General features: G+C 55.5%; 5 protein-coding genes across 6 annotated transcripts in view; 4 read left to right on the top strand and 1 right to left on the bottom strand.

The window, feature by feature from the left end:
- The window catches only part of LOC311201943 (nuclear receptor ROR-beta-like), a 12153-nt gene extending 2328 nt beyond the window's left edge, over positions 1-9825 (bottom strand). The window contains exons 1-6 of the mRNA XM_084276435.1: positions 9703-9825; positions 2331-2416; positions 2094-2235; positions 1329-1742; positions 848-969; positions 404-536 (exon numbers count right to left, since the gene is read on the bottom strand). Of these exons, the coding sequence (XP_084132561.1) occupies positions 404-536; positions 848-969; positions 1329-1742; positions 2094-2235; positions 2331-2416; positions 9703-9709 (904 nt within the window). The 5' untranslated portion in view covers positions 9710-9825. The remainder of the gene's footprint in view (positions 1-403; positions 537-847; positions 970-1328; positions 1743-2093; positions 2236-2330; positions 2417-9702) is intronic.
- Positions 9826-25974: 16149 nt separating this feature from the next.
- On the top strand, positions 25975-36113 carry LOC311201863 (AN1-type zinc finger protein 5-like). The gene is made up of 7 exons (XM_084276334.1): positions 25975-26088; positions 26613-26916; positions 28025-28198; positions 29433-29526; positions 33147-33265; positions 34877-34987; positions 35305-36113. The coding sequence occupies exons 3-7, from the start codon at positions 28048-28050 to the stop codon at positions 35451-35453; spliced, it is 624 nt and encodes a 207-aa protein (XP_084132460.1). The 5' UTR covers positions 25975-26088; positions 26613-26916; positions 28025-28047; the 3' UTR covers positions 35454-36113.
- A 2713-nt stretch (positions 36114-38826) lies between these two features.
- Positions 38827-45800, top strand: ABHD17A (abhydrolase domain containing 17A, depalmitoylase). The gene is made up of 5 exons (XM_084276235.1): positions 38827-38872; positions 40416-40941; positions 42836-43030; positions 43694-43873; positions 44836-45800. The coding sequence occupies exons 2-5, from the start codon at positions 40613-40615 to the stop codon at positions 45059-45061; spliced, it is 930 nt and encodes a 309-aa protein (XP_084132361.1). The 5' UTR covers positions 38827-38872; positions 40416-40612; the 3' UTR covers positions 45062-45800.
- A 7264-nt stretch (positions 45801-53064) lies between these two features.
- Positions 53065-100584, top strand: REXO1 (RNA exonuclease 1 homolog; the record flags this gene model as incomplete). Of its 2 annotated transcripts, XM_084276183.1 has the most annotated exons (16): positions 53065-53251; positions 69390-71167; positions 77168-77269; positions 80182-80383; positions 81096-81259; positions 82806-82943; positions 84437-84560; positions 85659-85772; positions 86884-87021; positions 89875-89988; positions 90632-90705; positions 94552-94662; positions 95564-95679; positions 95845-95983; positions 98150-98270; positions 98938-100584. In XM_084276183.1, the coding sequence occupies exons 1-16, from the start codon at positions 53080-53082 to the stop codon at positions 99024-99026; spliced, it is 3696 nt and encodes a 1231-aa protein (XP_084132309.1). In that variant the 5' UTR covers positions 53065-53079. The 2 variants fall into 2 exon arrangements, with proteins under 2 accessions (XP_084132309.1, XP_084132308.1); XM_084276182.1 differs by lacking the exon at positions 98938-100584 and having other exon boundaries at positions 98150-98362.
- Positions 100585-109164: 8580 nt separating this feature from the next.
- On the top strand, positions 109165-127731 carry ATP8B3 (ATPase phospholipid transporting 8B3; the record flags this gene model as incomplete). The annotated part of the gene is made up of 27 exons (XM_084276140.1): positions 109165-109219; positions 109811-109902; positions 110468-110581; positions 111254-111352; positions 111815-111876; positions 113065-113137; positions 113281-113351; positions 113878-113960; positions 114736-114894; positions 115379-115467; positions 116177-116370; positions 117258-117466; positions 118583-118617; positions 119065-119218; positions 119807-119995; positions 120375-120487; positions 120829-121023; positions 121266-121377; positions 121681-121756; positions 122175-122316; positions 123454-123721; positions 124182-124405; positions 125465-125548; positions 125852-126091; positions 126300-126438; positions 126727-126857; positions 127495-127731. 27 exons carry the CDS (start codon positions 109165-109167, stop codon positions 127729-127731), a joined length of 3639 nt encoding a protein of 1212 aa, XP_084132266.1.
- Positions 127732-137337: the final 9606 nt, after the last annotated feature.

Below are 137337 nucleotides of genomic sequence, written 5' to 3'. Positions count from 1 at the left end.
GGCTCTTCTTCTCTGGGGGTTTGGCCACCCGTTTCCTGGGGAGAACCCCACCGTGCTTGTTTCCATCCCAGTTTCTGACTAAGGTTTGGTTGAGGGTGACCATGGAGGAAAGCCTTTGCCTGGGGCAGGTGCTCCCCACACCCTGGTCCACACCATCGCCTGGAACATGACCTTAAACTCCTTCCAGCCTGGTACCTGCTCCCCAAGAACTCATGTTGAGCCTGGGGCAGGGTGGGGGAGTAAGTGGGGCAGCGAGGGAGGGGAGATCCAGAAAGGAAAGCACTAGTCAAGAGAGAAGATGGGATACACCTTCAGCACCACAACTGCTGCTTGGGAGAGGCACTGGGGACACAAGGGGGGCAGCAGGGATGCGAGGGGGGGTAGCAGGGTCCCCCACTCTTACCGGCTTTCAGGAGGATGATCTGGTCGTTCTGGCAGAGCTCCATGAAGCCATCGATGCGCTTGGCGAACTCCACCACGTACTGGATGGCGTTGGAGATCTGCAGCGCACACTGCTGCCACATGGCCTCACAGCTCTGCCAGCACAGCAGGGACGTCCCTCAGGGCCTGCAGCCACCCCATCCCTCTGGCTCCGCCATCCCCATCCCCTGCTCCAACTGCATGGGGCAGGGAAGGGCCCCAGGTGCCACACCGCCCATGGGAATGTGCCACCCACATCCCCCCAAGCTGGGCTTTTGCAGCTCCCAAAGCACCAGAAAACCCCCCTGCCTTCATCCTCCTCGCCTTCCTCAGCGCAGCACCCGGGGGACAGCTGTGGCCCTTGCCAAGGGCTGCTGTGGCTCTGGGCATGGTGGGGAGCTGGGGTGGCTGTGGCTGTGGCACTCACCTTGCTCTGTAAGGCCCGGACCTCCTCAGGGGAGTAGAGGCTCCATGCCAGGCGCTTGAGCTCCTCTGTCGTGTACTGGCAGGTCTCCAGGTGTGACTTCACCACATTCTGGGCCACCCGGTCTGTGAGGCAAGAGCAATGGGAGGTGAGTCCTGGGGACCACCCACCCCCCAACCTCCCCCCATCCCCATCCCATCCCCTCCCAGCTGTCCTGGGGGTCTGCTGTGGCAGAGGGGCTCACACACAATGTCACAAGGATCTGAGGACAGATGTGTGTCGGGTGCCATCTGAGAAATGCCCTGCACAACCTCAGGTGTGCTGAGCTCCATCAGTCCTCAGCCTGGAGCAGGATCAGGGCTTGGGGCTGGGTTGGACTCTCACTGTGAGCGTGCCCAGCGCTGTGTGGTCACCCAGCTCTGCACCACATCCCATCCCTGGGGCTGCAGGCCCAGCATTGCACTGGGACCACAGCAGCGCTCACCGATCTCAAGCATGGAGATATCAGCAGCCAACTGGCCGCCCTCCAGCGCGCCGTGCGCAAACAGGGCCGGCTCCAGCATCAGCTCATAGATGGACTCCTGTTTGATGAGCGTGGCATCAGCCACATCCAGGCTGGACTGGTCAGGAGAGGGCTGTGCAGAGGCGAGCAGGTCGAGGTTGTAGTAGGTGCTGCTGCCATCGGGAGTGAGGGGGAAGTCGAAGAGGAGCCCGTCCGACAGCGTGGAGATGTCGTCCAGGTCCGAGAGCCCACTGCTGACACTGGTGGTGTAGATGCGGCTCAGGGGCTCGGGCTCATCCTTGGTGCCACCACTCTGCTCCTGGCTCTGCTGGTGCTTCTGCACCTCAGCATAGAGGCTGTCCCGCTGCTTCTTCGACATGCGGCCGAACTTCACCGCTGCCCAGGAAGGAGAGGGTGGACAGGTCAGGGCAGCTTTGCCCCGCACAGCAGCAGCCACAACCACCTGCCTGCACTGGGGAGGGTCCTGGTTCCCAGGGGAGCGCATGGTTTGGGGGTGTATGAGCTCTGAGCGGGGCAGGACCCCATCAGATGCACCCTCCTGTCTCAGACCAACCCTGGGTTAGAACCGATTTCAATTTCCCCCATGGAAAAAGCAAAAGCATTTCTTGCTCCCCAAACCCCTCCTTGTCCTGGGCTGAGCCACTCTGGCAGAGCCACTCTGGCCCCAAAGCCCAGCTCACTCTGAGGAGGATGGGACAGGCTCTGGGGACCCTGGCCACGACTCACCATCGCGGGACATGCCCAGCGCCAGGCATTTCTGCAGGCGGCAGTGCTGGCAGCGGTTGCGGTTGGTGCGGTCGATCAGGCAGTTCCTCTGCCTGGAGCAGGAGTAGCTGGCGTTGTTCTGCTGGCTCCTCCGAAAAAACCCCTGCGTGGGACAGGGAAGTGTTGGGAAGGTGCCAGTGGGATGCCAGTCCCCACAGCCACCCACCCATCTCCCATCCCGGGCATCGCCGGGCTCACCTTGCAGCCTTCGCAGGTGATAACGCCATAGTGGATCCCTGAGGACTTGTCTCCGCAGATCTTGCATGGGATCACTTCGATTTGGGCTGCAGCAGAGGGGAAGAAGGGGGCAAACCATGGCAGTTAGTCCCTCCAAGACAGATGCAGCCCTGCTTGGCAGCTGAGGAAACTGAGGCACAAGATCTGGACCCTGCTGGCAGCTCAGCCCTTCCCACGGACCCCCATGAGGATGCCCGTGCCTCAGAGAGGACCCCTAAACGGTCCCAAAAGTATCCCCATCCCCTCCAGCACCAAGACCCAGGTTGAGAAGCCCATGAGCAAGGAGTACAGCATGTCTGTGTGCCAGCCTGCCCAGGATCCCTTGTTTTGCCGCTGGTATGTGCATTCTGCGGACACACCACAGACAGGGACATGCTCTGCACCAGGACCATCCCTGCCACTGCAGCCACGGATGCTCTCCTGCCGGGGGTCTGGCCCAAAAAACAGAGTCCAGGGGGCCCCAGCCCCCCCTCAGCAGCTCCTTAGAAAGCCCAGGACTGATATAGCCATCGCTGGCTCAAGGCCCCAGCCCTCTTCCCCCCACAAATCCGCTTCCCTCCCTGCTTCTGCTTCGCTGGCACTGAGCTGCTAATAGGCTTCGTCCTCCTCATTTTCCAGCTGCCCCAGATCTGGGCTGGCTCTGCCTGCCCAGCGCACGCTGGAGGGGGGGACATAGGGCACCCCTGGGACTCGTACGTGCCTCCCAGCATCTCTACACCCTCTAATCCCTGCTCAAGCCCCCATGTCCCCCGGCCAGGCTCAGCCTGGCATCGTTCTCAAGGGTGCTCTGCAGCAGCCACTGCGCCAAAATAACCCCCACAGCCAGATTATGGTTATTTCAGATCTGCTGGGCCTGTGCAAATCCCCAGCTCAGGTAATTCCCTTCTGCCTTTCTTCTCCCCTGAGAGCAACTGGTTCTGGGCAAGGGACACATTTTGTGGGTGCAGCCAGCAGGGCCTTGGCCACCTCTGCAGGTACCAGCCCCGGCACCCAGAGAATGGGGCAGGGGTCCCTCACTGCTGTGGGGGAGGCTGGAGCAGTATGAGCCACGGCTGCCATTGGTCCCCCGGGATGCTCTTCGTGTGCCCCCTTGGGGCAGATTTGCTTCCAGCTACACAGGGGAAGGACTTAGCCCAAGTTGGGGTGCATGCGTCAGGAGAGATGCTCCCCTCCATCCATTGACTCTCCACTCAGCTCCCACCACAAGTGCAGCAGGCAATTTTGGGGCTCACCACCCCCTTCCCAGGGCTGCAGAGCTGGGCTTGCCCTAGGACTGTGCCACCATCTCCCTCTAACCCCAGGGGGCACATCCCACCCCTGCCCTCCCTATATATGCCCACACCTCTGCTCTGTCTCTGGCCCTGGGCAGGGCATCCTCCAGTCCCAGCCCCCCAGCCCTGCACTGGCACCACAGCCCTGGAGTCACCCCTTTGGCAGGGGCCAGAGCACCAGCAAGGTGATGTGCCAGCACCCCTCTCTCATCTGTGGGCTCCACCAACCAAAGACACCCCCAATTCCCCATCTCCCACTGCCGCCTTTGCCCGTGCTGACATAGAGGGGTGCGACCCACGAGTCACAGAGCTGCCCACCCTGCCCCCGAATCTTGTCCCTGTTCCCAGGCAGGAACAGGGAGACAGGGGCAGAGGTGGTGGCACCGTGAGGGGCACAGGGAGGCCGTGCCGCCCCCGGCAGGAAGTGGCATGGGTTCGTTATGCAAGGTAATTGCAGCCGCCGGGAGCGCCGGGTGATGCATCGCTGTGGCACCACGCCCTCACGCCCGCAGCCGATACTCCCGGCCCCCCGCAATTACCGGCACCACACGCCTGGCACAACAGCCGGGCCGGGCACAACAGCCCTCACACCTGCCAGCACCCACCGAGCAGAGCCCAAGGGTGCCCCTCTGCTCACCCCAAAAGCCATTCACCAGCTCCTGATGGTGCTGGGGGGCGTGTGGGATGCTGACAGCCAAATCCTGCTCCCACAGCCCCCTGTGAAACCCCCACAGCCCCCCGTGAAATCCCCACAGCCCCCCGTGAAACCCCCACAGCCGGCATGGGCAGACCTAAGGGTACGTGGGGACAGCGCTCTCCTGGCTCCCCTGGAGCTGGTTGTCAACCCCCAGTGCCACAGAGGAGAAGCCCTGACTGCTCACCGTGTGCCTGCAGCCTCTTGGGGCTCTAATTAGCATCCTGCTAATTACACGACTGTGCCCACAGCCGGCACCTGACCTGAGACATTCGCCCCAAATAACTGACGTGGAGATACGGCTGTAACCCCAGCGCGATGGCAATTACAGCCCAGAACAGTGGTTAATTGCTGCTCTGTTTGCAAGCCCTGGCTGAATCACCATGCCGGCTCCCTCAGCATCCCCTCATGCTGTGGCCACATCCCCCCCCCCCACTCCAGGACCACCCCAACAGCCACACGTTCCCCTGGGGCAAACCAAGCAGGGTGGGGAGAGACGGGGGTGCTGGTGGGGTAGCTACAGCAGCACCCCCCATATTCCCCAAATCCCACCACGATCACGGGAAACATTGCAACAGACCCCACACCCCTCAGCAGGGCTCCCCCCATCCTCCCTCTGCTGTGCCTCAGTTTCCACATCGGAGCTCAGGGCTCCTCCTCCTCCCACCACAACCCTGAGAGCAGCAGCCACACCGCACAAAAAGAAAGAGCTTTACTTAGGTGGGAACAAACCCCTGGGGAGGCAGGGGGGGTGCAGTTTGGAGAGGTGACAGGGACACAACAGGCAGTGAAACTCCCCCCAAGGACCAGCAGGGCTGAACTATTGGGGCAGGGGAAAAGAAAAAGGGTTTTAAACCCCCTAATAATAACAACAATCTCCAGCCGGCAATTAAATTGTCCCGGCTGCGGTATTTGCTCTCCTCCCACTGTAAATACTTCTTGCCCAACTCCCGGCCTGCTGCCACCGGCCAGCCCTTATGTAAGCGGCACCGTGGCACCGGCCAGCCACGGGCTCGGCCACGGCAGCAAATTGGCCCCGGCCCGGTGGCTGCACATGGCCCCGCGGCTGGAGCCATCCTGTCCCACTGACACACTTTCTGCCCGTGGCCCCACGCGCTTGTGTAACGCCGCTACTACCGTTAACCCTTCCGGCAGCCACGGCCGCGCCCCGGCGGCCTGCTGCCCCGTCGGGCCTCCTCGGGGCAGTACCTCAGGGCTGCTGCTTGGGGACACACACACTCCCTGCCCCCTGAGTTCTCTCGCCATGGAGAACGTGGCTCCATCCTGTGTGGTCCCCCAGGGCCCAAATCCCCTGCTATCCCCCCAGCTCAAGGGTGTGTCACACACCCCCCCCCCTACCCCCAGCCCAGCACAGGCAGGTGGGTCTGGCAGTGTCAGCAGAGGCAGGGCCACCCTCCCTGGAGCAAGACTCAGCCTTCTTCCCCCTCCCACCACCACATTTCCTCTGCCCCAAGGGGGGTGCATCCCTTTTGCACCCTAAAACAAGGCAGACCCCACAGGGTCCAGCCATGGGGTCTCCACCCTCCCTCTGTAGCATGGGGGGGGAGGGGGGGTCACAGGTGTCCCCATCTTCCTCTTCCTCTCCTCCCATTGCCCAGCTGTATCTTCTCCCTGCTGGGCGGGAATCACCCCAAACCCCTCAGCACTCCACTGAGCCCCAGGACCTGCTGCAATCCTGCTCCTACCAGGGGCTTTTTGGAGCTGCCCACTCCCCATCCAGCTCAGGAGAGCTGGGTGTGCCTGGCCAAGAGGCTGCTGGGGTGGGGAGAGAGCACCAGCAGGTCTCTGCAAAGCCCTCAGTGCAGACCTTCCCCCCACCAGGGTGAGCCCACACATCCTCCAACCCACAGGGCTGGGGTCAGGATGCAGCCACCCCCTTCCTTGGATGAGCCATGGGAGCAAACCCACCCCTGGGACCCAGGGGATTGGGAGGAAAGTCATCCCAGCTCCAAACGTGAGGGTCCCTGCCCCTGTGACCATCCATACCCCAAACCCCCCCCTCTGGCTGCTGGGGTGAGGGCTCTGGCAGCCAGTTTCCCCAGTGCCCTGGCTCATTACCCAGCAAACCCGCTGGGAAAGTAGGTCTGTGCCCCATCCCGCTGCCACAATCGATGCTGCAAGATGGGCACCTCCGGTAATTAGCAGCAGCCCCGCAGCCCCCCCTCACCTCCCCAGCTCGGGCACAGGGATGCTCTGCCACCACCATCCACCCCATCCTCTCCCCTCCAGCTCAGCATCCCCCCAGAGCAGGGGGCTAAGGATGGGTCCAGGCTGCAGCTCTGCTTCCTTTTTCCCTGCTGAAACCTCCAAGCCCAGGACCCAGCGGCATCGCTCCCTCCGGGAGCCGCCACGCTTCCCCACAGCAATTAGGAGCTGCCACTGTATTTTGGGATGGCAGCCACAGGGTGGGTGCCAGAGAAGGGATAAATAAGTAAATAAAAGGAACAATCACCTCTTTACACCTGCTGCTGGTTTTGCTTTTAAACAGCAGTACAGCCCCCTGGGGTCCCCCAGCATCCCAGCTTGTTGGCTGTCACAGCTGACAAATCCCATCCTCTACCTGTGCACCCCATGGGTAACCCCACAGGGGCTGGGGCAGTTTGCAGCACGCAGCCAGCACAGCCCCAGTGTGATGTTCACACCACCAGCTCCCAGTCACAGGGGCACCAGGGCCATGGGGGCAATAAGGAAAATTTAAATTACGCAACCCCGTCCCAGCGCCGGGCGGCGATGCTGGAGGTGGGAACTGGTTTCTCAATTGATTGGCAGAGATTTCCTGGAAACTTCAGGCCAGAATGGGCCTCAGCTGCTCTCCCCCCACCCCCAGGATGACACATGGCTACCTTTGCCCACACCTACACAGCTGGTGGCTTCGCAGCCGCCCCAATCCCCAGCAAAGGGGCTGATTTTTCCCCCATCCCGTGGTGCTGCACATGTCCCCAGCTTGGAAATCCTAAAGAGCAGCAACCATTCACCCAGAGCAGCGCTGGGCAGAAGGGCAAGCAATGCAACTCCCCCAGAGCCACCCAGCTCCTGCTGCTCTGGTTCACCAGCTCCTGTGCCACGCGGCACCAGTCCAAGGCCAGCCCCGCCGGCGCGGGACACAGCCCTTTGCACTTTGGCTGGTGCACCAGGGTGGCAAAGGTGCGGCAGTGGGGAGGGGGACCTGCCATCCGCCTGGGGTGGGGAAAAACTGGGCTGGGGCAGGAGGCCACCCCCGGCCCCGCAGCTAAATCGGGTGGGAATTATCTCCACGGGGCTAAATAAAGGCAGGGAGAGCTGGTGCGCTCGCCACATCCAATAAAGCCGGTGTGATTTAGCCATTAGCAGCCCTTTAAATAGCCGCTGCCGAGTTCAAAGTTAAACGTGACGGGGAGGAGGGACGGGCAGGACTGGCAGGGGACTGGCACGGCTATAGGGTTAACCCCCTGCCACCTGCAGGGACGGGGACCAGCTTTTGCCCATCGCTTCGTTCTCCCCTTCCAGGTGCTGCTGCTCCTGGGGGTTATCAGGGTCAAGGACCCCCAAATCCTAGCTGGATCCCTCAATACCCCACAGCTACCGGTGACCACCTTTCTCCCCCAGCCTTATTTCAGGAGGCAAAGACCACAAACACCCATCTCCATCCCGCAGTACCCAGGTTGGGGTACAGTCGTCGTGCGGCGGGGCGGAACGGGTGCCGGGCATCTTTGCCCTCACCAGTGTGCGCACGCTGCCTAAACGGGCAGGGAAGCTCCTCCTCCGCCCTCTCTGATTTTTCCAATGACAGATCTAGGTCACTAGGACAAGTCGGAAAGGCTGCCGAGCCATCGCACGCTCCTCGCCACGCCGCTTGCAAAACAAGAGAGCAGGAGGGCTGGAAACCCTATAGGATTATACAAGGCAAAGCCTCTCACCCAGCCCCGGCGCAGGGACGGAGCGGAGCGAAGAGCCACAGTGGCCCTTGGGGAACAGGGCAGAGCAGAGGCAGTTTTGAGGGAAGAAAACAGAAATCAACCCGATTTGGCATGGCTTGGGCTTTGACAAGAGATGGGGACCCTGCACTGGGTGGGACTGGGGGGGGAAAACGCCCAATGGGGGAAAATGATGTGATTTGGGGGGAGAGCAACTTAATTAATTAGGGCCAGCACACAGTAGGGGTGGGGGGAAAGGGGGAAGGAAGGAAGGAGAAATATTTTTTTAAAAAGGAAAAGTTTGCCCAGCTGCTAATTAAACTGAGTGCTGGCTGTGCAAGCGCTACGTTAAGAGCCAGGCGGTGTTATTAATTAGGTGGGTGTTAAAGCTTCCCTCTGCACGAATAAAGGTGCAATCCCGGGATGTCACGGGGCAGGAAGGGGACACAGGGGGGCTCACCTTGCCCTCACCCAGTCCCACCGTTACACAAGAGAGCAGCGGCCAGGAGGGAGGAGAACTGATTTGAGGAGCTGGAAGAGGTGCAGGCGGGTAGGGACAGCCAAAAATACACCTGAGCCCTGCACCCAAAAAACACACGCACCCAGAAAGCACACCTCAAGAGGTGCAGGAGCAGGTCCCCATTGGGGAGAAGGGCTCGGGCACAGCAGGCAGCGATGGGAAACTGTTTTCAAGGGGGGTAAAAATCCTACCCCACAACGCCAGGTGCCAGCTGTGTTCCCAGCAGCTCAGTCGGGAACAGGCACTGGGAGAGCTGGGTCCAGCCGCTGCTGCGTCACAGCCATCGGGCCCCAGTGAATTGTCCCACCGGAGCCTTCCTCCCTCCATCCTCCTCCTCCCAACTGCCGCCTTCGCAAAGGGTGGGGGTGTGTGTGTGGGGTCGTGTGTGTGAAAAGTGGGAATCGCCTTTAATAACGGGTAAGACCAGGCAGGTGTTGGCAGGACCCAACACCTCCCCTGGGGAAGGGGCACCCGAAAGTCTGGCTGGTCACTCGCTCGTCCCCGCGGGAGTTTCCCCCCAGCCCCAAACTGCTGCGGGGAGGGGAAAAAGGGGGAAAACCCCCCCTCCCCCCAATAAATCCAGCCCTGGTGGGAGCAACATGTTGAAGAGGAGATTAAGGGGTTTAGTGCGAGGAAAAGCTTAAGAGCGGGTCTAAGCCGGCGCCGGAAAGCGAAGCAAAACAAACAAGAATTTTATTCCCGCGGAAGGGGGGAGCTGGAGACGGACAGACGGACGGACCGACACCGGCGGGGCGGGGCGAGCCCCCCCGCGCCCCGTGGCCGGGCCGATGCCGGGTCCCCCCCGCGTCCCTCCACCGGGTACAACTTTTGCCGCTGTCCGCCCCCCAACCCCCGCGGCCGGGCGATCCCCGCCCCCCCCTCGCCCCGTTCCCCCTCCTCATACCTCCCCCTATTCCCCCCCCCAAGAACTCACCTCGCATCGTGGCCGGGGGCGGTCAGGACCGCGCCGGGGGGCGCATGGGGCGGCGCGGGGGTCCCTGCGGCGGAGCGCGGCGGGGCGGGGAGCGGCAGCACCGGGAAGCACCGGGCGGCACCGGGCGGCTCTGGCACCTGCCCCTCCGCGGCGCCGCTGACCCACTTCTGCCCGAGCATGCGGCCGTTCACATGACGAGCCCGCCCCGCCCCGCCTCCCCAAATCGGTTTCACTTCCAGCCCCACCTCCTGCCTTTCCTCCTCCTCCTCCTCCTCCTCGCCCTCCTCCTCCTCCTCCATCATCATCATCTCCATCCTCACCGCTCCCGCCGGTGCTCGGCGCTGCACATGGGCGCTGGGCTGGGGGTGCCCGGGGGCTGCTCGACCCCCGTGCCGAGGGCTCTTGGCGGCTCTGGCAGCTGGGTGCTCGGCGCTGCACCCCCCGGGTGCTGCCCGCCCATGGGAGGGCCATGCCGGTGCCCGTCCTGTCCCGGCTCGCCCAGGCACGGGGCCGGCTCCGTGTCCCACTGAATCACCGCACCTCCTTGCTTCACCCCATTCCCCGTGGGGCCACGCCGCCGCCCTCCTCCCCCCGCCCCGACAGCGTGCCCCGTTTTGCAGAGGGAGCCTGGCACCCCCTGGCAGGATGGGGGAGGAGGGGCCCTGGGGAAAGGTGCAGACCCCCAGCGATGAGGGGATGGGGGAAGATGGAGACCCCCCCAGCGTGTCCCTATACCCCGGTGCAGGTGACAGTGTGAGGGGATGTCCCGGCTGGCAGATCTGCAGTTTGGGAAGTGCATGGGGGAAACAGCAGGAAGCCTTGGAGGTGGCAGGGAGTCATTTCCACCCCATCCTGGGGCCATATCCTGGGTAACAGGGTGCTGTGGCATTGGTGCAGAGCAGTGCTGCCTTTGGAACCTGCAACGAGACCTCACGGTGCAGCAGCAGACATGTCGGGGTAGGGCAGAGTCCCCAACAACTGGGGTCAGCAGGATAACTCTTACCCCAGGTCACCAGAGTCCCCACAGTGCCACAGCACAGGGGTGGATGCAGTTGGTCCATATCACAGCTGGGCCAGGGCTCAGGGTGCTCAGCAGTGCCCAGGGGTGCCTGTGGATGGTGGCACTGACCTGCTGTGCACTGAGATGGCATCTCCCAGGGACACGAGCATGGAGATGGCATCCGCCACAGGCACGGATGTGGCACCAGGACCATGGGCATGGTCACTACATCAGCCACGGGTGTGAAGGTGGCATCCATCATGGGCAGCAGATGCAGCCCCCACCACTGTCACACACGTGGCATCCCTGCCTCCTCCCCAGACTCTGGGCTCTTCAGGGGGTACCACAGCCCCCAAACCCTTAAATTAAACCACACTGGTATGGCTGAAGAACATGACTTCACCCTGTGTCCATCCATCCCAAAGCCCAGGGCTGAGCCGGGACACAGGGATACCGCCAGGCTGGTGGCAGAGGGTCTTTCCTCACCCTACTCCTGTCACCATCCCCCTGCAGCATCACGAGCGGGTGCTGGTGGGAGACAGACAGCGGGGCTGAGCCGCGGTGGCACTTCGTGTGCTCCCACCCGTGTGCCGAGTTCCTGCCGCGCTCTGCTGCGGCACGGGAGAGGCTGCCGGGAGAGGGGGGGATGCGGGTGGCCAGGTAGGGGCCAGAGGGGTGCAGGGTGGGGGGTGTTGGAGGGGGCTGAGCAGGCCTGCCGTGCTCCACTGCCGCTGTCTGACAGGATTTTGCTGATGGCGATGGGATCGGGTTCGCTACTCTCGGGTTCATCCCTTCCTCCTGCCTTTCCTCCCTCCTCCCTGCCAGGCTCCGCATGGATGGGCAGGCAGACAGGATGCTGGGCGACGTCTTGCCTTGGTCTTCACTGCCTCCGCTTCCAGCGGGGTTTCTTACAGCCACAGCCCCTGCAATCCCACCCCAGCCCCTGCAATCCCACCCCAGCACACGTTTCAGCTCGGGGGCAGCCCCTGTGCCGGCAGCATGCGGGGAGCCAAGCCGCTGCCCGTTCCCTGGAGGTCACAGGCACTGCCTGAAGGAGGTCAGCCTCATTAGCCCCAGATGGGGAAACTGAGACCGAGAGCAACACGGTGACTCTTTGGGCCACGCAGGGTCCGGCCCCAGCAGACCTGCCCCTCCCGAAGGGCAGTCGCCTCTCTGTTGGGACAGTTGTGGCCAAATCCCGCCAGAGCAAGAGAGAAGATACTCCCTGGGCGCTGCGGCGCAACCCAAAAGTATGAGGTTATGTAAGTGGCACCACACCTGCCATGAGCAACGCTGGACCCACGCACCCTCTCCCCGGCACCCTCTCCTTAACCCGTGGTGCACGGCAGCCGACCTCCGCTGCCAACAGGCGTTGGTGCAGCTCAGGGAACCTCCTCAGGGAAAAAGAGGGACTTGAGGGAAGGGGGGGTGTCACCCAAATGGGGACGGCCCATTGCAGGTCTGGGACTCAGAGTGGTTTTGGGGCTGCGGGGATGGATGTGGAGAAGGGGAGTCTGCCTCACCCTGCCAACTCGGCTACATTTAAATTGGGGTCCCAACAAAGCCAGAACTGAGGTGGAGCCAATTCGCTGGGGATGACAGTTGAGCCTCTGGCAAAACATTTGCTCCTGAAAGAGGAGTGGCCTCCCCTCCCCTTGCTCAGGGCTGTTTCGGATGTGGCAGCACTGGAGTTCACCCAAACTCCCCCAAAAAACTGTCTCTCCCTCTACAGGCTGTGGTGCAGAGCTTGGTGCTGCTCCAGCAGCCAGCCAGTGCAGGGATGCTGACCCTGAGACCGGCTGGTGCCGTCCCCAGCGATGGGGAAGCAGCAGGACCAGAGAGGCCAGAGCTGCCAAGAGGTACCTGGGTGCTGCTCAGAGCTGGGAAGCTGCATCTGGCTGGGTGATACCAGGGAGCATATCCAGTGGGGATGGGTCACAGGTGACCACAGCAGCCCTGGGTGTCAGCGGTGTGGGTAGGAGACAGACACTGGGAAGGGACAAGAAGCACTAACCCTGCTGCCCTGCCACGGTCCAACCCTTCTCTTTCCCCTCCTCCCTGGCCCAGCTTCATCCCTGACTCTTTGTGGTCAGCACCAGGACAGACTCTGGGGCACTGCCAGCCTGTGGTCGTGTCGAAGCAGCAACCATTGGCACGGGCTCCACCACTGGGATCAGCCCAACTGGTCCCTGGCTGGCCTGGAGGCGAGCAGGAATTCGGGGTGACACCACCGCGCCTTAATCACTGTTTGCTCTTGCCTGTGCCCCACCCAGGGAGAGGGGAATCCTTCTGCTTGCCTAGGCAGCAGCACCCCATCCTGCACCCACAGCCCTTCTCCTGGCCTTGAGACCCCCACCAGGACTGTGCCAGGCTGCCCTGGGCTTGTGCTCACCCTGGCACGGCTGGCAGGCAGAGCTGGCCCCCATGGTGGCTCTGCCACGGGCTCCCTGCTGTGGGCACTGCCAGGTCACTTTGCACCCGTCCAAAAGGCTGACCTGCCCAGCAGCTCATGGGGTGAACCCGCTGCCAGCATCCCCAAAAGTCCTTGGGTGCTGGCACCGGGATGTGCCCTTTGGCAGCCTCCTGGCCCAGCACCCCGGTTGGGGTCCCATCCCCCAGTGCCAGGCTGGGGGTGGGTGCAGGCAGCAGGGATGGGATGGCTGCAGGGGACCCGTGGGCACTTACAGCCACCAAGTCATAACGTGTGTGTGTCCCCCTCAAGTTGTGGGCTTAATGCCATGGACAACCCACACTTGGGGACAGGCTGCAGTGTCACCTTCCTGCCCCAGCCACTGCAGAAGGGCTCTGGTGGTGTGGGACAAGGGTCCCCCAGTGTGACAAACCCCCAGGGATGTGATGGGCCTTTGCCACCCTCACCAACCCCCGCAGCTGGCTGGGTCTGGCATGGTGCTGGGCACGTGGACCTCCGAAGCGATGTGAGTCACGGCCCCACGGCGCTCGTTATGCAAAGGCTGGCACGGGACATGATGTGGGGCCACGGGGAGGGGCTGTGGGGTGGGACCACAGGCTGGGGCTGTGGCGCAGGGTGGGTGCATGGCTGGGCACACCAGGATGGGTGGTGGGTGCAAGGCAGAGCATGGAGAAAGGGGAAGCTGATACGGTGCGTTCCTGGGTGCCACAGCCTGTCCCTGTGGGATGGGACAGTCCAGGGCCCCAGAGCTTCATGGGGGCCAAGGTGGGGAGCGTGGCTGCGTGTAACTGGAGCCCCCAGGCTGGCCTGACCCACTCACGTAATGCCTGCCCAGTGCTTATGCAATAGCTGCTGCATGTGGCTGTAAGGGACATCCAACGCCGCAGCAATTACCCGGCCCTTAATCAGTGGTGATGCAGGATAACGAGGCTAATTGGAGCCGTGGCTGGCAGAGCTGCCGACAGGCCAGAGAAGGGGCATTCGGCCTCACCCTGCACCCCGAGGGGGGGCCCCAGGCAATTAGTGGCTGCTGAGCTTTCGTTAGGGGCTGGGGCATGGAAGGAGCATGGTGGGACAGATCCTGCTGTGCCCCGGGGCAGCAGCTGTGGGTGCCCGTGGGGTGGGACAGGGCATCTCCTTGCTGCCTGGCTGGACCGTGGCATCCCCATCCTCATCCCCCTCTCCATCCCTGTCTCCATCCCCATCCCCATCCCCATCCCTGCGCAGCCGTGGCGCAGCGATGCTCAAAGTAGGTCAGTGGGCCGAGGCGCTGGGCGATGGCGGGCAGCTGCAGCGTCTGCCCTGGGGGGTTCAGTCTGGGGGAGCTCAGCCTCTGCCCCTGGCTGCCCTCAACCCCTGCTGAGCCCATTCACCCTGCTCCAGGTTCCCCAGTCAAAGGGCAAAGGCAGCATCTCCTGGGGCCCCAGGCTGCAGAGCCCTGGCACACCTCATTGCACAAATGATGCCTGTGTAATAGTGCCTGAAGGAGGGTCCTGCCCACCCCCCCGCTGCTCCCAGGAGGTTCAGCCCAGTGGCATGGGGGTGCAGAGGGGCTCCTTGGGCACCTACCCCCTTCTCCCTCCCCCAAGCACTCACCCCTGGCTCAGGCAGCGCTGCCTCTGCTCAGCACCAGCCTGAGCACCACCCGGCGCTGCCGAATCTCCAGCGTAATAATTAGGAGATAAACAGGAGAGAGGAAAGGGGCAGATTTCATATTCCAGCCTGATCCCCCCAGAGACAGATAAAAGCAGAGTGGTGGGACACGAGGGGGCTTTTTTCCCACTTGTTTCTGCTGAATCAAACATTTTTCCTCCTGCTTAGAAGATCCCCCCCGCCCCAACCATTCCCCTGCTCCTGCCTTAATGAGGTTTTGCTGTAAAAGTCTCTGAGCCTCCACCGTGGCCTTGAGTTAATCTCCAGGCACCTTCAAAGCTGAGTTGTTCCTGCACACACACACACCCCCCAACTCCCCACCCCCATCTTTTTGAACTTCCCAGTCACCAAGTTACCAAATTTCATGTGATGCCACTGAATTTCATGTGGTGAATGAGGGGGACCTGGGATGGATGGGGAGACACAAGGGGGACACAGGGAGGACATGGTCCCCAGGGCTGACACAGGGACATGGGATGGGGACTCCCTTGGGGTGTCCCTCCAGGTGGAAGAGCAGTCTGTCTTTGGGAGGAGTTTCCAAACAGGAAATATTTGGGCATGTGTGAGGATCATTTTGCCCCTAAACTCAAATATTTTGGACATATTGCAAAAAAATAAATAGCCCTTGGCTCAGAGAAGAGGTGCCACCACGGTGTGGGGGCTGGTGGCAGGGCAGCACTTGGGGTTCTGCTGCAGGGACCCCCTGCTTCCTGGGGAAGGGGCTGAGGACCTGCTGCAGCCACGTTTGCAGTCACATTTACAGCCTCACACAGTCCTGACCGGCTCCAGACCCTCAATGACATTGGGACAGCACCTGCAGGGTGGTCCTCAAAGCACCCATCCATCCCTGAGGAGCTTCCAGGCATCCTCACCCTTCCCATCACCTGGGTGGGTGCTCAGCTCTACCCACAGCAGGTCCAAAACCTCCAGGAGGGGAGAGGCAGGAGCCACGAGGAGCCAAATTGCTCAAGTGTGGGGTGCTGCACCCTCCTGCCACCCAGTGCCCCCGCTGCCCACCGCACCCATACCTGGGCGTCCCCCTCCAGAGCTGATCTGGAGGCTTTAGAACAAGTTAATCCCAACAATCCCTTAATTCCAGGGACTGAAATAGGAAAGATCAGTAGGTCAGTGGGAAAAGCTCTTGGCCAAAGTTAACATGTTAATGCGGAGGGAGAGAGAGAGAGAGCAGAGGAGGGGAAAGCACCCAGGGAGCTGCCCTGGCTGCTCCTCGTGACCAGGCTCAGGTCACCCCACCGCACCCCAGGGAGCTGCGGCAGGGATGCCGGCAGTGACAGCCCGGGGAGTCTCAGCAGCTCCCGGTCCCCCTGGGTTTGGGGAGGGGAGGGAGATGTTTTTCCTCTTGCGCTCGAACAACCCAACATCCCCGAGACGATTTCGCTGCGGTTTAAATCCCGGCCCCCAGAGGCGAAAGGTGGCGTATTAGCACTCTGCGCTGCTGAGCGGCTCTAATTAGGGCTTGGCAGGCTCCTGCCTCGGCCCCGTAAGCACCTTTTTGGCTGCTGCTCTGGAAAAAGCTGTGCCGGAGGACTTAGCTTTTAATACAGCCAAAGCCCAGGTGAGCCACCCACCGCTGCCTGCAGCTCCCGCCCAGCACCAAACGCACCAGAGCCAGCCCTGGCTGCGGGTCCCAGTCCCGGCTGTGGGTCCCATCCCTGGTTGAGGCTTTGCCAAGTGGCCTCAGGCAGATCCCAGCCCAATCCTGCAGTGCCCATTGCTGGCGCATCCCACTGAGGACCAGCCTGAGGTCTTTCCCTGCATCCCTGGCCACCTCCCCCCTGGGCTGGGCACTTTTGGGCAATAATATCTCTTTGGGAGCAGTTTCCTTAAATCCATCTCTGTTACCACAAGCAGCTTAGCACCAGAAACTCTCTTCCTCTCTGTTCTTTTAATACGATCCCGGCTTAGCAAAGCCCCAGGCTTAGCCACTGCCCCTGCAGTGCAAGTGAGGAGAGGAGAATGAAATCATATGAAAGCAGAAAACAAAGGGCTCTGCTTGGTTTAAGCGCCTGGAAGGGGGGGGTCAGGGTGGCCCAGCCCTGCCTGCTGGTGTCACCTGTAGAGGGGGATGCTTGGCCGGATGGTACAGGGTGCATCTCCTCCGGGATGCCTTGTTTTTATGGGTCAGTGGGTCAGGGATGCTCTGATGCTTTCAGCCATTGCTCCTGCTGCTGGGGACTGGAGGGAGCCCAGCTCGGAGTCTCACTCACCCTACACATGCCCTGAACACTTTGCTGTGCTTTTTTTGGTGGCAAATGTACCCATTTTCCAGAATTTCCCCATCTTGGGCTCTGCTGGAATAGGCTTTTGGAGAACTCAGAGCCCAGCATCACATCAAGAAATGACCCTTCCCCACCTTTCCTACCCCCACCCACCACCCCAGCAGCCAGGACGCTGTATCCCAGCCGCAGGGCAGCCCCTGCTCCCCACGCCAAGCCGATGGGCTGAGGGTTATTTCCCATCCTCAGGCCCTGGCTGGCCGGGTTGGCTCCCATTGCCGGCACTGCAGCTCACCTTGGACTCCGCTCCCGGCACAGCCCTGGGTTGCTGGGGAGACGGGCTGGTTTATTTACCATCAGGGCTGCGATAAGGAGTGTGAAAGGGGAGGCGAAGCACATGGTGTCCAATGTGCCTGACCCACTTTCCACTGCCCGGGCATCGCTCGCCCTCGGCTATTGGGTTGCAGGGAGCGCAGCCTCCCACTCCGCAGCCTCCGTCCCACCAGGGCTTGGGGTGTCGCTGCTCCTGAACCCTCTTTTTTCTCTGGGCTGGTTGGGAATTAGAGGAGAAGCCACCCTGGGCACGGTGGGTGCATCCCAAACGGATGCCAAAGCGGGAACAAGACGGATCCCCGCGGCAGCCTCCTCAACGCCCCTCGCCAGCCGCGGTGTGTGTGTTGTGTGTGTCCCCCCCCCCCCCCAGCCCCTTGTGCTGTGTGTCCCCCCCCTCCAGCGCTGGCACAGTGGCCCAGATCTGCCATTCCACATGGCTGCCCCGGCTCTCCCCGGGGCTGGGTGCCGGCAGGCAGGGCGCTCGCTCGGCGCCTGGCGCGGCCGCCCGCTAATCCGACATGACTCTTCCATTAGAGACGAGATGCTGGCAAAGAGCTTTTCGGTGTCTCAATTAACTCCTCCTCCCACCCCGCAGCCCCCCAGCCTGCAGCAGCAGCTCTGGCTCTGTCACCCCCACGTGGCCTGGGGGCTGTGGGGTGATGGGGGTTCCCCCTCTTCCCCCAACCTTGTTGTTGCCCCCAGGCTGGTGATGGGCTCCCTGTGGGACATGGGTCTTCCCTTCTGGGTGCATCTCCTGTCCTACTCCTCCTCTGAGAGTGTGGCCTGAGAGCAGGGACCCGGCATCATGGTGCTGGAAGGCTCAGCAGGGCCCCTCCTGGGTGGCAGAAGGAGCCCCAGTCTGGCTGGCCCCAACCCCAGCTGCCTTCCTTATCGATCTCCTCTCCTGCTGTTAATTAGCAGCTCCAATTTAGCCTGATCAGAGCTGCAGCTCCCTGCAAAGGGCCTGTCTCAGTTTTGGCCATCCTCCCCACTGGGTACTGGGGCTGCTGGCGAGTGGGCAGGACCCTGTGGGAGTCTGGGGAGGTGGGGGTGGTTTGGGGCCAGTGTCCTGGCTGGAAGGTGCTCCCTGAGTGGGGGCTGATGGCAAGGGGATGACCCATGGATGGATGCCAGCATGTGCCCCCCCAAGGGCACAAATGACCCAGCCCAGAGGTGTCAGCATCTCACCTCCAGTGTGACACTGTGGGGTGGCCGTGGCAGCAGTTCTGTGGCAGCAGCCAGCTATAGCAGAGGAGGAGCGTGGGGTCAAAACAGGGTCCACTCCCCAAGACCAGCCCTCCCCCAAGGACAGCAGAGCTGTCCCTCCTGTCCCTACGTCCCTGGAGCTGCCCAGGGGAGGTGACAGTGGTCCTTGATCCCTGCTCCAAGGACAGGCCTCAGCATCCTCCCAGAGGGGTGAGGCAAAGCTGATCCTGCCTGTGCTGGCCCCTGGGTGCTGAGTCAGGGGGGCACCCACACCCAGCCTCCTCCTCCTGCCTCTCTGACAGAGGAGCTAATGTGTCCCTTGGCCACCCGCCCCAGCAGCAGGCTCGGGGTGGGGTCTGTCCCTTCCTGGAGGTCAGGATCCCACTGTACACCGTTCTCTTGCTCATGGTGCTGGAGGGTGGCTACAGCTCCCTGCAAAATGCCCGAGGGAACACTCATCTCCAGAGTACACTGGGGAAACTGAGGCACAGAGCGAGGTGGGGACGTGCATGGTGCTGGGCTCTGCACCATCATCTGAGCCACGTGGGTGCTTGAGCATCATCAGACTGCAGTGTCCCTGTCCCAGCCATGGGACCTGGGGCTCTGCTGCCCTCTGAGGGGGCTTCAGAGGCAGCCAGCCCCTCAGCAGCCCCCCAAAGCGACAGGAAAGTGGGCAGGGAGCTGCTGGGGAAGGTGTCTGCCCACACCTGGAGGGGAGGGGGCTGCACTAAAGCTGCATGTGCTGGCCATCACCTCCCCCATCACTGCCACGTCATGTGTCAGCCGCAGGGTCTGGGGCCCTTGTGCCCACCCAGGCTGCCTAAATTCAGACCAGGATCCAGCATAGTACCTGGGGATGTGCCAGTGGAGAGCTGTCCTGGACCCCAGCAGCCATCACCTCCTGTGCCACCACATGTCCCTGGGAGAGGGACTCCCAGAGCTGGGGGAGAGCCCTGCAGTGGCCCTGGAGGACAGGAACAGGGACAGTCGCTGTCCCCATCCCTCACAAAGCCCAGCCCAAACTGCAGGCCACCAGCTTTGGGACCCAGGATGGGGGACATCCACCAAAGGCAGTTTGGGAGGTTGTGCCAGAGACCCCAGCCCCACACCCAGGGTCCCCTGATCCCTGCTGGAGCAGAGATGTGTGCCCAAACCACACACCTGCTCTCCCCACCCCTGGCAGGGGCAGAAACCCCCCCGAATTATTTCTGTGGGACTCTGGGTGCAAACTGGGGTGTCATCACCCTTTTCCCACACCAACAGCTCAGCCCTCACGGTGGGGTGGGGATGCAGCAGCAGAGGAAACCCTTCCTAAAATCCCAGTGTGGAGCCACCCATGAAATATTCAGAGCATTCAGCACGAGTCCTGCTTTGCCCTCCAAAGCACCATGAATACTGCAGGCAGGCATTAAAGATTTACACCTTTGGTGCAGCCCCACGGACACTGTTACTGCAGGAAGCCCCTCTGGCAGGACCCATCACACCTTTGCCAGGCTCCAGCGACCCGTTTCCCTCTGCTTTACCCCCAAAATAGGTTGTGAGGATGGGCTGGGTCCCAAACCACCCCAGGAACAAACCGACTTGGACATGGACTAAAGCTTAAGGAGGGAAGGTTTAGATTAGATATTAGGGGGAAGTTTTTTACAGAGAGAGTGGTGAGGGGCTGGAACAGGCTGCCCAGAGAGGGGGTGGGTGCCCCATCCCTGGGGGTGTTCAAGGCCAGGTTGGATGGGGCCCTGGGCAACCTTGTGTAGCTCCAGGCCTGGAGGTTGGTGTCCCTGCCTGTGGCAGGGGGGTTGGAGCTCTGTGATCCTTGGGGTCCCTTCCAACCCAGACCAGGCTGGGATTCTGTGATTCTATGATTCTATGACTTGAAGCTTGTATCTGTGTCCCCAGGATGGAGCAGTGCAGCTCAAGGCAGAGCTGCAGGAGGGTACAAGGTCCTGCAGGACCAGGGACAAGCAGAGGTTGTGGTAAACCAAAAGCTTGGCAGTTCTTCCCACCAGTGTGGTCCCCATCCCTCACAAAGCCCAGCCCAGGGGGCAAAACTCCAAGCCACCAACTTTGGGATGCAGGGTAGGGAGCATCCACCAAAGGCAGTTTGTGCCAGACACCCCAACCCCACACCCAGGGTCCTCCCCCTGGAGCAGAGATGTGTGTCCAAAGCACACAACCTGCTCTTCCCACCCCAGGCAGGGGCAGAAACACTCCCTCACAGCCCCAAGCAACACCTGCCCCAGGCAGGGGAAGACATTTGCAGATTCCCTAAGCATCTTGGAGGGTTTCATCCTCCATGTCACGAGCTTTCCAGGTCAGTCCCCACCAGAAGAGGCCGTTCCTTTCCTCCTCCGCCCGCTCTCATAACTCTGCTCTTTCCCTGTTTATATAACAGTGACATCTCCTGCGGGGCTGGGGAGAGAATTGGCCGGGGAAGAAATAATGAGGATAATTCAAGTCATTTGGGAAGATGAGGTTTGTGAGGTGCCCAGCGTCTTCCACCTTTTACATGTTGTCTCTAATCATCCGCAATCTCAGATGGCCATTGATGGAGCTTGTTGCTGTGGTGATGGATGAATAGCCCTGGGATTGTACCATACCCCCCAAAAAAAAATAGTGCCGTCCTTCCATCAAAACAACAACAACACCACCAACAAAAATATCATTTTGTTCAGGAAATTAAGCAGTTTGCAACCAAATAGCAGCATCTGAAAGGGCTCCCGTGGCTGCTCTTTCCTCCCAGCTCCTGTGGCCACGTTGGGTTTGTCAGGAACATGCCCAGCGCCCCAGAGAGTCCTTTGTGTGCACCAGACAAGGAGAAGGTGGTAATTGGAAGGGAGTTTCTAACCCACTGAGGCTATTAAAAGGATTTTATGCACACACACACACCCCCCTAACCTTCCCCAGATGTGTGTCATGCAGGCAGGGAGCGCGGGGTGCTGTGGCCAGGGGCTGGCACAGCACTAGGTTAATGTGTTAGCTGAGCAAGGTTGGAGCAGGGCTGTGCCCCAGGTGCTGGGGGAGAGGGAGGTGGAGGGGGCAGGGTCTTGGGGGGCAGGGTCTTGGGGCTCAGGGCATCTTCCTCCCTGGGGAAAGGGGTGATGCTCAGCGGTGAGAGCTGGCACGGGGCTCGCAAACTGCAGGAGCAGGGTGGTCAGTGGGGTGGGGAGGGGAGCACAGGGCTCCTGCCATTGTTGGTCTCCACGGTTTTCTGTTTAAACCCCCTCCCCAGCAATATGCCCTGAGCCCAGACGCTCTCCTTCCTTTCCTGCAGCTCTGGGAGCATCTCCTGGGGCGGCTGCTGGAGATGCTGCTCTCTTGCTGAGCCACTGGGCTCAGGCAGCTCAGCCCTGGGGACAAGGCTGGGCTGGGGGTGACTTGGGGGTCTGCTCAACCAGCGATTGATCCTGGTTGTGGGTTTGTGTCTGTTGGTGGGGGTGACGCTCCAGTGCTGGGCACCCCATGCAAAGCACTCACCACATCTCAAGGCCCTGTGGCATGGGCACTGCCCACGTGTCATCCTGGGCCACAACAACACAGGTTTTGAGCTGAGAGTCTCGTCTCTGCTGGCATCTTCAGCAGTCCCAAACAGGGGTACATCCCCAGCAACGGGATGTACGTCCTGGAATTCAGAGCTGTGTGACCCTGACACCCATCCTGTGAGAGCAGAAGAGCCAAATACCTGTAGGGCAAACACCCAGTGGGCAGCTCAGGAGAGCCCTGGGGGGACCCAGCCCCTGTGTGTTGGGGCAGCGAGGAGGAGGAGGAGGAGGAGGAGGAGAAGGAGGAGGAGGAGGAGGAAGGGAGAAGGAGGGATGGACATATGGAGAGAAAATATTTTACAGAACCCCCTGAGAATGAGAAATGGACCAAGTTCCTGCAGCTCTGGCTCCTGTTTGGGCCAGAGCCCCCAGGCAGCACCTTGCCAGCCATCCCCAGAGCCCTCCCTGCACCCTCCCAGGGCTCAGTGAGAGCCAGATGGAGTCACATCTTGGTAGCACAGAAAACCCAGGCAGCAAAGCAGGGCTGGGGAGATTAACTCCACGGGGAAAACAAGCTCAGCAGCCGCTGCCAAGCCGAAGCCGCCCGGCCGGCCGCGCGTGCGCGTGGGGTGTGTGCGTGGGGTGTGTGTGTGTGTGTGTGTGTGTGATGGGTGTACATGGGGCATGCACGTGCAGGTGTTGCATGTAGATGTGTTCAGCCCAGCTCATGAGCCAGCGCCTGGCCTCGGAGGGGCAGGCAGGGTCTTGGGAATGTGTCCTCATCCTTTAATTGCGCTGCTTTGATAACGGGGATCGTTGGCTGAGAAATCGATACTGCTTTGCTCCCGTTTCCCCCCTCCTGTCTGCCCCAGCCCTCCCCTCCCGCTTTGCTCCCTTGACTGGAGTGACATTTCAATGCTCCATCAGCTGTCGTTAGATAAGCTGGGTGGGGTGTTGCTGGGGAGGGGGCTGATGCAGCGGGGCAGCAGGCAGAGATGGCGACAGCTTCTCTCTCTCTGCTGCTGCAGCAAGGGCAGATACAGAGGATGTTCCAGCAGCATTTGGGTGCTGGGGGCAGTGGCAGTGGTGGGTGACCACAGTGATTCCAGGGACGAAGAGAGAGCGGAGCAGGGGAGGGACAAACACAAGCTGTGTCAGCCAGCAGCCCCCTCGGGCTTTGGCTCTGAAGAACTGTGCTAGAGCATCACAGGGAAAGGGGCATTACCAGCCCTGCTGCTCAGCCTGCCCTGCCCTCCACACCCCACACTGCCCCGTCCCCCTGGCAAGCTGCCCCCCTGCTCCCACTCCCTTGCCCCAGCCACACAAGGAATCTCAGTGCCTGTGAAGTCAGGGAGCCCCCTGGTCTCCTTGTGACCAGCTGCCCCTGTGCCAGGGCTGCTGGGGGCTCTGACCCCCCAAAAAGCCACCTTGACCACCCCCCTGTCCCACTGGGGCTCTGTGAAGCCAAAGGGCCTGGGGAGCAGGAGTGCTGGAGGATGAAGGGAGAGCCCCGGGGGGGCACAGAGACACCCCGGGCTGGTGCTGGTGGCCTCGTGGCCCCTGGTCTGCATTAACCCCTCATTAGCCAAGCGGCCCTTGTTACCCCAGGGAGGGACCCGCTCTGCTCTGCGGGGCTGGCTGGGCCGTGGGGCCGGCAGCGAGAGAGGGGTGCCTGGGAGGGCCAGGGGTGCGGGGCCGGGGGTGTGGGGGGCTGCGGAGGAGGGGGTGCGGAGGGGGGGTGTGTCTGGGGGCTGTGGGGGGACTGTGCGGTGGGGCTGTGCAGAGCAGGGTGTGTGTGTGGGGGGGGGTGCGGGGGGGGTGCAGAGGGGTGTGCGGGGCAGGGGGTACAGGGCCGGGGGTGCGGAGGGGGTGTGTGTCCGGGGGCTGCGGGGGGACTGTGCGGGGCAGGGGGTACAGGGCCGGGGGTGCGATGGGGCTGTGCGGGGCAGGGTGTGTGGAGGGGGGGGGGTGGGGGGTGTGAGGGGCAGGGGGTACAGGGCCGGGGGTGCGATGGGGCTGTGCAGGGCGGGGGGGGGGGGGGGGGTTGCGGGGCAGGGGATACAGGGCCGGGGGGTGCGATGGGGCTGTGCGGGGCAGGGTGTGTGTGTGGGGGGGTGCGGTGCGGGGCAGAGGGGGGGGGTGCGGGACGGGGCGCGCGCGGGGGCGCGGGGGCACGCGCGGCGCCCGTCCGCGGGAGCCTGGCGCCACCTGGCGGTCACGCGGCCGTTCCCGCCGCCGGCGGCCCCGGGCCGGGGGTGCTGGGGGGTCCCGGGGAGATCAGACACCGCCCCGCCCAGCCCAGAGGTGCCCGTGCCTGGGGCCGGGCAGGGAGCTCCGGGAGAGGGGACAGCAAAGGGCTGTGGGGATGCTGAGAGCACCAGAACATCTCTCTGGGGCAGAGAGGCTGAGGGGGATCTGCTCAGTGCTGAGAAACCCCTGAGGGGTGGGCTCAGGGGGCCCAGGGACAGGACAAGGAGCTGTGGGCACAGACTGGAGCAGAGGAAGTTCCACCTGAGCCTGAGGAGGAACTTCTGTGCTGGGAGGGTGGCAGAGCCCTGGGCCAGGCTGCCCAGAGAGGCTGGGGAGTCTCCATCTCTGGAGACACTCAGACCCCGTGATCCTGGGCACTGTCCTGCTCGAGGGGACCCTGCTCTGGCAGGGGTGGGACTGGGGCATCTCCAGAGGTCCCTGCCAATCCCCACCAGCCTGGGATTCTGTGCAGTTAGACAGCCCCGAAAGGTCCAGGAGTAGAGCCCTGCCTGTGCCTCTGCTGCAAACAGAACACAAGCAGAATCCCTACTCTAACACCCTGCCCAGGGCTTAGGACAAACCCAAGCTTTTAGTAGCCCCTCCAGGCCAGGGAGATGTTGGGGAGGCAACTGAGCAGAGCTCAGTTTTATTCCCAGCTGCAGCTGGGCATCAAGTACTTTCTCTTTCAGTGATCTGCCCCAGATGATTGCCAGCCCTGGGTGTGGGCACACAGGCTGGGAGGTGAATCAGCCCTATGACAAACTGAGTCAACACCATAGCAGAGCTTTGTTTAGAAAATAAACCCCAAAACCAAACAAACCATCATGCAGGGCTTGGAGAAGAGCAGCAGGAACAGTTTGCATCCGGGAAGCCCTTCCAAACCCCCAGAGCATCCAACCCTCCCTGTTTGGGATGGCAAGGTTGACCCCTGGGGTCAGTAGTGACACCCCACAGCCTGGGGGAGGGGGGAGGGGGGGGGGGGAGGTTGAGGCTGAGCAACCCACACTTGGGTCACTGAATTCTGTTATCACAGTAGAAGTGCACAAGGGGCACTGCTGCTCAGCCTCTATAGATGGGGTACAGCCCTGAGAGCTGGGTTGGGTATTCCCAGCCCTTTCCTATAGCAGGGGTAGAGCCAGATGCCTCCTGGGCCCTATAGCTGGGGCAAAAGCATTGCCCACTCTCTCCTCCAGCAGCTATAGATGGGGATGTCCCCAGTCCTCTGCCCTGTAGCTGGGGTCCAACTAACCTCTCCCAGCTCCCTGCCCTACAGAGGAGGAATATGTGCCCCAGCCCCTGCAGCTGGGGGGAAGGGGAGCTCACTCCCCTTCCTATAGCCTGGGTCTGCCTGGGTCCCAGCCCCTATAACAGGGGGTCCCAGCCCCTATAACAGGGGGTCCCAGCCCCTATAACAGGGGGTCCCAGCCCCCCTCTCCACAGCAGAGCCTGCCCGGATCCCACTCCCTCTATCCACGGGGAGTCTCAGCCCCTCAGCCGCGACACGGCCGCGCTCCTGCTCCTATAGCCGGGGGATCACAAGTCCCGCCCTCCGGGGGGGCCATACCTGCCCCCCGGCCCCCCCAGCCAGGCCTCTCCGGCCCCGCCTGCAGGCGGCAGCCACGGCCCGTCCCCGCCATCCCGCCCGGGCCAGGCCCTCCCCGGGGGAGGGCGCTCGGAGGCCGCGGTCCCGCCGGCAGCGCCCGCCATGTTTCCCGGCAGCCCGCCCTGTCCGCCGCCCGCCTGAGGCTCCAGGCGGCCGGCCCGGCCTGGCCTGCCGGCCGTCCGCCTTCACCTCCGGTGAGTGGGGCCCGGCGCGGCCCAGCGGCCCGGCCCGGCCCTGCCCGCCGCCGCGTAGGCCGCAAAGCCTCGGCCTCGATTTGCGGATCGCGGGGCCCGGCCGCGGGGGTGGCGGGGGGTGGTGGTGGTGGGACGGGCGGACGGACGGACGGACGCGGGGAGACTTCCATAGAGGGCCAAACAGCGGCCTTCGACCGGGCAGCGACTGGCGTAGCTCGGCCGGAGGGTGACGGCGTGGGCGGGCGGCCTGCGGCTTTTCCTGGCCAAGCGGCGGGTTACCGGGCTCGCCCCGGCCTGCCCTGGCTCGGGCTGCCGGGCAGAGAGCAGCGTGAGGGGGAGCGGCTCGCTTTCCCCCCCCGCGGTTCTTCATTTCATGGGGTTTTATGCCGCTGCAGCCGTTGTGCCGCTCGGCTCCCGCTGCAGGTCGCCCCGGCGCTGCCCGCTGAGGCTGCTGCTTCCTGGCGGAGAGCTGGACCCGGCCAAAGTCACAGCATTTGTCGCCTTCTCTCTCTCTCTCTCTCCAGGGACGCTCAAAATCCGAAGTAACTCCTGAAAATTCATCTCTGTGTGGCGTTGGGTACCACCTGGTTACCTCAGCGGGGATTCAGCCTGCCGGGTCTGGTGCAGAGGAGGCTCCCGTGGCTGGTCGAGCTGAAGGAGAGGTTGAGCTGGGCTGGGAAGGACTCCTGGTCTGGTAATGGGAACGCTGGTCTGAGCTCTGCAAGGGAACCCCAAGTGCAGAGTGGAGATTTGTATCACCCAGCTGAGAACAAGGAAGAATAAACCAGAGCTGATCCACTTCCATCTCACGGGACTGCTCCTGGGAGGGTAATTATTTCATGTTCTTGCTTTATTCCCTTGGTAGAGCAAGTTTTGTAGGAGCAGAGTTTGCTGTGAAGGTGTGGATCTGTGGTGCTGGGAGAAGAGGGCATGAGGGGGGGCTCTGCTGGGGGCTCCTGGTAGCAACAGGGTCTTTTATGCCCAAGCTGGAGCCACCCACACAGCTGCAGACCTGCAAACGTCCTCTTTCCTTGTCCTGTGCTGAAGCTGAACCAGCTGCAGCCGTGCTGTTGACACACATCAGAAATTGTGTTTATTGGTGCTGGGAGTTTTTACTTATGGTTCTGGTTTAGAGGGGTGCAGTGCAGTTTGGCTGTGAAAATGCTACACTGTGTGTGGCTGGAAGGAGCCAGTTCCTGGGTCTGGAGGGACCCAGGAGCATGTGATCCAGAGAGAAATTGTTAAGATTAATTTTAAAAGTAGGTTTCACTGTGTCTGCTGTTCCCCTCAGGAAGGTGTTCCAGAATAGTGTACTGCTGGAAAGAAACCTTCCTATTTCCAGCCTAACTATGCTGGCATAGCTAGGAAATGCACGAGCCTCATCTGCCAGCATGTCAGGAAATACAGGAGTATGTCAGGACTGAGAGTCAGTGGGTTCTTGTTACATCACTTATCTTCCTGAGAACTGAAAAAATAAAACAGCCTTGAAATGAAAACAAACCCCACTAAGTGCCAAATCTAATTAATTAGACAGAACGCTGGTTGTGTGAGTGGAGTTCTTTGTCTGGGTGTTTGCAGGAGTCATTAGTCATGCTGCGATGGCACTTCTTGGTACCGCTGGAGAGCAGATTGTCCAGGTCTTACATATGTGTCTTTCACAGGGAGTTTGGGGAGCCTGGTGCAAGGTGGGGAATGCCAGCAGCCCGTTCCTGTTGGCTTTTCAGCCTGGCTCTGGGCATCCAAGCTCTTGATGGCCCCAGATTCTGTGTCTGCTTCCAATCCACGACTATCAAGGCTCTTGAGTCATGTTGTTGTGCACGTGGCAGGAACGGGACTCTCATGGGGGATCCTTTGTGCTCCTTCCTGATCAGCTGCAGCCTCCAATGAGCCAGTGCCCTGGCCCTAACAGCTGTCTCATTCTTATTCCCATGTGCAGCTTGGTGCCTGGGAGGAGAGAGGATGGCTCAGGAGACGAACCAGACGCAGGTGCCTCTGCTGTGTACCACGGGCTGCGGGTTTTATGGCAGCCCTCGGACCAACGGGATGTGCTCCGTTTGCTACAAGGAGTTTCTCCAGAGGCAGCAGAGCAGTGACCGGATAAGCCCCCCAGGTAAAGGATTTTTGTCTGAAAAATCTCTTTTACATGAGTGCCTGGATGCAAACTCTGTTAAGAAACTGGACCAGGGCATGGTGCTGGCTGCCAGCAGATCTATTCCCTCCTAGAACAGCGCTGTCTTTCTCTTTTCAGGCAGACCCAAGCCTGTAAAACACAGACCCAACCCCCTGAGCACCTCTGTTCCCTGTAAGGGAGTCAGGCATGTTCTTCCTAGTCCCAGCCCTTTGTGAACACCCATCCCAGTTCAGCACCATCCAGTGACCTGTAAAACTTCCCTTGCACTAACAGTGATCCAGATTCCTTGTGATTTACCTGAGGAACGTGCTGACTGCTGAGATCCACGACACATCCCTGCAATGAAATTACATTTGGGAACAGTTTGGCCTTTTTGGTTTCCATAATTTTCTTAGCTTAATGGGGTTGACAATGAAAAGCAATGAAATAAAAGGTTTGGGAGGCAGCTGGGTGCACAGAAAGGGTGCTCTTTGCATCACTAGCAGGATCTTCTTTTGCTGAGAGTTTTGGAGCAGATGCCCAGTGTAGAGGCTTTGCAGTGCTGGTGAGAAATGTCTTCTAGAGATCTTCTGCTGTTCTGTTCCTGAGTGTAATAATGGCTTTCCTTGAATTATCCATTCAAAATATACATTGGGAACACAGCTCTTCCTGACAAAGGGTTGTTCTGAAGCCCTTGACTTAGATCCTTGGTTGACATAAACCAACATGTTTCCATCAAAACCAGTTCTGTCAGCAGATGAGGTTCTGGTTCTTGCATCTCAGAGAAGTTGCACAGTAACGTTGGGTTCAAGGAATATTGGGAACTGCAGCATTTTCATTTATTCTGGTAGGAGAATATTTATGCTGATGGGGAGTTTGCTCTGCAGTGCTGAGGAAAAGAAGGGATCAGAGTATGGTGGAAGTGTCATGGGTGACTGGAGTCAGATGTGTAAAAATGACACAGTAATGGAAGGTATTCAGCACATAAGCTCTGCAAATAAACCCTCATCCCTCAGGAGGGAGCTTGCAGATCCTGGGGAGCTGAATGGATCTCCCTAAACAAGGGCTGCAGTTCTCAGGAAGACAAGCAGCTAATTTCAGAGGGGTGTTGTGATCTCCTGGCAGGGAGCAGGAGGCTAAAGCCTGCTAAAAGCACCCATCCTTCTTCCTTCTTGACTGGCAAGCACCCAAGGAACTTGCTGCCATTTTTAGGACTGTGATTTTTGTCTTGTAGCACCCAGTGGTCCCAACAGCAGCCCCATGGCTTCAGATTCGATTGCAGGGCAGCACGCAGAGGGAGACTCCACGCCTGAGGATGCCAAAGTCAGGTAGGTAGGGATGAGGTCTGTGGGGAATGGGGATCAACAACTGTGCTGAAAACCAGCCCTAGGACACAAGGGTAGGCTCTCATCCTTCATCTGGACAAGGGAATCTGTAAAACAGACCAGGTCAAACACTGTTCATTGTGCCTGTGATTTATCTGTTTTTTGAGTTACTGAGGGATGGTGTGCTTGGCAGTGACCTCTGGTCAGCCACCCTGGTAAACCAGGGGGACAGTGTGCTAATTCAGAGTAGAGATGCAGTTATTCCTGATGGGCAGGATAACTTAACCAGCTGTCACTTGGGAAGCAAGGCTCCCCTTAGGAGTGTAACAAGATCAGTAGACCATCTGAAGGGCATCTACACCAGTGCACACAGCATGGCTAACAAATGAGGAATTAGAAGGCCCTGGAAATCAAGGAGATTGTGATGTGATTGCCATCACAGAAACGTGGTGGGATAATTCACATGACTGGAGTGCTGCTATGGCTGGTTATAAACTATACAGGTGTGACAGGCTGGATAGGAGAGGAGGTGGGGTAGCCCTGTATGTCAGAGAATGCTTTGACAGCCTGGAGCTGGAGTATGGTGATGACAGGGTTGAGTGGCTCTGGGTAAAAATCAGAGGAGCACAAAATCAGGGAGATACAGTGATGGGAGTCTGCTATAGACCACCTGGCCAGGAGGAGGAAGCTGATGAGTTGGGTTTTAAACGACTGGGAGAAGTCTGGCGATCACCAGCCCTGTCCCTAGTGGGACTTCAACTTAGCAATGTCTCCTGGAAGTACAGTACAGCAGGGAGGAAGCAGCCTACCAGGTTCCTGGAGTGTTTGGAAGACAATTTCCTGACCCAACTGGTGAGTGAACCAAGGGAAGGTGCCCTGCTGGAGTTGTTGTTTGTTAACAGAGAAGGGCTAGTGGGGGATGTGAAGGCTGGAGGACACCTGGGGCACAGTGATCATGAGCTGAGAGAATTCTTAATACTGGGAGAAGTAAGGAAGGGAGACACCAGAACAAGCACCTTGGGACTTCCCTAGGGCTGACTTTGGACTGTTCAGAAAGCTGCTGGATAAGATCCCATGGGAGGCAGCCCTTGAGGACAAAGGAGCCCAAGAGGTTGGATGCTCCTCAAGAAGGAAATCTGGGCGGCACAAGAACAGGCTGTCCCTGTGTGCCAGAAGAGGAGTCGGGGAGGCAGGAAGCCAGCTTGGCTGAGGAGAGAGATCTGGGAGGATTTAGGAAAAAGAGGGGAAAAATATGAGCTTTGGAAGAAGGGGCAGATGTCTTGGGATGACTGTAGGAATGCAGTGAGATCATGTAGGGACAAAGTCAGAAGGGCTAAAGCTGAACTGGAACTCAGGCTAGCCAGTTCTGTAAAAGAATAAAAAGTCCTTCTTTAGGTAGATTTACCAGTAAAAGGAGGGGCAAGGAGAATCTCCAGCCCTTACAGGGGTAACATTAGTGACAAGGGATGAGGACAAGGCTGAGGTACTTAATTCCTTCTTTACCTCAGTCTTTAATAGTAAAGTAGGATGTTCCCTGGGTATTCATCCTCATGAGCTGGCTGACAGGGAGGAGAAGCAGAACAAAGCTCCCACAATTCAGGTGGAAATGATTGGTGACCTACTTGGCCAGTTAGGGATCCACAAGGCAATGGGGCTGAATGGTATCTACATGAGGGTGCTGAGAGAGCTGGCAGATGTGCTACCAAACCCCTTTCCATCATCTCCCAGCAATGCTGGCAGACTGGGGAGGTTCCACTCCACTGGAGGCTGGCAGATGTGACACCCATATATAAGAACAGCTGGAAGGAGGATCCAGGGAACTCCAGGCCTGTCACTCTGACCTCAGTCCTGGGGAAGATCATGGAGAGGGTCATCCTGGGAGCTGTCATGCAGCACATGTGTGATGGCCAGGGGATCAGCAGGGGTTTACAAAAGGTAGATCCTGTCAAACTAACCTGATCACCCTCTGTGACAAGATGACCTGCTGAATGGATGAGGGGAAGGCTGTGGATGTGTCTGCCTGGACTTCAGGAAAGCCTTTGACAGGGCTTTACTGAAAGAGTTGTCAGGGCTGGAACAGGCTGCCCAGGGAGGGGCTGAGTCCCCTTCCCTGGGGGTGTTTGAAAAAGGGTAGATGAGGTGCTCAGGGATCTGGTTTAGCACAGGATGGGAATGGTTGGACTCAATGATCTTAAAGGTCTTTTCCAACCTGGGGATTCTGTGAAGTGAAAGCACATGGATCCAGTCTGGATTAGGGTCATGTTTGAAAGGAAGGCAGATGCTACCTCATTGAGCTCTACCACTGCATTACAGTCCTGACTCATAACTGTTTCCCTGGATTTGTTTGGATGGGCTGTTGCCTTGGCTTTCAGATAGAATTGGATGGAAAAGGAAACTGAGATCATCACAGATTCATTCCACTTGTGTCTATGAAGAACATTGATCAGGGGGAATTGGGCTGTTGTACTCCTGAGCTACCTCTGAGTATAGTGAAAGTAACTTAATGGGTTGAAGATCTTTGACATTGGGAAAACAAACTCCACAGTCTGTAAGACTGTAAAGTGGGGTTGTTTATTCAGTGCCAGGCAGCTTGGGAGGAGGGTGGCAGGGAGGGTAACCCTACCAAAGTCGTGCCTGCCAGGTAGCAATCCACTGCCTCAACTTACACTATCAAGTGTTACACAGTCATGTGGTGTCACCAAACACCTGTACATATCCATGACCTGTCCCCACTTCCTATTGAAATCAGTTCCAAGAACTCATTTCCATAAGTTCCTCTCATTGTGCATTGCCTCCTGTTGGTGGTTGTCAGGATGAAGGCTGATGGCTCCTCTTCATCACTGCTAGAACCTTTAGTTCCTGCACAGGCTCAGTGGTCTCTTGGTTCTTACCCAAACTGCAGGGTTGGTTCTTGCTGGCTCAGAAAGCAACCCCCAGGAACTAACCTTTATCAAGACAAGGCAAGACCCTGTGCTTGGGTTAATCACAGAATCACAGGGTTTGGAAGGGACCTCCAGAGCTCATCAGGTCCAATCCCCTGCCAAAGCAGCTCCCTGGGACAGGTCACACAGGTCGGTGTCCAGACGGGGCTGGAATCTCTCCAGAGAAGGAGACTCCACACCCCCTGGGCAGCCTGTCCCAGGGCTCCCTCACCCTCACTGGGGAAAAGTTCTTCCTCCGCTCTAACTTGCAGCCACTGCCCCTTGTCCTGTCCCCACAGACACTGAAAAGGGGCTGCCCATTCCCCCTGCATCCCATACTGAAGATATTGATAAACATTCATAAGGTCCCCCCTTAGTCTTCTTCTCTCCAGGCTGAACAGCCCCAGCTCACTCAGCCTTTCCTCACAGGGGAGATGCTCCAGGCCCTTCAGCATCTCCGTAGCCTCCTCTGGACTCTCTCCAGGGGATCCCTGGCTTTTTGATCCCAGGGAGCCCAGGTTAGTTTAAGCAATAAACAATGCAGGACCCTATGCTTGGGTTAGTTTGTATAATGGTTGGTAGAACATCACAGCAGCTATTAAGCAGCACTGCTTCTATCACAGGTCCCTTTTAACCCCTTCATTCACCACAAAAATCCTTCTGTTTGCTCCATGGTTTGTTTGTTTGTTGCACATGCTGCAGTGCCCAGTCTCCTGTGACCCATCAGATGACAGCCATGAGCATATCCAGAGAAGAAAACAGCAGCGAGACGGAGGAGTTCATCAAGACAGAGGAAGTCTCATCAGCATCTTCCTCATCAGGTAGAAATGATTGCACAGTCTCACTCACCCTGATCCTGCAGGTTGGTTTGAGCAGCAAACACAGCGCTGGCCAGTAACTCCAGAGGCCAGTTGTTCCCTCCTGGCAGGAAGGGTACACCCAGCTAATGGGAAAATAGTTTGTTTCTGAAACAGGGAGAAGAGAGAATGCTGTGCCTGAGGGCAGGCTGGTAGAGATTGCTTTGTGGGCTGAGGGCTGAGCAGCTGCCAGCCCTCCCTTTCTGGCAGGAGGATAATCTTCCATGATGCCTATTCTAGTGAGTGGCAGAAGGCCCGCAGCGTCCCCAGCCTGCTGCAGGGCTGCAGCTCCCTGCCATTGCTGGAGGGAGGATTGGAGACACATCCAGCAGTCTTGGGAGAGAGGAGACATGTTTGTGACAGTCTGAGGGGCAGCTGCTGGCCTGGTTGGTGTCACCCTGTGTGGTGGGAGGTACACTGGCCCTGCTGTCCCTTTGTTTGCTAAGTGGGTACCTTGAAGTGATAGAGCAGCACAGGTCCCATCCAGCGAGGTACACCTTGCAGTAGAGTTACAGGGTGAGCCATGGGGTTGCAGCAAACCCATAACCAAGAGATGCTGGATTGGAGATACTCTCCTTTATCTCAACTGACAGTTTGGAGGGGTTTTTTTAAGCTCTGAATGCAAACCTGGAGTTTCTGATTGCTAAAAAAACCAGACTCTAGTTACTGCACGAGTGTACAGTTTGGATTTGCTAATCCTGCAAGCCCAGGACACAGTTTACAACAGGCAGGTGAGAGAGACTTGTTGGTGAAAGAAGAGCCTCCCCCTTTCTTCTGGATTCTTAGAAATTTGGGGTCAGACCCACAAAGCTGTCTCTGCTTCTGACTGTTTGTCTCCTTAGCCTGATTTTCAGAGCGGGGTGTGCTGCAGGTGTGTATCTACTAGCAGTTGGAGCTCCTCCCTCCTGTTGATTTCTCTAACCTGCTTAGGTACTGTAGGAAATCCCACTAAGCATCAGTGACCTTTAACAATCTGGCTTTCAGAGCTCAGTTTTCCTTTTGGTAGATTAAAGGCAGTGATGAGTATCTGTGTAAAGCATTCAGAGACCTACATACGAGGAACACTTACATAAGCACCAGTGAAAATAATTAGTAGTACTTAGAAGGGGTTAACTCTCTTTTTTTTTTTTCCTTCCTCCAAAGATTAACTCTGGGCTCAGCTGTGCAGCAGAGTTACTGTACATCAGCTAAGCTGGAGTGACTGCCCAGACTCATGCTTAACCTACAGCAAGCACAAAGTCACTCTATGTAGTTTGACCTTTTCCCAGCAGGAGCTAAACGGCATCAAGCTACCTTACATATGCCTTGGCTAACCTGTACTATCTCCTGGGTGTTTCTGAGCCTTGGACTTAAAGAATTTGAAACCTAGAGAAAACATGAGATTGAGTGAGGTGGAGATCTCTGCAGAACAAGGCAAATCTCATGGGTTTGGGTACTTCAGCCAGGGCAATGTGCACACGGGGTGGCTGGCACAGACCTAGAATTGGTAGTAGGGCCTCAAGCAGCTTCTGCAATCAGATGACTGTGTTGCTTGGTTTATCAAGAAGGGTTGCAGAACTCTTGCCTCTGTTTCAGGTACCCTGCTTGAGATCTCTGAGGACACAGCTGAGGGCAAGACAGCTTCAGAAAAACCGAAACAGAAGAAGAATCGCTGCTTCACCTGCCGGAAGAAGATCGGACTGACTGGTGAGACCCTGGCTGGGGGAAACCTGCCTGTCAGCCTAACTGGTCCAGGGTTGTTGTCAGGGCCTGGAACAGGCTGCCTAGGGAGGGGCTGAGTCACCTTCCCTGGGGGTGTTTAAAAAAGGGGAGATGAGATGCTCAGGGATCTGGTTCAGCACAGGATGGGAACGGTTGGACTCGATCTTAAAGCTCTTTTCCAAACTGGGGATGCTGCGATTCTGCTCCGTGCCTCAGTTTCCCAGTGCAGGGGCCCTGCTGCCTTCCCATCTGGCTGGGCAGGGACTCAGGTGTCCTTGTGTTTCTGCTCTTCCTCCTTCCAGGCTTCGACTGCCGCTGCGGGAACCTGTTCTGCGCCCTTCACCGGTACTCGGACGTGCACGGCTGCCCCTACGACTACAAGGCAGAGGCTGCCGAGAAGATCCGCAAGGAGAACCCCATCGTCATCGCCGAGAAGATCCAGAAGTTGTGAAGGGATCTGAGCAGCTTGAACTGCACCCAGGTTGCCTGGTGCTCCTCTCCTTCCTCCCAGCCTTCCTCCTCTTCCCTCCAGCCCCATCAGTGATGTGATGGGGACTCCAGCAGCACACACACAAACCAGCACCCAGACACGGAGACTCCTCGCGCTGCTTTGGCAGGCAGTTGCCGTTCCTTCTCTCCCTTCCTGCACCTCCAACAGCCCCAGTTCAGCTGATCCCTTCCAAACCACCTTCCCAAAGGAAAAAGGACTGTCCTGCCCCACCGCTGCAGTGCTGAGACCTTGGGACTTGTCTTCTGCTGGGGCAGTTTGTGTGGTCAGCTGGGCCCTGCCGGGCAGCTTGTCCCTTCAGCTGGCAGCTCCCAGTCCCCCAAACCCCAACCCCAGGACTCAGGGCAGGAGCCGCCGTGCTGCCACTGGACTTGGTTCCCTCTGCCCCACCGTGTCTTTATGGCAGATGGGAGCTGGGGAATCCTGGCAGCAAGGCTGCCTTCTGAGCTCCCCAAGAGGTGTTTGGTCCTGGTTACAGAAAAGACGATTCTGTAGCTTTAATGCCCCAAATACCCCTCCCCTCCCTCTGAGACGCTGTTGTTGAAGCATGGGGATAGTTAAGCAGCAGAGTCCTCGCACAGTAAAGTTATTTTGTGGCTTGAAGTGATGTAGATGTGCTCCAGCTCCAGGCAGGGACCTGTGGGAAAGCACTGCTTGCTGCCTGGCATGTGTGGCAGCAGGGAGGGAACCAGCCTGCTGGGCTGAGGAACAGCACTGGGCTCCCCTCCTTCATCACACCTGCCTTATGGAGAGAGGCTGAGGGAGCTGGACTGGTTCAGCCTGGAGAAGAGAAGGCTGGGGGGGACCTCATTGCAGCCTCCCAGTTCCTGGAGGGAGCAGAGGAACAGGAGGGGAATCAGCTTGTTCAAAGGGGAGATAATGGCAGGACAAGGGGGATGGATTAAAGCTGAAGGAGGGGAGGTTTAAATTAGATCTTAGGGGGAAGTTCTTTGCAGAGAGAGTGGTGAGGGGCTGGAACAGGCTGCCCAGAGAGGGGGTGGGTGCCCCATCCCTGGGGGTGTTCAAGGCCAGGTTGGCTGGGGCCCTGGGCAACCTTGTGTAGCTCCAGGCCTGGGGGTTGGTGTCCCTGCCTGTGGCAGGGGGTTGGAGCTCTGTGATCCTTGGGGTCCCTTCCAACCCATGCCATTCCATGATTGCACCCTTGGGAGCTGCAGGCCCCTTCCCAAGTGAGTCCTGTGGTGATGCAGTGGTGCCTGCAGCTCCCCTCTCCTTTCTGCTCCCCACCTCCTGCCTTCCCTGGTTCTTCCTCACAGGGGTTGTTCCCAACTCTGAGGTCACCAAATCTCTGCTTCCTTTCCTGGCCCTGCACACAGGCGGATGGCTGGGACCCTTCCTGCCCCATGGGCCTCGCTGATGGGCTGTGGGCAGCCCTCCCTGCTCTCCTTCCTGGATGCTTGTCCCTGTGGGACAAGAGGCGGGGCCAGGTCCCCTGGAGACGTTCCAAAAGCTGGACAGAGGGATCAGGGGCCCAGGAAAGGGCACAGAGAGGGGCTGCAGGGCCTGTGAAAAGTTGTGAGGCTTCTGAGGCAGCCAGCAGTGCGTGGTCCAGACACCCACGTTCCCCCGGGTAGCACAGAGAAGCACTCAGAGGGCTCTAGGTCCACTGAAGGAATTTTAGAGGTCTGGGGGGTTGCTGGAAAATGGGGAGGGCTCTTAGGTGCAGGAAAAGGGAAAAAGAGAGCTGAAAAGCTCTCACTGAAGAGCACTTGGAGGATGTGAGAACCCTACAAGGCACCCACAGGATGCTGGGCACACACACACCTGATGGGGGTGCTGGGGTGCAGGGAAAGCCAAAGGCTGGGCTTGGGAGGACTCCAGAGAAAACCACGTGGAAGGCTTTGGGGCAATTAGAAAGGAAAATGTGGGGTGTGGGTACTCAGCACAGGGCAGGTGGAGGCTTCTGGGGTGTGCTGAAAGCTGACCCTGCACCACGCAGGGTCTGCACCCGCCTCGGAGCACCCCAGAGGGCCTTTTCCCTGGGAACACCAGGAGCAGGGCTGCAGCCACGAGTCTCTTGGCTGTCTCACAGAGAAGCCTGGATGTGTCCCAGGGGAAAAGCAGCAGCCTCTGCCCCACTTGTGGCCACCCCAGGCTTGGGAAGCGTTTCCCTCAACATCAGTTTGTCCAACAGTGTCCGAGAGCAGAGCCACAGGGGCTGAACCTCCAGCCAGGAGGAGTCACAGCAGCTCCTTCCAACTGCTGGGGTTCTTCCCATTTGGTGCAGCTGCACCCTGGTGATTGTGGGGATGTTCCTGATCCCAGCCAGGCCCTGCAGCTGCTACTTTTGTACAGCATTTCCAGCAGGATTTGGGTGTCCAGAAACCAGGCAAAGCCCCTGCCAGAGCGGGGCAGGGGCAAGGCTGGCTCTTGACAGCCTCTTCCTTAGGTTTTTGCTTCTGGGCAATTCCAGTGTCATGTCTGGAGTGCACAAGTAATGGCATTTAGTGCCAGGACCCAGCTGTGCTGGTGGTGTGGGCTGAGGCTTGGCTGGGTTTCAACCTTGAGCTTGGGGCTGAGAATGACTGTCGCTCTTGGAGGGCAAAGGTGGGGGGGAGGGGGAGCGGGGAGAAACGGCAACCAGCCCTGGGCCCGGTGTGGATGTGAAGTCCTGAGCCGCTGGGGAGGGGAAGCAGCTCCTGTGGATGCGGCAGGGCAAGCCCGCAGGGCAGAGGGGCAGCCTCCTGCCTCTCCACCGCCTGCCTCTTCCCTTTTACCTCCCTTCCTCTCCTTGGGCGTAAGTCCCGCTGCAGCCGGGGGTCCCTGGGTGCCGCGGAAGGGTGGGGACGGGCACGGCCGTGGCGCCAGCTCAGCGCTGGGCTCTCCTGGGGCGGCTGCGGGGCTCCGCGCCTCGGTTCCCCCACGGGTAATCTCAGTGCCGGCGGGGGTCAGGAGCTCCCGGGTTCCCTGCCCGGTGCGCGGCCCGCGTCCTGCGACCGACCCCGGCGCCCCGGGAGCTGTTGGGGCCCCGCGGGGGGGGGTTTGGGCCTTCCCCGGCTCCATTTCGCTCCCCCCTCCCAGGGCCGGGCTGGGCCTTTGGGGGTGGGGAACGCCCTGGGCAGGCGGAGCCTCCGGGCCCGGGCCCGTCCCTCGGTGCGGGCGTGTCGGCCATGACAGGAGGCAGCGCTGGGGAAGGCCGCGCCGTTGCCTCGGCAACAAGGGCGTGGCGAAGGCGTCACTTCCTGGAGGAGAGGGCGGGGCTAAGCCGTCCCTGCGCAGCGCCGCCCCCGCCTCGGAGGTCCGTACCGGCCGCTTGTGCCTTCGGTAGCCCCGAGCACGGCGGGCGGGGGGGGGGGCGGGGAGGGGAGGGGGGCTCGGGCCGGGCCGCGGCGGAGCATGTCCAGGTACGGGGGGAGCGGGCCCGGCGCGGCTGGGCCAGGGAATGGGAGGAGGGGGGGGGGGGCGCACACCGGGCGGGGGGGGTTGTGTCCCGCAGCGGGGGCCCGGCGGTTGCGGGGGGCTCAGGCGGGTCGGCGGCGGGCGGGGCCCCGCGGGGCTCAGGGGGCGTGCGGGCCCGCAGCGGGCGCGGCGGTTGGGTCTGCGGCGAGGGGTCCCAGCGGCCGCTGTGTGGCTGGAAGGGACGGGGGGGGACGGGAGGTGGGGGGGGGGGGGGTCTCCCGGCTCCGCGCCGCTCTGAGGGGCGGGGGGGGGTCCTACACGGGGCGGGGGGGGGGCAGCACCCGCCGCTCACGGGGGGGGTTGGTCCCAGGCGGGTCAGTGTGGGGGCGGCCGGGCAGCCCCTGGGTGGGGGGAGGAGGGTCCGCAGCAGTTGGGGGGGGGGGCTGCACGATGCCCGCATGTGCGGGGCCCTCCCGCAGCCGGAGTGTGCGGGGCGGGGGTCCCATCGGGTCAGCGAGCGGGTGCGGGGGGCAGGCGCGGTGTGCGGGGCTGAGGCGCCGGGCGCACGGGGGGGGGGCTCGGGGGGGTTGCGGGGTGGGTGGGGAGGGGGCTGCGTGTCCCCGGCCGGTGCCGGGGCTCGGCCCCTGCCCGCAGAGACCCCGCCGCGCCCGTGCGGCCACCGGCCGCCCTCGCCCGTTGCGGGGGCGCCTGGTCCCGCCGGTGCCGAAGCCGAGGGGCCGCCATGGGGCCCGTTCGACACTGTGGATGGCGCTGGCTCGGGGTGGGGGGGAGACCCGAATTAGCCAGGGACACGGGGCATGGGGCATCCCTCCCCATCCCTGCGCTCCCAGGCCTTCAGCAGATTTGGGCACATGCCCTCCCCCTTCCCCGGCTGCGAGGGAGGCCTCCCCCCTCCACCCTTTCCTCCCCTTTCCCAGCCCTTGGGAAGCAGATGGAGTGAATTCCTCGGGGTGTGGGCTGGTTTGACATTCCTCAGCTCCAGCCTGTGCCCAAACTTGCAGAAAATAGTTGCTTGCTTCCCCCCCTCCTCCCCCACCAGCCCTTTCTCCCCTCTCCCAACCCCCTCCCCAACTTCTCCCCCTCCTCCTTTCTCCCCCCTCCCCTTTTTTCCTTCAGGAGCTCGTGTGGCCTGGCCCATTCTGGGGGGGGGTGGGGGGGGTTGTTGGCTGTATCCTGGAGGGGCTGTTTGCTCTGTACCACGGCTGTTGTGCAGCCTGTGAATGTGTCTGCCTGTGGTCCTCACTGCCTCAGCGTGGGCCTGTGTGCGGGGGCTGCAGTGTGTGTGTGGGCTGGGAAGTGTTGAAGGCGGTTTGGTTTGGGGTGGGGGGGGGGGGGGTAGCGTGTGTGTAGGTTTAAGGTGACCATGTGGGCTGTGAGTGGTTGGGGGGGGGGGGTGTTGGAAGGGAGGGATGTGGGGGGGGGTTAATGTGTCCTGCAGCTCCAGGGGTGCAGTGAGTGGGTGTGCTGGGGAGGGGGGGGTGTTCACCCCTGTTGCAGACCCCTCACTGCTGCCTGCCCTGCCCGCAGGCCACCGCTGCTGCCCGCAGCCGGACAGATGGCAGCCGCCCCGAGTAGTGCCCCAGCCCGCAGCGGGCTGCCGGCAGCAGCCGTGCCCAGGGCCAGCTGAGGACAGGACCTCTCCAGGCCGTCATCATCCCCCAGCACCCTTCTGATTTGGATCCCTCCTCGCCCCGGGCACCGCTGCCTTTTGCCTGGCCGCCATCATGAACGGGCTGTCCATCAGCCAACTCTGCTGCCTCTTCTGCTGCCCGCCCTGCCCCAGCCGCATCGCTGCCAAGCTGGCCTTCCTGCCCCCGGAGCCCACCTACGCCATGGTCCCCGAGCCCGTGGGCAGCACCAGCACCAGCTCCCTGCGTGGTGGTGGTGGTGGTGGTGGTGCCGCCGCTGCCGGGCGGTGGAAGCTGCATCTCAAAGACCGGGCGGATTTCCAGTACTCCCAGCGGGAACTGGACAACATCGAGGTGTTTGTCACCAAAAGCAGCCGAGGGAACCGCGTCGGCTGCATGTACGTCCGCTGCGTGCCAGGTGCCAGGTGAGTCACCCATGAATGTGCTGGCCTCCTCCTCCTGCTGCTGCCAGTGGTTTGGCCCTGGCCTGCTCAGCGTTGGGTGGTGACATGCCGGTGGGCATGATGCCACCATGTCCCCTCCTCTCCTTCAGCTGGGTGCCACCTCCTTGCCCTGGCCTGACCGGTACCCAAGGAGCTGGCTGTGCCCCTGGGCTTTCAGGTCAAGTGTGGCTCCCTGGACCGGTCTGGCTTGTGGCTGCGGCTGGGAATGGGGTGAAACATGGAGCAGAGGCAAAGCTGGAGGCTGGAGGGATGTAGGAATTGCCTGGGCTGCCCACAGGTGCCCCCTGATGTCATGCTGATGATGTAACGCTCCGATTGCGCACCGAGCGGCGGTGTGGGGCTCTGGGGGAGCGCTGGGGTGTCTGCTGGCTGCTCCTACTCTGGCCCCAGCTGTGCCCTGACTGGGTGCTCGGGAGCCTGTGCCAGCCAGGAGATGCCTGTGGCAACCTGGGCCTGTGTGATTAGCCCAATTCACGGGTGTGTTTTGATTCCACCAGGAGAGGAGTGACGGGACTGAAATCCGGGAGGGGTTTAGGCACAACCTGCTGCTGGGCACCCCCTGGGCCTGTCTACTGCCTGTCTGTGCAGTATGAGCTGGGGAGCTGCTTTGGCTGGGGGGTTGGACCCAATGAGCTCTCAAGGTCCCTTCCAACCCCTGGGATTCTGTGATTCTACTGCCAAGCTGGAGAGGGGCAGAGACCCTGTCCCAGCTGCTGGTGGTTGGGCACGAGGGGATGGTGTGGGGACAGGAGGAGATTTGGCAGCTGCTCCCTGAGCCGTTGGCACAACCTGGGGGTTTGGGTGCAGGGAAAGGCCAGGTCCCAAGGCTGCAGCACCCTGGCTGGCTCCACACCCCCGTATCCTCTGGGACCAACATGCCCTCCAAGGGATGGCACCTGCAGAGACCTCTGGGTGGGGGATGCAGCCCAGATCTGCCCACAGCTTCCCAAAGGCCTTGAAACCACCAGCTGGGCCTGGGGGGGCTGTCATGGGGGTTGGATGTCTGCTCTGTCCCTGCGTGCATCAGGAGAGAGGAAACATCAGCTGGATGAGTGCTGCACGTCCTCCCATCCTCACCCTGCCATGGCAAGGCTCAGCACTGGCCCTGCTCCCCACCATCCTCTGGGAGCAACCGTTCAGCACAGGCTGGAGGGGAACCAGCCCTCCCAAATTCCCCAGGCTCTCACTTGCTCTCTGTCATCCCCACAGCTCATCCTGCCACTGCCTCAGGCTTTCTGGGATGTCCAAGCTGCAGTGTGATGGCTCTAAACTGCCTGCAGACCTCTTGGCCCAACTGTGGGAGCTCCACAAGGAGCAGGCCCTGCTCCCTCCCCCCAGCAGAAGACAGCTGAGCTTCTATCAGTGCTCTATTAGTGTTAATTTTTATGATTAACATTGTTTTTCCCCTTATGGTGGAAATTTCTTGTGCCTTGTCACTCCCACAATTCAGTTCTCTCCCAGCGTCTGGTGTCTTGCCAGGCTCAGGAGAGAAAAAAAGCTGCTGTCAGAATTCTGACTTGAAATCCCCATTGGGCAAACGGCCCCAAATCCTGAGCTTTTCACCAAAAATAGACTCAACAACTTGAAGAGAATTGTTCTGCCTTCAAGCTGCCTGTTTCTGCTGGGAGCGAGCCCCCCCCCGGGGCAGCAAGGAGGGGTCTGGGTGTCTCTGGAGGTGTCGTGGGGACTTCACTTAGTGGCTTGAAAGGGTGTTTGGCCCTTCATGTCTTGGGGTTTGGTTCTCAGCCTGTGAAGCAACATCCTGGCTGGGTGCTGCCCAGGCACATCCATCCCCAAGCTGCTGGTGCCCTGTCACCCAGGCATCCACCGTGCTTGTCGTTCCCTGGTGCTGCAGGTACACGGTGCTCTTCTCTCATGGCAACGCTGTGGACCTGGGGCAGATGAGCAGCTTCTACATCGGGCTGGGCACCCGCATCAACTGCAACATCTTCTCCTACGACTACTCGGGCTACGGGGTGAGCACGGGGAAGCCCTCGGAGAGGAACCTCTACTCCGACATCGACGCCGCCTGGCAGGCGCTGCGGACGCGGTGAGTGGGTCACTGGGCAGGGGGAAGGGAGGACAGCCAGGAAAACCTGGCCAGCCAGCAGCCTGGAAAACAGGAAATCTCCCAGAGAGGGAACTGAGGCCGCTCGTAACAGGAAAGGGTGGCCGGAAAGCAGCTGCTGGGGGAGCAGGTCAGGGGATCTGGAGGGGTAGGGATGCTGTTGGGGGGGTGGGGTCTTGCTTGGGGTGCTGGCACAAGCTGTGCTCCCCAGATTGCTGGTCTCAGGCTCTCCCCTGGCTGTGCTCCACCCTGGTTCCACAGCCAGGCTCGAGGTGCAGCCCCATGATGGGCTCTAGCTCCTCTGCCCTGCGTGCAGCCAGCCTGCCCAGGAGCTGGGCGCTGCCCGCTGTGGCTGTGATCTGGGGTGTGAACCCCCCTGTAACCCTGCTTCTGGCAAGGGTGGGCCTTGACACCCACTACAGCCCCCAACTCATCTGGCAGCTCAGCTCTGGCTGCTGCCTGCTCCTGCCAGGGTGCCAGGCAGCTGCTTTGGGCCCAGCCCAGGGAGCTGGGGGAAGATGGGGGGAGTACAGAGTCCCAATTCCCCCCACAGCCCACCTCAGGAAGCCTTTCAGGGTGCTGTGGGCAGAGCAGGGCAATCCCCTGCCATGTGACTGGTGCTTGCCCTGCCCTCTCCTCTCCCAGGTACGGGATCAGCCCAGAGAACATCATTTTATACGGGCAGAGCATCGGCACGGTGCCCACGGTCGACCTGGCCTCCCGCTACGAGTGCGCGGCCATCGTGCTCCACTCCCCACTCACCTCTGGCATGAGAGTCGCCTTCCCCGAGACCAAGAAGACCTACTGGTTCGATGCCTTCCCCAAGTGAGTGGCCTGAGGAGGAGGGACAGGGGTCAGCTCTGGAGGGACATCTCTCTCCTGGACACCAGCCCTGGCCATGAAGGAGGGGTGATGGTGAAAGCCATGGGTAGGGTTAACCATTCCCATCAGCATCCTCTTGCCCTGTGGGGAGCCATAACCCTCCCCAGGGTCACCCAGCCCCCTCCCCAAGGGCCATGCCCTGTGCCCAGGTCATCTGATAGCATCACCTCCTGGACATCCTGCCCCAGTGTCTTTATACATCAGCTTTGGGGCTGTCCCACTATCCCAGTCTGGTATCACAAGCCCTGGGGGGTCCCCAGGACCCTCCTCTCCTCCAAGGCAGAGGGAGGGGACAGAAGGGCTGTGCTGAGGTGGGATGAGCTCTCACTTCCCCTCTCCCTCAAAGTCAGGCCTGAGGGACAGTCCCCAGGCCAGAAGCTGTGGCTGGGAGCTGCCAGCCTGCGCTCTGTGGCCTCTGGGGCTGGGCTGGGAACAGCCAGTGCTTCCCCTCCTCAGAGACCGATCCCGGTGCCGGGAGGTCCTGGGCTCCCCCTGCCCCGCGGCAGCTCCCTCAGCCCTGCCCAGGTCCCAGGGGGCTCCTGTCAGCGCTGTCTGGTCCTCGTCTGTCACGCCAGGAGAGAGCTTGTCCTGGGGCTCAACCTTGGCAGATGCTCTGTGTCCCTGTGCTCTGGTATTTCCTGGTCCCTCTCCCCAAGGGGATGCGTTTGGGGCAGGAGGAATGGGGGGAGAGCAGGCAGGAGGAATGGGGGGGGGGCAGGAGAAATGGAGGGGGCAGGAGGAATTGGGGGGGGGGGGGGCAGGAGGAATTGGGGGGGGGCAGGAGGAATGGGGAGGGGGCAGGAGGAATGGGGAGGGGGCAGGAGGAATGGAGGGCAGGAGGAATGAGGGTGCCTTGGTCCTTACACACCCTCCCCCCATCTCTTCCCCACCCACCTTCTTGGCAGCATCGAGAAGATCTCCAAAATCACCTCTCCTGTCCTCATCATCCACGGCACGGAGGATGAAGTCATCGACTTCTCCCATGGCCTGGCGCTCTTTGAACGTTGCCCCAAGGCTGTGGAGCCGCTGTGGGTGGATGGGGCCGGGCACAACGACATTGAACTCTACAGCCAGTACCTCGAGCGCCTTCGGAAGTTCATCTCCCAGGAGCTGGCCAGCCAACGCAACTGAGCCGTGGGGCAGGGGGTGGATGGGTAGGAGCTTTCTGCCTGTTTCTCCCAGTGCTCCTTCCCCAGTCCCTGCCGCTGGAGGTGCGATGAGTTCGTACGGCCTCAGCTCCGGCCTCAGGAGAGGGTAGGATGTCCTGGAGCGGAAGGTGCATTATTTCTTGGACAGGAGCACAACTCTCCTCCCTCCTGCTGCCAGCCCTGGCACTGCTAGTGCTGCTGGCTGGGCTGGCAAGAGATGGCAGCTCCCTCATTCCCCAGAGAGACAAGAGCTCACCCTCTTGATGGCAAATCCTCGGCTTTGGACATGTCCCTGTCCCCTCTCCCAGCAGTGAACTCATTCATTCCTCCTGCCCGCTCTGCTGCTCTGACTATAGCAATAAGGCGAGTTGGAGAGGGGCTGGGGGGCTGGGCCACCTCCCCAGTGTCGCTGTGGGGCCAGAGAGGGGATGGCAGCTCCTGCTCTCAGCGGGGCTTTCTCGGGATCAGCGCCAGTGGCAGCGGGTTGCCCGGTGTCTGTCCCGTGGCTCGGGCAGAGCTGTGTCCCTGAGGGGGCTGCGGGGATACGTGGAGGAGGTGCCCCCTGCTCCACACCCCCTCCAGTCTAGCCCTGCTCTGCCTTGTTGGGAGCATGGCTGTGTTCAGGTCACCCCTGGGAAGCCTCCGTACCGCTCGCTCGCGGCATGCTGGGGGAGCAGGGCGAGGGCACCAGGCACTGAATAAAGAGCAGAGGTTTAACGTTTCACCTGTGTGCACCCTTCCCTGGGTATCACAGAGTCACAGGGGTTGGAAGGGACCTCCAGAGCCCATGGGGTCCAACCCCCTGCCAAAGCAGCTCCCTGGGACAGGTCACACAGGTTGGTGTCCAGACGGGGCTGGAATCTCTCCAGAGAAGGAGACTCCACACCCCCTGGGCAGCCTGTCCCAGGGCTCCCTCACCCTCCCTGGGGAAAAGTTCTTCCTATGCTCCAACTTGCAGCCATTGCCCCTTGTCCTGTCCCCACAGACACTGAAAAGGGGCTGCCCATTCACCCCTGCAAGGAGGGGGCTGCCTCACTGGGGGGACCAGCCTCAGGCCCCTCAGCATTCCCAAGGCCTCCCCTGAATCCCACTTGTCACTTTGCTCCAGCCACTGGCCAGCCCTAAGGTGCTGGCAGGTGGGGAAGGAGCTGCTGGACCCTCCCAGGGACTGGGCTGTGAAGGGGTGGCTCAGAATTGGGCCAGAAGATGGGGGCTGTGGAACTGTGATGCCCCTCTCATTAGAGAGGTGAAGGAGCTGTGGTGTGGGGTCTTAGGCAGGGGGATGTCCCCAGGGCCTTGCAAAGGACACAGAATGGCCTTGGGGACACTCATTTGTGACCATTCCCAGCACCTCTGCAGCACTCAGTGTGTGCTGGCCATGGGGGCAGGTGTGGGGGACCCCTCACTGTCCCCCCTGCCAGCAGACGGGCTGTGTCACCCCCCAGGAAGGTGGAACACGCTGGTTTGTGCTGTTTGGGTCAGCACCTGCTCTGAACCTGCCCCAGGAAAAGCTGTTCAGGGTGTCCACCTGTTTCCCTGCCCCTGGGTCACCCCTTGTGTCCACCCCCCCAAGTGACAAAGCGTTGCTCTGCCCCTGTGGGCACCCTCAGCCAGTTCTGCCCCTGTCACCCTCGTGTCCCCTCCTCCGTGGTGGGAGGCTGTGGGGCTGGCAGGCTCATGTGAGGAGCGATAATCTCCTTAGGCAGCTCTCAGAGGGGCTCAGGGGCCTCGTGGTGGGGCCCTGGCACAGCCCCACGTGTGGAGCACTCCAATGCACCCATTGTTTGGGGCTGGGAGTCATGGGGGGGGGGGTGAGGAGGGGGGCACAGGACCCCTGTTCATACCTCCCTCCCCCCCAGGCCAGGTTGGGGGCGGGCAGGGGAGCTTCCTTGGTGCTGGGGCTCTGCAGACACTAGAAGAGCATTTGGGATTGGGACTCTGGGTGGTCTTCCCTGATTTCCCTGGAGGGCTTTGGGGTCCAGGGGTTGGGATGCCTGCGTTCTCCCTGAGCATCCCCCAGGTCTCCCCTCCCTGCTGCACGCAGCTGCTGGGTGATTTTACAGCCTTCAGCTCACACGTGTGCTGAAAGCCACCACCCAGCCCTGCTCCCCCCCTGGCCCTGCCCCGATTGCACCCTAATCCCAACATAGAGATGTTTTGTTTGCACCAAGAGTATTTTTATCCTCTTACTGCTGCCTGTTTCCTGTTGAGCTGTGGATGCTTTAGAGCAGCTCTGCGTTGCCAGCAGGACATCTCTGGGGCAGCAGTTGGGTTCAGGGGGATATTGGGGTGACCTAAGTTTGTATTTACCATGTCTCCATCTAGAAAAAAAGGCAAAAGGGGAGAAAAGTTCAGCCTGATCCCTAAAATTTAGACCCAGCTCAGATGTGTGAGGTGCTGGTGAGCTGGACATCACCATTTCCTCCCCCTCCTCCTCTTCCCCCCCCCCTCCCCGGATGATGGGGAGCTGTGGGTGTGACCCTTCACCATTGGGGATCAGGGCTTTTTGGGTCTGGACTCTGCCAGGCACAAGCTGCTGGAGCCACACTGAAGGGAAGGGAGAAGCACAAACCCAGACAGGAGCTGCAGGGTCCGCAAAGGCACGAGCCAGACTGGTCTCAGGGGTCCTGGGCACTGTGTCACCCACCAGTGGGGCCACGCTGGGACTGGGATGGCACTTCTGTCCCCACCACTGGTGCCAGGGCTTGTGAGCACCAGGAGGGATGGGGAGGGAAAGGGGCTGGGTTGGGGCTGGACCTGCCCAGGGTTGGGTGCCCAGAGAAGGACTCTGCCCAAACCAAGTTCTCAGTAGGGGATGGAGAAGGGGAAACACTGGGCCAGGTCCCAGAGTGTCCTCAAAGTCCCTCCAGCCGCCACAGCAGAGAGGGGACAGGGCGAGCCCGACCCCCAGGTCGTTCCCAAGTCCCTGGGGCAGAAGAACCAGAGCTCAGGCAGCTCCTGCTCCTGTCGCTGTGGTCTGGGCGTGTGGCTGGGCTGGGGACACCCACGTGTGGCCGCGTGTGACACCCAGGGAGGGGGATGATGACCTGGTCACTGCAGCTCCTGGGGAGGAAGGGACGGGCCTGCTGCGGCGAGGCTGCGGCCAAGGCTGGGCATGGGGCACACTGGGGGACACTGGGGCACACTGGGGCACACTGGGGCACACTGGGGCACACTGGGGCACACTGGGGGACACTGGGCTCACCGGGTGACCAGCCAAGAGGGTTTTAAGTCTCTCTTGGGGCATAAATGAGGCTTTTGATGGCCGGGGCCTGCGTGCCACAGTCATGAGACCTTGTTCACAGGCCGAGCTCAGTCATGGGATCCAGGAAACTGAATTAAAGCGTCTTAAGGAGCTTTTCTGATCTCTGCTCTGGTTTTTCACGTGCTTGTCATATGAAGGAAGACGGTATAAAAGGGCCCAGGGGAAGGATCCCACCCATGGTCGGGCTGGGGAGAGGGGAGGGCACTGGAGGAGGGATGCCAGGGTGCAGGGCTCTGCACGTTGCTGGCTAAGATGGAGGGAAGGGGACTGGAAAGGACAAGGAGAGGAGAGGACACGCTGGCAGCAGCCCCTGGCTCTGCCCCACCAGGTGAGTGGGACAGCGAGCTGGGGCTGGCGGGGGATGGCTGGGGAGGATGGGGAGGGCAGCAGAGCCCGTCTGCCCCGGCTCCTCGAGCAGCACCGGTGCTGTGAGCATCCCAGCAAGCCTGGCATCATGTCATGGGGTGGTGGGGTGTGTGGGGGGGGGCAGAAGCCCACCACCCTGTGCTGCTGGCTGAGGGGGTCAGGGGTAGTGGGTTGCCCAGTGGTCCCTGGGGTGCCCCTGTCCCCACATTCCCCACCCCCTCCAGTTTCCACGCACGACCCCCCCACCCCCCCACCCCACCCCATCCCCGCTCTGCACACCCACCACATCCCAACTGTGCCCAGTGGGAGCATCAGCACCGGGTGATCCACGGGCTGGGGATACCCCAGCCCCTCCCGGGGTTCCCACTCTCTTCTCTCCCAACTCCAGCTGGTCTCTCTCCTCCCTCTCTGCAGGACCCCTCGGTGGGAGGAGTGCGGGGCCGCGGCCCCCTGCCCCCTGTGAGCTTCCCTTTGTCATCCTATGCCTGAGTGATGCCTGGAGGCTGGGACGGTGAAGGGAGGCCCACGGGCTGCCACAGCCCTGCCACGTCGCCGCCTGGACAGCACACGCAGGACCAGACGGCTGAGGCTGGGACCCAAGCCCTGGGGAGGCTGGGAGCACCGGTGGGGAGCTGGAGCATCCCCTTGGTGGGCAGAGAATCCCCTTGGGGGGCAAAGCATCCCCTTGGGGGGCAGAGAATCCTCTTTGGGGGCAGAACATCCCTTCCAGGGGCCAGAACATCCCCTCGGGGGGCAGAGAATCCCCTCGGGGGGCAGAGAATCCCCTCGGGGGCAGAGCATCGCCTCAGGGGGCCAGAGCATCCCCTTGGGGGGCCCAGAATCCCCTTGGGGGGCAGAGAATCCCCTCGGGGGACCAGAGCATCACCTTGGGGAGCAGAGAATCCCCTTGGGGGTCAGAGAATACCCTCGGGAGGCCAGAGCATCCCCTTGGGGGGCAAAACATCCCTTCCAGGGGCCACAGCATCCCCTTGGGGGGCAGAGAATCCCCATGGGGGGGACAGAGGCACCTGAAGGAGCTGGGAGTGCTGCTGGGGAGCTGGAGCATCCTGCCTCTGCTGGCAGATACCCAGCGGGTTGGGGTTGGGCAGCATGGGATGCAGCAGCTGGACTGTTGCCCCAGGATGTGGACAGGGTTATGGGGTGTCACACAGCACCCCTGGCCATGGGGGCTGGAGGGGGCAGTGAGCAGGATGTGGGGCAGTACCGGGATGGGGATACCAGGAGTTCTGGGATGGGTGTTGGCCTGTGCACCGAGCAGCCTGGCCCTGAAGAGATGACCCACCCCAGGATGTTTTGGCAGCCCAGGGGAAGCCCCTGCTCTCCCAGCACCTCCTTTCCTTCTCCAACCTCACAAATACCCTTGGCTGGTGCCTTGTGCCAGGCTCATGCCAGGACAAGGGGAAGTTCCCATTCAGATGAGGAGAAAACCTGTAACCCCCACCCTGGGGACTGGAAATTTGCCCTGGGATGTGGTTTTTTTTTACAGTGATGCAAAAGAAGAGGCAGGAAGCAGAGGTCTGCAAGATGGGAGGCTCCTGCCACATGAGCATCTCTGGCTGGGCTTTCTGGGGTGTTTTTGGCTCCTTTCCCCCCCAAAACTTGACCCAATGTGCCGGGCTGCAGGGTTATCACAGGGTGGGGATGGGATGTGGGGAAGCAGGGACCCAACTCTGTGTGAAAGCCCCTCTGTCTGTCCCTTTTCCCTGTGACAACCCTGCAGTGTGCCCAAAACCTGTCCCATGGTTGTTCCCTTCCTTAACTTCAATTGGGGTAGCTCTCCATGGGATGTGAGCCATGCCAGGAGGCAGAGCCAGCACCAGCTGAGCATCCCAGGTACAAGGGGCTGGGAAAATCCCTCCCCCCCACCTCCCCACCTCATTTCTCTGTAGAGGGGTCAGGAGATTTTGGGGAAGGGGATGAGGTCAGTCTTGGGGATCCATTAGTTGATTTGGGAGGCAGCATTGGGGGTTTCAGGTCCTTGGCAGGACTGGATCCACCAGGATGGGTGAATCTGGGGGTCCCTGGTCTTGGAGGAGCTGCCTCAGTGACTGCAGTGACCCTCAGGACATTTTCCAGTGCTGCTAACTGGGAGCTGAGTGGGTAACCCAGTTAATCAAGCTGCCCCTTCCTGTGAGGAAAGCAGAAGTGTGGCCAAGAGCAGCCTGAAACCATTTTATATATAATATTTAATATTCCTTTGCCAGGGCAAAGGATTGCATGGAAGGGAAATGTTACTGAGAGCAGGTCTGTGCACATGGTACTTCTGTAGCCCTATTACAGCTGAAGTTATATAAAATACACTCATATAAAAATAAATATGCTTTGTTTTGGGGGAGGGGGGAGGAAGAACACTGGCTCTGCTAGCACTGGTGGGAGGCAGGAGGCTGGCTGGCAGGAGTGTGGGTGGGGATGCTTGGTGTGAGCCTCCCTGCTACCTTGTACAGCACCTGGTGTTGGTGGCACGTTTCGAGGGAAGGCTGGTGATCTCCAGCTGTTTCCTGCCTTTAAAAAGCTGTTTCTTGACTAGTTAAGTTTCCCAGGGCTGGCAGGTGCCCATCCCCATCCTCAGCAGTGTCTGCAGCTCACCATCCCCGTGCTGGCCAGGCACGGCACTGGGCTCCTCTCCTCACATCCTGGGTGTGCTCTGCTGGGATGCTGTTGGGGGGACAATGGGAAGGGAGGAAGCAGGATCATCGCCTTGTTGTGCTGTCACATTTGAAAATAAAGTGGTTTGGGGTTTTTAAGACTATTGTGAACCATTCTGTAAGCTTTCCCTTGGGGCCAAGCACAGCGACTCCTTGTGCAGCTTTCTCTACATCACCCCCACTGCCCCAGCACCTTCTGTCCTCCCTCCTGACCTCACCTTTCACAAGAGATGAGGGTTTCCTAGGTCACCCCTTCCCTCTGGGCTGGGGCTTTAGGTTGCATTTAATGGGATTCCTTCTCAAAGGGTCCAGTCACTCCCTGAGGGGCAGGGACTGGGGGTTTGGGTCAGTTCCTCATGGGATGTTCTCCTTAGCTGGGGGGGTGTCATTCATCACCCCCTGCTCCTGCTGCACCGTGGGGTCCCACCCATGGCAGACAATCCTCCACGAACTTCTCCAACCTGAGTCCTTTCCCACAGGGCTTCAGCTCTTCCCCAGCTGCCCCAGCGTGGGTCCCTGCTATGGGTGCAGTCATCAATCACAATGTCTCTGGTCCCCCAGGGGGTCACCAGCCTCCCCCCAGCACCCCTGCTCTGGTGTGAATCTCTCCCTTGCTCATTTCTGTGTCCCTGTCTCTCTCCACTGCAAGTGCTGGCAGGGGCTTGTTCCAACATGGGTCACAGCATCTCCTGTCTGTCTGCCCCTGCTCCAGCCTGGGGCCTCTCCACAGCTGCAGGTGGAGTCTCACCTTTCCCATGGGCTGTGGGGGGACACCCGCCCCACCATGGGTTTCTGCAGGGGCTGCTGGGGCATCTTTCTCTCCAGCACCTGGGGTACCACCTCTCCCCCCCTCACTGGCCTTGGTGTCTGCAGAGTCTCTCCCACCTTCTCACTCCCTTCTCTGGGGCAAAAAGTAACTATTTGTGGGTTTTTACTTCCTCACTGAGGTGCTGTAACTATCGCTGATGGGCTGGGCCTTGGTCAGCAGCGAAATGCGGCCTGGAGCCGGCTCTGTGGGGCCTGGGGGCAGCTCCTGGCTGCTCCCTGCAGCCGCCGCCCCTGTCGTGCCCCTCGGTGGCCCGGCCGCCCCCAGCCAGGGCAGCGCGGGGCGCGTTTGCTCCTCGCACGGCCTCGGGCAAAGGATTTCGGCCTCGGGCCCCCCGGCCCGGGCTGTTCTGGGACCCGCACCGGGCTCTCCACAGGTCGGGCCGGGGCAGAGGCGGTGCGGGGGGGGGCGGGAGGGGGGTGCGGGGCCCGCGGCCTCCCGCCAATCGGGGAGCGGCCCAGGCCCAGCCGCGTTCGGCGTCACCCTGAGGGGAACCGGGCCCGCAGAGCCGCCCCCGCCCAAGGGACTGAGCCCCGCACGCCGCTGCCCAGCCCTGCGGCAGCCGCACGGGCGCCTCCGGCACCCCCAAGAGAGACGGGACGGGACGGGGCGGGGCGGGGCGGAGCGTGGCTCCCCCAGCGCCGCCCCTCCCCGCGCTCCACTCAGGCGCGCCGCGGGCAGCCCTGTGCGGGCAGCGGCGTCGCGGGGGCCTCGCCGCCAGGCCCGTGCGGCTCCAAGATGGCGGCGGGCTGGGAGCCGGCGGTGTGAGGCGGGAGCGCATCGCTGCCGCGTCTCCTCTTCCTCTCCTCTCTCCTTTCCTTTCCCTTCCCCCCCCCGCCCCGCGGCCCGGCGCCGCTCCCCGCCCCGCAGCCGGCGGGATGCTGAGATCCACCGGCTACTTCCGCGGCATTGACTGCCCGTTCCTGGCGGGCGGGGGGCCGGGCGGGGGCCCGCCCTGCCGCCGGCCCTACTGCCACTTCCGGCACCCGCCGCTGGCGGCGGCGCGCTGCGGAGCCCCCGGCGCGGGGGCGGCGCTCGGACACGGCGCAGGTACGGCCCCGGCCCCGGCCCGGCGGGTCGCGGTCCCTCCTTCCCCTTCCCCTTCCCCTTCCCCTTCCCCCTCGTCCCCGTCTCTTCCCCCCCACTCCCTTCCCAGGGCGTGGCTCTTCCCGCCGCCATCGGCCCCGGCGCTGACCCCCGGCTGCAGTTTGGCCTCCCCCGGGCAGGGGCAGGCCCGGGCCCCTCCTCCTCCTCCTCTTCCTCCTCCTCAGGCCTGCCCGCCCTTTAGGGCCTGGGGGTATCACCGCTCAGGGCTCCTCGGGTATTCTTCACCCCTCCCAAATCCCTCTCCGCTGGGGTGTCCCCACCGGGGTCCGTGGGCATCATCCAGGCAGGGCGGGCGGGTCCCTCTCGGCCCTGAGGTTGGGTGCAGCCCTGCCCGGGCATTGGGCCCTTGGCTGTCACCTCTTGGTGCCGCTGGAGGCGGGTCTGAAGGGCTTTTTTCTGCCCCCACCGTCTCAGAGACGCTGCTGTCTCCTCTCGTCACCATCTGCTGGCTGCCACGGGTCCCTGTGGCGCAGGGGTGGTGGAGTGCTGCTGGTCAGAGTCCCCGTTGCTTGAGGATACCCTGGCCCTTCACCAGGGCGGAGGCTGCAGCAGAGTCTCTCCATTCTGATCCCTTTCTTTGTCCCTCGGGCACCCCAGAGCTGCAGTCAGTGGGGTGTCAGCAGGCTTCCAAAACCCCTGAGCAGGGCTGCTGTGCTGCCACAACCCTCCAGGAGGTTTGTGGGGTTTGGGAGCTGGGTGTGATGCATTCTCTAGTCCAATGCTGTGAGGCAGGTCCTGCTCATGGGGTGTTAAGGTGTTGGGGATGGGGGGGGTTGCAATGAGCTCTGCCCCCTCCTAGTGAAGGACTTGAATAAGACACAGAGTGCCAGTGACACTTGGTGACAGAAGAAATAGCTGCTGTTCTATGTTCTTCCAGCAGCTCCTGTCAGAGCCCTGGGACAGGCTGCCCAGGGGGTGTAGAGTCTCCTTCTCTGGAGATATTCCAGCCCCATCTGGACACAGACCTGTGTGACCTGTCCCAGGGAGCTGCTTTGGCAGGGGGTTGGACCTGATGAGCTCTGGAGGTGCCTTCCAGCCCTGTGATTTTACTTAGGGACATTATTTCCTGAGCTGCTTTGGAGAGGAAAACCTTCATTTGGTAGAATGCTGCTTGCTTTTTGGTAAAGCTTTGTCCTCTCTCTTAGCTGTGCTGCTTAGTCTGTGTGAGCTCTGCCAGCTTGAAGGAAAGTTGTTGAAATTAAGCAAAACTTGCCATAGTTGGTTTTTTTTTTCTGTGCTTAACTTCAGGTTGTTCATGGGTTTGAAAGACGAGGAGTTTTTTGTGTCTCCTGGTTACCAAGTCAGCTCAGCACGACTGTGGTTCAGTTTCAACAACAATAAAAAAGCATGGCTGGGGCTGTCCCAGGCAGACACAGCCCATATTAGAAAACCAAAAAAAAAAGTAAAAATTTGGTTGTTTCAGTGTTCTTTTGAATTTGAAAAACTCCCCAATCCCCTTTAGGATGGCCTCTAGGTGCTTGATGTTATAGTTACCTTTCAGTGTACTATTTCTGTTTGTCTTTAAATATCTGCAGAGTGTCAGTTTTGGAACTGGATGTGCTCATTTTGGTCTGACACCTGAAACAGATGCTGCTGTGCTAAATTAATGCTGGGGCTGGTTTTGACTTTTGAAATGGGGAAGTGAAGGTTGGGCTGTAGTAAAACCTCCTGGTGCACCTGGAAAGCATTGTGCAGATTCCAGTGCTGGCTGAGAAGTGTTAGTGCAAGAGCTGGGTGTGAGGGATGAGAAAGAAATGATCCCAGTGCTAATCTAGTTGGGCCTGGCTTGGGTCTGTCAGTGTCCCAGGAGAGACAGTGTGTGTCTTGGGGAGTGGGAGTGTTTTATTTCCCATGTTACAGCTCCTACAGAAGCTCTGGCTTTTGGAAAGTGAAAACTGTGAGTGTGGGTTTAGTTTTCCTAGCTGAAGTGTCTGCCACTTGTGAAAGAAGCAGGATTTCTGGGGGGTGACCTGCTGGAGGGGAGCTCTGTGGAGAAGGACCTGGGGGTGCTGGTGGGTGACAGGGTGGCCATGAGCCAGCAGTGTGCCCTGGGGGCTGAGAGAGACAATGGGATCCTGGGGGGCATCAGGAGGAGTGTGGCCAGCAGGTCACAGGAGGGGATCCTCCCCCTCTGCTCTGCCCTGCTCAGGCCCCACCTGGAGTGTTGTGTCCAGTGCTGGGCTCCCTGGGATAAAAGAGACAGGGATCTCCTGGAGAGAGTCCAGAGGAGGGACAGAGATGCTGAAGGGCCTGGAGCATCTCCCCTGTGAGGAAAGGCTGAGTGAGCTGGGGCTGTTCAGCCTGGAGAGAAGAAGACTAAGGGGGGACCTTATGAATGTTTATCAATATCTTCAGTATGGGATGCAGGGGGAATGGGCAGCCCCTTTTCAGTGTCTGTGGGGACAGGACAAGGGGCAATGGCTGCAAGTTAGAGCAGGGGAAGAACTTTTCCCCAGTGAGGGTGAGGGAGCCCTGGGACAGGCTGCCCAGGGGGTGTGGAGTCTCCTTCTCTGGAGAGATTCCAGCCCTGTCTGGACACTGACCTCTGTGACCTGTCCTGGGGAGCTGCTTTGGCAGGGGATTGGACCCAGTGAGCTCTGGAGGTGCCTTCCAACCCCTGTGATTCTGTGATTATCCCAAGGGATATCTCCCAGCCTGCTCCCTCCCACTCCTCCCGGCCAGCTCGGCGTTGGCTCCTGCTCTCTTTCCCAAACTCCTGGTATCTAACACATGGCATAGTTGTCATAACCAAAGACTTGTAAACTGCTCCTACACTTAGTGTTGGACTGTGTTGATTTTGATTGAAAAATGGAAAACAAATGATAAACCTGCTGCAAAGCAGCCTCTTCTGGAAGGACTTGAGACGGGTTGTGCCAAGGTGCCTGATTCCCGGAGCAGCAGAAGCTGCTTCCACAGTCAGTGGTGCTATAGCTTAACTTCAGCCTTTTCTGGAGGGTTCAGGTTGAAGTTCTCCTGCCTCTTCTCTACCTGAAGCTCCTCTAGCCTGCAGGATGTATTTAAGATTTGCACTAGAGGGTGTAGTAGTTTAGCTAGCAGCCAGGCAACCATCCTCTTGAAAGCAAGTTCTCCATCCAACACCCCTGGCAGTGAAGCTGCCCGTTTGGTTTTAAAGTAGCCTTGTAACAGTGCACTTGGGCATACTTGACCTATTTAATCACATCACTTGATAAATCAGCTTTAAAAGCCTTTTTTTTTTTACTTTTTCCTTTTTTTTTTTCCCAGAGCAGGTGGGTGGCTGCACCCAGAGCTACGGTGCAGATCTGAGTTTTCTGGGACAGTGCTTAGGAAAAAAGGACAACATCTAAAGAACCAGCCTGCTGAACGTATTGATTCAAGGCTGATGTTGACTTTGATGTTTTTGGATCGCTGTAGGACTGGCAGTAACCCCAAAATTCTTCGTAGATCTTCAGCCTTGAAAGTAGCTTTTGAAAACTGAGTGCTGGAGTTGGCCTTGCCTGGTCACTGTGGGAGGAGGCTGTGGACACGTGCCAGATGGAATCAAAGAATGGTCTGGGTTGGAAGGGACCCCAAGGGTCACAGAGCTCCAACCCCCTGCCACAGGCAGGGACACCAACCTCCAGGCCTGGAGCTACACAAGGTTGCCCAGGGCCCCATCCAACCTGGCCTTGAACACCCCCAGGGATGGAGCACCCATCCCCTCTCTGGGCAGCCTGTTCCAGCCCCTCACCACTCTCTCTGGAAAGAACTTCCCCCTAAGATCTAATTTAACCCTCCCCTCCTTCAGCTTTAATCCATCCCCCTTGTCCTGCCATTATCTCCCCTTTGAACAAGCTGATTCCCCTCCTGTTCCTCTGCTCCCTCCAGGGACTGGGAGGCTGCAATGAGGTCCCCCCACAGCCTTCTCTTCTCCAGGCTGACCCAGCCCAGCTCCCTCAGCCTCTCTCCATAGGGGAGCTGCTCCAGCCCTCTGATCATCTTCGTGGCTCCTCTGACCCCTCTCCAACAGTCCCACATCTCTCTTGTATTGATGGAGCAATGAGGAGGTGAAAAAGGGAATTAGTGGGACATAGTATTGTTCCCCTTTTCTTTGCCTGCCCTTGCCCCACTCTTCCAGACTTCCTGAGGAATATAGAGTTCAGATGCTCATAACAGGTGATCTTTTGGATTAATCTGGTTGTCTTGTGGTCCCATCACGTGGAGAGAGGGGTGGAGAGGCCTCTGTGCCTGTTAGGGGATTGTCAGTGACAGGAGGCTGGAGCTTTCCTCTGCCCATGGGTGTTTGTGTGGGTCAGGCTTTCCCTTCCTTTCCCCTCTGAAAGCAGCTCAATAAATACCAACTCCTCAGGTGAGGAGGGAACCAGCCTGATGTGTCCAGTCTGTAGGGCACATTCAACCCGGGTTCTGAAATGTTTCATACTTCATGTGGGAGATCTGTTCTGGTGTCTTCACTGCAGGTGTTTGTGTTGTTAAAAGAGTGCAGCTTGTGGAAACTCTGTGCTGGCTGAAAGCTGCAGAGGTGCTGGGACAGCAGCTTGCACCCATGAGATACCTCCCATGGTGTCAGTGGGCTGAGAAATGGGACACGAGCCTGTGCAGGGCTGGGGATCTGGAGGCTGCAGATTCTAACCCTGACTTGGTTGAAGTGCTTTTTCCATCTAACAAAATGACTAAAGCCCACCTGTTTCAGGGCAGGATGAAAAGGTTATTGAATGTGTGTGAAGTGCCTTGAAAGTGTGCTGTGTAAGTGGGAGGGAAGAACTGCCTTCAGTCCTAAAAGCGGCTCTTCAAGAGCGTTAGAGGAGGAAAATAGGTTTGTCTTTAAAGTCTAGGTCCTGAGTGTGCTGAAAGACATAAAAGAAGCATAATACATCTGTTCATAAATATCTTAAGGAAACCAGCTCCCTGGTTTGCTGGTTTGGCTAGCAGCTGTCAGGAGATGCTGAAGGAGTGGATGTTGTTTGGAGGTGGATGTTTTTTGAAGCCGGAGCAGAAAGCTGTGTCCAGGTCTGAAGGTCTGAGTTCCTCTTTGTCTACTCTGATCCTGGTGTTAGCCTAAGATGGGAAGAGCAAGGCTTTCAGCACCTTGCCTGGAAATACTTGATTCTAGGGCTGTGAGTGCTGGCAGCTGCTCAGCAGTTTTCTGCTGAGGCCCAAAGCTTGTGGAGCAGTTTTCTTGCTGCGTGGATTTTCTGTTTGGACAGGCAGAGCTTGGCAGCTCAGATCTAGATTCCATCTTTGAAAGATGACCAGGTGGGTGCCTGTGGTACTGTCCAGCAAGGGAATTTTTCACCTCAGTGTGATTTCTACCACCCAGCCCACAAATAAGCTGCTGTAATGTTGTTGGGCCAGGTCAGCTCTGGGGAAATCCTTGGGCTTATTTCACTGGGTTTAACTCTGTTGACCCTGTCGCTGATGCAGGACAGCGCTTCACCTCTCCATCCTTCAAAATCTTCAGCCAGAAAGGATGGCAGTGACTTGGATGTAAAACAATGTGCAGAATGATACTTGGTTAAACCTAAAGTGGGCTCTTTACATGTTGAAACCTGGCTTTCATCATCCTCAGCCCCACGGATCACCGTAGGATCACAGCTGTTGTGTCCTTCCCTGGTCAGGTTCCTCCAGCTGCTGGTGGTTGGTGGGAGCAGCTCCTCTCTGCTGGCTGGGATTGCCTTTGTCTGACTCAGGTTGTAGTGCAGACTCATCCCTCACATAGAAAGGATGAAAAAAGTCTCTTAACAGGTGTCTTTTCCTGCCTGCAGTCGATGTGCAACATCAGGAAAGAGCCTTTATCACTGTGTTTGCTACGGGGAGCTTGAGCAGGAATGGAAACACCTGAACTGCCCTCAGCAGCTCTTCACTGAGAGGAGATGGGGTGGCTCAGTGCTGGGGGCATCACAGTCTCCAAACTGAGTGTGGGGGGCATTGCTAAGACTGCTTGTTCCCTCCCTGCCTGTGTTTAGGACAGCAATTATCAAAATGGCTTTATTTCTAATTGAGTTTTGAAATGAAGTGGGTTTGAAACCCCCCCTTGCCGGTAAGGCCAGGCCGTGTCCTTTCATGTGAATCAAGGCTGTGTCTCTCCAGCAGTCAGGGATCCCTTCTCATTTGGTGAAGTTGGCCGTTACAGCAGGTTTCCTGTGGCTGAGCAGGTGCAGCTGCTTTGTGTGCTGGGATTTTGGCGTGGGCTGGCAGGGCACTTCTCAGTCTTGCTCTCTCTGCAAGTGAAAATGACTCTGGGGGGGGGGTCACTGTTTGGGAACCTGCTGTGCTTGCCAGCTGGTGTTGGGCAAAGCTGGTAAAAAGCAACATGTACATGGCTTTCCATGTGCCAGCCATTGAGTTAACGTGGGGCCTTGGTCCTCAGGGTTGCAGCTGTCTCTCAGATACAGGGACTGCAGAAACTGGAGTGGTGGGATGGCTTAGTGGGGAGAAACACAGGGGGATGCAGAGAGGGGAGCGACTTGGCCCTGGGCTTATACGTAGCTCTTCCTCACTCTGCTTACAGATGTGTGAAATGTGTGAAAAGCAGGAGTGGGGAGCAAATCTTCCTGGTGTGCCAGAAGGGTTTTGAAGGCTGAGGGCACAGGGACCTGCCTTGGGTCCTGGGGGCAGTAGCCTTGTGCTGGTGTCAGCAAGCTCCCCGTGCTCCTCCCTGCCTGGCACAGGAGCCCTCAGCCTGCTCTTGATGAACTTCTCTCACCAGTGTGGAGTATCTTGCCTGACATTTAAAGACTTCCTCTGATTTTTATTATTTCCCCCCCTCTAATGGAACACAATAGTGCTGTGTAAATTGTGTGGAAAGCCCAGTTTGCTGCCCTGTGCCAGGTGGGATGGGTGGGAGGTGCTGGGGCAGCGTGTTGGCTCGCAGAATAGCAGAGAGGTGGCAGCGCTGGACTGGTGGCTGGTGACAGGACTCTCTCCCTGCCCTCCCTGGAGCCTTCCCACTGGGACTGGGGCTGGAGAACTGGGGTGGTGGTGGTCTCTGGTGGGACAGTGTGCTGTTGGGGGGGGAAATCAGAGGCATGAGGGGATCATTTGGCATGACTCTGGGGAATCACCCTTTGGGAATCTGCTGTGTTTGCCAGCTTGTGCTGGTCAAATCTGGTAAAAAGCAACACATACATCTGGGGAGTCAGAAAATTCCCCAAGATGACCGTAGTAGCACTAGGAAAACAGTCCAAAAGTCCCTGCAGAGGGCTCAAGTAAAACTCAATCTGAGTTGGGAGTAAATGAGGAGGAAGGCGGGACTGTGGGTTGGTAAGTCCTGCCCTAATTATCTCTGCAGCCCAGAAAGTGCTGTGTCAGCACGTGGTCAGCGCTATCGTGCCATAAGCTGGAGTGTCTTAGCAGCACCAAGCAGATATTAAAAGCCTCAAGTACAACATGAACAAATATCTGCAGTATTTATTAACCTCGGGGAGCTCAGGTAATTCTTTGAAGTTCTTCACTTGCTGTGAGCTCGGGTTTTGGGGAGGGTTGCAGTACGTGATGGGGGAGCTGTTGGGGAAGAGCCTTCTCCAGGGAGGCTTCCCACGTGTTGGCCATTCATTTAACCTGGCACCTTGCTCCTCAGGGCTGCATCTGCCTCTCAGACACAGGGAGTGCAGAAACTCAGCTCTGCTTTTGGAGGGTTTAGTTGCACAAGGACTTTGATTTCTCTGGGAGGTCTGGCTCTCTTATTAAAAGAGAGGATCCATGCTGAGAACTGGGGAGTGTGGGGGGTTCTCTGGTTAAGAGTCTACAGGTGTCTGACTTACAAAGGAGCTGTAAAGTATTAATGTCAGCTTTTAAGTTAACTAAAGCCAGACAGGTTTTAAAACCAGTTTTGGGTTTAGTCCTTCGTTAAGTCACAGCTGAAGTTACAAAATAGACCTTGAAAGGGGCTCTCCTTTGCTTGTTAACTTTGTTTTCGAAGTGTACAGTTGTGCTTGTGTTGAATTACTAGTTTTGGGGTGTTTCTTTTTCTTCAATGGGAATTCTTCACCTGAAATAGTTAAAAGAAATAAGGCAGGTGCTGAGGAGATAAGTTATCTTGAGCAAGCCAGAGAAAGGCTGGAAAATTTAGTGGCTGGTGGGTGAGGAGTAGTGTAACTGCTTGTGACCATGCTGGCCAAAGTAAATTTTCAAGGCAGAATTGAATGGAGAGAAAAAAGAACTATGGAATATTTGAAGTTTTGGTGGTTTTTTTTTTTTATTTCTTTGAAAAGAAGGATTGCTCTACTAATTAAGTTTGGAGTAGCTTCTTAGTTTTTCCCTAGTGCTTGCACAGGAGATGTGGAAATATTTTCTGGGCTGTTTCAGAAACAGATAAAATAAATTTCTGTTAATTTTTTTTTTCCCAAAGAGAATTTCAACTTTTTTATTGGTATATTGAGAAATAACTTTAAAGGTAAAATGAGAGAGGGAATGGAAAGATCTCCAAAGAACCCAAACACTGAATATCCAGATAAATGGTATCATTGATTTTAAAATGGTGAGATGCCTTCAAGCCTGTGTGATCACAGGCTGTGGGGTTGGGGTAGTGGCCTGGGGAGCAATCATGATATTTGGGGTGTCAGCCTTTGCTTTCTACCCCTCCCTTGGCAAATATACCAGTTATGGGAAAGATGGTTCCCTTTAGGACAAGGTCACATTTGTCAGGGATCTGGATGTGCTTCTGATGCTCTTTCCTCCTGCTGCTGTTGTGGCACCTGAGTGGATGGGGCTGTAAATCACTGTGGCCATAGAGGAGTGTCAATGATGGCTCCTGTGTGGACCAGCCCATCTTGTTCTGGCTTTTGCATCCTTGGCTTTAACTGGCATTGCTGTGTGAAGCAGTGGTGGTCCCAGCTGTCCTCCAGGACTGAGAGGCTGTCAGGAGGGTGTAGCTACCATATTTACTGGGCTTGAGGACCTTTCAGGTGCCTCTTGTGTTGTGTGAGAGGCAAAGCTGCCCAGGTTGTGCTGTTTTGACTGGAAGCAGGTGTGTGCTGTGTCCCTGGATGTGTCTGTCAGCTGCTGAGGAGTGTGCAGTAACATCCTCTGGCCGAATTGAGCTTCCTACCCAGAGGAGTTGTTCCCTGAGGATGCTGCCTGCTCAGGAGCAATGCAGCCCATGTTGGAGCTGCTCCCTTGCTGGATTGAACTCCCATCTCCTCTCTGGAGTGTCAGCAGTATGGAGCTGCTGAGCTGAGAAAGCAGCTGGTGGTTTGTATGAGGATGATGTCTGGCTTCAGCCTTCACAGGCACTGAGTGCTGTTGGTCGACAACATCTGGTGAAACCATAGCCTGACCTCAAGCAGGCTTTGTGTCACAGCAGCTGTAAAAATACACCAGTGGCATGAGTGACTGTTCAAGCTTTTTTTTCAGCCTTGCTAATTTAAGATTTTCTTTTCTCATATTTGCTTCCTTTTCTTTTCTTGTTTTTTGCCACGGAAGAAATGACCATGTCAGTTTGTGAGGGACTTTTGGCACAGCTGCATCATAGAATCACAGAATCACAGGGGTTGGAAGGGACCTGCAGAGCTCATGGGGTCCAGCCCCCCCTGCCAAAGCAGCTCCCCAGCTCATATTGCACAGGTCGGTGTCCAGACAGGTCTGGGATATCTCCAGAGAAGGAGACTCCACACCCCCTGGGCAGCCTGTCCCAGGGCTCCCTCACCCTCACTGGGGAAAAGTTCTTCCTGTGCACCAACTTGGCAGCCATTGCCCTTGTCCTGTCCCCACAGACACTGAAAAGGGGCTGCCCATTGCCCCCTGCATCCCATAATGAAGATACTGATAAACATGAATAAGGTCCCCCCTTAGTCTTCTTCTCTCCAGGCTGAACAGCCCCAGCTCACTCAGCCTTTCCTCACAGGGGAGATGATCAAAGCTCCTCTGATGAAGTAACAAATGTAAGGAGTGGGGTGCATAGGGAGAGGTATTAGCTCTCAAAGCTTACTTCCCTGCTGTTCTTAGACCAGCACGAGGTTATCTATGCTTTTAATGCTTAATTTTAATAGTTAAATTCAGTATTTACAAAGAGAAGGAGGAAAAAAAAATCATTAGGACTAAGATTATGGTTAAAGTTGAAGAAACATTTCTCTTCTCTCCTCTTACCTGCCCTCTTAACCCATTTATTCTGCATGGTTATTTGAAATGTACTATTTTAAATCTCACTGTTAATTATTTCCAAGTGGTTGGATATCATTGTTAAATTAACTGTTGGAAGTTTGCTTGGATTCTCACAAACGAGCTCAGCCCCAAAACCTGCCACTTCATAGAATCACAGAATCCCAGCCTGGGCTGGGTTGGAAGGGACCCCAAGGATCACAGAGCTCCAACCCCCTGCCACAGGCAGGGCCACCAACCTCCAGGCCTGGAGCTACACAAGGTTGCCCAGGGCCCCATCCAACCTGGCCTTGAACAACCCCAGGGATGGGGCACCCACCCCCTCTCTGGGCAGCCTGTTCTATATCTTTTGTGCTGCCTAATTCTGAAGAGTAGCAAAACTCAGCCTGTTGGTAAAGAACTTTATTCTTGAGAAACCCCTGTCTCTTCTCTGTAGCATGAAATGAAAAGCCTCAAATCTTTCTCCAGTGGTGATAATTTTTCTCTAATGGCAGAGGCTGTGGGTTTGCTGAGTGCTGGCACTGTAAACACTGGCAGGCTGCTAAGCTAACAGAGCTGTTCTGGTGACGTTAAAATAAAAATTTAAATCTTCTAAAGAGCTCCCCCAACAGCTTTCACCTTCCCTATCTCCCCATGAATGCACCTTTTGTTGCCAGCTCCAGGCAACCCAGGAAAATAGGTGACTTCAGCAGCAGCAGCTCTTGAAAACCTTCATTGTCTCCTGGCCTGTGCTGGTCCCTCTGCAGTGTGGCCCTCAGACCTTTCTGTTTTGTGATCCTAATTGCCATAAATTTGAAAGTTTGTAATTTTTTGCCTCCCTTCTGTTTAGCAGGAGCAGCTGCTGCTTAGCAACTCGGTGTTGTATGTGGAAGGAAGGTAGTGGTCATGTCCCACATAGGTGCAAGAGCTTCGCTTCCCTTTCCAAACCTGCAGGGTGATGACTGGTACCCATCATAGGTCTGGGCTTTTCTGTATTTAAAGCATCCAAACTATGTGTTCTGGGAGGGTGTTTTAAAAACCCCCACATGTTTTTCTGCAGAATGATTCACTGTAGAGTAAGTTTTGACATCAAACAGGTGACCTTGTCCTCCCATTATTCGCTTCATCTCAGCCTTTGTTTACTGCCTTTGCCTGCTGCACAAACTAGAAGGACCAGAGTACAGCAGGGAGTCGTTAGCTTACTGAAGCTCTGTAATAAAACAGCTCCACCTCAGAACTGAGGCCTTGTTTCCCAGGACCAACATGACTGTAACCAAGAAAAAAACCCCACAGTCAACCTTGGGGTTTTTTAGAAGTATCTTGTTTGACCCTTCTATGTACTCTGCCAAAATAGCTGGTTTAAGTGCAGTTCATTTTGGAATATTCTGAAGTAGTTCTAGGTTAAATAAATCGTTCCCTGAGGTCCTAAGTTATTAATACCTTGTTTTGTGTAGTGTTCATATTAACTTCACCTTTTTTTTTGTGTCTCAGAAGGGCTATTTCATGTGTCTGAAGCATATGAATTTATTAAAATAGTTTGTATTTGAAAGAGTGTCCTGATAGCAGTTCAGCTCACAATCCTATAAGGAGTTGTCATCTCAAGTCTCATTACCTTGTGATTCTCAAAGGATAGTGTAGACTCGATTTTACACCCCCAAAAAGAGTGATTTGAGGCTGTGAGATGCTTCTCACTCATTTTGCTTCATCAGACACACTGCAGATACCTCGTGTCTGGGAATAGCAAAGTCGAACTGGCAGGGACCTTTCTTTATACTGGGGGTATTCCAAGTAGTGTTTGGAGTGGAGAAGAAGAGGTGCAGAAGCTGAAGAAGACTCCTTTGAGTTCTGTCTCCAGGTTGTAAGAATCACAGAATCATGGGGGCTGGAAGGGACCTGCAGAGCTCATCGGGTCCAACCCCCTGCCAAAGCAGCTCCCCAGGACAGGTCACACAGGTCGGTGTCCAGATGGGGCTGGAATCTCTCCAGAGAAGGAGACTCCACACCCCCTGGGCAGCCTGTCCCAGGGCTCCCTCACCCTCACTGGGGAAAAGTCCTTCCCCAGATGGGTGTGGAACTCCCTGTGCTCCAACTTGAGGCATTAAGCATTAAGGTTATCTATGCTTTTAATGCATGAAGGGGGGTGTAGGTGGGTGCCTGCCTGTGTGGGAAGGGGTTCAGTCACCCCAGAGACCCCTTCATCTCTCCTAGGTTCCTCGAGTATAATTAGGTATCTGAAAAGGTGGCCTGAACTCAGATATCACATTTAATTTCTTTGATTTTGGGGACCTGTGTGTGTAGATGGTTCTCCATATATACTTGTGTGTGTGGAGATTTATTATATATAAATAAAACCCCCTTCTGCTTGTGTTTCCACTGCATTGTCTGCAAATGCATCGTGGCTGAAGGTGACAGCCTTGAGTAGTACCCTGGCCCCCACTCACACAGATGCCTTTCATGGGAAAGGTAGCCTTTGATCAGCGTTGCTTGGGTAATCCATCAGGCCTCCTACACTCTCACTAAAGAGCTCTTTCATGGCAGTACCCCAGAGCCTGCTGGCATTCTCTGAGATCATAATGTGTCTTTACATACTCTCCTTCCATTCAAAGAAAATGTGCAAATGAGTTTTGTGCTGTCGCTGAGCAGCAGGGAATGGGACTCTCTGCTTAGGGTGTCTTTTACTTTCTCCATGCCCTGCAACATTGAAAATAAATTGCTTTCCTGGGTGGACAAGGTGTCCTTTTGTGTAGTTTGAGCTCTGGGGTTGGGGTGTGTTTTGCTGGGGTAGTGTTTTGAGTTGTTTTTATTTTGGCAGGTATTTAGGTCCAGACTCTGTTCTCGTCTCCACTTATAAGCCACCTAATGACTTACTCTGCCCAAACTACCAGCCTTTCAACTGTTCTCCTAGCAGGGCTTGTCCTGCAGTCTAGGTCTCTGTCCTGACTTAGAGGGTAATAGCTGACTCCTCCAGCCTTCACTGCACTGGTCTACTATGCTATGGAGCTGATGTTTTGCAGAGTGGTGGGAAATGAGGTGGTGGGTATGGAGGGCTCTCTGTTCCCTATCAGTTGTTGGGCTAGTATTGATACCTAATTATTTTGTTAATCTGTGTATATATACCAGCATCCACAGTGATGCTTTTACATCTTAATTTGTTCCTAGTTTTGCCTCATACCCCATTTCTTTGTGGTTTCTCTTTCCAGTGAGGGAGGCTCTGGGTATCAAACACCACATGCTCAGATGCTTGGTTTGCCACCTCCTCCCTGAGCAGTGTACTGGGGAAGAGCTGACAGCAGCGTGGGAAATACTCTTTTTGTCCTGGTCATAAAGTACTTTGTGATAGGTGGAGGGAGAGCTAGTCAGGGAAATGCATCACCTTATTCCTTTCCCCACATTTCTGGTCCTGAGCTCAGGCTGTCCTTAGGAAGCTGGTGACATCATGCTGCCATCACCCAGAGTCCCTGCTCAATCAGGAGCTAATTGTTTTGAAAAAAAACCCAACAACTTTGCAAACTCAGGAGGATAAAAAGTGTTTTATGAAACCAGTGGGGTTTTTTTCCCTTTTTTTAAACCCAGTCTCTAGTTCTGTGCTTGTTCAGAGGCTGGTTCTGCCAGCTGCTAGGCAGGTTCTTTTCTTACTTCTGAAGGGATCTCTACATTCAGAGCCCCTCTCATGAAAACAAAAATAAATCTAAGAAAAGACTCAGGCTTGTGGCAGTGGTAGAAATGACCACAGACACTGCTTGTTTCTGGCTGGTATAAGAAGTTCTGATATCCCTGTTGAGAGTACAGGCAGTGCTTTTTATCTTTTATCTCTGCTTGCTTCTACATACCCATGTTGGAAAGCCAGTCTTACCACTGTCCTTTTAGCAAAGAACAGAAAGTTCCCCTGGAATTGCAGCATCCAGAGATGCTGTGATAAAACAAGGATTGAAAACTGTTCAAAATCCAGCCATTCATTTATGTGTAGCTTCTGTTACCTTGCAAAAATGGGGCTATTTTTATTCCTGGGTTCTTCCATGACTATTCTAACTTCACAAGGTGAAGTTTTTCTCACAGAATCATAGAATCCCAGCCTGGTCTGGGGTGGAAGGGACCCCAAGGATCACAGAGCTCCAACCCCCTGCCACAGGCAGGGACACCAACCTCCAGACCAGGTCCCCATCCAACCTGGCCTTGAACACCCCCAGGGATGGGGCACCCACGCCCTCTCTGGGCAGCCTGTTCCAGCCCCTCACCACTCTCTCCACCTCACCACTCTCACTTTTCCCACCTGTTCTTTTGCAAGCAGGGTGCCTGTCTCCACACTTCCTTTTTGCCATGAGTTGGAAAGGTGGGTGGGTGAGTTTGGGATACTGTGGCAGGAAGCAGAGAGCATTCATGCTTGTGGCAGCTGCTCTCATGTCCTTTTCAAGATGAACGTTATGAGATGAGCTTGAAGAGACTCTCCAGTTGTAAGTTTTCCCTTGGATAGATTGCTTTGGCTCTTCAGAGTAGTTCTGTAAGGCGGACCATCGCTTGCCAGAAGGTGTCCTGCATGACCTGTGGTCAGAAGAGCCACACAGTGTGACTGAAGTGCATCTTTTATTTGCAGTCCCAGAAATGTCTGTGTAAGAGGCCACCAAAGGGACTTGGCTGAAAAGAGCAATGTCAGGCTGGAGTTCTGGGTGTTTAATCTTAGTGGTTGTTCTTTGTGGTTGGGTTCTGTTGCTTTTGGACCTGTAATTTTTTCTTACTGGCAACACTTGGTTTGTCCATCCAATTAAATCTGTTTTTCCTGCAGGTACCACAAGAAGTATTGAGCTTTGAGGAATATTGGAGGCTTTCAGTAGGCTTTGGGCATTAGCATCACTGAATGAGAACCTGATCCACAGTTTTTGTACTGGAATCCTCTTTCTTTCCCTGGGGGTTGAGAAACAATGGGATCCTGGGGGGCATCAGGAGGAGTGTGGCCAGCAGGTCACAGGAGGGGATCCTCCCCCTCTGCTCTGCCCTGGTCAGGCCCCAGCTGGAGTGTTGTGTCCAGTGCTGGGCTCCCTGGGATAAAAGAGACAGGGATCTCCTGGAGAGAGTCCAGAGAAGGGCCTGGAGCATCTCCCCTGTGAGGAAAGGCTGAGTGAGCTGGGGCTGTTCAGCCTGGAGAGAAGAAGACTAAGGGGGGACCTTATTCATGTTTATCAATATCTGAAGGATGGGATGCAGGGGGAATGGGCAGCCCCTTTGCAGTGTCTGTGGGGACAGGACAAGGGGCAGTGGCTGCAAGTTAGAGCAGAGGAAGAACTTTTCCCCAGTGAGGGTGAGGGAGCCCTGGGACAGGCTGCCCAGGGCGTGTGGAGTCTCCTTCTCTGGAGAGATTCCAGCCCCATCTGGACACCGACCTGTGTGACCTGTCCCAGGGAGCTGCTTTGGCAGGGGGTTGGACCCGATGAGCTCTGGAGGTCCCTCCCAACCCCTGTGATTCTGTGATTTTTCCCTTGCTCACCTCAGTGAATTAAGCAGATAATTCTGCACGTACTCAGCTCCTCTTTGTCCTCATATGGTGATTATTCTTTGATGCCCTGAAGAATACTGAATTGCTGGAGCTTTTCCATGAGTAATAAAAGCACTTTGTTAATGGAACTGTAGTCCTTAAAGCCTGTGGTTAGTTTGTAAAATCATAGAATTGGCTTGGTTGGAAGGGACCCTTTGGATCATCAAATCCAACCATCACCCTAACCTGCCAGCCACTACTAAACCACGTCCCTCAGCACCACATCTAACTGCTTTTTAAATCCCTCCAGGGATGGAGACTCCACCACCTCCCTGGGCAGCCAGTTCTAATCCCTGACAACCAACCAAGCCAGGAAATGTCACTGGTGGCTTTTGGTACCAGCTGTCTGCTGGTTTGTGGGGATGAGCGCATGGCTTTTGGAAGTGTTGTTCAGTGTGGGCTTTTGATGACACCTTAAAAGACCTTTTAAAATTTTTTCTCCAGAGAAAATTGTGACTAAATTGCTGGCAGTAAATGAGTTTTATTCTTTCTCTTCTCCAGAGCGTGGCTACGATCCCTACAACCCAGAGCTCCCGAGGCCCTCGCTGGAGGCAGAGGATGGCGCTCTGGCTGACATTACCGATGTGACACCTGGGATTCTGGAGCTGGAGCTGGTCAACAAAGCCATTGAGGCAGTCAAAAATGAAGTTGAGAGAGAGCAGAAGAAGTATGAGGAGCTGCTAGAAACAACAAAGGAGTTGGGTGCTTCAGAGGCCTCCTCGCTCATTTCAAGTACACCCGTGTCAGCTGCTGGGACACAGAGTGATTCATTTACCTCCTTAGAATATAATCCAGGTAGTTACAACTTTAATAATAACTCAGACTACAACCCTACTCCTCTTGCTGCTGCTAGCCAGTCAAGTAAATACACTTTGGATACCTCCCGATCCAAAGGCAGCTCACTAGAGTATGTTCCCAAGGCTGTTGTACAGAGCAAAAAGTACAGTAGCACTGTCACTAACAATAAGTATGTGATTGATGACTCTAAGCCTTCTACAGACCTGGAATATGACCCACTTTCAAATTACTCAGCCAGGCTTTTGAGCAAAGCCACAACAAAGGAGCCAAAGGGGCCTAAGAGGGGTAGGGTGTCTGGTTATGAGGAGTCGTACTCTCCATCCCGGAAGAAGCTTTGCGAGGTACCTGATGACTATGAAGTGTGTGCCAGGTTCTCCTCTTCTGAAGATGAGGCTGATGTGGATTATAAACCAACTTCAGTTAGTTCACAATCAAAAGCTGGTTCTGAAAGTGAATCAAATGATGGGTTACCCAGCAAAGAGCAGAGCACCAAACCGGATCACTTCACTTCCCAGGAGGGCAAAGAAGCCGCAGCGCAGTATGGCACAGAGGAGCCTCCTGGTGCACAGAAGAACCCTGTCAAAAACTTAGCAGAGAAGAATTCAAAAGCAGCAAAGTTGTGTGCTGGAAAGAATGAGCAGGAAATTGAAACTAAAAACAAAGACTCAAAAGACAAAGCAAAAAGAAAGAAATCAGATGTTACTAAAACATCCAGCCCCAGCGAGGTTGGTAAGAAGGAGAAAGGTAAAAGTAAAGAAAAAGAGAAAGTGCTGAAGAAAGATGAGAAGTTAAAAAGCAAGAATGAAGAGAAAAACTGTAAAGAGAAAAGTGGCAAAGTAAAAACCAATGGAAATGTAAAGAAACCTGAAAAACAAAAGTCAGAAAAAATAGATGGGCTTAAGAAAGAAAAATCCAAGTCTGCCAGCAGCTCTTCAGGGAAAAGCAAGAGTGAGGGTGTCATCAAAGGCTCTAGTTCAGGGAAGCTGGGGAGCAGCAAGAAAGACTCCAAACTGAAAGCAGCTGATGTGAAAACTGGTAAGGAAACCTCTGGTCATAAAAACAAAGAGAAAGGGACCAAGGCTCCAGCACTGGAGCAACAGAAAGGAAAGGCCAGTTCTACAGAGAAAGGAGACCCGAAGAAGAGTCGGAAGCACAGGAGTCTGAGTCACGTTGACCTGTTTGGTGATGAGAGTGAGGATGATGGGGAAGGCCAGCCTTTGCCATCCACGTTACTCCACGTGAGCTCAGACTCTGAGGGTGATGACCACAGTTCAGACTCTGAGAGTGAAAACGAAGGGATGAAGAAAGTGAAACGCTCCAAATTGTCAAAGTCATCGTCGTCCTCAACATCTGATGACATTGATTATTCCATCCTTGAGAAAGACTTGGACTTTGAGTCAGATCCCATGGAAGAGTGTCTCAGGATTTTTAATGAATCCACTGATGTGAAAACTGAAGACAAGGGAAGGCTGGGGAAACAGGTAATGCTGGTTTGGGTTGGTTCTCATCTACCTGTGAAAGGATTCTGTTTTCCTTTAGCAGTGATGCTTATTTCAACCAGCTGAACTAAGCTACTTGAAATAAGCCCTACAAGGGCTATGGAGGGAGATTCTTATATTGGAAGAATTTCATCCTTGTCCTGATGTGCTTTGAGGAGTTTGCACCTGATTTTACCTGCTGAATTGAAAGCCTCTGTGAAATGTAAGGACTCACCTTTTGTGTGGAAGGCCTTTAGCTTTCAGAGTTATCCGTTACTTTTATCTCCATCTGCCCTAAGAACCATGGTGACCTGGGTGGCTGGAGAAAAAAGGCTTCAGAGAGCATGTTGTTGGTGTTTCAGTGCTAATCCAAGTTTGCTAGTTCAGAGGGGGATGCCTTCTTGTGGCAGCAGTTTAAGGAGTGTAGTGGCAGGTAGAGCAGGACCAATGTCTTAGTGAAGGTTAAGTTGCTGTAGTTGGTGGTGGATGCTTTGGTGGCTCCCCACATTGCTGTCTCCCATTTCCAGTGCATACTGTGGATATTTTATGAGGGTCTCTGGGTACCTTGTGGTGGTACAAATAAGTGGAGGGTAACATTTCTTCAGAAGATAGAAGGGGTTTCAGACTCTATCCATGAGGTTGACTGCTCAGAGCTGGCACAGCCAGAGCTGCAGGGACAGATCTTGAGGTTCAGGGGGTTTTGGTGGTTGCCTTGCCAGGGGAGGCCCATGAGAGTGGAGCAACCCAGCAGCACGTGGTATCCTCAGGGGGGGCAGAGATGTGTCCTGTCCACCTGATACAGAGAAGGGAGGTCAGTGTGTGTGCACTGCTGACCCTGTAGCTCCTGTGGCTGGGCAGGTGGATTCTGTCTCTCATCACCCAGGGACTGTCTCACCTACTGACAGTCTGAGACCACAGATGACCATGGGCTCCACCAGACAGAGGGCTCACCCCATAAAGAGTGTGGTGACCCACCCTGAGGGCCTGCAGGGAGTGTGGCTGTGAAGTCTCTGGCTGCAGGGAGTGCCTGAGCCTGCTCCTGCCAGCGGATGGTGGCAGCAGTTCCACCTGTGTGAGGTGTGAGGAGAGGTGGAAGATCTGCTCAGCATGGGGGCAGAGCTCAAGGAAGAGGTGGAGAGACTGAGAAGCATTAGGGAGTGTGAGAGAGAGGTTGATTGGTGGAGTGACTCCCTGGCATGCCAGAGGGAAAATTTTACCCCCAAAATGATGGCCCCCCAGCCCTGTCAGGCAGAATGGGAAGAAGTGAGAGACCAGAAAGGCAGAGAGGGTTGGAAGACAGGCCCAGCTCAGCGCTGTGGGAAAATCTCCTCCCTGCCTACCTTGGTTCCCCGGGTCCCCCTGAGCAATAGGTTTGAGGTGCTGGGAGTTGAAGAAGAGGCAAATGGGAAGGTGGGGGACAATCCCTCTAAGAGGATGCCAGTGGTGAGGAAGTCAACTCTGTGTCTCAAGACTGCCTCCCCCAGGAAAGACAGAAAGGTGGTTTTGGTTGGGGATTCCCTTCTCAAGGGAACAGGGGGACCCTGTGCAGAGCAGACCCTCCCCACAGGGCAGTGTGCTGCCTCCCTGGGGCGTGGGTCAAGGACACGACTAGAAAACTCCCAGGTCTGGTTCACCCCTCTGGTCACTGCCTGTTACCCACTGTGCAGGCAGTGATGGGATCTCTGAGAGGCCTGGCAAGTATCAAAAGAGACTTCAGGGGTTTAGGGAGGCTGATGGAGGGAGGGGGGGTGCAAGTGGGGTTTTCTCCCATCCCATCTGGGGCAGTGAAGAACATGAAGCGTGGTAGGAAAGCAGAGGTGTGGAATGGGTGGCTGAGGGGCTGGTGCTGCCTCAGGGACTTTGGGTTTTTCAGTCACAGGGTGGTTCACTCAGCACCTGGCCTGGTGGCTGTGGATGGGTGCCACCTGTCTCCAAGAGGGAAAAGAACCCTGGCTCAGCAGCAGGCCTCATGGACAGGGCTTTAAACTGGGTAGGAAGGGGGAAGGGGATATAGTGAGGCTCTCTAGGGTAGAGCAAGTAGCCTGTGGCTTTATACTAGATTCGAAGGGAGAAGAGGGTAAAATTCAACCAGATAGAGAAGGGCTTGTGGATGCTGAAATTCTACAAGACTGTAGGCAAATACCTCTGAAGTGACCCATAGGAACTTCTGGGGACTCCTCAGGGGAGGTAATATTGCTGCCCCCCCCTTCCAGAACCTTATAATGTCCCTCTAGGAAGCAATGAGGGAAAACTTCAGATTCCTCCCAGAGGTTTGAGGGAGGGCTCCTCAAAAAAGGTGGAGAGTCAGAAAGCCCAGCTGAAGAGTCTCTACATCAATGTGTGCAGCATGGGTAATAAGCAGGAGGAGTTGGAAACCATGATGTCATTGGAAAGTGATGATCTAGTTGCTATTACAGAGACGTGGTGGGACAGCCTGGATGACTGGCAGGCTGTCATGGATGGCTCTGTGCTTTGTAGGAAAGATGGGCTGGGGAGGGGAGGTGGAGGAGTTGCTCTTTGTGTGAGAGAGCAGCTGGGATGTACTGAGCTCCACCTAAGGGAGGGTGTTCAGTGGAGAGCTTGTGGGTGAGAATCAAGGGGCACGCTGGTATGAGTGACACTGTGGTAGGTGTGTACTACAGGTCCCCTGATCAGGAGGAGAGAGCTGACAATGCCTTCTGCAAGCAGCTAGAAGTTGCCTCATGGCTCTGGTCCTTATGGGGGACTTCAGTTCCCCAGGTATTTGTTGGGTGAGCACCAGGGCCAGGTGTGCCAGTCCAGACAGTTTCTGCAATAAGAACTTTTCCCCAGTGAGGGTGAGGGAGCCCTGGGACAGGCTGCCCAGGGGGTGTGGAGTCTCCTTCTCTGGAGATATTCCAGCCCCATCTGGACACTGACCTGTGTCACCTGTCCTAGGGAGCTGCTTTGGTAGGGGATTGGACCCAGTGAGCTCTGGAGATCCCTCTGACCCCGACAATTCTGTGATAAGGAGGTAAAAAGGCAGCACTGACATGAAAAGGCTTCTGCCAGTGACTCTGAGGTGATCCCCAGGGGATGCAAATCTTGTTTTCAAGGATTAAACCAGAACTGAGCGAGTGTAAGAGGCCAGAAAGCAGCTGCTGGCAGTGATCCTCTGAGGCAGGGAAGTGGGAGCAGCCAGAACTATCCATCTTCCAACAGCTGAGTGCAACTGGGCAGCAAGAGCAAACCCTCGATCCTGGAGCTGCTGCCTGTTGCGTGGTGGGACTGACTCACTCTCTAACCCAGCACACCCAGGTTTTGTGGTTGGGGGTTTGGTAGAGGGTGGGTGTTCAGAGAGTTGGACTGGAAAGCTTCAACCCAGGAAAAAGGTGACAAATTCAGAGATGTTGAGCAAACAGCTGACCACTCCTCAAATACAACTGGTATCTAGTGGTGTCTGACTGCAGAGCAGAGCTGTCTTACCTGGGGGGGCTTAATGTGGCAGGGTGACAACATTGGGTGTCCTCTGTGCTGGGGATGGGGTACCAAAGGATGAGCTTGCCTATCCAAGGAGTTACTGAGTGCTTTCAGCTTTCCATCCAGAAGGTAAAGGAGATACTGGGACTCCACTGCAGCTACCAGTAGGTTCCAGTTTAGACTCCTTCAAACGCAGTGGACTCCTTTTGGGGTTATTGATCTGAAGGAGGAACAGGAGCAGTGCACCTACATGGCAGAAAAGCAGTTTCACCTGGTGTGATTGTTTGTTGACTTTTACTCTAAAGCCAGCATCAGGACTTGGTGGTGGTTTTCAGGCTTTTGTTACTTGAGTGGGTGAAGGGTGAACAAAATTCTTCCATTCGTGACCAGGTCTGTACGTGAGCTGGGATCTGCTGCAAGGGAAGGAGAGCTCATCTGTTGAAAAGAATGGCTGGACTTTCAGCTTTTTGCTGAATTCTCTGTTGTAATAATGTCCCCAATCTGTTCAGACAGAAGTCTGCATGGCTGGCAAACACCTTTTTTTATACTCATATGAAGTAGAAGAAACTATATAAAGCAGTTGAGTGTAATGATTTTCTTCTGAACTATGAAGCATGACTTGATTTTGCTTGTTTAAAATTCAGCTGTTCTTTTCTCCAGTGTTTAGTGTAATTCCCAGCAAGGAATCAGTGCTTTATTTCTCACTTTGTTTCTTCAAATTGCCTGGTTGAAGTGACAACAGTGAAAGGGCACACAATCTGAAGTGGGAAATAGTAATCCATTTAGAGTTTTCCAAACATGGGATGATTCAGAATGGGCTGAATTCAGAAAACACAGAACCAGGGGCTGCTGCCCCACCCAGAATGAACTGCTTGCAAGGAGCAGCAGCCCCTGGTTCTGTGTTTTCTGAATTTAGCTGATGCCTTGGAAAGCCAGAATCAAAACTCACTGGCCTTGGTGACTATTGAGCAAGGATCCTTTATTGCAGCACCAGCACACAGGGGATCCATCGCTCCTCCCAATGTGTGCACCCATTAAAGCCAAATTTCTCATATTTATACAGATTAACCCTACATATTCATTCTAATTTCTAAGAAATTGCAGGGTTATGCAAATTACCTCCAGGAAATCATTTACATTAACACTCAGTGACACTCAGGGGGTCTGCTGGTGGTCTTCAGGCGTCATCCTCGCGCTCAGCGCCTGCTCTTCATGTTTCATCTCCGTGATTATCTGAGCTCAAAAACACATTCCTTTGCACTGAAAACAAGATATACTCTGTCTCCCAATTGGTCATCAGTCTCCCCATCCATGACTCCCCTATCTTCTACTCCCTCCAGCTCCAAGGCTGCTACAGTATTGTTATGGCTGAGTTTTGCAGCCGCCCTCGCGAAGCAGCTCCTGTGCTTACAGCCAGATTCTGCTAAAATCAAAACTAACCTATTCCTAAAACCACAAAAATTCTTAGTTCTTTATCTTCAAGGCTGTTACTAATTGCATTGTTAGGGTTAAGTTTTGCAGCTGCTCTCGCAAGCAGCTTATACAGTTACAGCTCTCCCTTAAATTAATCTGTTCTTAAAACCAGGGAAATTCTTCCATCAAAGTTATATTAATTGTCTCTTAAGCTGCACCTACATCAATCCATGCAGCATGATTACATTTCATTGAATCACAGCCCAATGTGAGATGTCAGCAGCCACCTATGTTTCCTCTGCACTTACGTCCCTGGGCTGAGATTTAATTTCCCCCGTTTTGGAAAGGAACAGTTGCTTCCTTGCTGCATTTCTGGCAGCTGAGATTGATGCTGAGGAATATTTTGGGGTGTGGAGTAATGGTGTTGATGGAGCCCCTGTCTCTTGGTCTCAGGAAGGACCATTGTGGGCAGTGTGGTACGTTTCCACCAGGAAGGATCACATTGTGAGAGCATTTATTGGAGGTGTAACTGAATGAACAGACTTGCTGAGTTCCTAGAGAGCAGAATGATTCAGTGTGAAGTGCTCATCCCCAGTGCCCCTGTGGTGATGAACATTAAGTGGAGTCTGAGCTCATCCCCAAATTCAGCTCCTGTTGCTGAATTTCTAAGAGATTGTCAGGCTGGTCTCCGCTCAGAGCTTTGCTGGGGGCCATGTGGGTTTGATGTCCAGCAGGTTTTCAGGACAAGAGCAGGAATGAGTCAGCTCCCAAGTTCTTACCAAAAAACCCCAACCTCAACCCCCCCTGGATTTAAGCCATGATAGGTGATGTGTGTGAGTGGGTGACAGGAGAAGGGTGTTCAAGTCTCTCGTCCTGGGTAAGGGCTGACCTGAATCATGCCAGTGCTGCCTGCAGAACTCGTGGAGAAACTGCTCAGCTAGGAACTGTGAAACTGCTGTTCCTGGGCTTCATTGGTGGCTCTGGGGTTCAAAACAAGGTTTGTTTTAGTAGTTCAGCTGCCGACCGCATGATGTTCTTGCCCGCCCCCTGCAAGGACTTTCTGTTAACCCAAGAGGAGACTTCGCAGAGCTCCTCATTGAGAGGGACCTTCGAGCCTGCTCAGGTTTGGAAGCTTGTTCTTTTGTTTTTCAGCTCTCCAAAGAGGAAGGAAATGAAGAAAAGACAGAAGATAATTTAACTACCTTGTTTCCTGGCCAGAAAAGAAGGATCTCCCATGCTGTCAAACAAGGAAACGTAAGTGCAGCTTTTAAGAAGCAGAAGTTTAGATTCTTTAAAGCAAAGATTATCTGTCCTGTCATGACACTGGGAAATGGTGCAGTTCCAGGTTCAGGCAGGAGTGTTGTGAGTTGCTTGCTCTGGAATCTGTTGTTGTTGGATTGCTTTCCTCCCCTGTCTGATCTCTGATGAGGGAGTGTGGCCAGCAGGTCAAAGGAGGGGATCCTTCCCCTCTACTCTGCCCTGGTCAGGTCCCACCTGGAGTGTTGTGTCCAGTTCTGGGCTCCCTGGGATAAAAGAGACAGGGATCTCCTGGAGAGAGTCCAGAGGAGGGACAGAGATGCTGAAGGGCCTGGAGCATCTCCCCTGTGAGGAAAGGCTGAGTGAGCTGGGGCTGTTCAGCCTGGAGAGAAGAAGACTAAGGGGGGACCTTATGAATGTTTATCAATATCTTCAGTATGGGATGCAGGGGGAATGGGCAGCCCCTTTTCAGTGTCTGTGGGGACAGGACAAGGGGCAATGGCTGCAAGTTGGAGCACAGGAAGAACTTTTCCCCAGTGAGGGTGAGGGAGCCCTGGGACAGGCTGCCCAGGGGGTGTGGAGTCTCCTTCTCTGGAGAGATTCCAGCCCCGTCTGGACACCGACCTGTGTGACCTGTCCCAGGGAGCTGCTTTCGGGGGGGATTGGACCCCATGAGCTCTGGAGGTCCCTTCCAACCCCTGTGGTTCTGTGATCTGTTACAAATGGCAGCACAAATAAACTTTGACAAAGCCAAGGGTAAGATGTGGTAGTGTAAATGGATTCTGTACCTTGTAACTTGCAGGGATAGATGGAGATACTTTGATTTTTCTACAGTATAGCATCATTCAGTTACTTAGATAATAATTAGCTGGACACAAGGTCACTCTGTACTTTGCTTTGTCTTGTGGACTTAACAGCTGTAGGAATTTTGTCAGGTGTTTAAAGCCATTACCTTGTATCTGCTCTCAATCAGCCAGGATATCAACAGCATCTTGTTTGATGCTCCTCTTTCCCAGTGGTGAAGGTACTTTAAATAAGAGGGGAAAAATAAAAATTAAAATTAAAAAAAAAAAGCCAAGGAAGACATTCTGGGTTTTTTTTTTCTTTCTTTCTTTCTCACTGGGATTTTAATTCATGTTTTCTCTGAGGGTTTAATGTGTTTCCCTCCAGGTGCTGAGCACAGATTAGTCAGTTTTATGTTCCAACAGGATAAGAGTGGAGACTTACACAGTGATTTGAGCTGGGTAGTCCAAATTAATTGTTCTTCCTTTCATCTCTGCCTAGAAAAGGTTTCTTTGCTTTTAATAATTTGTAGCCCTGAGGTCAATACAATGTGTTTTATTTAACTACATATCTTCAGCCAGTTCATGTGTTTTGATAAGGCCCCTTTCTTCCAAAGTGAAGAGATAAGAGACTGAAGCAAATGGGTTGGAAATTCATTAACTCCAAATATTTATCGTAAATAGGTGCTTTTTAGACATGTACAAATCTTTACATACATTTTCTTAATGTGACAGCTGATCCCAAAATGCTTTCCAAAGATGTGAGCCCCAGCACAGCCACTGCATGGGCAAACAGAGCCGGTCTGGCGTGCTCAGCAGCAGCTGCTCCACGCGCGCACCGGGATGTGCGGTCCCTGCCTTATCTCCGCTCCGTTCTGCTGCTGCCACCGAGGCTGTTCAGGAGGTGCAGTAAGACCTGAACTGCTGCTTTCACAGGCAATGTGGAGGAACAAGGCAAAGCATGAACCTCCACATAGAGTATTTGCTCCTTGTGATTTACAGCTCGAGCACTGAGCAAGCAGAGCGGAGTTCTTAGTTGTCGGGGGAAACGGTGGGCTGAAGGAATTGAAGGTGAGGCAGCAAATGAGTGTCCTGCTCTGTAATTATTGTTTAATTGCTGGCTGCACTCAGTTTGGTAACCAGAAGCTGGTGTCCACATCAGAGGCCAGGAATGCAGAAGGTGCCAGCTTGCCCCCGATTTGTAGTCTCAGAAAAGCCGTGTTACACGTGGGCTGTGCGAGCGCACCCTTCTCTGGAGAGATTCTGGAAAGGAAGGCCTGTTTCTCAGATTTCAAAGGGTATTAAGTATTGCAGAGAATTTTCTACTACCGGTCTCTCTTGTGCTTCTGCTGCTAGAAAACTTCTCTCTTTGCTGACATAATTTCTGGCACCTTTCCTGCAGCCTAAATTTGGACATCAAAGAAAATGCATGTGTAACTTGTTTGTGCCAGTGAGGGCTGAAGCAATGAAATGCCTCCAGAAGTAGGCAGGGGCAGAGCCTGCTTAAAATGCAGAGCTCAGTTTACATAATGCTCTAGCCCCATAAATACATATACATGAGACTTAAGTAGCTACAGTAGGCAGAGACCCTGAAACAAGGCTGCTGAGAGGAGAGGGGCGGTTGTAACACATGGGAAGATGGCACTGGTTCTTCACCATGGGAAAGGCAGGGAGGAAAAGAGCTGTGAAACCTGACATTGGGTAGCAAAAAGGGGCCTGGAGAATAGTCACTACTTCTTTGCAGTATAAACTAAAGGAGCATATGCAGTCTCAGGCTAGATTCAGTTTATAGAGCAAGACTAGAGCAGAGAGTGGTGGCAGAGCCCAGAAGTGGGTTAGGCACGGTGATGGGGAACATCATGTCATTAAACAAGTAGCTCACATATACCCTTCAGGAATGTGTTGGGGCATCTTGCAGGGGGTGAATCACTGATGTCAGGTTTTTTTAGTGGGTGACCCTAAATACCTTGTTCTGGAAGACGGTTGGGATCTTCCACCTCTCAAAACCTTATATTTGCTAACGGAGAGGGAGGTGAGGAAAAAAGACCTTCCTTGGCTGAATGGAAGCCAGAGGGTGGGGATTAAGCAGGCACGTGTGGTGGCTGTAAACCCTTTTTGTCTGTGCAGGCAGAGATCCCAAGCAAGCCCGTAATCCGGCCGTACCGCGGCCCCACGGCTCAGGAGGTCTGTTACCAGAGGATCCAGCTGGCTCAGCAGCAGGCAGCACAGCTGGCTGTGGCCGTTCAAAAGGCCTCTCTTTCTTTGCCAGGAGAAAAGAAGAGGATTGCTCACGTGCCAAACGCAGCCCTTTCTGCAGCAGCCAGGCAAAGTAAGCCGGCAGTGTTACTTGGGATTGTTATCCTGTCCTTCCCTCTGCTAAAGGACACTGCCTTTTGTTTACATTTCTCCTAAGCTGATGTGAATCTTATGAGATGTGTGGCATTAGCTGTGACTTTAATCTTTGCTGGTAGTGATAAGTGGAAGGTCTCCCCTCAGAAATGTTCCATCCTCTTCAGAAAAACAACAGACGAGACATACAGCCCGTTCCCCCAAAACAACAGATGAGACATACAGCCCGTTCCCCTGTCTGTCTCACTCCACCTCCACCTCCCTCACTTCAGCCTGTTTTGCCATTTCTTCCTTGGAGTGTGTTTGCTCCTCACCCCCTCTTCCATCCAAGCCTTCAGAAGTGTCCCAAAGGGGAGGGAAGTACTAATTAATGCTCATTGGTATCCCTTTGTAGCTGGAAGGACTCAGAGCTGACGTGAGGGGCTGTTAGTGCACTGCAGCTGATGGGGTTGCCTCTTTAACCTCTGCTGACTCAGTTACCCCAAAGCAAACAGAAATGAGGCACGTTTCCTGGCAGGAGGTTCCTTCATCCTTGCCTAGAAGGTGGTAAAATTACCCAGTTTGTAGCCCTTGGGAGGCTTCCATTTGAAAAAATCACAGCTTGCAGCATGGGCCTTTTACAGTAAGCCCACTGACAGCTTGAAGCCCAGTGGCAGGATTTCTACCTAAAATCCCTTTTCTGTTTCTTGCAGGCCTTGTGAGTAGCAAGACGAGTGCTGCTGGCAGGAGTGTCACACATTCCAATGATTCTGAGGCACCCACCCTTTCTCTGAAGGCTTGCACCTTAGCTGGAATGGCTTCAAAGACCACCAGCACCGTTGTACCGAAGAGGATAGCACATGTTCCTTCCTTACAGGTAAGAGAAACTTGAAGTCTTTTTCTGGCTGTTGCCCATTGAGGGATGTATGTTTAACCACACTGCTCCAAACTTTATTCCTCTCTGAAGAGTGATGTTTTGATTAGGTTGATTAAATGGTTTTGTTCCTTCTTATGGTTTTCCTGGATAGCATTTTATAAAACATTAAACACATGGTGGGTAAGAGATTATAAAGGTAGAAATGCTTAAGTGCTGCTCTGATCTCTTTGAATATTGATTGCTTGTCTTCAGTTTGACTCTTCTCTTGTGCTGTCTGGTTAGGTGTGTAGCTGTGTCAGGGACTTGGAGCCTTTCCTGTTTGAAAGGCATGGCTGGATTCACAGCCTTCCTGGGCTCTGTGGGCTGTACTGAGGAAGGTGGTTATGAATAAAGTCCCACAGCACCCTATCTGGTTCAGATGTGACCATTTAAACTTCACATTGCTGTTAATATTTGGGGAAAACCCCACAATTTTTTTTGTCTTTTCTGGGGTACCTGCCCAGCCTTTAGGTCCTTTTGTTATGAGTTCCTCTTTCCCTGGGGAACATGCTGCTTGCTGAGGCAATTCAGAATACAGCCACTCATGTAGCAGTGTGTGGATGGCACAAGAAGCTGTTGGCAGGGAATGTGGTTACTGCCAGAACAGATATCTTCATTGATCATATGTGTAATGAAAAGGATCAAATCACCTTGAACAAGGCATCAAAGTGGAGGTCTCAGGAGGAGAATGGGACCAGTCGCTCCACTTTGAACATGCTCATTCCTTGTGTGGAGCTGGTTTTATTGCAGATTGCAGCAGCTGGTTTATGGGTATCTCTTGGGTGGGACAGAGAAAGACTGCCCCCCCCCAAAAAGGATGAACATACAGTTTCTTCACTGAAAAAGAGGCAAATTATGTGGATAAAATGGTGTTAAATAGAATTGAGGGCTGTAACTCAGTCCATAGTGCAGGTATTATGCATGAGGAGCACATCATTCAATTTAAGGGGGAAATCCTTTCAGGAGCATCATGGTACAAAAGGAAGATGCCAATTCCATCTTCCCAATGCAATAAAGTTCCAGGAACCCCACACAAAGTATGATGATGTAGCCAGCTGCCAGTCTGGCAGGATGGGGCTCCCAATCACAGCAGAAAAGAAACCCACATCACTGGGGTCATGTGCTCGTGTCTCCAGTTCAAAGTGTGATGCTTGGTACCATTCTAATCTTGAATCTCTTAATGTAAATGGCATCATTTTCCTGGTCTGGAATGCTTGTGTGTGTGCAGGTAGTGATGTGACCAATGCCAGTGGGATTAGTGGTGCCTGGATGAGTTGCATAATGAAGCAAAGTTGGTTTTTTGAAGTAGTTTAACCACTGAAGGCAGCATAAAAGCTTCAAGTGGTGTTTCTAGTACCAAAAATGATGTGTGTTATGTTTAGGTTGGGGCAGATTTTTAGAAAGGAAGTCATGCTGCTATTAATAACACAGCAGGAAATGTGTGAGTCTCAAAGCAACGTAGTTAAACCCTGAATGGCCTCTTTCTCTCTCTGTCTCTCATCTCTAGAGCACCAGCTTACAGAGGCCTGTTATTCCCACAGAATTTGGTGCTAAAGTCCCAACAAGCATTCGTCAAAGATATCTCAATCTCTTCATTGATGAGTGCCTGAAATTCTGCTCCTCCACCCAGGAAGCGTTTGACAAGGTCTGTACTGGTGCTTGCTTCTTAAGAATAACAGTCTGCAGCAGAGAATAACCCAGAAAACTCTCCTGTCCACTTACAGCTCTGTAGAAGAGACTGGAATTAAATGATTCCAGGCTGGACAACAGAAAGTGTAATTCCAGTGAGGGTTTCCAGTAGGAAATCCCATCTTTCCCTGCATTTGGAGAGCATGGATAATCTTCTTTAACAGCCCTAGAGGAGGCATGTAGGGGAGTGATGGTCAAGCTGAACAAAAGGGCCTTTTTTTGGACAAAAACCTCCTGGAGTCCAAGTGTTCAAGAGAGATGTAATTGGTAAAAGTTGCTGATTGTGAATTGTGAGGGGTTTAAGGAACCTTCTACTACAGGAAGATTTCCAAAAGCTAGTTGAGAGAGTAACATGTTTTGTTGGAAAACTTTGGCCATTAATGTTAGTGGATAAATATGGGACATGGTGTGGTGTCTTTTGTAACCAGGACAGATGCCACGAGGATTTATTTTCTGGGATTTCACCTTCACAGCTCCATAGGGAGAACGTTCCTGTTACCTCCAAGGAGTGACTGTTGGCCAGACTTCCTTCTCTTGCCAGTTAAGATCTTGTGCTGCCACCACAGTGGCGAAACAGCCTTCCCTGGGCAGTTGCAGAACTGCTTTGTTAATCTGTCAGGGAAAGTGTCACACAAAAATGCTTCTTCCAGCCTTTGTTTAAAACACAATTATCTTTTTCTTCCTCTTGTTCTCCCCAAGCAGCCCCCAGAACCAGTACATATTTGTGCCAGGTTCCACTTCATTATTGGACTCCCTGACAGACAATTCCCTTTCCTATTGTACTGGGATTATGTATTTTAAGACCCAGTTGTTTCTTAAGAGAGACAATGGGATCCTGGGGGCATCAGGAGGAGTGTGGGCAGCAGGTCACAGGAGGGGATCCTCCCCCTCTGCTCTGCCCTGCTCAGGCCCCACCTGGAGTGTTGTGTTCAGTGCTGGGCTCCCTGGGATAAAAGAGACAGGGATCTCCTGGAGAGAGTCCAGAGGAGGGACAGAGATGCTGAAGGGCCTGGAGCATCTCCCCTGTGAGGAAAGGCTGAGTGAGCTGGGGCCGTTCAGCCTGGAGAGAAGAAGACTAAGGGGGGACCTTATGAATGTTTATCAATATCTTCAGTATGGGATGCAGGGGGAATGGGCAGCCCCTTTCCAGTGTCTGTGGGGACAGGACAAGGGGCAATGGCTGCAAGTTGGAGCACAGGAAGAACTTTTCCCCAGTGAGGGTGAGGGAGCCCTGGGACAGGCTGCCCAGGGGGTGTGGAGTCTCCTTCTCTGGAGAGATTCCAGCCCCATCTGGACACCGACCTGTGTGACCTGTCCCGGGGAGCTGCTTTGGCAGGGGGTTGGACCCGATGACCTCTGCAGGTCCCTTCCAACCCCTGTGATTCTGTGATTTTCTCCAAAAGCAGCAGCAATAAGAGAGTTTGTAGTCACGAACTGCATTGCTTGCAGGCTCTGGCAGAAGAGAAGGTGGCTTATGAGCGCAGCAGCAGCCGCAACATCTACCTGAACGTGGCAGTGAACACCTTGAAGAAGCTCCGAAGCCTCGTGCCCAACTCCCCCTCCAGTATGAACAGTACGTACCGCGCGTGGGGTGTAACAGTCAGAGCCCTGCTTGGATTAGAAGCCACGGAGAGGAACTTGTTGAAAAGACAGACCCATTTCTCAGAAGCATTATGCTGAAAGGCAAACAACTCCAGTTAGCTTTTTATAGTCTGGCAAGCTTTAATGGGCCTTCAAGAGGCAAGTCCTGCAATGCTTTGTTGGTTGTCTGAACCTAAATGGAGATAATGCCACATGGATTATATGATATTTTTTTTTTTTAGCACAAGTTCTTTAAAATGAAAAGCCCTGCTAATGGAGTAACTTTCACATGATGCCTTCAAAGTGATAGACTCGTCCATCACTGCAGAAATCTGTTACACACATTAAGCTTCAAGAGGGAAACGAAGAGGGTTAAGACATTTCATTATTGGCTCTCGAGAGGGTACATTAAACAATCAATTTGTGCTGTTCTTGTGAATTTTTTTTTTTTCCCCTGGTCTCTTCCCTTTTCTCCCCTCTGTCTTCATTACCTTCATGGCCATTAGTCAGAGCAGCTGAACTTGGGAGGCTGGCCTTTTGGAGAGGGCTGCCAGTTAATGATTAGTAAAAAGCACCTGCTTGCCATTATCTGATGTGCCGAGCATATTCTAGAGCTCTGAAGCTCCTTTCTCAAGGAAGTTGAAAGATTCAGTGTGGGAGTCTGGTCCACAGGGACCTCACACCAAAGCTGCCCGCTGCGGGGTGGGTGATCCCACCACGTAGCACATGACTGGGTCGAGTTGCTTCTGTGCCTGGTCCTCTCTTGCTTTTGGTCAAGAGGAAGGCTTTCTGTGTGGAGTAGACAGGTAGAGCTGCCAGAGTTTCCAGGGGAACCGTTAAAAGTGTCATTTTAAAAAAACCCAGAAGTTCCTGTGGGCTGACAGTGCAGAAAAATCTCCCTGTAGTGCTGGAATGGAAATGCCAGGCTGCTGCCTCACACGTGCCGCTTTCTGGAGCAGAGCAAGAACTGGAGAGGAGAAAAGCAGTCCTTCTGCCAGTGTGTTTTGGCCCAGTCTCTAGGGCTGGAGTTGTTTATGCTCACCTGGTGACCTGATGTCTGTCCTGTTTTGCTTCTTCCTTTTCACTGCAGAGACAAGTAACAAGAAGGTGGTGTCCCATGAAGCTGTGCTGGGAGGGAAACTGGCTGCTAAGACAAGCTTTACTCTAAACCGGTCAGGGAGCTTGAGAGCTGAGGATTTAACAGGTAAGGCCCTGCTCCTGTGAGGCTCTGACCTGTGAATTACAGCCAGAGGTATAACACTGTGACTGGGGAGAGCAGGACCTTGCTGGTGCATGAAGTGCTGTGCCGGTGCTGTGACAGCACCACAGACTCACTGGGTGAGCGGTGCACCCATCCAACCAGCACCTTCCATACTCTTCCCCTTTGTGCTGATGAAGCCCTTCACTCTGCTCAGAGTTGCCTCTTGTGCTTTGGGTTTTAGTGACTTTCAGGCTTTTATTTCTGCCTGAATTTGACTTTTAACATCCTTGCCCTGCAGCAGTACGTTACTAAGTGCCTGTCAGATTAAAAGGCAGACTCACAGATAGCTCCATCTGCTCTGCAGGGCTCATCATCACATTTAGGAATGTCATCCTAAGGTCGTATTGCAGCCAAAGGATTATGCCACAAGCGTTATTTGTGTTGGCTCTGATGGGTTACGTGTGTTTGGGTTGCCAAGAGATGTAGGCAAATTGTTGAGGAGATCAGAGAAGAGACAAGGAGGTCACAGAGCAGAAGGAATTGACATGGAGAAAGCTTAAAAGGGCTGGTATAGCTCAGCTAAGCAACATCAAAGGGTAGGCAGGAGTATTGGAAGGGTTTAACGTAGGAGATATTGAGCAGGGTGCAAGAAGTTTCTAATTGTTTTGTAAAATGAAACGAGCAGCCTGAAATCCACAGCAGGGAGAAAGCTTCTGAGGGGGAATTTTTTAGCTAGCTGTGGGTGGCCTTTGAGGGTTTATTCTTTGGGCTGTGGTGTGTATTATCAGTTCAAGCCTTTAAAACATGCAAATGGGAGAAGTTTCCTGGGGGTCATGGAAGGCTTGAAGACTGGCCCTTTGGAGGCATTGGTTTCACCTGTCTCACAGACTTGATGCTGGTTGTTGAAGGGGTTAAAAATCAGCTTGTGCACCAATGGCCAGAGTTCAAAATCCCCCACCCTGGCACCTATTTCCCTGTCCATCCTGAACAAAGGCAGTGGAAGCAGGTTCAAAGTAGTGCAAGTCCCTTCTAGGAGGCTCTGTAAAGTAATAAACAGTTAAGAGAACCAGCCCAAACTGCAGTGATGTAACTTCAGCCTTGTCTTTGTGTGCAGGAGCTGCCTTGTACCGGCGACTGAAGGAATATCTCATGACTGAGGAGCAGCTGAAGGAGAATGGGTACCCAATGCCTCACCCAGAGAAGCCTGGTCGTGCTGTCCTCTTCACTGTGGAGGAGAAGAAAACAACTGACTGTAAGCTCTCCTGGCTCTCTCATTCTGCAGGGTTGGGTAGATACATTACAGCTGGAGCTGCCTGACTTGCTCACAACTGGCCTTTTTGCATAAAGATGTCCTGGGTGTGAGGGTGGAACCATTTGCTCCTGGTGTGATGGATCTCCTTGGCTGTCTCCTTGGTCCCTGCAAGCCAGGAGCAGAGGAGCGTGGCTGCAGGAGTCTGCTGTGTTTCTAGAGGATGAGTTTCTTCAGCTTGCATGGCACAGGAATGTTATTTTGGAGACAGGGTTTATAGGTTGTGTGACACGTGGGGCCAAGTGAGGTTTCTAATTGCTGCTAATGAATATGAACTCATCAGGTTGTCTCCTTGGACAAGCTGCCCTTGGCACCCCCTGTGAGGGCACACATCCTGCACTTGCTCAGCACAGGTTTTGACTCCAGCTTGGTTGTGCTAACCTGGAGGCTGTGTGCTACTGTTGCAGAGGAGTTGGTTGGAGAAAGGCTCCTGTTTAGGATCTGAGGATGCCCTCTTCATCCAGGGGAAGGATATTTTTTTTATTATATCAACTGCTGTTGTGGTGTGATATGGACTGGCACTGGGCTAAGCTGGTTTTGTGGTCATACCTTTCTGGCTGGGATTGCACAGCTTTCTGCTTGACCTCTTGACAGTGCTGGGCCTGGTAGTTCCCCAAAGCTCTTTTTGCAACTGGCCAAAATTATCTCCCAGGCTTCCTCTGGACAGGGTGGATTCCTCCTCTGAACCCTCTGAACTCCTGTTGCAGGATTTATGCTCCTCACACAGTGATGAGAGCAGGGTGTGATGGGGCAGGGATAAAACACATCCCTAGGATATATCTTGAGGTGCCTTGCCATACTCCTCTGAGCATCTCTTTGGACAGACCTTGCTAAAGTGTGTTAAGTGCTTATCCATGTTAACACCTTGTGTCTACATTTGTCCTGTGGTTGCTGAAGCAACCTGTATGAAAGCTTTCCTGCATTAACACTGTCAAGTACTGTATTTGTTAGGGCCATTTTCTCCAGTTAACCAGCCCAGCTCCTTCATATGATGCTGAGATCATTTTCCCAGTTCTTTTTCTGTAGTTTCTTGGGGATCTTGCAGGGTCTGGGGCCCCCAGTACAAGAAAGATGTAGAACTGTTGGAGAGGATTCAGAGGAGCCATGAAGATGATCAGAGGGCTGGAGCAGCTCCCCTGTGAAGAGAGGCTGAGGGAGCTGGGCTGGTTCAGCCTGGAGAAGAGAAGGCTGTGGGGGGACCTCATTGCAGCCTCCCAGTCCCTGGAGGGAGCAGAGGAACAGGAGGGGAATCAGCTTGTTCAAAGGGGAGATAATGGCAGGACAAGGGGGATGGATTAAAGCTGAAGGAGAGGGGAGGTTTAAATTAGATCTTAGGGGGAAGCTCTTTCCAGAGAGAGTGGTGAGGGGCTGGAACAGGCTGCCCAGAGAGGGGGTGGGTGCCCCATCCCTGGGGGTGTTCAAGGCCAGGTTGGCTGGGGCCCTGGGCAACCTTGTGTAGCTCCAGGCCTGGAGGTTGGTGTCCCTGCCTGTGGCAGGGGGGTTGGAGCTGTGTGACCTTTGGGGTCCCTTCCAGCCCAGACCAGGCTGGGATTCTATGGTCTTTGAATTTGTTCTTATTTAACTGAAGCTACTGCTAGTCTGTTAATGCTGCAACCACAGAGTGGACAAAAATAATGCAGACTGGTGTTATGTGGAGCTGGGAACGTGTTGGCTGTTGAAATGCTCACACTGGGACTCAAGAAATTGTAGGGACATCAGAAGCCTGACAGTCACCTGCTTTGCTTAGCATGTCCTTTCTCTGAATTGTAAGCTGTACCAGCACAGATGACTGGAGAGAGAAGCCTGTAGTTGCCCTCTCAGTGGTCAGGGGTTCCCATTTTTAGGTGCAGGAAAATCCCTCCTGAAACGCTGTGCTCGAGAAGAACTCAAATGTCATTTGGAAGTAACAAGGCACAGATCAGCTGGAAACCAGGCTTCATTAGCTCTGATGTCCAAAGAATGACTTATTTCTCCTGTTTCTCAAAATAACTGTGTTAGTGTACAGCATAATTTGCTGTGGGTGAAGAAACAGTGCAACATGTGTTGAAATGAAGTGCGTTGGAGCTGATGTTGCACAGCAGAACCACTAGTGAGTCTCGTGTCTGCCTCTGAGAGACATGAAGCATGTTTGGGGAGCAAATGTTACATGACTGCATTTTCAGAGGGATTGCTGTGTCCTCACACATCACATTGCTGTGATTGTGCCTTGGACTGGGCACTGGGGAGGCTGCACCTCGAGTGCTGGGTCCAGTTCTGGGCTCCTCACCATCAGAAGGACATTGAGGTCCTGGAGCGAGTGCAGAGAAGGGCAACCAGGCTGGGGAAGGGGCTGGAGGGCAAATCCTCTGAGGAGCGGCTGAGGGAGCTGAGGGTGTTCAGTCTGGAGAAGAGGAGGCTGAGGGGAGACCTTCTCCCCACCTCCCCTGCCCTGCCAGGAGGGTGCAGAGAGGTGGGCGATGGTCTCTTCAGCCAGGGGACAGGAGATGGGACAAGGGGCAATGGGCTCAAGCTGCCCCAGGGCAGGGTCAGAGCAGATGGGAGGGAAAAGTTCTTCCCTGGCAGAGTTGTCAGGGCTGGAACAGGCTGCCCAGGGAGGGGCTGAGTCACCTTCCCTGGGTGTGTTCAAAGAAAGGGTAGATGAGGTGCTCAGGGATATGGTTTAGCACAGGATGGGAACAGGCAAAGCCATTTCACTGGTGTTCACGGCTTGAGCGACTGATTTACTCGTGCTGTGGCTGAGTTTGAGAGGTGAAGGGTCTCTGATGCCCTGACTCTTGCTTCTCTTCCCTCTTGAAGCCTCCTGCAGGATCTGTTGTCGCTGTGGCACCGAGTACATGGTCTCAGCCTCTGGAAACTGCATTCGCAAGGAGGAGTGTGTCCATCACTGGGGAAGGCTGCGCAAGCAGAGGGGTAAGTAAGGCTCTTCTGAGAGGGCTTTGTCACCTCCTAACTGTGCTTTAGCTCCCAACTCAGAGTTTACCTCGGGTTTGTGTTGCTGTGTAGAGTATTTCGTGGCTCTGGGAGCTTGTCATGCTCTCAGATGGTGACAGTTCCTAGTTTTGTCACTGGGTGGCCCTGCTGCTGCTGAAATAGCCTTGTGAATTGCTGCTGGGAATACGGTCCTGAAACTGTGACTCTGGGGCTGCAGCAGAGGTGGTTCATCTTTGTTCTAAAAAAACCTAAAACCAAACCCAAACCTTTCTGTGCCTTTTGTAGAAATCAGTCTCTTTAGGAGGCTGACTTGGAAGCACTACACCTCTTTTACTACTCAGGAGAGTTCACTGGTCTTGGTTGAATTCATTTGTTAGCAAGGCTCTAACCTAGTTTAGCTCTGCTGGGGTTTTCCATCAGAGAATCCTGCTGGCTTCCTGGCTGAGTGTGAAAGCCCTTAAGCTCTTCAGGCTCCTGTGTGTGAACCCATACTTCTTTTTCCCCCTGTATTTAGCATGTTATTGTGGCTGTGCTCATTCAGGGTATCTGCATGTGAGAGCTGAAGCTTAGGTCTCATGTTAACAGGAATCTTCTCTTTGACTCTTCTCTCTTGCTCTTTCAGTGCCAGGTGGATGGGAAACTCACTACAGCTGCTGCTCAGGAGCTGTGGGTTCACCAGGCTGCCAGGTTGCTAAAGTAAGTTATTGAGCAACACCTTTTTATTCACAATGATGTTTGTCCTCTGCTTGGAGTGGTGATGGCTGTGCAAGTGTTGCTTAAGGCTTTAGAAGACTGGTGGCTTCCCTTAAGGGGAAACACTACTTGAGTATCTTTAGCTGTGCAGAGGTAGGGAAATGCCACATGTGGCAGGAAGGAGGGGTCTCAGCTGTCTGCAGTGAGGTGGTTTCATTTGTTCTCAGCAAATGCCAATGGATTGAGCATCCTAGAGAGAGCTCAGATACAGACTCCTTTAGGGGACACATAAGGAGAAGTGAGAAGGAGAGAATATGTTTTTAAGGAACAGTCTTGGGGCCTTGGCAGCAGTGTGCCAAAACCTTTTCCCCATTTTTTCCTTCCCCAGATGCCTGTGCTAAGGTAACTTTCTGCTGTAGGCCAAATCTTTTCTTGGTTTTCTGTTTCCTGCATGCCCTATGTTATATTAAGAGGAGAAACCTTCCCAGGGAGCCTGTTGTAACTCATAAATATTACTTATCTTCAGGACAAAGAGGGGAAAGGATTACAGCACTAGAAAGCAGACTGAAAAACCTGCTCAGGGGTGGCATTTTGGCCCTTTGCTAGAGCCAGATGCTGTTAGGGATACCTTCACACAGGTGCTTTTTTGTTTCTTTGGGCCACAGGAGAGCTGGCTTCCCAGCCTGGCATTACTGGTCCTCTCAAACCAGTGACTGAAGGCAGCAGACCATCTCTTGCTGCTCCCTCAGGTCTCTGAGGTTTCCCCTTGTCCCTTGTTTCAGTGACATTTTGATATTTGGCAGTTGCTGTGCAGGGGAGGGATGTGTGAGTGAGGGGAGATCTGTATGGGTCATGTCCAGTGGAAGATGCTCCTAGAGCACGTGTTGTGAGACTTCTTCTCCCACTGTTGGGAAGAGCTCAGCAATACAGAGCAAGCTCTAGAGAAGTGTGTGCCCTTCTTGTTCTGGCCAAAACTAAAGCTGGGAAAGGAATTCTGGAGCAAATTCAAGGCTTGTTAAAAACAGGAAGAACTGTCTGTGTGGGCACCCTAAAAAACCTGCCCTGCACAGTCTGAAGCAGGTCAGGCAGGCTGCTACTTCTCCTCTTTCTTTCTCATGTGAAATTAGGATTTCTTTTTAATTAGCTTTCCAAGAAATATCCAACAGGGAAGCCAGGAGAAATTGATGGGGCTATAAAAACATGACTTCTCTGCATGTTTTTGTGTGGCAGTTGTAGACCATAAAACCTCATGGCCTTTTAAGAAGCATACAATCTCTCTAATAGCCTCAGACTCAGTGAGGCATGCCATCAGTGCTCCAGGGCTCAGGCATCCTTTTGCATCTGCCTTCTAGTTGTTGTGCTGCTGCATTATCACTACACTCTGCCTTTCTTGTGTCTTTTTTTCATCCAAATGAACCAAGTTTCACAGTGTCTTTTGGGTAGATTGGAGTCCACAGCCTGCTTAGGATGAGAGCGTGCAGTGAGCTGTCATGTTTGGGCTGTGAGGGAGCAGCATCCCTCAGCTTTGGAGGAGAGCACCGAAAACACCAAGTGTTTGCACTAAGAATCTTTGTTCCCTAGCTGGTTAGAAAAGCAGGTCGGGCTGTTCCATCTGAGAGGTGCCTGGCTGGATTATGCTGCAGTTAGCCAGAGTGGCAGGAGATGGCAGGATAGAGCTGTGCTCGTATCTCCCGCTCCTCTGGAGAGAAGGACTCTCGAGCTCCTGTTCTTTGTGACACCCGAGTCTGCTTCTTTCTCTGGTCTGAAAACCAGAAGCAACTTTTCAGCCCTCCTCTCAAACAGTTGCAGAACATCAGCTAGTGTAGAAAAGCACCTAATGCGGGTTTTTTTAATTTCCTCACTTCCCAGTTCTGTTGGGTAACAGAAGGAGGGATCAAGCTGTAAGAGAGGGAGAGGTTTGCTGTCCTGGTAATCTACTCAGTCAGACCCACGGGCATGGATGGGGAATGGGCAAGGGAAGCTTCTTGCTCTTGAGAAGTGACAGAAAGTGCAGCCTTTGAGCAGTACTGGCTTTGGATCCAGGGAGAGATTGGACTCGGTGCTGACCCAGCAGCCTCAGTAACTTCAGCTGATGTGGTTCTTTGTACTCTGGCTGCACCAGCAGTAATAACCTGTCCAGAAAACATGCAAATCCTTGCTTTGGTTATCCCTCTGCCTACAGGTTTCAGCTTTACAAGCACCTCAGTTCCTCTCCCACCTTTCTGTTCCAAGACAAACAAGCACAGTCCTTGTCGGGTGAGATCTGCAAGCAGCACGATGAAGGAGGCTCCACGCAGGCTGCTGTCACTGTGCAGCACAGATACACTGAGAGAGAGGGATAGCCAAAACTTAGAACAAAAAACCCCACTGGGGAAATAACGGGGAGAGCATGTCAGCTCTGGCTGGGCCCTAAAACCATGTTGGTGGGCGCTGGGGCTGCTGCAACCTCTGCTTTGCTCTCCATTCCATGTTCCTGCTTCCCCCCTGGTGCAGTGGTGTGGGTAACTGGATCAATTTAAAACCTCCCCAGCAAAGAAAGCTTTCAGGCTGAGCAGGCAGGGTGGGATCTGTGGCTGGGGAGGAGAGTGGGAGTGCCTGTTACAACAGCAGCTTAGTCTTGCATTGGCTTAAGCCACTTGTGAAATCACCCCCTGAGTTTTCCTGCTAGCATGGGGAGCTCTTTGCACTGGATGCTGTTAACCCTAGAGCTTGAGCTGGGGCTAATGAGTGGTTGGAAGTACTCTCTATTTATTGCCTCAAGTGCTGGTAGGCAGTAGCTCCTGCTTGTCTGCAAACTGTCTGGTTTTGGAATATAGTGGACTTATTTGTATGCAGGCAGTGACATTTTGGGGTACTTCATGGCACCGGTTCCTCATGGGCTTTGACACACCCAATGCTAATGCTGAACAGGGATGGCAGGGTTTAGAGTCCCCAGCTGGAGTCCTGTGTCCAGAGCTGGGCTCTGCAATACAGGAAAGATGTGGGACTGTTGGAGAGGGGTCAGAGGAGCCATGGAGATAATCAGAGGGCTGGAGCAGCTCCCCTATGGAGAGAGGCTGAGGGAGCTGGGCTGGTTCAGCCTGGAGAAGAGAAGGCTGTGGGGGGACCTCATTGCAGCCTCCCAGTCTCTGGAGGGAGCAGAGGAACAGGAGGGGAATCAGCTTGTTCAAAGGGGAGATAATGGCAGGACAAGGGGGGTGGATTAAAGCTGAAGGAGGGGAGGTTTAAATTAGATCTTAGGGGGAAGTTCTTTCCAGAGAGAGTGGTGAGGGGCTGGAACAGGCAAGGTGGTGGATGCCCCATCCCTGGAGGTGTTCAAGGCCAGGTTGGATGGGGCCCTGGGCCACCTTGTGTAGCTCCAGGCCTGGAGGTTGGTGTCCCTGCCTGTGTCAGGGGGTTGGAGCTCTGTGATGCTTGGGGTCCCTTCCAAGCCAGACCAAGCTGGGATTCTATGATTTTCCAACCTTGGCATGTCTTGGCCAAGAGCTAAACCAGGAGCCAGCAGCTGGAGCTGGGTTAGTGTAAAACCTCAGTGCAACCCTTTCTGAGTAACCCTACATTGAATGAACAGTCAAAAGCCACATGTCCCTGGCTGTGCTATGTGAGCCACTAGTTACTGGCACCAGTATGATGCCACTAGCCCTGACCTGGCTTTGGAATCGGGGTTACACGTGGCTGTGTTTGCTGTGGTGGTGAACTTCCAAGGCTTACTGGTATTGGTCCTCATTAACCCTTAGAAATGATTTTAAAAGTCTTTATTTAAGTGAGAGGTACCATTGAAAGAAACCTCCTGGATTCTTGTTCCTACTGTTGATAATTCCTCCTTTTCTTTACCCTTTTTCCTTTCAGCAACACGTCCACGATGGGCGGAAGGAGAGCCTGGATGGCTTCGTGAAGACTTTTGAGAAGTTGCCTACGACTGATGGGTACCCTGGAATCTACGCGCTGGACTGTGAAATGGTGGGTCCCTGACACCAGGGGTAATGCACAAGCAAAACCAAGCTTCTAGGGGAAGGCTCTGTTTCCTTATCTTCTTTCCCTCTCTACTCTGCCCTCTCCCTCTCTGCTCTGCCCTCGTGAGGCCCCAGCTGGAGTCCTGTGGCCAGAGCTGGGAGCTGCAATACAAGAAAGATGTGGGACTTTGGAGAGAGTTCAGAGGAGCCACAAAGATGATCAGAGGGCTGGAGCAGCTCCCCTATGGAGAGAGGCTGAGGGAGCTGGGCTGGTTCAGCCTGGAGAAGAGAAGGCTGTGGGGGGACCTCATTGCAGCCTCCCAGTCCCTGGAGGGAGCAGAGGAACAGGAGGGGAATCAGCTTGTTCAAAGGGGAGATAATGGCAGGAAAAGGGGGATGGATTAAACCTGAAGGAGGGGAGGTTAAATTAGATCTCAGGGGGAAGCTCTTTCCAGAGAGAGTGTTGAGGGGCTGGAACAGGCTGCCCAGAGAGGGGGTGGCTGCCCTGTCCTTGAGGGTGTTCAAGGCTAGGTTGGCTGGGGCCCTGGGCAACCTTGTGTAGCTCCAGGCCTGGAGGTTGGTGGCCCTGCCTGTAGCAGGGGGGGTTGGAGCTCTGTGATGCTTGGGGTCCCTTCCAGCCCAGGCCATTCTATAATTCTATGATTCTTTCCATTCTGCTGTGGACTCTAAAGTCATATTGCTCCTGTAGATTTAAATTAGCTCTTATAAATTCCTTTTTGCACTGTGTATTTCATCTGGGGACTGTGTGTGCCCTTGAAAAGCTGGAGCAAGCTGGCTGGTACTGAGCAGCGTTTGCTGGCTGGCCTTGCTGCACGACGAGTGTAGCACCTGGCTGAAGGGCTGTGGTCAGCATGTGCCTGTCTTCATATCTGCTGTGTTGCTTGCAGTGCTACACCAAGCAAGGACTGGAGCTGACAAGAGTAACTGTGATCAACTCTGACCTGAAAGTGGTCTATGACACCTTTGTCAAACCAGACACCAAGGTGGTGGACTATAACACCAGGTAAGGATGGTTTTCCATGGGTCAGAGGAATCATCAATGCGGTGGGAATGGCTGGCAGCACTTGTTGAAGCTCCACAGAGTGATGTTTCCTAAGGGCTGAGACATTTGGGGCCTTGAGGTGTTCCTTCAGTGAAGGAAGCTCTCCTTTCTGCTCTTGCTCTGCAGATTCTCAGGCGTGACAGAAGAAGATCTGGAGAACACAAGTATCACCTTGCGGGATGTCCAGGCTGTCCTACTCAACATGTTCAGTGCAGATACCATATTGATAGGGCACAGCTTGGAAAGTGACTTATTTGCACTAAAGGTAATTTGCATGCCTTGCATTTACATCTCTCTGGTGCTTTCCCACTCTGGTGTGTATTATACATCTCCTTTAAATTTAGGAAGTGTTTCTTTCCAGGAACCAGGAGGACACAGTAGAGATCTCTCTTGTGCCTTCTGGATGTCCACAGCAGCTGTTTTAGGAACAGGACAGGAGCCTCTGCCACTGGAGAGAGCTCACAGGATGTCTCTCCTGATGTTAACACATCTGTTTGTCTCTGAGGTGCTCTGCCTGGTGACTTTGATCAAGCTCTTCTGACCTTTCATCCACCTTGTTTCCTGCTGGGCCCCTGTCAGTCCAGCCTGTGCGTCTCAGGACTGTCTCTGCTGTCCTTGAGGGTGTGTTGTACTCCTCTCCCCTTGCACTCCCAAAATAAATCCTAGGGAACTCGAGCTGAGTCCTCAGCCTGTTCTCACAAGCCAAAACTTCCTCCAGCCGTTCTTTATCATGCAGCCACTTTGATGAAGCAGCTGTGGCTGCCAACTCATGGCAGTGGTTGGGAAGCAGGAGGTTTTAATGCCTGCAAAGAGCTTTACCTACCCCTCTCCATGGCACCCTTTATCCCAGCCTCTCAGAGAGGTCATCATCATCATCAAAAATTATGTACAGTTTTATCAGCACAAGATGACTGTGTTGGCCTCTTAGAGGCCTGATTTTCTCTCGGCATCACAGATGCTGCCAGAAGAATGAACCCAAGAGCAGTACAGCAACAGGTGACAGGCAGTGGCACGTCAGGTTCAGCATGTCTGAAGGCTGTGGTGATAAAGCTGACATCTCTCTAATGGCCATGGCAAGCTCCAAATGGTGATAGCATTTCCATTTTTATTTAAAGCTGCATCACCCTGTTTCCTCAGTCTTCCTGATCTACATAACTAATTATCATTGGCCCTGGGCAGGTGCCAAGCTTGACTGCAGTCTAGGGAAGCTTATCCATAATGTTGGCAGTTTTATACTCTGAAGAGCGTAGCAGGTTGTTCCTGTTGAACTGCAGCTGCTCTCAGGCATTTACAGAGCTGGGCTGTGAAACTCTCAGGGATGAAGTTATGGGTTGTCACGCAACATTAGCTGGTGCCTGGGAAGAGTGGAGGCAGATGAGGAGACTGGATTATCAGGGTGCTCTCTGAATCACCCAGTGTCGGGACTGGCACAGTTGTCTTTTGGTCAGGCAGTCAGGTTTATCTCTTTGACCTTGCCTTTTACTGCTCTGCTCAGGGGGTGTTCCTTCAGCTCTCGCTGAACACACGTTCTTGGCAACAGAGGATTAATCATGTCTCAGCTTGAGAGTAAGAATTTAGAGTTTTCAAAAAGGCAGCTTTCCCCTGTGGTGTTTATGGACCCTGTCAGGTGTGGCCTTTTGGTCCTCCATGCACCCCTGGTGCTGGGTAGGTGGCAGGTTCAGCATCCTCAGGTCCTCCAGCAGGACACTTCATACCCAGGGGACAGCAAACCTCTTGCCTACCCTCTGTGCACAGACACTGGATGAGCCAGGGCCTCCCTCCCACCCACCCACAAGTACAAGATCTCCTTGCCCAGCTTCATCCTTGCTCAGTCAGTGCTGGTTAAAAGCTTCCTGTTGACTCACTGTGGATGCAGTGGAGGCATTTGGGTTGGTTTGTGCCTTGAATTGTTAGGCCTTTTCCGTAGAAGCAGTGTGATGTACAGTGGGTTAGGCACAGCTTCAGCTTGCACATCCTTCCTCCTCCTGTCTGCACCTTAGCAAGCTGTTGAAAGGCTCTTACAGGCTTTGTGGGGTCAGTTCCACAGCTTCACTCTTCATTGTGAAAGATGCCCTCAGAGGAACGCCAGCTTCTCCAGGCCAGGGTATTAAGGACTGACCTGTCCTGTCGTTTGAGTTACGTGAACTGAACCAGCCCTGAGTTTCTGCTGCTTTGAACATGTGGTTTGGCAGGGCTCTCAGGACAGGTGTGTTGGCTGGCAGAGCATCAGGAAGCCTCTGTGCATGCACCCTTCAAGGGACAGTCATCCTTGATTCAGCTGGAGCCTCTTGCAAGACTGGCTGGGTTGGAGCTGGCTGACACAGAGCCTGAGGAGAGGCTGACCGGAAGATTGCACAGTTAATCCTAAGGTGTGGCTGTCCCTGTGGGAGAGGGAAATTAAGCACCTTTCTTTCCTGCTCCCTCCCTCCAGCTTATCCATGGGACAGTGGTGGATACCGCCATCGTCTTTCCCCACCGGCTGGGTTTGCCTTACAAACGGGCTCTCCGGACGCTGATGGCAGACTACCTCAAGCGCATCATCCAGGACAACGGTGAGACCAAGGAGAAGCTGAGAGTGAGGGTCTTGTGTCCTGGCCCACCTGGATGTGGAGCCCTTGGACCTGCCTTCCTCTCCTCTCCCTGAGCCCCATCCTCCTGCTCCTAATCTTTTGTTCCCTGTGTAGTGATTGTCAGTAGCTGCAAACGGGCCAGCATACAGAGTTTCTGTCCTGAGGGCCAGCAGGACTTGCTCCTTCCCTCTCTGTGCTAAGTGGGGACCAGAGAAGTGGGGTAGGTGGACCAGAGGTAGCTCTGTGAAGGCCATGTCATGCCCTCCTCGTCTCTCCCTGGCAAACTGAGATTAAACCTTTCTGTCTGAAGCATGACACACGTTCCTTTGCATCTCCCCTGAGCATGTTGCAAACATACTGCTGGGGAAATGGGAGGCCTCTCTGACCAGCTACTCCATAGCCTGAGGGCCATCAGACTAGCAGGACTTCAGCTCTTAGTTTAAACAAGGGAATGGTGTTGGGCTGACGTCCAGCAAAAACTGTGTTTAGTGGAAATTCTTCGTAGACCCATCACGGTGGTTTGATGGTGGCACAGATGGACCAGCACTTGCTGTGGCAGGGGGCTGTGAGGGGTGTACCAGGCAGGACCTCCTCCGTGCAGCCTCCTGGGACGAGGTGGTAACTGTCACCCTTGTCTCTCTGTCCCCAGTGGAAGGGCACGACTCCAGTGAGGATGCCAGAGCTTGCATGGAGCTGATGGTCTGGAAGATCAAAGAAGATGCTAAAGTGAAACGATGACCTGGAGCTTCCTCTCTCCCATTCCTCCTCCACCTCTTTGAAGCAGTGCAATAAATGCTCAGAGTAACACTGTCCAACTGTATGCAGCAGCATGCTACCCCAGGCTCCCCGTGCACTCACAGGTATCTATGGGACTTCAGGACTGCTGCTGGCACATGTGAAGAGCACCAGCTCACTGCTTACAGGTCCCTGTGTCCAGATAGTGGCTCTCAGCTCCTCTGTACTCCACCTGAGGGATACTCTGTGATACAACAATTGCCTTGTAGGCATGGCAAGGTGGGTTTGAGTAGCACAGCCAGAGAGAACTTCTTGATTCCTAGGAGAAGCTTTTAGAGGTAGGTTGGATACTTGCAGAAGGATCTTTCTGGTTCACTTAAAGGTAGATCTTTTTCTTTTGACTATTTTTTTCCCCTCTACTGTAACTTAAATGGACTCAGTACTCTGAAGCTGGTAGATTCGTGCAGTGTTTGGAGATGGGAGAAATGGAATAAAGTTGGGCAGGAAGCTGTAAAGTGAGTAGATTGTGTAGCTGGGGTGTGGATGACAGGCCAGGGGTGGTGAGAGCCCCGGATCGAGCCATCTGGGAGGAAATACTGGTGCAGTTCTGCTGTGGAGGAGAAAGAGCTGCAAGAGAGGGAGAGGCTGACTGAGGGCATGTGGTGGGAGCAGCAGCTTGGGGACGAAGGAGACGGGGTCAGGGGAATTAAGGGCAATCCCCTTAGTGAGAGCTGGCATCCTGGTTCTGCAGTCACTGCAGAGGGGGAAGCCACACAAGTGTCTGACCGTGCCAGAGCGCGGGGAGCCCTGTGCGCAGTAGTGGGGCTGCAACAAACAGGGTTCCCAGAGCCTGGCAGCAACTTGCAGCCTTCCAGGTGGGGAGTTGCATTGGGAGGATGGCAGTGTGAGCAGGCAGTGTGTTTTTGCAGGCTAAGGTATCCTTCCCCCTGACCCTAAGCTCCCAGCATGTCTCCAGCAAGCTTCTCTGTAGGGATCAGGGTTTCACAGGGACCTGGGTGGCCCCTTGCAGTCTGCAGGGTTCCCCGCCTCTCTGTCCCTGAGAGCAGGGACTTGGTGCAGGCAGGAGCAAAAGCAATAGGTAAAAATGACTCTTTCAAACTAGTTTACACGTGGGGTGCTTTAGAGCATAAGAGCCAGGTATTTTCTGTCTGCCCCCCTGGGGAGAAGCAGCTGCTGAGAGCGTGTGTCTGCCTGTGGGGAGACTGGGGCAGCAGCACAGGCAGACTGGGCAGCTGTGCTGGTCTCTTTTCAGTCAGGCACCATTGCTGTGGTGAGCACAGCACCCAGAGAGCTGCTGGAAGTGTTCCCTGGGAGGTGGAGGTGTCCCATCTCCACACGGACACCTCCCACACACCGCTCAGTGACCCATCTGCTTCAGGATGCTCCAGCCCCCTGCCCTGCACCTCACAGGCTCTTTATAGTACCGACCCCACAACAACAAAGAACACTATAGGCCGAAGGGTCGTTTTTCCACTGCTCCCATTGGCCATCTTTTCCCGCCTTTTTCTGGGCTCCGGGCAGCCTGCAGCCCGTCTCCATGGCCGCCCCGTTGTGTGGACTTGGTCCAAAGGGAGCGATTTCTCTGTCTCAGGGGAATGTAGGAATGTTGTCAGGGTCAATCCCTCCAGCGGGGTGGTTGGCAGACCCCCTGTGAGGTCTTTCAGCTGAGGCCCAGGCAGCAGTTTCACCCCCGTGGTTAGAGCAGCAGCCGCCTCACACCTGCCAGGCGGGACTGGCATTGCAGCCCAGGGCAGCTCTCCCTGTCCCACTGCTGGCCTCAGAGGCTTCCAGCACCTGATGTCTCCCTGCCCCACTGCTGCCCTCAGAGGCTGCCAGCACCTGACGTCTGCCAGGTGCTGCTGAAGCCACCAGAAGTGTGGGCTGTGAAGGGTTCCTGTTGTTGCTGAGCTCTTCTCTTTCCTCTGGCTGGCAGCCTGTTGGTTACCCCTGATTCAGGGCAGTGCAGCTCCCTGCTGCTCCCCCAGTGCACATGGCACCCAGCTCTCCTCACAGCCTGCCTTTGCCCAGCCTGCACTGCAGCCCCCTCCTCCCCTGCCAAGGGGCTTCCACGTCAAGTGGCCTGAGGGACACCCTGTCTCGCTCCCTGTCTCACTGCCTGCACAGAGTGACACTGCTCCTGCCCAGGCTGTGGGAGAGATCAAGTTCAGTGCTTCCTCATGAGGGAGAGCAGGCTGCTTTTTCCCCACATCTGCCTCTCTCCCTTGTTTATCCCCCCATTTACCTGCACCACTGTCTGCATGTCAGGAGCAGCCCCCTGATCTACTGTGCAGATGACATTTCAAAGCTGTTTTTTCCTCAAGGCTGCTCTGTTACTCCCCAGGCAGTCCCAGCTCACCACCCCTCTCCCACAGCAGCTGCCTTCCCTGGGCAAGCTGGCACCTTTCTAACAGGGGTCTGGTGTGCTGGGGTCCTGCTTGGGGAGCTGACTGCTTGGCCTGACACCCCCCTGCCTGCCTTAGGGAAGGCAGAGCATTGCTGCGGCGTGTGCTCCCCCAGATGTGAGTCCTGCCAGGCCAGGGCACCTCAATTTCCCCACAGCTCAGTTGAGAGCCCCTAAAATGAGGCTTTTGAGGTGTTTGGGGGGGAAGTTGCCTGTTGTGTGGGATGTTAGTGGGAAAGCACCCTGTGCTGTCAGTTGTGTGTGGGACCCCTGGGTTGCCGTCACCTCCAGCCCTGGGTGCTGTAACACTGTAAAACCAGAGGTTTGTGGTTGGTAAAGAGGTTTTTGGGTTGTACATAACTATTGTAACCTGTAACTTTTTGTAATTGTTTTTAATAAAAGGGTGTTGACTAGATGCATGCTCCTGAGTCTGGGTCTGCTTTGCCACCATCGAGGAGGATGGGTGCTTGGAGCTACCCCAGAGGTGAGGAGTGCCTGGGCAGCCTTCCCTGGAGCATCCCTTCACCTTGCAGCCACTCTTGTTTCCTCCACATCCTCACACCCAGCGCTTGTCACTGGCTTTTCAGCTCTCAATGGCACATCAGCCTCCTGGGGAGGAAGGGCAGTGATGCCAGAGCTGCTCCACAGCTGCCAAAATCCAGCCTGGGAGCTGAGGTGATGCCTGCAGCATCTTGGTGGGGGGTGTGAGCCATGCCCTTGCTCCATGCAAACCCTTCTCACCTGCTTGTTGAGCCAGGGGGCAGCATCAGGGCAGGTCCTGGCTCCTCTTGGCTCTGTCCTGGAGCTGGGGCAGGAGCCCAGCAGTGCTGGTGCCTGCCTTAGCGTCCTCCCACCGCCAGAGCAGGGTCCCCAGAAGAGCCCGTATCAATCTTCCAAATGGGGCAGGAATTGCAGTGCCAAGTGAAGGAGCTGATTCAGCACGGAGGAAGAGGTGAAGGTAAAAAGTTCAGATAAAAAAATAACAGGCTATTAGATGACCTCACTGGCAATGTGTTTTGTTTAACGTGCTGGGGATGGCTTGGCGATGGCAGCGGTTACTTAGGGTGCTATAAAAGTCATGGCTCACCTCTGTTCTCAGCCACCTTTATGTCCCTTTGAGGTGCTGGGTGCACCAGCATTACTCTTGTGTGGTGGCATTGGTGCAGCGAGGCCTGTTCTCCCTGCTGGGGACAGGGACAGGGATCTCATGGCAGCCCCTCTGGATCTGCTGCCTCCACACTCCTCCTCACTGCAGCCTTTTGCTTGGCTGGACCCAGCACTGATCCTGGGCACCTCGGCTGCTCTGCCCCGTGCCTCAGTTTCCCCTGGGGCAGCAGGGTTCAGGGCCAAGGGTGCTTTGTCCCCCTGCCAAAGTGCCCTGCATTATAGGGGCTCCCTAGACACTGGAGATCCTTGTTCCAGCCCTAAACCCACAACAGGGCAAGGTGAGTGACAGTGGTGTCACCGCAAGGAGCAGGGTCCTCCTGTGCCTTCTGGTCAGAGGGGAACTGGCCAGGCTGCCAGCAGTGACCTGCCCCATCACCCCCTCCAGCACTCCCCCGGGGTGGGCTCAGGGTGCCCAGGCGCAGAGGAGGCGAGTGAGGGTGCTGAGTGGTTGTACCAGTTTGGGGAGACGTTTCTGGGTGCTGAGGGCATCGCTCTCTCCTTCCACCACCTCTGCTTTGGTCCAGGGGCTCACAGGAGGCAGCAGCTGAGCCCGAAGGCAGCACTGCCCGTCCATCCTGCCGTGACGGCCCCCACGGTGGCATCTGGAGGACCAAAGCTTGGGGCACTAATGGGAACCCAGGGAGGTGCCAGCTCAAGGCTGGGGGGCTGCAGGTGGGGCTGCTCCCAGGCTGAGAAATGCCCTCTGTCCCCCAGGGACAGCTTTCTAAATTAGTATTATTTTCTCCAAACAAATGGGGCTTTGTAGCTGCTCAGCCAGTTGGAACGGGGCACCTGGAGCTGCTCAGTCCACAACCCAAGGTAAAAACCAGGCTCAGAGCTTTAACTCTTCTCTGCACAGGGTCCAACTGGGGTCTCCTGTGCCCAGGGAGGGGACACTCCAGGACGGTCATCGTGGTACCTGGAGGAGCATCCTCTGCTCCACGCTGGGCTGCACGCAGCCTCCCAGTGCTTGTTTAATTGCTTGGGGGTGAAGGGATTGTCAGCTAATTGGAGGGGGGGATTGATCAGTGCAAATGTCATCTTCACCAGCCGTGGCTGCCAGGGTGACCTCAGCCATCCTCCACCAGTTCTGCAAGTTCCCAGGTGCCCGAAGCCACCCGCCATATGTCCCTGCAAGGCGAGCGTGGGGACAGGATGTGGAAATCCCTCCCCCCGGATCCATCCCGCTGCTGCAAGAGTGGGGAATGCCTGTGGAAGCCGGGGTACGCAGAGGTTTGGGGCCAGGGCCTGTCCCTGCCATGCCCACGTGGCTCCTGGCCCTTCCTGGCAGTGCCAGTGCCGCTTGGACCCAGGGGTTTTGTGGGACTCGGGTGCTGCAGGTGCAGAGGGAGCAGCAGGGAGGAGGCAGCGGGTAGGGGGTGGCAGGTGAGGGCTCAAACACCAAAGGTCCTGGCTGATGCTGCCCCAGGGCCGGGCGTCAGCCCCGCAGGAGCTGCTGGGATCATGGCAGAGGCAAAGGAGCTGCCAGGGAAGAGGAGGCACGAAAGGCAAGCGATGGGCTCAGGGAGCGGGCGGGGAGCAGCTCTGCTGTCTGAAGAGAGGGGTTGGGTTAATGTCCATCCTCATCCAGGATGCAAAACCAATCGCTCCCATCAGCACCAACCAGACACCATCACGGTGGAGGATGGAGATGCCCTTCCCCAGCCCCACTTCAGGCTCTGCCCAGTCCCACCAGCAGCATGTGCTGAAAACCTCCTGTCCTGCCCACTGTGACCCACCTCTCCCTTTGTGACCCCTTTTGGCAGCCTCCATGCCTTTTCACAACACGTGCCACCGTCCACCAACTTTGTCTGAGGATTAACAGTAACTCATTAATTTGGCTTTTCTTGCAGCACCAGCACCTTGGGCAAGGCTTGGGTGAAGTTTCTCCTCCCTGTTCAGGAGGTAAGGAGCAGCCCCGGGGATGGGGATACACCCAAATCCACCCCCAGGTGCTGGCCAGTGTCACCCAGGGCTCTGGGGACCCAACACAGCGGCGTTGTTTATGGACCTCAAACAAATTATTCATGACCAGGCAGTAAATACTTTATGGACTGTTGGGCCAGCGCTTGGTTAATGGCCTCTGGGTTTCTGTGGTTAATTGCAGCGAGCAATTAATCTAATGATGGCTCACGAAGGACCACTGTGATGGGGCCTCTCTGCAGGCGTGTGGGGTGGGATGGGGGAGCTGGGAGACACCAGGCTGGCTCTGTCTTGTTAGCTGCTGTCACTAGCAAGGCGGCCCCTGTCCCCAGTTGGGGTGGCATCCCTGGCACTGTCACCCCGGGGCTGCTTGGAGGCCTTCAGCCTCCTCTTCCTCAGCCAGCCCCCACTCATCACACCTTCATCAGTGTTTAATGCAGGGCCCAAGTCCCAGCCAGCTGCTGCCAGACCTGGGGGTCTGTGGGGGGGAGAGGGAGGGCGTACTGAGCACTCCCCAGTGAAACCAGTTCAGCCTCAGTGCAGCCCAGCATCCTGCTGCCCAGATCTGGCTGCTCCCCCAGCTCCTGCTCAGGACCTGTCGGCTGGGAAGGGACTGTGACTCCACATGCCCATTCTCCAGCAGATCCCACGGGAATGGCTCCCACAGCTGCAGCTCCGGGTTGTTTTGAACCAAGTGATAAATCAGGGCAGGGCTTGAGCCGTGCCCAGCTGCCAGCCAAGGAGAGGGGGGGAGAGAAGCCCAGGGGGTGCCCAGCCAGGGCTCCCTGGCAGCAGGCAGGGAGAGGCGGGCAGCCAGGATGGGCAGGTCCCTGAGGAGGCCAGGGCTGGAGGTGTGGCGTGGGCTGTCCCCACGCTCCCTGCGTGGGCAGGACGGGTGGCAGCAGTCCCACTTGTGGCGGTGGCAGGAGCTGGGTGGCTGCCTGGGGCTGTCGGCAGGATCGGTGCAGGTACGGGGACCCGGGGGGGAGCGTGGCACAGCATCCCCCCCCACACACACCTCAGGGCAGCAGGTACCAAGAGCTGCCATCCTCTTCCTCCTCCTCCTTGCTTCGCAGCACCCATGATGGTGAGGGGTGGGGGTGGGGGGGCTTATTGCTGGTGGGTCCTTTAGGATTCCCCTGGGAGCTGCATCTCTCCCTGTGGACCCTGGGGAGAAGGGGGGAGCCCAGAGCATCCCCCCCCCCAACAGCACTGCCGTTGGCAGCTGGGCACGGATGAGCATCTCAGGGAGGGGGCTGGGGGAGCCGCCTTTTCACCTGCAGTCACATCAAACCAGGTGGAAAAACAGGGTGAGCAGAAGGAAACTTAAAGCCCAGACAGGTCCTGAGAGCTGGGGGAAACCCCGAGAGGCTTTAATGAGCCCTGACCCACCCGGCCAGAGCGCGGGGGCGTTTCCGGCGTGCCGAGGGCAGGAGGAGGCATGAGCTGGCCACTGCCACGTGCTCCCACCCATCTCTCTCTCATTATCCTCGGGCTGGTGTCACCCACGTGTGTCACGATGGGATGTGACTGAGCCTGGGGCAGTGCTGGAGCCCTGGCAGCAAGGGGTCCCTGGGGTGGCGGGTGCCGGCTGGGGGTCCCACGGGGATGCTGCCATCGGGTAAACAACAGCAGCACTAGCAGAGCTGGGCATGGCAGCACCCCCCAGCTCCAGACTGGGGACAGGGGGGTGAGGCTGCTCACCTATCCCCCTTTTTGTTTGTCTAGGAGGGGCACAAAGGTGACCAGACCACCCTCCCCCCCCCACCCCACCCCTCACCTCAGGCTGTGGGCACTGGCTGTGCTGGGTCTGCTGGGCACTCACAGGGAGCCCAACAAGTCTCACACTAATTCCTGTCCCGAGCCACAACTGGGCATTTCTGGGGGAGATTCCAGAAACAAAACTGCCCCAGAACCCCCCCCGGATCAGCCAGCGACACCAATCCCCACGTGCTCCCCTACCCTGGGCCAAAACCTCGTGGCACGGTGCCCGTCCCAGCTTAAAGCTGCTCTGTTTGCAGTCAGCCACCCAAACCTCCCCTAGCCTCAAGCTGTGGCTCTTTGGGGTGAGAAAGCCCCACTTTGGGTCTTGCTGGCACCCAGCAGCCACCGTGTCTCTGCTTGGCAGCCAGAGGCCTCAGGGACCAGTGGGACGGGACGTTCCCCGTGGGGCCGGTTGGAGCAGCCAGTTCATCCCAGTCAGAGAGCTGGAGAAACATCCTGTGGGTTAATAAATCTGTGCTGGGCTCACTGGGGTGTGGAGCTGTGGTCAGAGGATGTCTTGTGCTCCCGGGGCCCTTTGTGACCCAAGGACGCTCGGGGCTGGGGCTGCTGCAGGGTTTGGCTGCCTGCCTGGGGCTGGCAGGGCACCCTGGCACCTGCTTCCAGCCTGTTCCCACCTACCCAAAGCCTCATTTTTTTAATTTCTAATTATTAAGGCAACGAGTGAAGCGTGCAGGGAGGTTTCTTGGAGCTGAGGTTCCCTTGATGCCTCCTCCTCAGTATTTCTCCAGTGCTTTGACTCATTCTTTCTTCCCCCCCCTCATCCTCTCCCTGCTCCCCAGCTCTGACACGGGGCTGCCTTTGCTTGGTGCTCAGCTCCACGGAGGGTCCCATGTCCACCAACTGCAGGTACTTGAGTAGCTGCACTTCTGTCCCCCCCTGCAAGAGCCCAGGGCTGTGTCAGAGCAGCCAAGGGCAACGGCGACCGCGCGTGGGTACGATGGGGCTCAGAGATGCCAAGTGCAGCAGGGACATGAGGGATGTGCAACAGCAGGCCAGGTCCTGACTGCAAGGAGGACCTCCTGAATGGATGACCACAGGCAAAGCTAAGGTCTTCTGGTGTATCTCCAGGAGATATAGGGTTTGAGGCCATTTGGTTGAAGCTGCTTCAGTGTTTGCTGGTTTGGAAGCAGCGAGCTCCAGCAAACATCTTGGCACACACCTCTGTCAGCCTCAGCTTTGATATTGATGTCCTGTTGGAGCGAGTCCAGAGGAGGCCATGGAGATGATCCAAGGTTGGAGCCCCTCTGGAGCCAGGCTGGGAGAGCTGGGCTGGCTCAGCCTGGAGAAGAGAAGCTGGTTCTGGGGAGAGCTCTGAGCCCCTTCCCATCCCTTGAGGAGCTCCAGGAGAGCTGGAGAGGGGCTGGTGCCCAGGGCAGGGAGGGCCAGGCCCAGGAGAACGGCCTTCAGCTGCAGGAGGGGGATGGAGAGAGGCTGGAAGACAGAAATCCTCCCTGGGGAGGGGGAGGCCCTGGCACAGGGTGCCCAGAGAACCCAGGGCTGCCCCAGGATCCCTGGCAGGGTTCAAGGCCGGGTTGGATGGGGCTTGGGGCACCCTGGGCTGGGGGGGTGTCCCTGCCCATGGCAGGGGGGCACTGGGGGGACTTTGAGGTCCCTTCCCACCCACACCAGTCTGTGGTTCTGTAAGATGCTGTGACCAATGGGTCAGGGCCTGAGGCCCCTGTGGCAGGGGGGTTGGAGCTCTGTGATCCCTGGGGTCCCTTCCAGCCCAGACTAGGCTGGTATTTTTTGATTCTATGATTCTATGGCATTGTAGATCAGAGCTTTTTTTGGGGTAGCCTCAGGCTGAGGTGCTGCCCAAGTTGGTGTTCAGGGTCTCTCTGACCTGGGGTGAGGGGACCAGCTGGTGACAACCCTGAGCATCTCAGGGCAGTGTCGTGTGTCAGGGCAAACCAGTATCAAATCAACCTGGTACCATGAGGAGCAACAGGGAGAGAAGTAGCTGGGTCTGTGGAAGAATGGAGGAAAGAGGTGATCAAAGGACTGAGATAAAAACTGGTGGCAGGGACAAACTTCTGTGTGGGGTTATTTAACAAGGAGGTCATTAATGCTTTCTACCTCACAGGCTCCTTTCATGTAAGGATCACAAAGCTCTTCACAAGCATTAATTAATCTCCCCAAACATCCCTGCAGGGGAAGGTCACTGAGCAGAAGGGAGATCTTGTCATAGATGAAGGCAGCTGCTCCCTGGGCACGATGGATGTTGGGTGTGCTGGTGGCACAGGCAGAGCTTCTCTTCCTCACTGGTGGCTTCAAATGGGTTCCCATAACTTCCTCAGAGGGGAAAATGGCCTTATCATGGGCAGGTGGGACTGGGTGGAGGTGGGTCTGAAAGATGACCCTGCACCACAGCCATTGAGCATCCCTGAGGAGGAAGGGGTCTGTGCAGGCAGCCTCCAGCACTGGTGCCCACACAAGCTTTGAGGAAGTTTGAGGCACCTGGGAAGGGCAAACCTGTGGCTGCTGGAAAAACAGAAAATGGTAGGGTGAAGAGGGTTTCAATCCAAACCTGAGCTGTGGCTGGTCCAGAAAAGGAGAGGGCAAAGAACACCAGGTGTCAAAGGGAGAAATAGGTTTTCTGGTGCCAAACACTCAGCCTGGCCCTGATCTGTGGCACTAATGGCTCAGAGACCACATGTCCATGTGGAGTTCTGTCTCCAAAAGGTCTAAGCTTACTCCCAGTGGTGCCCAGAAGAGTGTCCCATCTGCATGATGTCCTGCCATGGAGAGGCAGAGGGCCCAGCTTCAGTGTGTCGGAGCATCCTGCTGGGATCACATTGTCACTACTGTCCTTGGTTGTCCTTGTTCCCAGATCCTGGTGCCAGAATGGCTGCACCAGACCCTGCCCCGGGCTGCCTGCGTGGGGAGAAGCAGCTGCCAGGTCAGTGAGGGTGCTTTGGGGGTTGGTTTTTGCCTTTTTCCTTATTTTCAGACAGTCTGGGGGAACGTTGAGGTGGGACAGGATTGTGAGAGGGGAAGAAGCAGATCTGAGGTGAATTGGTCTGGAAGGATCAACAGCTGGGGTGCAGGAGGTGGGATGTCCCTTGATGGTGGTGTCAGCACTGGAGAGTGACAGTGAAATAAGGAGAGGGACGAGCAGCCTTCAGAATAGCACAGACTGTGCTGGGAGGGCTCATCCTGCACCTGGCATGATGCTGTTAGACCTAAACCTCAGCCCAGATGGTTATCCTGAGGCTCAGAGGGGAAGTCTGTGCAGCAGTCCTGCATCTCTGGGAGCTTCTGGCCTCCTGCACCCTCTGTCCACTCTGTGACCCAGCTGGTCCCACAGACCCAGTTCTGTCCCAGTTGTACCTCCAGCTGCTCTCCAGGTGTAGGTGCACGACTGAAAGCCCAACTTTGCCAGCAGTGGGTCACCATGAGCCCAGTGGTACCATCACTGCTCCTTGTGTCCTTGGAGATGACCAGGGCCTGACTCTGATGGGAGGTGGTGGATATCCACTTGCTTTTCCAGCTTTCACCTGGGAGGTGAAGGCCAACGACAGAAACTACCACATGCAGTTCAAGAAGAAGGTTGCCTTCTGTCTGACCAAGAAGAAGTACGCGGTGAGTCAGCCTGGACCAGCCCTGGGCTGTTCCTTTACTCATCCCCTGGTTCCTGAGCTGGTGGTGGTTGGGGGAGACAGGACAGAGATGCTGTGGCCTGACCTCCAGTAGGATGGAGAGTCATGTAGTCCTCAGTGAAGGGGCTGCTCCCTGTCTGGCATCCCAGATGCCCTCTGAAGCTGTCAGACAAGGAGCAGGACTGTATGAAAGGGCCTTTTTTAGTCTGATGCTCAAATCAAAAGAAAGATTTTGGAAAAAAAAAATTCTGATTGAAGAAAATCAGATAATTTTTTCCCCCAGATGAATAACAACCATCTTAGGGAGCTCATTTGGGCTTCACCTGGTCAGAAGCAACGTGTTTTGGTTCAGTTTTAAGTCACATGGCCCTTTGCTCCAATAAATCTTCTTTTTCCTTACAGCTTTTCTACATTTTTAAAGGCAGCTCTTAAGTCCTACAAAGTTGAGAAGTCCTAAAAATACCAGCACACTGTTAGCATTTTCCAAGCACATCCTTGGTTTCATGTGGCTGAACTCCACTGAGCTCTGCCCTGTCTTTCTTCTGCAGGGCAATGCCATTAAGACAGCCAAATACAACATCTTTACCTTCCTCCCACTGAACCTCTACGAGCAATTCCACAGAATGGCCAATGTCTACTTCGTCTTTGTTATCCTCTTACAGGTGAGATGGTGTCATGATCCACAACCTGGGCAAGACTGGGTTTGGCAGAGGTTAAACCCCCTTGTGTTCCAACCAAATCATAGAATCATAGAATGTTCTGGGTTGGAAGGGACCCCAGGGATCACAGAGCTCCAACCCCCCTGCCACAGGCAGGGACACCAACCTCCAGGCCTGGAGCTACACAAGGTTGCCCAGGGCCCCAGCCAACCTGGCCTTGAACACCCCCAGGGATGGGGCACCCACCCCCTCTCTGGGCAGCCTGTTCCAGCCCCTCACCACTCTCTCTGGAAAGAACTTCCCCCTAATATCTAATTTAAACCTCCCCTCCTTCAGCTTTAACCCATCCCCCTTGTTCTGCCATTATCTCCCCTTTTAAGCTCAGTTACTTTAACCTGACTGGATTTGGATGTCATCTCAGCTCTTGTAGACCACAACTGGACAGAAATCCCACCACATGTGTGTCATGTATCCAGTTTAAACAGGGGTGGGAATTGGACAAAACAGGTCTGTGTAGACAGAGGTGTTGATGTGATTCATCTTAGATGGGTTCCTGCCACCCTGGGATGGTGGCTGAGGAGGGGGGGAGCTGGGGGCGATGGGGGAGTCAGTCATCCCAAGTGTCCCAACATAGGATGAAAGTTGTGTCAGTGCTGGAAAATTCTCTTCCTCTAGACCTTTCCTGAGATCTCCACGCTGCCCTGGTACACTCTGCTGTTCCCCCTGAGCTGCCTTCTCACCATCCGGGGTCTGAGAGACCTGATCGATGACATTGTGAGTGCTGGTTGGAGCAAAAGGCTGGGGGGTGTTGGGCACAGGGCCTGTGGGACACAGAGAGGTCACCCTTTGCTCTGGGCTGAACCAAAAAGCTTGGGAGGTGCTGTCATTCACTGCTCTTGAGGTATTATCAAGGCTGCCATGTCCAAAATGCTTCCTGTTTTCCCTTGGGGAGGATGTGAATGGCCAGTTGGTTTCCTTGGAGTTCAGACCCCCATCTCTGTCCCCCTTAATAGTTCACCTGGTGGTTCATATTCCCAGGTTGCTTCCCAGAAGTGTGCTGGGAGAATTGTGCCTCATTATTCATGAGAATACCTCTTCCCATTGCTTCAGGAAGATCTTGCCCTGGGGCTGGGGAGGCAGATTGTGGCATTGAGAGGGTTGTTTTCATGAGACAAGGCAGCCTGACATGGCTCATCCTTTTCTTCTGGCCTCTTTTCTTTTACCTCCTCTGTGCAGGGCCGTCACCAAAGTGACAGGAACATCAACAGCAGACCATGTGAAATCCTGTCTGGGAAGAGGTGAGGGGCTTTGGGAAGCTGTACCTGTGTTTTCCAGGCCTGTGTGGAATGATGGATCATCTGAAGTGTTTGATCATAGCAGCTGAGAAGGGTTTTGGTGGGAATATCCCTGGCTCTGCAAACTCCCATCACCTCCCAAAACCTGCTTGCAGGTCCAGCTGTTCCCCTGTAGGAACAGTCATATCCCAGTCACAGACAACAGGTCTGAAAACCCCCTAATTAGCTGCAGTGTGCTGGAAGGAGAGTTCTCTGGCCACAGAAGTTCCTCCAAGTCTTCCTATCTAACCCACAGTGTTATCTCCTGCTAAACACTGGTCCAGGGAAGGACCAACATTTCCCACCTATGGCCAGGAGGCTGAAAGTCCCTGCCTACAGGGAATATGGATGTGACAAATGGGTCTTGTGCCACCCTTGGTGCTCAGCTGTCACAGAATCACAGAATCCCCAGGTTGGAAAAGACCTTTAAGCTCAACAAGTCCAACCATTCCCATCCTGTGCTAAACCAGATCCCTGAGCACCTCATCTCCCCTTTTTTAAACACCCCCAGGGAAGGGGACTCAGCCCCTCCCTGGGCAGCCTGTTCCAGCCCTGACAACTCTGCCAGGGAAGAACTTTTCCCTCCCATCTGCTCTGACCCTGCCCTGGGGCAGCTTGAGCCCATTGCCCCTTGTCCCATCTCCTGTCCCCTGGCTGAAGAGACCATCGCCCACCTCTCTGCACCCTCCTGGCAGGGCAGGGGAGGTGGGGAGAAGGTCTCCCCTCAGCCTCCTCTTCTCCAGGCTCAACACCCCCAGCTCCCTCAGCTGCTCCTCAGAGGATTTGCCCTCCAGCCCCTTCCCCAGCCTGGTTGCCCTTCTCTGGACTCACTCCAGGACCTCAATGTCCTTCTGATGCTGAGGAGCCCAGAACTGGACCCAGCACTCGAGGTGCAGCCTCCCCAGTGCCCAGTCCAGGGGCACAATTACTTCCCTAGACCTACTGGCCACACTGTTGTTGATACAAGCCAGGATGCCATCAGTCAGCCATGCAGATGGTACCACAGTGGCAGAGGAACCAACAGACTGGAGACCCAATTCATGCAAGGAGCTGGGACAGACACAGGCTGGTCCAGAAGAGACAAACAGCCACAGTCCCTGTCCCACTGCTCTGAAAGGATAAAAAATCCCACCTCCCCTAATTTTCCTGCAGCTTCCACTGGCAGAAGTGGTGTGACATCTGCGTTGGGGACATCATCCGCCTGCGCAAGGAGAGCGTCGTCCCAGTGAGTGGTGCCCTGGAGCTGCCCGTGCAGGGGAGGGGGGGGAAGCTGGGGAGGCCAGGAGAGGCAGTGGGGGGGCTCATCCAGGAGGGGTTCATCCAGGAGGGGCTGATCCAGCAGCTCTCTCCCCCTTTGTGCTCCTTCAGGCCGACATGCTCTTGCTGTGCAGCTCAGAGCCCAGCAGCCTGTGCTACGTGGAGACTGCTGACATTGATGGGTGAGGAGAGGGGCAGGGGACCGCTGTTGCCATGGGGGAAGAGGGGCAGAGACATCTCAGCCAGCAGCTGAAGCCTTCAGTCTTGGGGGGGGTTGTCAGGCATGCTGGGAGAGCTGCAAGTCCAGCAGAAACCATGGGATGTGGGGGATCCTCAGAAATGGGATCTGAGCCCTGAGTTTTGAAAACAGAGTCCAAAACCACCTCGTGGGCTTCCACATGACCTCAGTATCTCTCTCCATCGCCCAGCTCCCTCCCAGCCAGGCAGAGGACAGTGGCTGCTCATTCCTCCCACCTCTGTCTGCAGGACTATTCAACAGCAGGGTCTCCAGGCCAGGGCTGTCTCCCCACATGAGTGCTCCATGTCTGGTGTGATGATGTGATAGTCCCTACCTCTCTTTTCATTGCCACCACTCATGGCATCATGACAGTTAAGGGCCGTCTCTGTCCCATGGGTCCAACAGCAGAATCAACGCTCTGTCACCCCACAGGGTTGTTTTATTTTTCCCTCCCTGGCTCTTGTTCACAGAGAAACAAACCTGAAGTTCAGGAAAGCCCTTCTGGTTACCCACCAGGAGCTGGTGAGCGAGGAGAGCATGGCTGCCTTTGATGGTGAGTCTCCTGGCTGGGTGAAGAGGTGTCCATCCTGCCAGGACAGGTGGTTTCAGTCTTGGTGTCCATCCTGCCAGGACCAGTGTGGGTTCAGCCTCAGTGTCCATCCTGCCAGGACAGGGTGGGTTCAGCCTCCGGAGGTCTCTGTCCCATGAGGCCTCCACCACCTCTCTGGGCAACCTGGGCCAGGGTCTCACCAGCCTCAGAGGGAAGAACTTCTTCCTCAGGCCTCATCTAACCCTGCCCTGCTCTAGTTTAAACCCATCACCCCTCATCCCATCGCTCCCTGCCCTTACAAACAGCCCTGCCCAGCTTTCCTGTGGGTCCAGGGGCTGGAAGGGGCTTGGAGGTCTCCCCTGAGCCTTCTCTTCTCCAGGCTGAGCCACCCCAGCTCTCTCAGCCTGTCTTTGTAAATCAAGCTCTTGGCTTCCAGACCTGAGCTCAGACCCTGGTCTTTTCCCCTCTTTTGTCCTCCATGGTAGGCAAACTCCCTTCCCAGAGGCTCTGGGGGTGAAGGGGGTTTGTACCTTCTCCACTTTCAATGTGGTTCCTGTGCTGTGTGCTGTCCCAGCACTGCAGGGTACTCCTCCAACTTAGCCTTAATCTGAGCCATCCATAGTGCAATTGCACCTGGAGATGCCCTGAGAAAACCAGAACCTCCCCAAGAAACCCCTAGCACCCCATTTTGGAGCTGGCATGCGTAGGGGTTGCGGGGGAGAGGAAGGTCCTCTCTCTTCCCCCAAAGCCACCACCTGAATCACACCTTCTGCCCAAGGGAGGGTGACCTGTGAGGAGCCCAACAGCCGCATGCACAGCTTCACTGGCACACTGGAGTGGAGGGGAGAGACCTACTCACTGGACAGTGACCGGATCCTGCTGCGGGGCTGTAGGCTTCGCAACACCGACGTTTGCTACGGCTTGGTCATCTACGCTGGTGAGTGGCAGGTCAGGAGGGGCACCAAACACCCAGGTCCTCAGGGATTTGTAAGGTGCCCAAACGCTTCTGGCACCAGCAGCTCCTCAGCTGATACAACGTGGGAGGAGCTGCTGCTGTAACCGAGCCCCCAGAAGTTTGTCCTGAGCTTTACTGGTGTTGGGCTGACTGACAGGTAGATGATGTGGTGGGACCAAGCACCTATTCAGCCCAGGTTATAGTTCACCTGGATCCACTCTGCTTTGTGGCCTCTTGCCCTTTGGGTGCAGCTGAGAACTTGGCCATGAGCAGCTGTGGGTAGAGGGGAGGGGTGAGGTCTGGTGTAAGCAGCATGAAGCGTGCAGCCACCACTCCATTAACCACTGAGCAAGGGATGTGGTCCTCTGGAGTCTTCAGAGGTGGGGAGAGGTTGTTCTGGAGGAAGCCAGCAACTTTCTAGGGGCTGTGGACTCGTGTTTTGATGTCTGAAATGTTTCACATCCAGGATTTGATTCCAAAATTATGATGAACTGTGGGAAGATCAAGCGGAAGAAAACCAAGCTGGACCACATGATGGACCGGCTGGTGATCATAGTGAGTGTGGTACAAACCCATCCTGCCCTGTTTTACTGGTTTCCTGGGCTTGCTCACAGGTCTTCTCCTGGGAGGCCACTGGCTTGGCTGTTGCTGGTTTTCTGAAGCTTGCAATATTTTGCTCAAACTCTCTTGGGTTTAACATGTGATGGGCAGACAGCAAGTGATGCTCCCAGGAAGCGGCAGCTGGTGGGTCTGGAGCAGTGGTTGTGTTGCTTAAACTCTGGAGCCCCTGGCAAATCTGAGTCCTCTTGGACCAGCCTGTTTCAAACCAGGGTGCTGGATGGAGTATGCAAGACCTCCAACCCCTCCTGGCTTGCTTTACTCATCCTTAACCATGCAGGTCCAAGGAGGTGGTTTGTGCCAAGGGACTTGAAGGCTGTGGCTCAGCACAGAGTAGGTGGAGGATGAGTAACTTCAGCAGGAAGGCTGCAGGACACCCCTGGTCCAGGGAGATGATGTCTGAGACAATTAGGAGGGTGGGAAGGTTGGGTTTTGCTTTGTGGCTGTTGTGGAGTGCAGTAAGTGCTGTGATCTTCCATCTTGGGCCAGGATGAGCTCTGAGAACCAGCTTCAGGCACAGGGACACCTTTCTGCAGGCTTCCAGCTAAAAGAGACCAACAGTGGGGAAAGGCTAATGGTTGGTCCTAGGAAGGGGCCTGTTGGGCTCTGTGTGATGGGACCTTCTCACCCTGGTTTCCTGTCTCAGATCTTCCTGGTGCTGTTGGTCACGTCGCTGTGTCTTGCCGTTGCCTCCGGGTTCTGGGCCAAGATGTTCCAGGAGAAGCACAGCTACCTCTCTGCCCTCTACAAGCACACCACTCCTGCCCAGCAGGCCTTTTTCAACTTCTGGGGCTTCACAATCCTCCTGAGCATCATCATACCCATGTCCATGTATATAACGTAAGAACAACAGAGCCTGCAAGGGATCAGAGGTCACTCCTTGCCCTTGGCCACCATCTGGCACCTTGGTTTGCAGCCACACAATGGGGCTGCACAGAAGGCCCAGTTGTGGCCCTGAGCAAGTCATTCTCCTGTGTTCCCTTAGCTGTAAGAGGGCATATGGATGGGTGGAAGGTCTATCTTGCAAACACTGATGATGTGCTTTGAGATCTCCTCAGAGGGAAGCTAGAAAGGAGGTGCAAAGACATGTACTGGTGGTAGAAATTGTGGGCAGGCCTGAGGATGAGAGTGATGAAGGTGGGGCTTCTCCTCTGAGCAGCAGAAGGGTGAGGAAGGGCACAGCCCACAGTCTCTGCTGGGAGAAGCAGTTTCCAGATTTTTAGGCCCTGCAGCTGGAATAAAGGAAGTTCCATGTGAATGTAAGGAGGAACTTTGTCCCTGGGAGGGTGGCAGAGCCCTGGGCCAGGCTGCCCAGAGAGGGTGTCTCTGGAGACACTCAAACCTGCCTGGATGTGTTCCTATGGGATTGAGTCTGGGTGATGCTGCTCTGGCAGGGGGTGGGACTGGTTGAGCTTTTGAGGTCCCTTCCAACTCCTGACCTTCTGTGAGTCTGTGCACTGAATCCCCTTGCACCAAGGGGCAATTTCCAGAGGGGATTTCCAGTGTCTGGGGACCCAGCAGGCTCTCAGCCTGGGGGGGACAACCCTTCTGAAAAATTGCTCATGGGGAAAGAAAATCCTCTTGTTTCCCCCAAACTCAGAGCAATAGGATCCAGGTGAGGGGGTTCCCCTCTGCCCTTCCTTCCTGTGACTGATCCCCAAGACCTCCTGAGATGTGAGTGGTGCAGTCTCTCCCCACTGTAAGTTTGCTTCTACCTGACTCCTTAGGTTTGAATTCATCTACCTGGTGAACAGCTTTTTTATCAACTGGGATCTGGAGATGTACTATGCTGTCAAGGACATTCCAGCAAAAGCCAGAAGCACCAGCCTCAACGACCAGCTTGGCCAGATTGAATATATCTTCTCTGACAAGACTGGCACCTTGACACAAAATGTCATGAGCTTCAAGAAATGCTGCATCAATGGGACCATCTATGGTAACTTTTGGTGGATACAAGCTTGTAGAGATTTATGAGTGAGGTAGACCCTGAATTTGGGCCACTTTGGTTCTTTCTGCTCCTCCTGGCTGGCTAGGAAGCTTGGAGCATGTGGTTTGGCCTTGGTGGTCCAGTGGGTAGGCAGAAGCTGCAGGAATTCAGCTTGTTCTCATCTCCCATGTTACAGAATCACAGAATCACATGGGTTGGAAGGGACCTCCAGAGCCCATGGGGTCCAACCCCCTGCCAAAGCAGCTCCCCAGGACAGGTCACACAGGGCAGCATCCAGATGGGGCTGGAATCTCTCCAGAGAAGGAGACTCCACACCCCCTGGGCAGCCTGTCCCAGGGCTCCCTCACCCTCACTGAGGAAAAGTACTTCCTCTGCTCCAACTTGCAGCCATTGCCCCTTGTCCTGTCCCCACAGACACTGAAAAGGGGCTGCCCATTCCCCCTGCATCCCATGCTTAAGATATTTATAAACATTAATAAAGTGTCCCCCCCTTAGTCTTCTTCTCTCCAGGCTGAACAGCCCCAGCTCACTCAGCCTTTCCTCACAGGGGAGATGCTCCAGGCCCTTCAGCATCTCTGTCCCTCCTCTGGACTCTCTCCAGGAGATCCCTGTCTCTTTTATCCCAGGGAGCCCAGAACTGGACACAACACTCCAGGTGGGGCCTGAGCAGGGCAGAGCAGAGGGGGAGGATCCCCTCCTGTGACCTGCTGGCCACACTCCTCCTGATGCCCCCAGGATCCCATTGTCTCTCTCAGTCCCCAGGGCACACTGCTGGCTCATGGCCACCCTGTCACCCACCAGCACCCCCAGGTCCTTCTCCACCAAGTTTTTAACCAAACCTTGTGTAGCTCCAGGCCTGGAGGTTGGTGTCCCTGCCTGTGGCAGGGGGGTTGGAGCTCTGTGACCCTTGGGGTCCCTCCCAACCCAGCCCAGTCTGTGATTCCACGATTCAAACCGGGCAGGAGAGTCAGGTGTCCAGACACTGGAAACCTGTCCCTTTGGGCCAGGAAGAGCTGCAGTCCCTTCTGGCAAAGCCCCTTGAAGCCCCCACTAGTGATGCTCCCTGACAGCCCTTTATTAACTGAGTTGGTTTTGTTTTGGCAGGTACAGGCACAGCCCATGAGAACACCCACCCACCGGTGCGTAACTCCCCCTCCCATGGGCCAGGCTCTGCTCCTCACCAGGGCCACAGCCACAGCAGTTACTGCTCACACCAGCAGCACCCAGTTGTGTTTCTTGGGGAGCACAGCTTGCTTACAAGGGGGGTGTGTGTGTGTGTCCTGGTTTCAGTCAGGATGGAGTTAACTTCTGTAAGAGTGGCATGTGTCTCCTTGGGCTGGCCAGTTCTCTGCTTCTCAGCTGCTGCTGGAGGGCAGGGGAACCAGGTTTATAAAACAAAGCAGTTCTGATTTGAGCTTTCCTTTAATTCCCAACTTTTTCACACTTGCCCCTCTGGTGTGGGCAGTGCCCAGCTTGGCTTGCAGGCTCTGACCTTGGGGAGGACTATGCCAGCACGGGGCTGCTGTATCACAGCCCAGCAGAATCCCTGTGCTCAGGTACCTGCATCCTGCCTGTGCCTCTTGCAGGGGTCGGGGTTGACCTGGAGGCACCATGGGGAGAAGCAGGACTTCTGTGACACAGCGCTGCTGGAAGCTGCCCGGCGGGACAGCGACCCCGTGCTGAGGGAGTTCCTGAGGCTGCTGGCCCTCTGCCACACTGTCATGGTGGAGGAGAAGGGAGGTGGGTTGGCTGGGGTGGTTGATGTGCTTGGAGCAGGGTTGAGCTGCTCTTCCATCACCCAACAAAGCTCTGCTGTGGGGTGCAGGTGGCATGGGAGGCCTGGGGTGTTTTAGGCCATCACAGACGTGTGTATTGGTGGTGAGACCCTGGCCCAGGTTGCCCAGAGAGGTGGTGGAGGCCCCATCCCTGGAGACAATCAGGGTCAGGGTGGATGAAGCTCTGAGCAACCTGCTCTAGCTAAAGGTGTCCTCGCTCACTGCAGGGGTTGGGACTGGATGGCTTTAAAGGTCCCTTCCAACCCATTGCAGTCTATGATACTATGATTTGGGGTTGTTTTAAAGCTAATTAGTTGGAACAGAAGCATGGTTGGGGGTGGGGTGGGCATAATCCATCCCTGTCTGGGCACTTGTCCTGCCTGGGCCAATGAGCAAAAGAGATGACAGATGTAGGACTGAGTTTCCCCAGCATGGTGGCTTGGACTTTAGGGTCTCCATAGATGTCGGTGCTGGGCACGAACAGTGTGTTTCAGATGTCCAGGAGTTGCATGGCTGGGAGGCACCTGGTCTAACCCCTACTCCTCTTCTGCAGACCAGCTGGTTTATCAAGCAGCTTCACCAGATGAGGAAGCGCTGGTGTTGGCAGCCAGGAACTTGGGGTACGTCTTTTTGGCTCGAACACAAGACACCATCACCATCAGTGAGCTGGGGAGGAAGAGGACATACAAAGTGCTGGCCATGCTGGACTTCAACAGCGATCGCAAGAGGATGTCTGTCCTGGGTGAGCAGGGTGGGGGGTGCCTCAGGGGCCCTTCCAGGAACACTGAGAGTCCCCTCTGTATTCAGCCCTACATGGGATGGCACAGGGACTCCTAAGGATTGTCCCTGCAGCTTCACCCACCCCTGGCACCTTGGTGAAGGCAGCCAAGAAGGCTTTGAGCAACCTAGAGAGAGCGAGTGAATCAGGGGCTCAGAGGAGGTGTGTGGGGAACCAAGGATGCTGAGGCCTGATCCTGCCCCGTGGTGCTGTAGATCTGGGGTATTCCCATGCTGCCTGTGACCCCACACAGAAAGGCACCAGCATGGCCACTGCACGGGGACAGCCACAAGAGGAAAGCCATCTCTGTGGGGCCTTGAACTGTCCTTCCCCTCCCTGACAGTGCGAGACCCCCAGGGCACGATCCGGCTCTACACCAAAGGGGCTGACACAGTCATCCTGGGGAGGCTGCAGAGGCGAGGGCCCAACGAGACCTTCACTGAGCTGGCACTGGATGTGAGTCCCACACCAGTACGGGGCACAGAGGGCTGGTCTCCCTGCTGCTGGCTTTGGGCTGGGTGTCCTGGAGTCCCCTGCTGCTCTTTCTCCCTCTGCCTGCAGAATTTTGGTCCTTTCTTCTGCTTTAGGAGCTTCACCTGCTTATGGGACAGGGGCTAAGAGGGCATCAAATCCACCTTTGGTGTTCTTCAAGGACCAGGTGCTTTGTCAAGGATGCTCATGGGGGTGCTGTAGGATGGAGAGGGGGGACTCAGATCCCAGGTCTCTGGGCTCTGCCATGGGAGCATCCCAGTTGGCTGGCATGATGCCCTGATCCACCAGCATCATCCTGGTTGAAGGAAAGGAGAGCTGATGTCTCCTCCCTGCAGCGCTTTGCAGAGGAGACCCTGAGGACGTTGTGCCTGGCCAGCAAGGAGGTGAGCGAGTCTGAGTACAGCGCGTGGAGCAGGAGGCACCGCCAGGCCAGCGTCCTGCTGCAGGACCGCGCGCGGGAGCTGGACCGGCTCTACGAGGAGATGGAGCAGAACCTGCAGGTGGGATGGGGCTGGGGCTTGGGGGAACCAGTGGTGCTGGTCCTTCAGAGGGCAGCACTGTGGGGTTCGTGGACTTTCCCCCTCAGACATAACTGTGTGACATGGCAGTGAACACTGGGTGAGGTACCAGTCAGATCTTTCCCACCCCTGGGCAGGGACCCCTGGTTGGATCCAAAGGGCAGTTCCCACCTCCACGTCTTGCCCTGCCCCATTGTCATAACACCCAGTCACCCTCCTTCTAGCTGCTTGGGGCCACTGCCATTGAGGACAAGTTGCAAGATGGAGTCCCTGAGACCATCCAGCTGCTGAAACTGGGCAACATTAAAGTGTGGGTGCTGACAGGAGACAAACAAGGTCAGTGGAGACACCCCCAGACCCCACCAACACATTGCAGCTTCTCCCCTAGGCAGGACCAAAGGGGAGATGTGGGACCCTAGGAGTGGGCAACAACCAGGTTCTGCTGTTGTCACACGTGTTGTAATCACGTGTCCCACAGATCATGGGGAAACTGAGGCAGGGGATGCTGTCTGTGTGATGGCACAGAACTGGAGCAGAGCTCTCAGCAACTGCTGCCCACTGAGGGCTGTTGGACCTGAGGGCTGCCCCAGGATGGGGGGCACAGCACCAGGGGGTGTTACTGACTGTTGACTGTTGCAGAGACTGCAATGAACATTGGCTACGCATGCAAGCTGCTCACAGATGATATGGAGATCCTGGAGGAGAAGGAGATCAGGTGAGGAATCATGACCTCCTGGTTCAGGACGTTGTTGTCTGTGCTGAAGACACCTGAGAGCACAGGAACCTGTGCAGAGCTCAGCACTGCCAGAGATGCTGCCCCCTCCCTGCCCCACCCTGGGTGTCCATGGTCCTCATCTGCTGAGACCTCCCCATCTGTTTCTGCTCCTTGGTGGGCTTTGACAAGAAAGTGCCTAAGCTGTCTCTCCAGCCTCTAAACCACAGGGCCAGCAGCTGATTCTGATATCAGAGAGCCCTTAGGACCTCCTCTCTGTCCCCCCAAGTTCCCACCACTGGCTACCAGCCCCATCTCCCTGGAGCTAGCTTTGAGATGCCAAAGCCCAAACTGTAAGTCTCAGTTGAAGCCAAGCAGAATGCTCAGCATCCTCAGCTCCACACACCCCTTCCTCCCACAGCGAGATCCTGGAGGCTTACTGGGTGAGCAACAACAACCTCAGTGAGCACGGGGAAGCCCTGTGCAGTGGTCACCTGCCCCAGCAGCGCCCAGAGGCTTCGTGCAACAGGAAGAGAGCTCTCATCATCAGTGGGGACTTCCTGGTAAGGTGGCACTTGGACACTCTTCTCTGCTCCCTGCCTGCACTGGCAGATTGCTACCAAAGCCCTGGGTGACACCTGCACAGAGAGGAGGTGGTGCCCCTCCTGCCCAAGGGGTGGGAAAAGCCCATTTTTGGGCTGGGGAATGAAGAGTGGAGAGAGGAAAACCTTGCATGGATCATTTGGTGTTTGGGGGCTTCAACTACATTTGGTCTTCTGGGATGACACAGGCTGGTGCATAATCCCATGCCTTCCTGGTTATACTGGGACAAACTTGCCTTGTGGTCACAGTGCTTGCTGTGGGCAGAGCTTGGAGAAAGCTGGGGTCACTTTTTGGTAGCACCTAGGAGCCTCATGCTCTGAAAGCTATGAGTGAGGTCCCACCTGCATGTGCTGCACATGGGACAGAACAATCCCCTGCAGCGCTACAGGCTGGGGGAGACTGGCTGGAGAGCTGTCAGGCAGAGAAGGACCTGGGGGTGCTGGGTGACTGCAGGCTGAGTATGAGCCAGCAGTGTGCCCAGGGGCCAGGAAAGCCAATGGCATCCTGGCTTGTGTCAGGAATAGTGTGGCCAATAGGGCTGGGGAGGGGATTGTGCCCCTGGGCTGGGCACTGGGGAGGCTGCACCTCGAGTGCTGGGTCCAGTTCTGGGCTCCTCACCATCAGAAGGACATTGAGGTCCTGGAGTGAGTCCAGAGAAGGGCAACCAGGCTGGGGAAGGGGCTGGAGGGCAAATCCTCTGAGGAGCAGCTGAGGGAGCTGGGGGTGTTGAGCCTGGAGAAGAGGAGGCTGAGGGGAGACCTTCTCCCCACCTCCCCTGCCCTGCCAGGAGGGTGCAGAGAGGTGGGCGATGGTCTCTTCAGCCAGGGGACAGGAGATGGGACAAGGGGCAATGGGCTCAAGCTGCCCCAGGGCAGGGTCAGCTCAGATGGGAGGGAAAAGTTCTTCCCTGGCAGAGTTGTCAGGGCTGGAACAGGCTGCCCAGGGAGGGGCTGAGTCACCTTCCCTGGGGGTGTTTAACAGAGGGGAGGTGAGGTGCTCAGGGATCTGGTTTAGCACAGGATGGGAATGGTTGGACTTGATGAGCTTAAAGGTCTTTTCCAACCTGGTGACTCTGTGATTCTGTGCTCTCCCCTAAGGACAAAATCCTCCAGCCAGGAGAAGTGCTGAAGGGCAGGACAGGGCGGCTGCGGCGGTGGCTGGCTGGCTGCAGGGCTGTGGACTCTGAGGAGCAGGGCAGCCCTGTGGAGAAGGCCTTTGTGGACTTGGCCACCAGCTGCCAGGCAGTGATCTGCTGTAGGGTGACCCCCAAGCAGAAAGCCCTCATCGTGCAGCTGGTGAAGAAGCACAAGAAGGTCATCACACTGGCCATCGGGGACGGGGCCAATGATGTCAACATGATCAAAAGTAAGGCTGGGGGCAGGGAGGAGTGTGGGTTTTGGTCTGGTGGTGCCCCATCTGCCATCTCTACCACCTCACCCTCTCCTTCGAAGAGATGGGAGGGGAACTGCCAGCCCAGTTCTCCATGTTGCTGGGAGGGGAGCAAGAGGCACAGGACCAGGACCAGCGTGGGACTGGAGCAGGGTTGACCCTCTGCTTCAGCAGCAGGGATGGAACTTGATGCAACTTCAAGTCCCAACGTGGGCAGCTGGCAGAGACCTCCCTGCCCCTCCCCAGCAGCCCTGCTGACATGGGGCAGTGCTCTTCACACACCCAAACATTCACCTTACTCCCACAACCATGGCCTGTGATGGAGGGAGCTTCATCCCTTTGCCCATCACTCCTGGATTCAATCCACAGGGAAATCAAGCTCTGGGCTCCCAAACAACCTCCCCACCCACGTTTCACACCCTCCTGTCCCCTGCAGCTGCTGACATCGGCGTGGGCATCAGCGGGCTGGAGGGCGTGCAGGCCGTGCAGTGCAGCGACTACGCCCTGGCGCAGTTCTCCTTCCTGCAGCGCCTCCTGCTCGTCCACGGCCGCTGGGCCTACCTGCGCATCTGCAAGTTCCTCCGGTACTTCTTCTACAAGACCTTTGCTGGCCTCATGGCCCAGGTCTGGTTTGCTTTCCATAACGGATTCACAGCTCAGGTGAGCGATGCTGCCATCAACAGGGGTCACAACCGCCCGCCAGTCTGCACACCGGGTGCTGATACCCCCCCCTGTTGAGGACCCCATCGCCCTGAGGGGCATGTGTCCGTCCACACCACCACCCTGGGCTCCTTCCTCCCTTGCCCTGTTTTTTGGGGCTCCCTGGCTGAGATGCAGCTGGTTGTCTGGCTGGATTGGGAAAAGCACCCTAGGGAGATGACAATAGCATAGAATCACAGACTGGTCTGGGTTGGAAGGGACCCCAGGGGTCACAGAGCTCCAACCCCCTGCCACAGGCAGGGACACCAACCTCCAGCCCTGGAGCTACACAAGGTTGCCCAGGGCCCCAGCCAACCTGGCCTTGAACACCCCCACAGATGGATGGGGCACCCACCCCCTCTCTGGGCAGCCTGTTCCAGCCCCTCACCACTCTCTCTGGAAAGAACTTCCCCCTAAGATCTAATTTAAACCTCCCCTCCTTCAGCTTTAATCCATCCCCCTTGTCCTGCCATTATCTCCCCTTTGAACAAGCTGATTCCCCTCCTGTTCCTCTGCTCCCTCCAGAGACTGGGAGGCTGCAATGAGGTCCCCCCACAGCCTTCTCTTCTCCAGGCTGAACCAGCCCAGCTCCCTCAGCCTCTCTCCATAGGGGAGCTGCTCCAGCCCTCTGATCATCTTTGTGGCTCCTCTGACCCCTCTCCAACAGTCCCACATCTTTCTTGTGTTGGGGTCCCAGCTCTGGACACAGGACTCCAGCTGGGGACTCACAAGGGCAGAGCAGAGAGGGACAATCAAGCTGGTTGCCCCCAAAAATGGGAACTTTTATCCCAAGAACCATCTGTGTGACTTGACCACCACTCTGTGGCTCCAGCCCCAACCCCCATGTGCAGCACAGCTGACCACTGCAGACAAGTGGGGCTGATGCAGAGCGTGGGGCAAATCTGAGGGGACTTCCCATGCTGGGATGTGAGCCTCTTAGACTCTCCTGGTGCCTGGGCATCCTTTCTGAGTCTTTCCAAAGCACCACTGAGCTCACAGCCACCTTCTTCTCCCTTCTAGCCTCTGTATGAAGGCTGGTTCCTTGCACTCTACAACATTTTCTACACTGCCTACCCTGTGTTGTCCGTGGGCCTTCTGGAGCAGGTATGGGTTTACTGGGCTGCATCCAACCCCTGTGCCTGGAGGCTGCATCCTCAGTGGGTGTGAGTCAGCCCAGTAGTCATTGCACCCCATCTGCATGGCTCTTTGTTCTTGGATGTGGTACCAAGCAGCTCCACGTGCATCTGGAGGTCACCACTGGTCCTGGGGTGCCTCTGTTCCCATCACCCCAGAGCAAACAGGTGGAGGGGCTCTCTGCAGCTCTCCCAAAGGGTGTGCTGAGTGGGGTGGCCCTGTCCTGCTCCCCAGTGTGGGTGAGGAGGGTGATGTGTGATGCCCTCCTGGCAGGATGTGAGTGCCAAGAAGAGCCTGGAGTTCCCTGAGCTCTACGTGATCGGGCAGCAAGAGAAGCTCTTCAACTACCGTGTTTTCAGCGTCACTCTCCTGCATGGGGTCAGCACCTCCCTTGCCAGCTTCTACATCGCCCTCTGGGCCTTTGAGGACCGTGTTGGCAGCAAAGTTGTTGGTGACTATGAGTCCTTTGCCATCACAGTGGCCACATCAGCACTGCTGTCAGTTCTGGTGGAGGTGAGTGCCCATCCATCCTTCTCCACCCTGGCCCCAGGGCAGATGTGCAGGGACTGCAGCCCTGCGATCTTTGACACCATCCCCAGCTGCTTTGTGGGTGGGGAATGATCTTCCTTGAGTAGGGGAGGAATTTGGGATGAGTGGCCAAATGGAAGAGGGTCCCCACCACCTCCATGAGATGTTGTGTACTCTGCCCTTGTCCCTGCAGATCATCCTGGACACCAAGTTCTGGACAGCATTGTCCTTCCTGATGGTCACAGCCAGCCTGCTGCTCTTCTGCCTCCTCTCCTTCCTGACCCAGAGCATCGATGCCTTCAGGATAGCCCCTGCTGTCTTCTGCTTCCCAGGTGAGATGCTCTGGGGATGCCCATGGTTCTTGCCTTTTCCAGGGCAGCCAAACCTGGGCTTGTTACTATCAGCTGTGTCTGACCTCGTAGATCCTCTCTTTGCTGCCATTTCTCAATCTTGCTGTCTTTATTTTTCTCTCCAATTCAGACCCCATCTCCACTTTAGACCCCCCCAACACCTTTGTGGGTGGGGACCTGTCCCCCGACAGTCATTCCCTCTCTCCTCTCCACCCTCCTACATCCACCTACACATCTCCACCTACATCACCCACCAACTTCTTCTGACAGACGCCAGCCGGAGTGCCCTCACTGACCCCTACGTCCTGCTCGTGGTCCTGCTGTCTCTGGTGGTGAACACCATCCCCTCACTCACCGTCCGCTTGTACCGCTCCATCATGGGCAAAACCACCATCCAGCAGGTGAGGTCTGCATGGGGGCTGACATGGGGAGGGGGTCTGCCTCCTGCCAGCATCAGTGGCCAGGGTGGTGGTAGTGATGGGAAGGGTGAGGATCCCCAAGGGAAGCCACTGCCTGGGCTGTAGAGGGGGAATGTCACCTTTCCTTGGTGGCACCACTCAGCTGTGGTGGTCTTTCACAACACTGGTGCCCCAGTCCAGCTCCAAGGCCCTCTCCCCAAGTCAGTTTGTGTTTTAGCAGGAGACAAACTGAGGCAAGAGTCCTGCTCCAGCACTTGGAGAGGGTCTGCTTGTGGCTGCAGTAAGGAACTGCTCTCAGGACTTCCTGGAGCTGCCAGTAAGGAGTCACTGGGGTGATGTAGGTCTGGGTACCACCCCCAGCCTGGTAGAGCTCACCCCTATTAGGGTACCAGGTCCCAAAGGAGAGAAGGGGTTGGGATTGTGCTCCAGAGTTCTGGGAGCCTCAAAGACCCCCCATGATGGTCCCCACATTACACATCCCATCAGCTCAGATCATGGTGCAGCCAAGAGTCAAACTGTGTCTCAGAGAAGGGTGTCCCTACTCCCCTGGCACATCCCCCCTGGGGTGAGGGCTTCCCAGGGAGGTGGCCACAGCCCTGATTTCCCCATCTCCTTGCAGAAGATCCACCTGAAGGCCAGGAGGGAGCCGGAGCCCTCGGTGGAGCTGCGCGCCCACGTCCCGCGCGGCTCCTTCCAGCGCCGCTCCAGCTACGCCTTCTCCCACCAGGAGGGCTACGCTGGCCTCATCACACGGGGGGACAGCCTGCGCTCCAGGGCCCCCCGCAGCACCCACCCAGGTCTCCTGTGCCCAGAGAAGCCGCTGGCTTTGTCCTCCCTACCCAGCCCCTCGGAGTAGCTGGTGTCGACCTCCCACCGTGCTGGGACAGGGCAGGTGGCTCCATGGTGCAGATCTGCCTGGCTCCCTCCTGTACTGGGCATTTTGTAATCTGACTGGGATGGTTTGGAAGTGTGGGCGGCCCCCATGGCTGCAGAGGGGCTGGCTCAGCCTGGGGGGGCTGCTGCTGCTGCTCTGGGCACTGAGCCCTGGGGAGTGTTCTGCCAGCAGCCCCATCACCCCCACACAGTGTGTGCAGGGGCTTTGCAGGAGCCTGTAGAGCTGTGAAGACCATCAACTTCTGCTGCCACGATCAGCCCCTCACCCCACAACCCCCTGGCCGAGACCCCAGTCTCATTCCCTTTGCTGAGCTGCCTCAGAGTCGGGGCTTCCTCCTGCCTGAGGCTGATCCTGCCCCAACAGACCCAGGAACAGCAGCTCTGCTGCTCCAGGCGGGGCTGCCTGGTGGCTGCAGCCCTTCAGCCCTGCTCACTCCCTCCTGCACCAGGGGCCAAGCCAAAGCCCCTCACCGTGTTCTCCCAAGGCTGCAAGGAGCTCAGGGCAGCACCAGGCGCCCTCCCCACCCAGGGCTGGATCTGGCACCTTGGCTTTCACGTGCACCAACCCAGCAGATCAGACTCAAGCAGTGTCATTGTAAGTTGCCCCCTGTTTTCTGGGCCTGTGTGTGATTGATTTACCTGGAGGCTTTTCCTCTCCAGCCAAACCAGCTTCTCACAGCCTCTCATCATCACTCCATCCCTGCATGAGGCGCATGCAGTAGTGGCATCTGCTCTGTGCCATGCCCTGTGTCCACAGCAGCCATGTCCCACGCCCCCAGGACTGATGTCCCCACCTTTGGGGGCAGCTTGTGGCCACGGGCTGTTTGCTGCAAAGACCTGAAAAGTACTTTAGGGGGGGGGGGGGAGGGGATGGGGGAGACAGAGCAGTTGGGGTGATGTGCATCAGCTCTGCCCAGCAGCCACGAGCACACATCCTGCTGTGGGGACACCAGCAGGGGGGCTGGAGGGGTTGTGTGGGAACAACTGACTGGTGACTGGATCACCCTTTTTATTATTTTGGGGGTTTAATTAAAAGGACTTTAGCTTTTTTTTTTTTCCTTCTCCTGTCCTGTAAATCTCTGCTATACCCCCAAGGTGAGGAAGCTGCATGGGAAGGGGCTGTGGTTCCTCAGGTGTGTGCCACTAGCTCTTTGCCACCTGCCAGCACTTGTGCTGTAGCAAAATGTGTGGTAGGACAAGGTATTCAGGTAAAAAAGAGAAATAATTAAATCAGTGGGGGGGTTTGGACCTGCCTGTGGCACACAAGACTTGATGGGTTTGTTGAACAAGTGATTTGGCCTCATCTGTGCAGAGTCTGTGAGAATTAAGTGTGTTCTTTGGGCTCTGGCCAGGAGGCTGCTGGATGCTGCCAAGGAATGAAGTACCTGAGGCTTCCTCTGGGAAAGCTCTCACCCCAGCACCTACCGGGTGGAAACCTAGGACAACCCTTTCCCAGCTTCCCAGGCATGATCCCTGAATCCCAGCCCCTGATGCTCTCAGGCCAGGGCTGCAGAGAGGAGCTGAGGTGGTTAAAAGGGGGGGGGGGGGGGGATGCTCCTCCAATGCATCCCTCCTCAGCTCAACGGAGCCACGAGCATCCCCACAGGACACACACACACCCCAGGGTGAATGACTAGAAAATAATTTATTGAAGAAACATAAAGCTGCAAAAACACAACACAGTCATGACCAGTAGAGGATGAACAAATAGAGATTCATTTCTTTCTTTTTTTTTTCTTCTCTTTCAAAACCTGTTGACAGGCTGGAGTTACGTTTCCTGGTCATTCCCCCTGCATGAGTCATTGCAAAGAACAAGGAACAAACTCCAGAGCACACAGCACAGTTTGGATAAAGTGCCTGACACATAAGACTCTTATTTTTTTTCTTTTTTTTTCTTTTTTTTTTCTCTTTTTGAACGTTTGTCAATAGCTCAAACAAATAGAGTTGCAAGACACAGAGGAGTAACAATCGCGTTTTGCTGTAGAGTCCAACCTATCCCATGAGAGGAACAATGAAGCAGCAGCAAAGAACAAAAATATTTCATTTAATTAGAAGGAAAAAAAAAAAAGTCATTTATAAACTGAGAGATGTGGCCCTGGGACTGCAGGGGACAAGGGCGAGTGGCACCTATTGCTATACAGAAAATGAGCCATGGTTTCTGGAGGTGTCTGAACTGGCAAACCCAAGGCTGAGGGTTCTTCCTGGCTGGGATTAATTCTGTCTGACTTCTCTTCTGCTTTGAGAAATTGAAGGGAATGGGGAAGAAGTAAAAAAAAAAAACAAACCAAAGCAAAGCAAAGCAAAGAAACAAACCCAAACCAAAGCCCTGAATCTTCTTCCTTGTGGGTTTTTTTTTTAATTTCCTCTCTTTCAAAGCCCCAAAGAAAGATGCAGGAGGAACCAGATTCTGTGCAGCAGCATCTGTAGGTCCAGCACCAGCTGCCAGCGCTGCTTCAGCTGCAGCATCCTCTGAGACAAGGGAAAAGGAGCTGATTTCGTGCTGGTGCTGGTGAGGTGGCTGGTTGGCTCAGTGCCGGCAGCCACCAAGACCAGCGGCATCTTCCTGGTGCCCCAAGAGGGTTTGGGGAGAAAGGAACAAGGAAGTAATCATCTTCCCCACCCAGGCTGTAAATCCTCAGGAAAAGGGAGTTGCTGGGTGGTTTTGCCAAGCCATTCCTTGGCAGAGGGAAGCCACATCTCCTGCCCGCTCTGTGTCGACGCGCCGTCAGCAGAACCCTTGGTGGAACAGGAGAAGCTCAGCTCTGGCTGTGCCATAGCAGGGTGGCAACAGTCAAAACCCAGCTGGGTGTCCCTAGAAGCCCACGCTCCTCCTGCTCAGCCCATGGGACCAGGACAGCGCTGCCCCGCTGCCGGCGGTGGGTTTTCAAAGCATCGGTGGAAAACTTCCACCCAAGGTAGAACTGGAGTGTCTGGGTGGGCATCAGGTCAAGAAATGAGATCCCTGGAAACTTCCACAGCTGAAGTAGGACATGATGGCCAGGCTGAACCAGCAGGTCTCAGTGGGACATCCCATGTTCCCTCCTCACCCTCCGACTGGCCGCTCTCCATCACCCTCAGAGGTTCCCCTTGGGGCTCTGGCTTTGCTCCTGCTCCCCACACCACAAAAAACACCCTTTGGGGGCAACCCTGGTCAGAAGAATTGTCTTTAGGACAGAGCTTGGATTGTCATTACCTGCAGGGAAAAAAAATCTTTGGTATTGTGGCAAGTTGCTCCTCAAGGTGTTTTGGTAGGTGTGGGCAGCAGGCAAGGCCAGATCCATTGTGGGGCAGGGCTCAACCTGCCTGCAACTCATCCAGTGAGTCCCAGTGGGTGAAAGGATGGGGAGAGCACTCAGGTCATGGATTCTTCAGGGTTTCCCAAGCCACTCAGTTCATGCCCCGTGGTGGAAATCAGCTGCCCTCTCTGTAAGATCCAAGGACTTGTGGGGTGTGTCCAAACCTGCTGAGACCTGCTTGTGGTTGGAAATCTCCCAAACACAAAAGCTTCTTGTGCTGTAAAAGGTCTCGTGGGAGGAAATGGGACACAGGAGCGATGCAGAGCTCCCCAGAGAACAGGAGGATTGGTGAGCAGATGAATGATGCTGTTGGAATCTCTTCCTAAAATTCAGGTCCTCAGCCAGTAGGTCCCACGTATCCCACCACCACCTGGTAACAGCCATGAAGAAGATGAAGGCTGCAGTGATGCCACATTAGATAAGAGATGCAGATTTAAAAAAAAAAACACCCTACTTTGCTTTTGGGGACCACTTTGGGGGGGCCCAAAGAAGCTGAGATCTCCTTGCTCACAGTGGGCTGAGCTTTGAGGCCATGTCTAGTGATGGAAGCAAAGGATGGAGTGGTGCAGGGGCTGGGGAAGGCTGAGGAATCAGCTTTTTAAGGTAAATGCTCTGGTAATGGTGGGGAAGCAGAAAAAGGTAGGTACCATTGCTGCCTCCAGGCCCCCATCATCTTCTTGACCTCCAAAGATGTGACTCCTCACTGCCACGCTCCATCCTTTAAGCAAGGAGAGGAGGAGGAGGAGCAGGGGGAGGAAGACGTGGGGGATGCAGCACTGTTCAAGAGTGGCTCTCTGGACATTAGCAGAAAGCTCTCTGGCTGTCTAGGCCAGGCAGGGAGACCTCCCAAAGACCCCTGAGACGTGCCATGGGCTGTGGTCCTCCAGGACCTCTTCCACTTGGCTGGACTCTTCTGTTGCTTAACCCTCCAACCAGAGCAGGAGCCTCTGTGCAGGGGCAAGAGCCAGGCTGGGTGGCATGGAAAAGCATGTTAGGGGCAGTCACTGTGTGCTGGGTGATGCCTGTGACCCAAACCACATCCATGGGGAGAAACAACTCAACAATGGGTCACTCCAGTCCATCCCTGGCTCCAGTTGGGTGGTGATGCAGCACCATCTTCAGCACCTTTCTACACAGGGCAAGGGCAGAGGCAGGTCCGTGAGGTCACCTCAAAGGATGGGGACTTGGGAGCATGGTCTGGAAAGGTCTCAGCCCCAGGGTAGAGGTTTGGGGTGCCCATGGGCTGCTTCCCTTGTCTCAGAGCACACAAGGAGCCTGCTGGCTTTGCTGGCCCAGGTTGTGGCTGATTGTCTCTCCTCCTCTTGTCTGCACTTGGGATTTGACACACTGAGCTGGAGAAAGGATTTAAACAAACAAACAAACAAAAAACCAAACAAACAAACCAAAGAAAGAAAAAAACCCCACACACACCCCCAAAAAAAACCCCAAAACAAACCAAACAAACCCAAAGAACAACCAAACAAACCAAAGCCAAAGCACAGCGATGAGCTGGCCCCACGGCAGCGGGTGGGATGGGCAGGCAGGCACACACGTGGGGGTCCTGTGCCCCAGATACCCTTTACCCTGTTTGCCAGGCACAGGGAGGGGGCCACACCATGCACCCTGTCCTCCCTAGGGCTCCTCTGAGCAGCCCCCCTGCCTCCCCACATCGCTGCCACGCCATCTCCAGGGTGATGGGGAGGGGGGGGGAAAGGAAGAAAAGAGGCAAAGGAGGCTGAACCCAAGGGGCTGGACCACCACTCTCCCGTGGCTGCGTGAGTTGGGAAACAAACATGGTCCATGCAGAGAAGTCCCATCAACCAAAAACTCATGGAGAAAGAAAAGCACAGTTCATCCCCTCCCGCTCCCACCCGACCACCCCTCCCCGAATAATTAATTGTTACATTACTTCAAGAAAGAGTATATTTTTGTTTTTCATGCATAAATCAAATCCTCATCTTCTCTTTTTTTTTTTTTTTGTTGTTTTTTTTTCTTTTGTCTTTTTTTTTTTTGGTTGTTTTGTTGTTTTTTTTTTCTCTCCTTTAAATTACATTTGAACACAGAACACGTATAATAAATACTCTTGTACGACATGACTCAGAGAAAAGTAACACATCTGAACGCAAAGGTCTCATCATCATCATCATCATCATCATCATCAGTAGTTTTTTCTTTTTTTTTTCTATTTTTTTTTTTAAAAGGACTTGTTTAAATATGAAATCTGTAAACTCCAAGGGTCCTTTTTATTTTTTTTTTTATTCTTTTTTTAAGCTCTCTCTCTTTCTCTCTCTCTCTCTCTTCCTCTCTCTCTCTCTTCTTTTAAATTTTCAATGGTGAAACTAGCCAGCTTTCACCTCCTTAACATTCAATATGTCTCCCATTGAACTCATCAAAGAAATAAGAACATGCCGTCTTCTGCAAAATTATAATTTAACAGTATAAAGCTTCAAGTCACAAATTCCAAAAACTAGCTAAGTAATTTTTTTTCTTTTTTTTTATCACATAAACTATACATTAAATATTTTGAGGTATTTCAGAGAACATTGTCAAAGGCTTGTAAGGTCTGTGCTGGGTGGAAAAGAAGGCTTTCTCCTGCATAGAGAACGTCTTTGGTATCAGAAGCCATGTGGGTGTCGGGTAGAAGCAGGGTGGCACGGCCATGGGGTCAGGCAAGATCTGGCCAAGGCAATAAGAGTGGAGAGGGATGGGGAGGGGATAGGGTTGGGGATGTTCTGACTTGCTCTGGTTGCCATCAGGGTGGAGGAGCTTGTGGGGGTCCTGGCCAGGCTTGCTGTCACCAGGGGTGTTGACCATGGGCAAGTTTGGTCCAACTCACAAGGAGTCACCTTGGCTGGAGCCTGAACCAAGTAGGTACGATTCAACCCAAGATTTCCCTAAGCTCTGTGGAGATTGTACCTTCTCTGGCAGGTCCTCCCAGCACCTTTTGCTACTCTCACCATGGAGTGAGAGGACCCAGCTGTGCCCATCTCCCCCAGTGAGCAAAAAAAATGCCCCATGGGGCCTGGGAAACAGTTCCTGGTGAAAGGTTTCACAGCTCCACACCCTTCCCTGAAGGAGGGGTTTGGAAAAGCCCAGGGTGAGGCTTTCTGCTGTTCTCACTTTGGTCTTTCTGCCCAGAAACGCCTGTGCTACCAGAAAGGGAAACCAAAGCTCAAGCTTGAGCTGAGCAAGGAAGAAACACCCCGTGATGAAACCCATGGACTCATCCCCTGGGCTTCTGCAGGGTCCCAGAGTCAAACTGGGCCAGCAAAGGACATGGAGTGCTGCCCGTTGAGAAAGGCCCCAGACACCAGGTCAGTGCTCCTGGGGAAAGAGGGGCTGGATGGAGGGGGCTGAGGGGGGGAACCTGCCAGGAAACCAGCACCTTCCCCACAATGGGCAGCAAGGGGAGTGGGGAGGGGGGATGTTTCTCTTCAATCAGGACACAGGTTGGGGTTTCTTTCCTTCATCCCAACACCCAAAGACTACAAGAGTTGCCAGAATCGGTCCCTTGGGAGAGCTGAGGTAATGGTGAGTCTTTAGGATCAAAGCAGAGGAGCCAAGAAATGGCCACACACCTTTGGTACAAGAAAAAGGCACTCATCTACCACGCTGCCATCCCGGGCTCGCTCGCCTTCGCCCTCGCTCTCTGGGGGGACTCGACAGGGCTTCAGAAGGGGGGTCTGAGGGTGGGGGAGGGAATGGGAGGGGCAGGGGGGGCTCTTGGCTGGGCCCATCCCTGGGGGAGCAGGGAAAGTGGCGTTTCCAGCACAGACCAGACAAGGCAACAAAATCTTTGGTATCAGACGTGATTTTCAAATCACAAAAATTGAAAACTCAAGTGAGGTAGCCTTTATTCTCGGGTTCTCACTAGAAATGTCTTTGCATCCTTGAGGGCCTGTGGCATTTACTCTTCTTCTTTTTTTTTTTTTTTTCTTTTTTTTCCCTTTCTTTTCCATTTTTTTTCCCTTTTTTTATTTTTCCTTCTTCCTTTTTTTTTTTTCTCTGTGTTTTTCACTTCCCAAACCAAAGGCCCCCCCCCCCCCGACCCCCCCCCCACCTTCCTGGCTTTTCAGCCCTTGAATACTACTCGATGGGGTTGAAGAAGCCACCACCATCGTCACCACGTCACGACAAGACAAGAAGAAACAACGTTAGGGGGGAAAAAAATTCAGTGGTGGGGAGCAGGGTCCTGGGGTGGGGGGGATGAGAATCGCTCTACCGTTCGGTTTTTGGGTTGTGGTTGGCAAAATACGCTGCGGCACCTGCCCCTTCCTGCTCCTTCCTCCCTCCTGCCCTCCATTTCCAGCAATAAACTGGTTTGTTTTGGTGGGACTGTGTCTAGTCTGACATGCCCAACGCCTCCACCGCCCACCTACCCCAGGAGCTCTTTGGGTAAAGAGGTCCTCTAACCCCACTGGTGACCACGGCCAGTTAGGGCTTCGTGTGCAGGGCTTTTTCTCTTTTTCTTCCTTTCTTCTTTCCTTCCTTTCCTTTCCTTTCTTCCTTTTTTCTTTCCTTTCCTTTCTTCCTTTCTCCTTTCCTTTCCTTTCCTTTCCTTTCCTTTCCTTTCCTTTCTTCCTTTCTCCTTTCCTTTCCTTTCCTTTCCTTTCCTTTCCTTTCCTTTCCTTTCCTTTCCTTTCCTTTCCTTTCCTTTCCTTTCCTTTCCTTTCCTTTCCTTTCCTTTCCTTTCCTTTCCTTTCCTTTCCTTTCCTTTCCTTTCCTTCTTTCTCTCCATCTTTCTTCCATCCTTTCTTTCCTCTTTTTGGGGCGTTTTGTTGGGCTTTGGGGTATTTTTTGGTGAACACATACATTCTTTTTTCTCCTTTATTTCCTTCCTTTCCACAAGGTGCCTTCCTGTTCCACGACAGCTCGCTCTCAAAGTAAAGTGAATCGCAGAAAGCATAGCGCTACAACACAGGTGGTACTATTTTACCCGCATAAACTCAATAGTCTCCCTTTTTTTGTGTGGTTTGGGGTTGTTTTTTATAGTTGAGAGTTGGTTTTGGAGGATTATTTTTGGGTTTTTTTTGTTTTTTCCTCAAAGTGGTGGGGGAAGAAAGGGAACCTTGCCTTCCCTCCATCCCCAAAGCCTCTCCCAGCCCTTCCCCTGTCCCACGGCGGCACCTCCTGCTCCTCCCGAGGACACCCCAGGGCTGAGGGCTGATTGTAAAGGGTTTGGCCTCCTGATTGCTTTTTTATATGGCACAAGTCACCATGGAGAGCTGAGAGGAAAGAATCGCTTTGAAGCCAGTACCATTGCTCCAGAAATCCGCGTTTTAAGGCAGGTTGTTAATTGGCACAAAAGAAAATAAAATCAAAATCTGGGGTCTTTTTGGTACGTTGCCGGTCTCTGCACTGAGCTTGGTTGCTTGGAGGTGCTGTTGGTATCCCTTTTATTTCTGTGTTGGGTTGGGGTTTTTTTTCCCTTTCAACCTCATCAGGGAGTTTTTTCCCCCCCTTCTCACACCCAGGGTTGGATGGATTTTGCCACCAGATCCCTTGGATTTTGCTTTTCCCACCATGTACCAACGTTGCTTGCCGGGAGGGGTTGTAGTTGTTGTTGTTGTTGGTTGTTGTTGTTGTTGGGGTTTTTTGGTTTTGCAATTTCTTTGGTAACAGAGATGAAGAGGGGAGGATGGGAAGGGGGCAATAGTGTGTGTCGAGGGGCAGATGGGGCGAGACACAAAGCCAACAATCTGCTTTGTCTGAGTCTATTCCTCAACCAAAAAAGTGACCCAGAAATCCAGCGCTGGATGGTGGAGCCAGTCACCAGGAAAGATCAGATCCTTCACTCCAAGTCTCTCCTCCCGTCTCCTTTTCAAACAATTCTTATCTTTAAATACCCGATTTCTGTAGCTAAAATGTGCTTCTTTGACCTGCTTGGGTGCCAGGCGACGCAGTGCAGCCGCGGTCCCCCTCCAGCTGGGGAGGGGGCTGGGGGCTGGGGGATGCTTAGGCGCGCGGAGGCGGGTTGCCACGGCGAAGCATCTCCTTTGCCGTGGAGTTTCTCTGTGAGGGATCCAGGGATGGGGGCTCTCGTGGGTCGGGGTGCATGTGGGGGGGGGGGGGGGGGGTGGGAGCGGAGGGGTGTGGGTGCTCTTGGGGATGATGGGTGGGGGGATCGGAGGAAGATGCCTGTGGAAGAGAGTGGGGCTGCAGGAATGCCCTCAACCAGGTTTGAAAGACCTTCCAGGGAGAGGAACACCCATGTTGGAATGGCAGGGAGGGGCTGGCTGCCTTGGGGAACCCCACTACACCTCAAGGTGGGG

Source organism: Gallinula chloropus, assembly GCF_964237585.1.
Source record: "Gallinula chloropus genome assembly, chromosome: 28".
Classification (NCBI taxonomy): domain Eukaryota; kingdom Metazoa; phylum Chordata; class Aves; order Gruiformes; family Rallidae; genus Gallinula; species Gallinula chloropus.
Note: the sequence above shows the minus strand (reverse complement) of the source record. Positions and strands in the feature narration are given on the sequence as shown.

What these genes read in the sequence shown, in the direction of transcription:
- LOC311201863 (XM_084276334.1), top strand. Translation starts at nt 28,048, where the DNA reads ATGGCTCAGGAGACGAACCAGACGCAGGTGCCTCTGCTGTGTACCACG. An exon ending in CCTGAGGATGCCAAAGTCAG is followed by an intron (nt 29,527 to 33,146) that starts GTAGGTAGGGAT and finishes CACATGCTGCAG; the next exon opens with TGCCCAGTCTCCTGTGACCC. An exon ending in ATCAGCATCTTCCTCATCAG is followed by an intron (nt 33,266 to 34,876) that starts GTAGAAATGATT and finishes CCTCTGTTTCAG; the next exon opens with GTACCCTGCTTGAGATCTCT.
- ABHD17A (XM_084276235.1), top strand. Translation starts at nt 40,613, where the DNA reads ATGAACGGGCTGTCCATCAGCCAACTCTGCTGCCTCTTCTGCTGCCCG. An exon ending in CGCTGCGTGCCAGGTGCCAG is followed by an intron (nt 40,942 to 42,835) that starts GTGAGTCACCCA and finishes CTGGTGCTGCAG; the next exon opens with GTACACGGTGCTCTTCTCTC. An exon ending in TGGTTCGATGCCTTCCCCAA is followed by an intron (nt 43,874 to 44,835) that starts GTGAGTGGCCTG and finishes CCTTCTTGGCAG; the next exon opens with CATCGAGAAGATCTCCAAAA.